Source organism: Haliotis asinina, chromosome 12 (genome assembly GCF_037392515.1).
Source record: "Haliotis asinina isolate JCU_RB_2024 chromosome 12, JCU_Hal_asi_v2, whole genome shotgun sequence".
In the NCBI taxonomy this organism is placed as follows: domain Eukaryota; kingdom Metazoa; phylum Mollusca; class Gastropoda; order Lepetellida; family Haliotidae; genus Haliotis; species Haliotis asinina.
The window spans coordinates 11,211,007-11,355,185 of NC_090291.1; the positions used below are offsets into that span (position 1 = coordinate 11,211,007).

General features: G+C 39.0%; 8 protein-coding genes and 1 pseudogene across 8 annotated transcripts in view; all 9 read right to left on the minus strand.

Annotated features, from left to right (window-relative positions):
* Positions 1-3,892: 3,892 nt before the first annotated feature.
* Positions 3,893-14,765, minus strand: LOC137258742 (acetylcholine receptor subunit alpha-type acr-16-like). The gene is made up of 6 exons (XM_067796432.1): positions 14,681-14,765; positions 12,697-12,839; positions 12,057-12,101; positions 11,152-11,261; positions 4,803-5,341; positions 3,893-4,263 (listed from the first exon to the last, which is right to left on the minus strand). The coding sequence occupies exons 1-6, from the start codon at positions 14,763-14,765 to the stop codon at positions 3,893-3,895; spliced, it is 1,293 nt and encodes a 430-aa protein (XP_067652533.1).
* Positions 14,766-23,122: 8,357 nt separating this feature from the next.
* LOC137258744 (neuronal acetylcholine receptor subunit alpha-10-like) lies at positions 23,123-27,745 on the minus strand (annotated as a pseudogene).
* A 4,846-nt stretch (positions 27,746-32,591) lies between these two features.
* On the minus strand, positions 32,592-43,484 carry LOC137258746 (acetylcholine receptor subunit alpha-type acr-16-like). The gene is made up of 6 exons (XM_067796435.1): positions 43,400-43,484; positions 41,423-41,565; positions 40,754-40,798; positions 39,849-39,958; positions 33,502-34,040; positions 32,592-32,962 (listed from the first exon to the last, which is right to left on the minus strand). Exons 1-6 carry the CDS (start codon positions 43,482-43,484, stop codon positions 32,592-32,594), a joined length of 1,293 nt encoding a protein of 430 aa, XP_067652536.1.
* A 4,384-nt stretch (positions 43,485-47,868) lies between these two features.
* LOC137258747 (neuronal acetylcholine receptor subunit alpha-6-like) lies at positions 47,869-76,178 on the minus strand. Its single transcript, XM_067796436.1, has 6 exons — positions 76,106-76,178; positions 51,544-51,686; positions 50,855-50,899; positions 50,019-50,124; positions 48,975-49,517; positions 47,869-48,266 (listed from the first exon to the last, which is right to left on the minus strand). Exons 1-6 carry the CDS (start codon positions 76,155-76,157, stop codon positions 47,869-47,871), a joined length of 1,287 nt encoding a protein of 428 aa, XP_067652537.1. The 5' UTR covers positions 76,158-76,178.
* Positions 76,179-79,971: 3,793 nt separating this feature from the next.
* Positions 79,972-95,692, minus strand: LOC137258748 (neuronal acetylcholine receptor subunit alpha-10-like). The gene is made up of 6 exons (XM_067796437.1): positions 95,491-95,692; positions 88,222-88,364; positions 87,650-87,694; positions 86,777-86,886; positions 80,836-81,374; positions 79,972-80,339 (listed from the first exon to the last, which is right to left on the minus strand). The coding sequence occupies exons 1-6, from the start codon at positions 95,690-95,692 to the stop codon at positions 79,972-79,974; spliced, it is 1,407 nt and encodes a 468-aa protein (XP_067652538.1).
* Positions 95,693-96,749: 1,057 nt separating this feature from the next.
* LOC137258761 (acetylcholine receptor subunit alpha-like) lies at positions 96,750-108,945 on the minus strand. Its single transcript, XM_067796450.1, has 8 exons — positions 108,854-108,945; positions 106,129-106,327; positions 105,186-105,453; positions 99,565-99,707; positions 99,196-99,240; positions 98,491-98,600; positions 97,585-98,123; positions 96,750-97,144 (listed from the first exon to the last, which is right to left on the minus strand). The coding sequence occupies exons 1-8, from the start codon at positions 108,943-108,945 to the stop codon at positions 96,750-96,752; spliced, it is 1,791 nt and encodes a 596-aa protein (XP_067652551.1).
* Positions 108,946-116,987: 8,042 nt separating this feature from the next.
* On the minus strand, positions 116,988-120,881 carry LOC137258763 (neuronal acetylcholine receptor subunit alpha-10-like). Its single transcript, XM_067796451.1, has 6 exons — positions 120,849-120,881; positions 120,446-120,490; positions 119,879-119,988; positions 118,692-119,230; positions 117,842-118,076; positions 116,988-116,997 (listed from the first exon to the last, which is right to left on the minus strand). Exons 1-6 carry the CDS (start codon positions 120,879-120,881, stop codon positions 116,988-116,990), a joined length of 972 nt encoding a protein of 323 aa, XP_067652552.1.
* Positions 120,882-132,679: 11,798 nt separating this feature from the next.
* Positions 132,680-136,497, minus strand: LOC137258765 (acetylcholine receptor subunit beta-type unc-29-like). The gene is made up of 6 exons (XM_067796453.1): positions 136,446-136,497; positions 135,920-136,062; positions 135,233-135,277; positions 134,848-134,957; positions 133,460-133,998; positions 132,680-133,080 (listed from the first exon to the last, which is right to left on the minus strand). Exons 1-6 carry the CDS (start codon positions 136,495-136,497, stop codon positions 132,680-132,682), a joined length of 1,290 nt encoding a protein of 429 aa, XP_067652554.1.
* Positions 136,498-139,763: 3,266 nt separating this feature from the next.
* LOC137258582 (neuronal acetylcholine receptor subunit alpha-9-II-like) overlaps positions 139,764-144,179 on the minus strand; it is a 5,038-nt gene continuing 622 nt past the window's right edge. The window contains exons 2-6 of the mRNA XM_067796291.1: positions 143,867-144,009; positions 143,177-143,221; positions 142,875-142,984; positions 140,445-140,983; positions 139,764-140,164 (exon numbers count right to left, since the gene is read on the minus strand). Of these exons, the coding sequence (XP_067652392.1) occupies positions 139,764-140,164; positions 140,445-140,983; positions 142,875-142,984; positions 143,177-143,221; positions 143,867-144,009 (1,238 nt within the window). The remainder of the gene's footprint in view (positions 140,165-140,444; positions 140,984-142,874; positions 142,985-143,176; positions 143,222-143,866; positions 144,010-144,179) is intronic.

Genomic DNA, 144,179 nt, shown 5'->3' on the forward strand with positions numbered 1-144,179 from the left:
CGCATATTATCAGAATTCCAAAGAGACTTACCGTTATAAAGGTGCATAAGTAGAATCATACCCGTGAAAGTAGCTGGTGCCACCAGACCTGGAAAATGGTTCTCGAATGCCATTTTGTCGTCAGAGTATCTGAGTGATTTAGCATCTAGTCTAAACTTTATGCATGCAGGTGTGTGCACTAATGAGGGGATATTTTTACCTGATTCAACTGACATTATCGATTCATAGAATAAACGCCATCTAATTAGTATTTGAACATTGCGAATCATCCACGCATCATACACGCATTTGAACACTATTTGTCAACGCCTAGAGACTAGAGACGTAATGATCACCAATGATCTGTATGTCATCACAGTCTCGTGTTGACACAAGGATTGTAATGGGCCGAACAATTCTGACCTTTGATCTGGTGGACAGCTACATTTTGTCGTCTAAACTTTGCTAGGTGTTATACTCGAGAGATGACTTGAGAATTCTCTAATGGAAAGTTGAAGCCATCCCCGTCGTCATACAGTCTCATATGGCGAAATGTTGCAGAATTTTAAAGCACAAGCATTTAGAGTTATGTCCCTGGGTCTCTTTCGCTTTCTCGTGACGTTGACGGCGTAATATGGCACGTAGACGAATCACCCGCCCAAACGGCGAAGAAGTGAGTTCTTACTCGTGATGATGTGGAGTGATTTTTCTCCCTACAACGTATTACGAAAATTACGAACAATCACAGGTTTCATAGTTTGTGATCTTGGCCAAAACAAGTCTAAAATCTAAGTATGAATTTTTCAAATCATATGGCCGGGAGGCATCAGGCTGAAATGTCTGAAAACAAAGACGCTGTCATTTCTGTTCAGTACAGAGCCAGAATATTTTCATTTCAGATTTTAATACCTTTGGTTCACAGAGTATGATGCCATTATATCATTTATAAATTAGTGCTATCGGAAAGGAAAGTTAGGACTTTGTATATCTAGGTCACGGTACCGCTTTACAAACTGGTGTAAGTAGATTTTTGTAATCTTTCGGCATTTTCCAACACTGCACGCTCGAGATCTATTTGTTAGAGGGGCGCCTATTTGTTTGAAATCCTGTTTCGCTGGATTCTACAATACTGTTATTCAGTTATAACCTGTGTCATGAATTTGAATCAAACTATCATTTCGTTTATGACATGACTTCAAATCATTTAACTTCATACAGTTTCAGTGATCTTGCCAGTTTCCAACTCCCGCGTTACTCAAGATCTTCCTCGGAGACCCCTTACTGGGAGGAAGGATTTTGCCTGGTACATGTCACTCCTGTAACCTCCTACTCCTGTAAGGTACACTGTGGCGGGTGGCCGGGGAAGTTTGATGACGTAAAACGATGCAATGAATTGTGTCGTATGTATCCTCTGGAAAGCAGCTTTCTTACAAGCTTGAAACTACAGCTTAGGGAGCACAGAGCCGACAGTGAGAAGTGATTCGAAAATACCAATCAGGCTTCAAACAGATGATGCTGAATTTGAGATGTTCGCTGGCAAACGGCGAAACCCACAAAATAACAGTCAAAAACTGTGAGCACAATCAGGCGTAGATCAGACATTGATCGCATTCTAGGCGTAGGATGGGACTTTCGGATTCTTAACGAAGCCGGTGACAACATTAAGTCGCAAACCGTGCGGTTTTACATTATAACACTAAAACCCATAAAGAATTTCATACTGTTTCCAGATCATGTGGAACCAAATTTCATAACCAAACCACAAGGCGTGGGTGTTTATATTTGTAAATGTTGCCGGGAACAAAAGGATCTTCCTACATTCGTAGTTTTCTTTGTAAAGTACCGGCATCAGAGATACCGGTCTGTTTTAAGCATGCGTTTCATGCTGTGTTCATATTGAGGCTAGAGTCTTGAGATAACATAATGATCTGTCTTGAGGAGGAGATTTTATTCATGGATGACATACCTTGGTAGTTTTTGTTTGTGAAGTATCTGAGATACAGGTCAGTTTTAAGCACGCGTTTCACAAATAGTAGTTTGTTTTCTTTGGACAAAATATTTGTAAGTTGCAATGATAAAAAAACCGAACGGCAGCTATCATCCCCTTCACAAACGAGTTTTATTCACCTGTCGTCCCCACGAAGAAGTTCAATTTTTAATCGGTGATAGCAGAATGGAGATAAACACACGGTATTGGGAAATTCGATAAATAGTAGACCGAATTGATAGTCTCTAAATTTCTTTTGATGCCGAACGCGTAGTGTGAGGTTCGGCTGATTAATCTAGAGACTATCAGTAGGATGTAATATTCATTTAAATTTCAAAGACAGTACCTTTATGTCCAAAATAGCGTCGTATTGTACTTTGTGGGTTACACGAATACGTTTCAGAATGTACATAGAGATTACTAAACGTGTGTCTTTGAGATACCACTTTTTCTTACGAGTTGTTGTTTATTTTCTCATCGTGGTTGCGCAATGATACACAATGCAATATTTGTGAATGAGTGACGTCACATGGCTTCCTAATCACTACTCATCTCCACAAAAATGTTGCTTCCATATCTACGCGTCATCAAGGCGACAATGATAATGTAAACTATAAAAAAATCATACATAAGAAAAAATGCACACCTGGACCCTTGCTAACGTTCCATGCTGTACATTGTTTTTGGTTCTGAGTGTCATAGGGAATTACATTGAAATCACATAGTAGCTCGGAGCTGGAAAGTGGATCTCTGTCGAAAGAATCATCATGCTTATCAGTGAAAAATGTTATCTTCGTCAATTTAGAAGAAGAAACCACGAGGGAAATCCATCTCACAATGGACAGTCACTAGAGAAATCGTATCAGATGCATGACACCTGTGGCATCTCTCCAGTGAATGTACCAATGCTGCACAGTTTGAATATTCGAAGAGAATATCGCCCTTTATCTCTAATAATTATTATTATTGTTCGAGCCATTTGAATTCATGACAAGAGGCAAACGATTCAATAAAACGAATCATAAAAAACTAGATTTGTGTTATATGTATTCTCATGGAGTAGCCAATCACAGGATTAGAAATCGACCTTACACGTAGGTGTGACAACAGTGTTCTCACATGGGTTTCACTTCCCGGGTGTTTAAAAAAATGGCGATAATCAAACTGTATCTGTGGTAATCGCGTTCAATATTAAGTGTTCCATGGATTTCGGAATCATTACGTGGCAGAGTACTGCATTATAAAGCAGTGTTCATTGTTCTTGGTTCGTTATTGAATTAAGGAATACGATAAATAAGGCATTCTCTAGAACTGCATATATTAATCAGGCACAGTCAAATACAACACGTAACAAAATGTACATGGAGATAACTGTACACGCTTTACAATGTAGGCTGATCAGTAGTTAATGATGGGCACATTTAACCCTGTATTCTCAACCTAGTTCTAGCAACATGGTGGCTTGTAAGTAATTCCGCATGTTTTTGCTACTGAAAAAGACCGATCCATGTTGGAAGTAATGCTTTAAAGGGACTTTAGTGTTTGCTTTCAATTTGAAATTACCGTCGTTGGATGAAAAGGTAAACAAGGTCTCTATGCTTTGATTTTCAACGAATTAGAATGCAGCGGGGGTCCCATTTCATAGTAGAATCTTTAGACATTAAACGGTACCATTAAACCAGTAAGAGTGATCGATTTACAAGCAGAAACCCTGTAAGTTTCAAAGCTAGAACAGAAATTAGGTCCATATAATATGTGGATACAATGGTGAACATATTTTGTTTCTGCACTATTCAATGACTCATATTACAAATGTACAAACATTTCACGAAACAGACTAAATACGAATAACACATCATCACACAGAGTTCAATTCACATGTAACTACTGTCACCTCTACTAAGGGTGTAGAAATCACCATTATTTTCAACAGCATGTGAATAGAATGAAGAAAAGTACCGACACTAATATAGCAAGAAACGTAAAGCATACGAAGCAGATCTTGTCAAGTCGACGAGCAAGCAGGATCCATTTATCATTTGTAAGTCCATTGTTTTCGGACTGTTCTTTAATGTTTTTACTTGTTGAAGACAACTCCAGCTTCGAAGAATGATTTCTGCAACTCTCCCCAGTTTGTAGATCGTATGTATCTTCTCGTGATAGGTTAATCGTTCTTGAATCTTTGAACATTGGAACTGTGACTTCAAAGTCTGGGGCTAATTTATGAATGCATATGATAATCCCATTGGCAACCACTATCAGCATACTTACTATTGTCTGTAGGGAGGCATACATCACTGAAACAAAACGCACATGTGTAGATTATATGACAAAACGGAATGAGCACTCAATAAATGAAATTGACACTCGAGATCTGATAAGATCAGTCAATCTCGAAATGAAATTGAATGAAATTTGAATCCTCATGATCACATTATTATGTTTGATTATACCATGCGTGCAAACAGATCACATTTATTTATGTAACCATTAAACCAAACTTAGGAAGCACATGAGATCTGTGACCAAGAAGTAAGTCAGTAATTTTGTAAACGTTTAGCTGAAAACATATGAGACATATAATTTTGCAACCCCAAAATCTTGAATGGTGAACAGAAACAAAAAATGTCTTGGTGACGTAACGTACCTATCACAGAGATGGTAACAAGGTCATCCATGAGGACCAACAGCCTTTCATTTCAATCCAATTCAGTACCCATACAATTACAGGTGATGCATCCCGACAGTTAATAAACAAAATTGTGGTACAATGTATGCATACATACAAGAAATAGTAGTTCAAGAAACTGGAAAACCTCTTATAGACGAACCGTACCTATCAAAGAGACTGTATCTGACAACTTAGGCATCGCATCACTTATGGACCCAATGAAGACCAAGTAGGACAAGACCACGGTGATTGACAGAGTTATCTTCTCCCCACTCTCCACAGGTACAAGGAAGCTAACTGGACCGAGTAATGGAAAACTTGTCACTGGCAACACCATGACCATCCAGTAGAACGCTGGTCGTCTGTTGAGCACAAGACTGTAACTTATTGCCACCAATGCATCTTCAGCAAATTCCACATGGATGTGTTTGCAATGGACCGTGGACTCACCGATGGTGAACTCTCCATGTGGCAGAAAAGTTGTCATGTCGATCCCATTGAGACGACTGGTAGTGTTCAAGAATCTGCTTGTTGTCATCCAGGGAATAAATATAAAGGAACAGGTCTGGGAGTCGAAGGGGTACTTCCTGATGTCAATTTTGCAGCTTGTTTCACTAACAATTCCTGGTTCCCAAGTGACTAAGCCGCTACTTTCTATATGAACGAGAGTATCTTGTGCTCCTGGGCCCATTGTGTGAGAAACGCTATGTCTGAAGGAAAAACGCTAAATATTAGGTCGTACATATGTGAAACTGGGCAACAGAGATACTGAAGGTCTAGATGACACTAAGCTTGGAGACTGAGTCAGTGAGTGAGTTAATATTTAACGTCACATCGGCAATATCTCAGCCATATCGTGAGGAGAACATTTACCACTGAAATGAGATATATGTCTATTATAAAACCTGTCAACGAAAGACAGTAAAACAACTAGAATATCACAGTGTAGAATATAAAACTAGTAACTATACCTAGAACAATCTCTCTATAGAGGACAATACAATCTGAAAATGGGCTATAGATTGCTAACAACTGAAGGAAGATCACCATACTAGGGACCATGGGGACTTATAGTTCCTTTGCTACCTGCATGGACCCTAGCTTGATTTACATCATTCCCTCAGCCGTCAGCAATTCGGGAAATCTAGCCATTCAGTAAAAGGACACTTACTCTACGATTAAAAACAAGGAAAGTTTGAATTTACTTTGAATTTTTGTGGACTTACGTACCCTATCAGGAGTATAATAGTTTTACGGCACTTCAACCCCCTTTGAGGATACAGCCACTAATCAGCACAGTTACGAATTTAATCTTCCAATAATAAAGTATTTATCTATTTATAATTCATTTAGTTGATCTAATGTTTTAAAAATGCAATGACTAAATGAGAACTGATATTAGTAAAAAGGTCCTTCATACTACGTGATTTAAAATAGGTATCCCTTGTGATGGAATATTCAACGCAATCAAGCAAGTCATGCTTGACCGTGATTCTTTCATCACAAGGGATATAAAATAGAGGATCCTCACCTTTGAAAAGGTATTTATGCGTATATCTGGTGTGACCAATACGGCATCGTCTCATAATGACCTCTTGAAATCTGGACTGAAAACCCAAGTACGAATAACCAATATAGGGTTTTATTTCATGTAATTTATTGATGCTTACCTGGGTGTCCCACTTCTTCTGCATCAGATCACGGATATAAGACCTAACGTTAGCTTTATAATCAGTGTATGGAATAAGAATTGGTGTCACGGGTTTCTTGAGTACTGCCTTGGCTGCAAGATCAGCCATTGCGTTACCGGAAATGCCTATATGGCTTGGCAACCGAAGACGATGTCGTATTGGCCAGTAGCAAGGTTATTACACAGTTCAATAATTTATATTAAAAGTGGATGTTTACAAGATATATATTTTTAATAGCCTGAAGGCAAGAAAGAGAGTCGGAATATATTATATACTGTTTATGTTTAGGGTGTCTTTCAATATATTTAAGAGCCGTTAATATGGCGTGTGCTTCAGCTGTGAAAATAGAGCTGTGATCCGGTAATCGGGAAGAGATTGTTTCGGGAAGAGATCCAGCCTTGAATCCATCCGTCCGTGAAAAAGGATTTATATGTATTGTATCTACTTTTTAATTGATTAAATTCTTGTATATATTGTCAACTTGTGGCTTCACCAACTGCCAAGGAGGAGAAGAAAGCAAACGGGAAGGAGCTATATTTTCTAGCTTAATGCCAGCAGCAGAAAGGAAAGGTTTCACTCTTATGCCAAGAGGCGGAGCAAGAGAAGACTTCTTGTGATACAAATCCTCATACAAAGGATTAAAGACACAGTTATATGCAGGGTTTGATTTGTTGGAACACAATTTTGTTACATACTGTAAGGTTAATTTTATACGGCGTTGATTAAGAGATGGTTCATCTGCCTGGACATAGAGGCTGTCGACAGGTGATGTTCGAAAAGATCCAAAGCAAAGACCTTGGTGGTGAACAGAATCTAAAAGTTTTAGGTTGCTTTTGCAGTCTCCACCATATATAATGGAGCCATAATCAAGTTTTGAACGGATCAGTGATCGATACAGGTGTAGGAGGGTTGCTTGATCCTCTCCCGACTTAGCATGTGGAACAACTTTCAACAAGTCAAGTGCCTTCAGGCATTTAGTTTTGAGGGAATTGATATATGGTAAAAACGCTAAATGTGAGTCAAACATTAAACCTAAGAACTTGGCCTCCTTTACAACTTTGATGGAATTTTCATTGAGAAACAGTTCAGGGTCTTTATGCGGTTTATATTTTCTACAAAAAAAGTATACAAATAGTCTTGGTTTTGGAAAATGTAAAGCCGTTTTCAAGACACCATTTATTTATTTTATTTAAACACAACTGCAGTTGTCTTTTATTTATGAGAGCATTCTTAACAAAGGATTCTAATCGTACCAAATGATCAATGGTACTACGATTTTTCCTAAAGCCACATTGAATATCTGTTGTAAGTTTATTGGTTTCAAGATACCAAGTTAATCGATTATTTTTCCATTCGCTCCATAGTTTTACTCACACAACTCGTTAAAGAGATTGGTCTGTAATTAGATGAATCAGTATGATCTCGGCCAGGTTTTGGAATCGGGACGACAATGGCATTACGCAAGGAAGATGGGAAATTCCCTGAAGTCCATATCGAATAAAAAATATTTAAGAGTGTTTCCAAATATGATTCCGGTAAATGTTTCAAGAGTTGATAGTGTATGTTATCGGCTCCTACTGCTGTATCATGAGCTTGCTCATGGGCAGTGTGGAGCTCATGTAATGAGAATAATTCATTGTAGTCCTCACCATTGTCTGAGGTAAAAATATTTTTCTTCTTTTTCTGTTGTTTCTGATATTTTTGGAAGTCCGGGACGTAAATAGACGGGGAAGAATGTTTGGAGAGAGTGTCACCAAGCTTGTTGGCAATGTCCTGTTTATCACTTAAGTAATTGTCACCATCCCGCAGATGATGGACAATAGATTTGGAACCTTTGCCTTCTATTCGTTGAATCATGTTCCACACCTTTGAAATAGGTGTGCATGAATTAATTTTAAAAATATAGTTCCTCCAAGACTGACGCTTATTCTGCTTAAACGTGCGTCGAGCCTTGGCATGTACATTTTTTACTTTATCGAAATTATGAACTGTAGGGTGGCGGCAAAAATACTTTTCTGCTTTCTTCCTACTCTTTCTGGCCTGTTTACAGTCATTAGTAAACCATGGTTTACGAATATGTCGAATTACAGAGGATTTGGGTATCGTTTGGTCAGCAATGGCATTGATTATATCGGAATACAATTGTATAGGATCTTCGCTGATCATCGGAATACAATTGTATAGGATCTTCGCTGTTTACAAATGCGTCATGCTTTAAGTTTTCAATACACATGGCCTCAAATGATGACCAGTCAGCACTGGCAAAATTCCTTCTGGATGAAGGTGGATCATCACGAGGGTTAATTGTTTTAAGAATGGTGGGGAAGTGGTCACTCCCACAAAGGACATCATGAACCATCCATTCAAATTTATTATATACGTTGGGATCAGAGAATGACAGATCCAGGGAAGAATATGCTCCCGTAGCTGGATGTAAATAAGTGGCTGAATCATCGTTAAATATACACCGGTTATTATCTGAAATAAAGTCTTCAAGAATTTTACCTTTGCTATTAGTATGGACACTTCCCCATAGCCGTTAAGATCACCCATGATGAGACATGCCTTCGGAAGCTGATCGTACAGATTTTGAAGATCTAGCAGTTCAATATTGAGGGAGGAATATACAAGCTGCACAGTGTCAGAGCAATGTGCAGTGTCAGACGAATAGCAACAGTTTGAAGATCCGTGTTTAGGGTAACGGGGCTGTGAATGACACTCCGATGCACCAGCTTTAGTGCCTGGAGGAGAGAAGGAATCATAATCGCTAAATCGTCTTGAGGTGAAGGTATCAGTATTTTAAAGATATGTCTCTTGAAGACATAATGCTGACGAATGAGTAGTTGTATTTCGTTGAAGCTATTCTTTAATCCTCTGCAATTCCATTGAATTATATCAGACAACTGAGTAATGGTGGCTCAACTGGAGATCTCGTTCGTGAATGGGAGAAAGAGGACAATGTGACCTCCATGTCGAGCGGTCCAAAGGGGTTCTCTTTTCTCTTTTCTTTTTAATTTTTTTCCTTTCGGTTTTCAGGAATTAACTGAGGCTTGCTGTTTGTTGACAGTTTTAGACAGTGTCTCAGGCTTTCACATTTCAATCTCATCATAGAATTTTCCTTTTGCCACACAGGACAGTATTTTGATGAAGCGCCATGTGGACCATAGCAGCTTGCACATTTCAACACCTTGTCACAATCTCTGTTGTCGTGGCTCACACTGCAACGATGACATATCACAGAACCACGACATGAATTTGATCCATGACCGAACTTCTGGCACTTATAGCACCGGAGTGGACTGGGGACATACACGTCCACTGCGATATTAAAGTATCCTGCTTTAATGGATTGAGGTATGGATGAGCGAGACACTGTCAAGAGATATGTGTTAGTTTTTACGATGATGCCTTCTTTCTTGACGGTGAAACGTTTTACACCTATCACACCCTGATCTGCGAGCTCTGCTGCAATGTCCTCTTCTGAGATGTCCGACAGACAACGCGACCTGTCATGGATGATGCGTCTGTGTGCGGACAAAGTCACCTCAATATTGGCAAATGTTGTGACAGATAACAAATTAATAGATTGCTGTCTCCGAGCACATTCAACCAGAAGTGAACCACTGCGGAGACCGGTGACATTCTTAATTTCACCACACATCCCTGATACGGCCTTAGAAATGGCGAAAGGGTTTAATTTTATCGGGAGAAAGACAACAGCCACAACTGCAAGGAAACAAGGAAACGAGGCCAGGCGTTGGAGTAATAGTTTTTGAAGATTCGTCAACTGTTTCATAACGCCTCTTCTTTTCATTTCTAGATGAACCAGATAGTTGTTGTGACATGGAGAAAGGAGTGTTCAGCACCCGTGCTCCCCACCCACCACGGAGTGTCTACAAGGACGATGTCCATATGCACCGGATCTCCAAGATGCTGACACCAGGGATACACGGGTGTTATACTCCAGAGAATATGACATGAATAGATGTATTTATCTACCAATTTAATGTCAGACTGGTTCGGCCCTAGACAAGAAATCGGAGACATGCATTATTCAGAGGTCAACATCTCCAGATTGGCCCATGAGCCACTGTCTTCTGGCATAGGACTCTAGGCAAATTGATAAATAAATACTCTGTACACTGAAAATCACAACAATACAAAATGTGCAAATTCAAAAACTATGCACAGGGCTTGGCGTGACCAGCCGATTGATAGAACCGGGCCAGTTCTACCACCCGTCTAGGTGAAGTCGGGCCAAAGTGGTGTGTTGAGCAACAGGAACACGGTTCCACCCCCCGTTTCCCTTGCTCCGCCAACACAGGGCCGCAACCCCCGGCAAACGGGTTGGTGGACCAAATATCCCCCCGGGTCCACGACGAGGGTGAACGGCGCTTGACGTTACTCAGCACCCACAACGAGGAGGTGGCCGTCACGGGTGCATTGGAGACTGAACTCCTATCAAAATGTTACATACATGTATGCCCTTTGTCCATTGGTGACAAGTGTTTTGTGTAAACGTACTGCTTCTTGTGGTCTCGATATAGCGGAAGACAGCGTCCTGCTTTAATACTTTCACCCCCTCACTCACCCTACTCAACATCATGTGCAGGTTTGGAAATAAGTATTGACTATAATATGATTTCTGTAAGCCGTGCTAGCATTTTTGTGTTTCCATCCCTGATGGCAGGGCACGTTGGTCATATTATCAGTATCTGGTTCAGACTGTATTATTGCAAATCGACTATAACATTGGAATGTTACCTTTTAAGTGGTCTTCAGTATTAGTGCGACAGGTTCCATGATTGTTGTTTAATACGTACGCATTGTCGACGATGTAGTCGGGCCGCCATATGTTCGTCTGTGGCACTGTGATGAAGTCCAGTCCTCCATACTCACTGGCGTTCCATGATAGGATTCTGTCATACCAACGCTAAAAAAACAAACAAGGTAACAAACAAACAAGGAAAGAAACAAACGAAATAATGTCAAGAATTTATTCAACATATTTACAAAATTTTCAGAAGCTTCAATTAACCAGAAGAGAGCAAATTTTGAGTGTTTCAGTCAGAAACCTATTTGAAAAAACATATGTATGTAAATGAGTACTTTATGATTATATATGAAGTATACGCCACAAACGATTAATTATTAATGTTTAACATGTCTCTGCATGCGATGTGATTTGTAGGTATTTTCATTTCTTATCGGTATGTACTACAACTAATACTCTTTTGAAACCTTTGAATCCATACAAATTTTGTTGCTAAAATATGATCATTTGAAGGCTTTTAAATGCAGTCATCGAGCAATCCACGGCCGTTGAACCCCAACACGAGTATTAATTTGCTTTGTAGCCTGCTTTGGGAGATTCCATCGGTAAATATATATTTTATTACCGTGTTCCAGTATGCCAGATGCGGTCCAGTATTATATATAATGCCATTCCAACCGAGGAACATTGACATGTGGCTTTGATTGGATACATTTCCGCAATCCTGATCTTGAAGTGAACACCCTAGTGCACTGCTTATCCAAGATCCATAATGGCACTGATCCTCATCTGCATGTTTGTTGTATACTGCACTTCAATATGGTGACAGCATATAATGAGTATATTTGGCTTGAACGTACGATGTTCAAGGTGGCAAGTGTAAGAGGAATCAAGTTATTTTTGTAAAACTACTGAAAACAATGTTTATGTTGCAATATAAAACAGTTAACTTACCAAGGACAGCACGCCGTACCATTTCAGTTTTTGAATCTTCAGATCCTACATTTGAAAATTTAGCTAGATATTACACGTACACGCATATGCTCACAGACACACACGTGACAAACGTACACATCTACAGGCATCTATCTATCTATCTATCTATCTATCTAGAGGAACTGAAGTAAGGGATCACATGAAAGCACAAGTTTTCCTTTAAATCTTCCAGATTGAGAGATACAAAACAAGTCTAGAAACCTGAGAATATAAGTAAACGAACACCTGTTCTTTCATGTGATCCCATAGTTTTCCCTCAGTATGCACCCTACCCCCACCCTCGCGCACACACGCACGAACGCACGCACGCACGACTGTCTGAAGATCTTTGGTCCTTTAGTGGCAACTGGAATTTTATATTGACAATCGGACTTTAAAGAATGTGACGATGGCAAGTCAGCTGTCTGATATTATTTATCCATGTTGTGATGAAAGTTGGTAAGACATTCAGCTGTATATATTCTGTATAAAACGAAGATTTTAGAAATTTGTAAGAAATAGTTTTACCAATAGCTTAACTCTTTATTCGTGACGCCAAGATCACACACACACACATTTGCCAGTTTGATGGTTTTCATTCTCAAGTAGCCGTACTTACCAGATATGCGATAGTGATAAGCGCGAACCTCATATCTACCGTTACTGCTTCTGATTGGTTGTGAACAGGGCGAATGTAAACATCGTATCCATTGAAGATTTCTTCCTTCAACTGCTTGACGTCCTCCAGGGTAACGGCTCCGACTGATGCAGAGGTTGAACAAGAGTGTCTATTTATTAGTGTACCGATTCAACAACATGGTATTGTTCTATAAAATGCATTCAGTAACTTATCAAAAACAATTCCCGAAGATGCTTTAGGTTCTGGTAAACGCAGAATGTCAAAATATGAGTCAGATATGATAAATGTATCTTCATGCACAACGTGGACGACACTAACTCTACAGATCGGCGCCAGTGCATGTGAAAGTGTGTGCGTTGTTCTCAAATACGCAGTCGAAGGATGCTCGAGGCATCATCTGAATTTTATGCATTTGTTTCAAATGAGAATTTAAATCGGACATTATTAATGACCAAGAATTGTTACACAAAAAGAAGGCTTGAGGCAATTTACATTTCCAGGAGAACACTTTTTTCGAATTATCTGCCTTGATGAAGTGATGAACAATAAACCTAAAACTATTTCAAGAACCGTCTCAAGACATTCCAACTTAACACACTACATGTCTATGACAAACATAATCTCGGTCAATCGCTCAGTTCAAATGTATCTATTTCTTCGAAATAACCAAAGTAAGTACTAGAAGATGGTCCCGACAACAATGCGCCCATATATCTCGTCTTTGTCGAAACGAGGCTCTAAATAGGATAATGTCCCTGAATTGTTATACTATTAGAACTGTTCCACCTCAGGCAACCCACATTTTTCCATGAGACCACTGGACCAACGTGTCCTCAAAGATAACATTCCTTACTTTACCATAAACGTTATAGACAATGCTTAAACGTGATCACGATACAAGGGTCGGTCAAAAAGTAATCGGCCTAAGTATACTCTCGATGTCCAATGTTTGGAAAGATTCCATGTTAGTTTGAAAGAATCATTAGCAAAGCCATATCCAAAATTCACATGTAGGTAAAGTGGTTAACGAGATATTAGTCACCAGAACACACTGGAGTGATATATTTCTGAAACAGCTGCAGAAAATGAAAAACGATCTATCAGTTAGTATCTCTTGGATAATGGCATAAACTCATATAATATCATATAAAATATGATCATTATAGTATTGGATGAATTCCCGTAATTATCAACAGTTAAATGACACCTCCATTTAAATCTTTCAAAAACAGTGTGTCCAGAAATGTAAGCTGGCCCTCTTTACAACATATAGAGAGCTGACACTTGTGTGAAAATTCAGTATTTAGTTTGAACCCTTGACATTATGTATGAATAAACTATAGCACTTAAAATATGTTATGTCCTAATGATTACGTCATTTGAAAGAGGTGGGGAGGATCTCTAAAACAAACTGTTTCAGTGAACATGAAGTAGGTAGTCTCTTTAACAAGCGAGTGTAGCAGTTGTTTGAACCCTTGACATCATGTATGGATAAATGAACTTCAGATTGCAGCTTCAATTCATGGACATTAATATCTAAGTTTGATTCTAGTGGACTTTTACCTATAGAAAACATATAAAATGTTCCTTGCATATTTTGTTACTTTAGTTTGTGATGCAAGTTTTGCAGAATTTGCATTTTTGGTGGTACCAAGATAAAAAAAGGTAAAAAATTGGTATCGCCATGCTGTAACGTCCAAACAACAATCATAAATCTGGAAAGAAAATGAGTCTGATCTTGCTTTTAGTTGAATCTGTGTGCAGATGTGTAGATGAACTGAACTCAGGTGAGTTGCATATGTACGTTGTAAAAAAGCCCTAATTACAGCACTGTCTTACAAATCTCTCGTTGCAATGAATCATAGACCGTTGTCGCATTTTCCCAACATTTGCATCAATGAAAATAAATCATGATGAGTGTGACCATAGTAAAGCATGTCCGAGTAATTCTACTTAACCAGACCTTCCGTCTCCTGTTGAAATATGTCAAAAGAATACTTGACGCGGAAATCGCGGCCACAGTTCATGTATCGGCGATGTTGTGCCATTTTGTACGAAATATACAAAAACAGGACGAGAATACAACAGTCCAACCAACCGTTGATAACAGCATTTCAAACGGCAACATATATGAAGGTGTGTAGTTCAGATTGTTTAGTTAGTGACAACCGAGAGTTAGTTGCTTTGACTGGCTTTTTAAGCAGTAGTCCAAGAATTTTCCGGCTACATCCCGACATATGGCAGGTACCCAACAACCCGTGACGTCATCCACATTAGCATAAAAAAGGGGAGGTTACTCCTGAAATGAGTCTGGAACACCCATGCGCTTAACATTACACATATGTTGAACCCACATTAAGAGATCCAGCACACCAAAGTTAGTTACAGATGTAAAGTAATTGTTTTTTAAAATATGCCCGAACTTTGTTTCTGTTCCCGTTCGCAACATATATAGCTCAACTACTCATTACTTATACTCATATTAATATCTCACACTCATTCCTGTATCCAATAGATAGAAACACGTTACAAATTTCTAGGAACACACGTCTGAGGTATTTGTAATGCCGGTGTAACGTTACCAGAAACAATGTATTATTGAAATTCAGTTTATGGGAAGATATGAGTGAGTGAGTTAATATTAAAAATCGCAGTATATGTAACAGCAGCACATGTCCCTCATATCATGGCAGAAATGTGCTCTATCTATCGGAATATTAAGTTAATCGCTCGAACATCATTGTATATTAATAATTCTATATGACACATGTACCACCGTATCCTTGTCAATACCTTACTGTGATATCATATATGATCAGAATTCCAAAGAGACTTACCGTTATAAAGGTGCATAAGTAGAATCATACACGTGAGAGTAGTTGGTGCCACTGGACCTGGAAAATGGTTCCCGAATGCCATTTTTTCGTCAAAGTGTCGGAGTGATTCAGTATCTAGTTTAAACTTCACGCGTGCTGGTGTGTGTACTAATTAGGGGATATTTTTACTGGATTCAACTGACATTATCGATTCACAGGATAAACGACATCTAATTAGTATTTGAACATTGCGAGTCATTCACGCATCTTACACGCATTTGAACATTATTTGCCAACGCCTAGAGACTTAAGACGTAATGATCACCAATGATATGTATGTCATCACAGTCTCGTGTTGACACAAGGAGGACAATTCGTAATTTTGTAAGCAATTAGTGTTGAGTCTGTGCAATGAAATGAAATTCTAATATGTATATATATTTTATATGAACGTAGAATATTGACACCAAAGTAGGTCCAGTCGCGTTTTTAAGTGGTGAAGCACATTTCGCTGAAGAAAACATGAGACAAATCAGTAGTAACCATAATGTTTTCACGGATAGGAATTACAGTATAACTGTATAAATATGGTTTCCTGTCTGGAAAAGATTTCGTGACAATAGGTGATGGCAATAACTTAACATACTGCTATGTTAAAAACCCCTTTCATCTTCTCCAAAAGCAGTCTGAACTGTAGGCAATTAACCTTTAACTATATAGTCTGAAAGTAGTACTTTTCCAGGACTATTTCGTTTTTGTTGAAGCAAAATGCTATCAGTAATGACGGCAATAGGAACTAGGAACTGTGCTGTTTAATATCTTGATAAAAAGAGTAGGAGACAATTGAACATAGACAGTCATGAACCATTTACTACAAATGTAGGACCTGACGAAATAGTGACGAACAAAGCTCTTTTACAACCCCTCACTCCCTTTCTATTATGTCTTGATTCATTGATACACAGAAGACGGTGACTCACGGACCAACCTGGTGATGCGCACCTCCGATTACTCTTTGTCCTCAACTGATTGTCATGGGCCGAACAATTCTGACCTTTGATCCGGTGGACACCTACAGTTTTTCGTCTAAGGTGTTATACTCGAGAGATGGCTTGAGAATTCTCTCATGGAAAGTTGAAGTCATCCCCGTCGTTATGCGGTCTCAAATGGCGAAATGTTGCAGAATTTTAAAGTACAAGCATTTAGAGTTATGTCCCTTGGTCTCTTTCGCTTTCTCGTGACGTTGTGGAGTGAGTTTTCTTCCTACAACGTATTACGGAAATTACAAACAATTACAGGTTTCATTGTTTGTCGATCTGGGCCAAAACAAGACTGAAATCTCAGTATGAATTTTTCAAATCATATGGCCGGGAGGCATCAGGCTGAAATGTCTGAAAATAAAGACGCTGTTATTTCTGTTCAGTACGGAGCCAGAATCAGAATATTTTCATTTCAGATTTTAATACCTTTGGTTCACAGAGTATGATGCCACTATATATTTTATAAATTAGTGCTATCGGAAAGGAAAGTTAGGAAGTTTTATATCTAGGTCACGCTACCGCTTTGCAAACTGGTGTAAGTAGACATTTGTAACCTTTCGACTTTTTGCAACACTGTACGCTCTAGATCTACGAACTTCAATTTGTTAGAGGGGCGCCTATTTGGTTGAAATCCTGTTTCGCTGGATTCTACAATACTCTTATTCAGTTATAACCTGTGTCATGAATTTAAATCAAACTATTATTTCGTTTATGACAGGACTTCAAATAATTTAACTTGATACTATTTCGGTGATCTTGCCAGTTTCCAACTCCCACGTTACTCAAGATCTTCCTCGGAGACCCCTTCCTGGGAGGAGTGATTTTACCCGGTACATGTCACTCCTGTAACCTATTACTCCTGTGAGGTACCCTATGCCGGTTGGCGGAGGAAGTTTGATGACGTAAAACGATACAATGAATTGTGTCGTATGTATCCTTTGGAGAGCAGCTTTCTTACAAGCTTGAAACTACAGCTAAAGCAGCACAGTGCCGACAGTGAGAAGTGAGTCGAAAATACCAATACCAAAGAGATGATGCTGAATTCGAGATGTTCGCTGGCAAAAGGCGAAACCCACAAAATAACAGTCAAAAACTGTGAACACAATCAGGCGTAGATCAGACTTTGATCGCATACAAGGCGTAGGATGGGACTATAGGAATCTTAACGAAGCCGGTGACAACATGAAGTCGCAAACCGTGCGTTTTTACAGGAAAACACCAAAACCCATAAAGGATTACATACTGTTTTCAGATCATGTGGAACCAAATTTCATAACCAAACCACAAAGCATGGGTGTTTACATTTGTAAATGTTGCCGGGAACAAAAGCATGGTGATCAAGTACCGGTATCTGAGATACGGATCTGTTTTAAGCATGCGTTTCATGCTGTGTTCATATTGAGGCTAGAGTCTTGAGATAACATAATGATCTGTCTTGAGGAGGAGATTTTATTCATGGATGACATACCTTGGTAGTTTTTGTTTGTGAAGTATCTGAGATACAGGTCAGTTTTAAGCACGCGTTTCACAAATAGTAGTTTGTTTTCTTTAGACAGAATGATTTTGAGGTTGCAGTGATAAAAAGATTACGAACGGCAGCTATCATTCCCTTCACAAACGAGTTCAATTCACCTGACGTCCCCACGAAAAAGTTCAGTTTTAAATCGGTGATAGCAGAATGGAGATAAACATACGGTATTGGGAAATTCGATAAATGGTAGACCGAATTGATAGTCTCTAAATTTCTTTTGATGCCGAACGCGCAGTGTGAGGTTCGGCTGATTGATCTAGAGACTATCAATTGGATCTAATATTCATCTAAATTTCAAAGACAGTACGTTTATGTCCCAAATAGTGTCGTAATTGTACTTTGTGGGTTACACCGATACGTTACAGAATGTATATAGAGATTACTAAACGAGTGTCTGTCAGATACTACTTGTCTTACAACGAGTTGTAGTTAAGGAAAGCGAGTTAAATACTTTTTAAAACAAAGAGTTGTAAAATAAATGGTATCTGACAGACATGAGTACGGTAATCTGTTTCTCACACACGGTAAAATCCCCCCATGTTAAGGTCGAATAGATTTAAGTTTCATATTTTCTCATCGTAGCGGCACAATAATACACAATACAACGTTTGTGAATGAGTGACGTCACATGGCTTCCTAATCACTACTCATCCCCATGGTGAACCTCTCAAAAAAGATTTTTCCATATCTACGGCGTCAACAAGGCGATAGTGATAATGTAAAATATAAAAAATCAAATATAAGACAATAATGCACTCCTGAACCCTTTGATAACGTACATTGTTTTTAGTTCTGAGTGTCATAGGGAAATTTGATAACATTGAAATCACATAATATCTCGGAGCTGGAAAGTGGATCTCTATCGAAAGAATCATCATGCTTATCAGTGAAAAATGTTATCTTCGTCAATTTAGAAGAAGAAACCACGAGGGAAACCCATCTCACAATGGACAGTCACTAAAGAAATCGTATCAGATGCATGACACCTGTGGCATCTCTCTAGTGAAAGTACCAATGCTGCACAGTTTGAATATCCGAAGACAACATCGCGCTTTACCTCTAATTGTTTCAGCCATTTGAATTCATGACTAGAGGCAAAAGATTCAATAAAACGTATTATGAAATAACTAGATTTGTGTTATATGTATTCTTATTGTGTGTTCTTGTATAAAAATCAGTTTATGTTGCAATCAGGAAAATAACAGGTAGGAGTTAAGGTGTTTGGCCCGAGTGACAGGTTTCTGTTCGATTGAAGTAATTTAATGTAACAATGAATTTTAGTAAGGAAAGTAGTCTGTCGTAACCTGACCCAAGGTCATCTCCATGGAGTAGCCAATCACGGTATTAGAAATCGACCTTACACATATGTGTGATAACAGTGTTCTCACATGAATTTCACAACCCCGGGTGTTTAAGGAATTGGGATAATCAAACTGTATCTGTGATAATCGCGTTCAGTATTAAGTGTTCCATGGATTTAGGAATCATTATGTGACAGAGAACTGCATTATAAAGCTGTGTTAATTGTTCTTGGTTCGTTATTGAATTAAGGAATACGATAAGTAAGGCATTCTCTAGAACTGCATATATTAATCAGGCACAGTCAAATACAACACGTAACAAAATGTACATGGAGATAATCGCACACGTTTCGTTTTACAATGTAGGTTGACCAGCAGTTAATGACGGCCACATTTAACCCTGTATTCTCAACCTAGTTCCATCAACATGGTGGTGGCTTGTAAGTAATTCCGCATGTTTTTGCTACTGAAAAAGACCGATCCATGTTGGAAGTAATACTTTACAGGGACTTTAGTGTTTGCTTTCAATTTGAAATTACCGTCGTTGGATGAAAAGGTAAACAAGGTTTCTATGCTTTGATTTTCAACGAATTAGAATGCAGCAGGGGGACCCATTTTATAGTAGAATCTTTAGACATTACACGGTACCATTAAATCTGGAAACTCTCGAAAATGGTTTATTCAGTACTTTGGCCACATGGCCCATTGTACAATTACAAGAAAATATACACAATTTGGTCACGTGCTTGACCTTACATTGAAAACATTTTTCAGATACAGAGCAACGGATGTAATAACTAAAATATTTTCACTATTTAACAAATTATCATACATTGGTTATTGATATTGTGGTGAATTGGCAGAAATTTGTTCTTGAGAGATTCATATTTACTACAAATAAATAATACGTGAAATGCATCTTCCGTACCCAGGCTACAATGAGGACATAGTGCGTCAGTGTGAAGTTTGGCATTTTCTCGTCGTTTCTTGTTAATAGAAACATTGTTCAGATATATTCGAAGTTTACAGTATGCTCGTCTCAACTTTTTATCCAGTGGCAATGTAATATATCTCTCAGGTTGCAGAAGAGACAGTTTCATCTGCTTGTAGTGATCGAGAAAACTTGAGTTGCTGATGGAGTCATGCCAATCTTGTAAATAAATATCAGTTAAACGTTGTTTAAACGTGTATAGAAACGATTTATGGTCCCCGACATCTTGTATCATCCAAACATTTGAGAATCCAGTTACAAACAGCAAATGTCGTACATTTGACACCCAGATAGACTTGCCATTCTCATCCAGCTGTTTTAATATCAGTGAGTGAGTTAAAGTTTAACGTCACATCGGCAATATCTCAGCCATAACGTGACGAGAACATTTAATACTAAAATGAAATATATATAATTATTTTTTATATAAAACCTGTCAACGAGGGACAGTAAAACAACTAGAATATCACAGATGAGAATATAAAACCAGTAACTATACCTAAAACAATTTATCTATAGAGGACAATACAAGATAAAAATGGGCTATAGATTGCTAACAACTGAGTGTAGATCACCATACTAAGGTCCATGGGGACTTACTGTACCTTTGCTACCTGCATGGACCCTAGCTGGATTTACATCATCCCCTCAGCCGTCAGCAATTTGGGAAATCTAGCCATGCAAATAAAAACACACTTATGCTACGATTAAAAACGTGAAAGTTTGAATTTACTTTGAATGTTTGTGGACTTACGTACCCTCTCAGGGGGGACAATAGTTTTACAGTACTTCAACCCTCTTTGAGGATACAGCCACTAACAAGCACAGTTACCAATTTAAACTTCCAATAATAAAATATTTATCTATTTACAATTCAGTCAATAAATCTAATTCTTTTAAAAATACAATGATTAAATGACAGCTTGTGTTATTAAAAAGATCCTTCAAAGTTCGTGAATTAAAATACTGATCCCTTGTGATGGAATACTCAACACAGTTTTTAATATCATATAACAGTTATATGGATATCTTTGTGGTTCTTGTCGCAGAAGTCGAATATTTGATCACTCTTAGTTGACTACAGATATGCATGAGATATCGCCCTGTTTCTCCAAGAATGGCTTTATTAGCTGCAAACTTCCCAACTCCTATAAAATGCTTGAAATGTGCTGCATGTAATTTCTCTATAGAATCCTGGTAAACAGAGCCCCATATCTCCGACGAGTACACCAGTATTGGAGACACTTTAGAGCCAAACAGTTTACATGCAGCTGAGAAAGATAAATCTTTGCACTTATTGAATAACTGATACAGAGGTGTAACAGCCTTTCCCGCTTGTGAGGCCAATGTTTGACATGCTTTTGTCCACTTTAAAACACAGGAGAACACTAACCCGAGATATTTATAGTAAGACACAATCTTAACAGGTTTTCCGCATAATGTCCAGGATTCGCGTCTTGAAAGGATTCCACCATTCCGAAAAACGATATTGTTAGTTTTGTCCATGTTAATTTCCAATCCCCATTTGGCACAATACTCCGTAATACAGTTCAGCTGTCTCTGTAGTCCAACCACGGTATATGAGAATGTAACAATATCGTCGGCAAATAACAGCAACATAATATTGTCTATTGATGCTGAAACAAAAACTCCTTTTCCATTGGACGAATACATGTCACTTACCAGTTCGTTGATAAAAAAATATAAATAGCGAAGGGCTTAGTATACACGCCTGTCTTACTCCAGAGGATGTTTGGAAAAGAGGAGTTTTTTGTCCATCAATCTGAATGCAAGATATAACATGATTGTACATATTCTTGATGATGGTGTACAGTTTCCCATGACAGCCACGTTTCAGCAGCAGATAGAGCAATTTCTGTCTTGGAATGAAGTCAAACGCTTTTATAAAGTCAATAAAAGCGGCGTAAAATCGCCCCTTTGGTCTTGATAGATATTTTGTACACAACGCTTGAAGGACGAAAATATTGTCTATTGTTGAATAATTTTCTCTGAATTCTGCTTGAGCTTCCGATAGCAAATCATTAAGTTCAATCCATGTCCGTAGTCGTTTTTCTAAAATTGTTGTGAACATTTTTCCAGAAACGTTTAAAACCGAAATACCACGATAATTACTGGGGTCTGCCTTGCAGTGGCATTATCAATCCGACTGCCCATGATTCAGGGAAACTACCAGTATCCATTACTTTATTAAATAGTGGTAGGAGAAACGCAGTCAGTAATGCAATATCAGCTTTCAGGAATACCGGAGGAATGCCATCCTCTCCTGGGGCCTTTCCATTTTTTAAATATTTAATAGAGTCCGTGACTTCAGTTTCTGTGATCTCCTCACACAGAAAGTCTGTATGGAAAGGGGTTTCACCACAGGTTTCACAAGTATGATTATCTACAAAATCATGTACAAAATGGTCAAATTCAGTATTGTTATTATTAAGACAGTAAGAGTGACCGATTTACAAGCAGAAACTTTGTAAGTTTCAAAGTTACAACAGAAATAAGGTCAGAATAGGCCAATATAAAATGTGGATACAATGGCGAACATATTTTGTTTGTGCAGTATTCAATGACTCATATTCTATTACAAATGTACAAACATTTCACGAAACAGACTAAATATGAATAATTAACACATCCTCACACAGAGTTTAATTTACACGTAACTACTGTCACCTCTACTAAAGGTGCAGAAATCACCATTATTTTCAACCTCAGCATGTGAATAGAATGCCGAAAAGTACCGACACTGATATAGCAAGAAACGTAAAGCATACGAAGCAGATCTTGTCAAGTCGACGAGCAAGCAGGATCCATTCATCATTTCTAAGTCCATTGTTTTCGGAGTGTTCTTTAATGTTTTCACTTGTTGAAGACAACTCCAGCTTCGAAGAATGATTTCTGCAACTCTCCCCAGTTTGTAGATCGTATGTATCTTCTCGTGATAAATTAATCGTTCTTGAATCTTTGGACATTGGAACTGTGACTTCAAAGTCTGGGGGTAATTCATGAATACATATGATAATTCCATTGACAACCACTATCAGCATACTTATTATTGTCTGTAGGGAGGCATACATCACTGAAACAAAACGCACATGAGTAGATTATATGACAAAATGGAATGAAAACTCAATAAATCAAACTTACACTCGAGATCTGATAAGATCAGTCCATCTCGAAATGAAATTAAATGAAATTTGAATCCTCGTGATCACATTATTATGTTTGATTATACCATGCGTGCAAACAGATCAAATGTATTTATGTAACCATTAAACGAAACTTAAAAAGCACATGAGATCTGTGACCAAGAAGTAAGTCAGTAATTTTGTAAACGTTTAGCTGAAAACATATGAAGCAAAACATTTTCGGCAAAGGGAGCTAATTCTCGATACATAGTACCCTGTATCTTGAGTTAGCTCCTTTGTGGCTTTTGCCTCGAAGTTTCCTTCCAATTTACTTTAGCCCCCTTTACAGGAGACAAACCCCTTATCTTATAAAAAGTGACAAAAATATATTTTATATATTCATATAATTTTGCAACCCCAAAATCTTGAATGGTGAACAGAAACAAAAAAACTCTTGGTGACATAACGTACCTATCACAGAGATGGTAACAAGGTCATCCATGAGGACCAACAGCCTTTCATTTCAATCCAATTTAGCACCCATACAATTACAGGTGATGCATCCCGACATTTAATAAACAAAAATGTTGCCAAATGTATGCACACATACAAGCAATAATATTTCAAGAAACTGAAAAACCTCTTATGGACGAACCGTACCCATCAAGGAGACTGTATCTGACAACTTAGGCATCGCATCACTTATTGACCCAATGAAGACCAGGTAGAACAAGACCACGGTGATTGACAGAGTTATCTTCTCCCCACTCTCCACAGGTACAAGGAAGCTAACTGGACCGAGTAATGGAAAACTTGTCACTGGTAACACCATGACCATCCAGTAGAACGCTGGTCGTCTGTTGAGCACAAGATTGTAAGTTATTGCCACCAATGCATCTTCAATGCATCTTCAAATTCCACATGGGTGTGTTCGCAGTGGACCGAGGACTCACAAATGGTGAACTCTCCATGTGGCACAAAATATGACATGTCGATCCCATTGAGACGACTGGTAGTGTTCAAGAACCTGCTTGTTGTCATCCAGGGAATGAATATAAAGGAACAGGTCTGGGAGTCGAAGGGGTACTTCCTGATGTCAATTTTGCAGCTTGTTTCACTAACAATTCCTGGTTCCCAAGTGACTAACCCGCTACTTTCTATACGAACGAGAGTATCTTGTGCTCCTAAGTTCGTTGTGTGAGAAACACTATGTCTAAAGGAAAAGAAGCTAAATATTAGGATGTACATTTGTGAAATTGGGCAACAGTGCATGATAATGATCCAGATATACTGGAAGTCAAAATGACATTAAGTTTGGAGACTACTCATTTGAGCTCCAATAAAAATATGACGTACATGTATGCCCTTTGTCCATGGGTGACACGTGTTTTGTAAACATACTGCTTCATTTAGTATCGATATAGCTGAAGACAGCGTCCTCACTTTAACATTTTCACCCCCTCACTCACCCTGCTCAACATGATGTCCATGTTTGGGAATAAGTATTGACTATGATATGATATTTTATTAACTGTGCTTGTGTTTTCATAACTGATGGCAGGGCACGTTGGTCATATTATCAATATCTGGTTCAGACTGTATTATGTGTAGGTCGACTATAATATTGGAATGTTGCATTTTAAGTGGACTTCAGTATTAGCTCTTCAGTATTAGTTTGGCATATTCAAAGATTGTTGTTTTATACATACGCATTGTCGATGACGTAGTCGGGCCGCCATATGTTAGTCTGCGGCACAGTGATGAAGTCCAGTCCTCCATACTCACTGGCGTTCCATGATACGATTCTGTCATGCCAACGCTAAAACAAACAAACAAACAAACAAACAAACAAAAATACTTATGGAGAGAATTTATTCAACATATTTACTGAATTTTAAAAAAGCTTCAATTAACCACCAGAGAGCAAATGTTGAGTGTTTCAGTCAGAAACCTATTTATAAAAACATATGTATGTAAATGAGTACTTTATGATGTATGAAGTATATGTCACAAACGAGAGGCGTTAAATATATCTCTGCACGCAATGTAATTTGTAGGTATTTTCATTTCTTATCGGTATATTCTACAACGGATACTCTCTTGAACGAGGACTGTCTGAAACCTTTGAATCCATAAAAATTTTGTTGCTGAACTATGATAATTTGAAGGCTCTTAAATGCAGCCATTGAGCAATCCACGGCCGTTGAACCCCAACACGAGTTTTGGTTTGCTTTGTAGCCTGGTTTGATAGATACCATCTTTAAATATGTATTTTATTACCGTGTTCCAGTATGCCAGTATGATATATAATGCCATTCCAACCGAGGAACATTGACATGTGGCTTTGATTTGATACATTTCACTGTGCACTGCTTATCCAAGATCCATAATGGCAACGACACTCATATGCATGTTTGTACATGAAGTATACAATTGGCACTTCAATGTGGTGGCGAAAGTATACAACGAGTACGATGTTCAAGGTGGCAAATGTAAGAGGAATCAAGTTATTTTTGTAAAAATAAAAAAAAAACACACTGAAAAAAAGGTTTGTGCTGCATTTTAAAACAGTAAACTTACCAAAGTCAGCACGCCGGACCATTTCAGTTTTTGAATCTTCAGATCCTGCATTTGAAAATTTGCTAGATATTACACGTACACACATAGGCTCACAGACACACACGTGACACACCTACACATCTATAAAACTAGAAACCTGGGAATATTAATAAACGAACACTTGAGCTTTCATGTGATCCCTTAGTTTTTCCCTCAGTACGCCCCCACGCAGGCAACCTACCCCCACCCCCCACCCCCACCCCCCACCCCTACGCCTTGAACGGACACACGCACGCACGAAAGGTCGAATGTCTGAAGATCTTTGGTCCTTTAGTGGCAGCTGGATTTTTATATTGACAGTCGGACTATAAAGAACGTAATAATAGCATTTGAACTGTCTGATGTTTTATCCACGTTGTTAAGAAGGTTTGTAAGACATTCAGTTGTATATATTCTGTACAAAAACGAAGATTTTAGAACTTAGAAATAGAAATAGTGTCACCAATAGCTCAACTCTTTATTCATGACGCCAAGCTCACACACACTCACACACGCTCGCGCACGCACGCGCACGCACGCATACACACATTTGCCAGTTTGATAGTTTTCATTCTCAAGTAGCCGTACTTACCAGATATGCAATAGTGTTAAGCGTGAACCTCATATCTACCGTTACTGCTTCTGATTGGTTGTGAACAGGACGTATGTAAACATCGTATCCATTGAAGATTTCTTCCTTCAACTGCTTGACGTCCTCCGGGGCAACGGCTCCGACTGTTAAAGAGGTTGAACAAGAGTGTCTATATATGAGTGTATTGATTCAACAAAATGGTAGTGTTCTATAAAATGAGGTAGTTCATGTATCGACGATGTTATGCCCCTTTGTACGAATTATACAAAGTAAAAAACCAACAAAAAACCAATAAACCCCCCCCCCAAAAAAAAAACCAAAACAAAACAAAAAACAACAACAACAAAAACAACAACAAAAAAAAAAAAAACAAAAAAAAAAACAAGGCCAGAATACAAAAAGTCGTAGTATATGTAAAATCAGGACATGTTCATGATGCCATGGTAGAAAAGTGCTCTATCTAACCGAATATAAGCTCATCGCTCGAACAACATGGCATATTAGCAATTTTATATTATAAACTCTCTCAAAAAAGAAACGCAACCCTCGTGTTTTGACAATTTTATTTCTAAGATTTTGGACAACACAGCTTTTTTATTTGTGAAGACTCAGGTCTGATATTTGGCAAACTGATAACTGATATAATCATGTTTGAAATGTTCAAATCAAATGCCATTTCATAGACCCCAGGGGGTCACCAGGGGGCGTTTTCCTCAGTATCTCGTATGGGCCCCACGAGCTTCAATCACTGCACGGCATCTCCTTGGACAGGAACGAAAAAGTCGGCGGATGTTTTCTTGTGGAATAGCTCTCCACTCCTCCTGCAATGCAACAGAGAGCTGTTGTAGCGTCTGCGGCGCAGGCTGACGTTGACGTACGCGTCGATCGAGGGTGTCCCATAGGTGTTCGATCGGGTTGAGATCGGGAGATTTAGATGGCCATGGCAGGACATTTACGTTAGAATTCTGCAGAAAGTTGCACTGTTGCATGTGCGGTATGAGGCCGGGCGTTGTCATGTTGAAAAATCTGTCTCTGTCGATCAATAACTGGGAGAAGGTGAGGCTGCAACACGTCGTTGATATAGCGCTGGGCTGTCAGGTTGCCTTGAACGATCACTAAGTTCGATTTCTGGTTATAGGAGATGGCTTCCCATACCATTATGCTTCCCTCGCCAAATCTGTCCACTTGTCTTATGCAGACAGGCGCAAAACGTTCTTGACGTCTCCGATACACACGCTGTTTTCCGTCGTGACGTTGCAAAAGGAAACGGGATTCATCAACGCCTCCAGTTTTGTAAGGTCCATATCTCTACGTTTCGGCACTATCTGAGTCGTTGGCGTCGATGAAGGGGGCGCAGTACAGGTCGAAGAACTGGTCTACGAGCACGTAAACCCACTTCCTTCAGACGGTTCCTGACTGTTTGAGCTGACACCCTCCTCAATCCGGGTATCTGTGTGGCTGTCACCGTTGGTAGGGCATGACGATTGCGTAGATGATGGACCCGGATGTACCGATCGTGACGTGCAACAGTGCCAAAACTTTCGCCAGCTTGAAGACGACCAATGGCGATATTTCTGTCAGCATTGCTCAATCGTGGCATTTTTAACGCTGCTTCTAGGCGACAAGTCAATGAATAAGATACGAAATCACACGAGCTTTTATACTCCCTTACATCAACTGCCATTGTCATGTATTGCACGTGCGTTTGTCTTTTTGTGCAAAGTCAGAAATGCCATTCCATGCGTTTTTCCCGAAATAAGCATTAAACTACACTTCTGTGTGAAAATGGGGTTGTTTGTATGATAATCCTCATTAATAATGTGAAGTATTTGAATACATTTCCATAAAAGTTAGTTTGGTAAAATATAACATACATAAAACCTTTTTTGAAAATCTGAATACAGGGGTTGCGTTTCTTTTTTGAGAGAGTTTATATGTACCACCGAATCCGTGTCAATACTTTACTGTGATATCGCATATTATCAGAATTCCAAAGAGACTTACCGTTATAAAGGTGCATAAGTAGAATCATACCCGTGAAAGTAGCTGGTGCCACCAGACCTGGAAAATGGTTCTCGAATGCCATTTTGTCGTCAGAGTATCTGAGTGATTTAGCATCTAGTCTAAACTTCATGCATGCAGGTGTGTGCACTAATGAGGGGATATTTTTACCTGATTCAACTGACATTATCGATTCATAGAATAAACGCCATCTAATTAGTATTTGAACATTGCGAATCATCCACGCATCATACACGCATTTGAACACTATTTGTCAACGCCTAGAGACTAGAGACGTAATGATCACCAATGATCTTATGTCATCACAGTCTCGTGTTGACACAAGGATTGTAATGGGCCGAACAATTCTGACCTTTGATCTGGTGGACAGCTACATTTTGTCGTCTAAACTTTGCTAGGTGTTATACTCGAGAGATGACTTGAGAATTCTCTAATGGAAAGTTGAAACCATCCCCGTCGTCATACAGTCTCATATGGCGAAATGTTGCAGAATTTTAAAGCACAAGCATTTAGAGTTATGTCCATTGGTCTCTTTCGCTTTCTCGTGACGTTGACGGCGTAATATGGCACGTAGACGAATCACCCGCCCAAACGGCGAAGAAGTGAGTTCTTACTCTTGATGATGTGGAGTGATTTTTCTCCCTACAACGTATTACGAAAATTACGAACAATCACAGGTTTCATAGTTTGTGATCTTGGCCAAAACAAGTCTAAAATCTAAGTATGAATTTTTCAAATCATATGGCCGGGAGGCATCAGGCTGAAATGTCTGAAAACAAAGACGCTGTCATTTCTGTTCAGTACAGAGCCAGAATATTTTCATTTCAGATTTTAATACCTTTGGTTCACAGAGTATGATGCCATTATATCATTTATAAATTAGTGCTATCGGAAAGGAAAGTTAGGACTTTGTATATCTAGGTCACGGTACCGCTTTACAAACTGGTGTAAGTAGATTTTTGTAATCTTTCGGCATTTTCCAACACTGCACGCTCGAGATCTATTTGTTAGAGGGGCGCCTATTTGGTTGAAATCCTGTTTCGCTGGATTCTACAATACTGTTATTCAGTTATAACCTGTGTCATGAATTTGAATCAAACTATCATTTCGTTTATGACATGACTTCAAATCATTTAACTTCATACAGTTTCAGTGATCTTGCCAGTTTCCAACTCCCGCGTTACTCAAGATCTTCCTCGGAGACCCCTTACTGGGAGGAAGGATTTTGCCTGGTACATGTCACTCCCGTAACCTCCTACTCCTGTAAGGTACACTGTGGCGGGTGGCCGGGGAAGTTTGATGACGTAAAACGATGGAATGAATTGTGTCGTATGTATCCTCTGGAAAGCAGCTTTCTTACAAGCTTGAAACTACAGCTTAGGGAGCACAGAGCCGACAGTGAGAAGTGATTCGAAAATACCAATTAGGCTTCAAACAGATGATGCTGAATTCGAGATGTTCGCTGGCAAACGGCGAAACCCACAAAATAACAGTCAAAAACTGTGACCTCAATCAGGCGTAGATCTGACATTGATCGCATTCTAGGCGTAGGATGGGACTTTCGGATTCTTAACGAAGCCGGTGACAGCATTAAGTCGCAAACCGTGCGGTTTTACATTATAACACTAAAACCCATAAAGAATTTCATACTGTTTCCAGATCATGTGGAACCAAATTTCATAACCAAACCACAAGGCGTGGGTGTTTATATTTGTAAATGTTGCCGGGAACAAAAGGATCTTCCTACATTCGTAGTTTTCTTTGTAAAGTACCGGCATCAGAGATACCGGTCTGTTTTAAGCATGCGTTTCATGCTGTGTTCATATTGAGGCTAGAGTCTTGAGATAACATAATGGTTCTGTCTTGAGGAGGAGATTTTATTCATGGATGACATACCTTGGTAGTTTTTGTTTGTGAAGTATCTGAGATACAGGTCAGTTTTAAGCACGCGTTTCACAAATAGTAGTTTGTTTTCTTTGGACAAAATATTTGTAAGTTGCAATGATAAAAAAACCGAACGGCAGCTATCATCCCCTTCACAAACGAGTTTTATTCACCTGTCGTCCCCACGAAGAAGTTCAATTTTTAATCGGTGATAGCAGAATGGAGATAAACACACGGTATTGGGAAATTCGATAAATAGTAGACCGAATTGATAGTCTCTAAATTTCTTTTGATGCCGAACGCGTAGTGTGAGGTTCGGCTGATTAATCTAGAGACTATCAGTAGGATGTAATATTCATTTAAATTTCAAAGACAGTACCTTTATGTCCAAAATAGCGTCGTATTGTACTTTGTGGGTTACACGAATACGTTTCAGAATGTACATAGAGATTACTAAACGTGTGTCTTTGAGATACCACTTTTTCTTACGAGTTGTTGTTTATTTTCTCATCGTGGTTGCGCAATGATACACAATGCAATATTTGTGAATGAGTGACGTCACATGGCTTCCTAATCACTACTCATCTCCACAAAAATGTTGCTTCCATATCTACGCGTCATCAAGGCGACAATGATAATGTAAACTATAAAAAAATCATACATAAGAAAAAATGCACACCTGGACCCTTGCTAACGTTCCATGCTGTACATTGTTTTTGGTTCTGAGTGTCATAGGGAATTACATTGAAATCACATAGTAGCTCGGAGCTGGAAAGTGGATCTCTATCGAAAGAATCATCATGCTTATCAGTGAAAAATGTTATCTTCGTCAATTTAGAAGAAGAAACCACGAGGGAAATCCATCTCACAATGGACAGTCACTAGAGAAATCGTATCAGATGCATGACACCTGTGGCATCTCTCCAGTGAATGTACCAATGCTGCACAGTTTGAATATTCGAAGAGAATATCGCCCTTTATCTCTAATAATTATTATTATTGTTCGAGCCATTTGAATTCATGACAAGAGGCAAACGATTCAATAAAACGAATCATAAAAAACTAGATTTGTGTTATATGTATTCTCATGGAGTAGCCAATCACAGGATTAGAAATCGACCTTACACGTATGTGTGACAACAGTGTTCTCACATGGGTTTCACTTCCCGGGTGTTTAAAAAAATGGCGATAATCAAACCTATAATCTGTGGTAATCGCGTTCAATATTAAGTGTTCCATGGATTTCGGAATCATTACGTGGCAGAGTACTGCATTATAAAGCAGTGTTCATTGTTCTTGGTTTGTTATTGAATTAAGGAATACGATAAGTAAGGCATTCTCTAGAACTGCATATATTAATCAGGCACAGTCAAATACAACACGTAACAGGATGTACATGGAGATAATCGTACACGTTTTACAATGTAGGCTGACCAGTAGTTAATGATGGGCACATTTAACCCTGTATTTTGAACCTAGTTCTAGCAACATGGTGGCTTGTAAGTAATTCCGCATGTTTTTGCTACTGAAAAAGACCGATCCATGTTGGAAGTAATGCTTTAAAGGGACTTTAGTGTTTGCTTTCAATTTGAAATTACCGTCGTTGGATGAAAAGGTAAACAAGGTCTCTATGCTTTGATTTTCAACGAATTAGAATGCAGCGGGGGTCCCATTTCATAGTAGAATCTTTAGACATTAAACGGTACCATTAAAACAGTAAGAGTGATCGATTTACAAGCAGAAACCCTGTAAGTTTCAAAGCTAGAACAGAAATTAGGTCCATATAATATGTGGATACAATGGTGAACATATTTTGTTTCTGCACTATTCAATGACTCATATTACAAATGTACAAACATTTCACGAAACAGACTAAATACGAATAACACATCATCACACAGAGTTCAATTCACATGTAACTACTGTCACCTCTACTAAGGGAAATCACCATTATTTTCAACAGCATGTGAATAGAATGAAGAAAAGTACCGACACTAATATAGCAAGAAACGTAAAGCATACGAAGCAGATCTTGTCAAGTCGACGAGCAAGCAGGATCCATTTATCATTTCTAAGTCCATTGTTTTCGGACTGTTCTTTAATGTTTTTACTTGTTGAAGACAACTCCAGCTTCGAAGAATGATTTCTGCAACTCTCCCCAGTTTGTAGATCGTATGTATCTTCTCGTGATAGGTTAATCGTTCTTGAATCTTTGAACATTGGAACTGTGACTTCAAAGTCTGGGGCTAATTTATGAATGCATATGATAATCCCATTGGCAACCACTATCAGCATACTTACTATTGTCTGTAGGGAGGCATACATCACTGAAACAAAACGCACATGTGTAGATTATATGACAAAACGGAATGAGCACTCAATAAATCAAACCTACACTCGAGATCTGATAAGATCAGTCAATCTCGAAATGAAATTGAATGAAATTTGAATCCTCATGATCACATTATTATGTTTGATTATACCATGCGTGCAAACAGATCACATTTATTTATGTAACCATTAAACCAAACTTAGGAAGCACATGAGATCTGTGACCAAGAAGTAAGTCAGTAATTTTGTAAACGTTTAGCTGAAAACATATGAAACATATAATTTTGCAACCCCCAAATCTTGAATGGTGAACAGAAACAAAAAATGTCTTGGTGACGTAACGTACCTATCACAGAGATGGTAACAAGGTCATCCATGAGGACCAACAGCCTTTCATTTCAATCCAATTCAGTACCCATACAATTACAGGTGATGCACTCCGACATTTAATAAACAAAATTGTGGTACAATGTATGCATACATACAAGAAATAGTAGTTCAAGAAACTGGAAAACCTCTTATGGACGAACCGTACCTATCAAAGAGACTGTATCTGACAACTTAGGCATCGCATCACTTATGGACCCAATGAAGACCAAGTAGGACAAGACCACGGTGATTGACAGAGTTATCTTCTCCCCACTCTCCACAGGTACAAGGAAGCTAACTGGACCGAGTAATGGAAAACTTGTCACTGGTAACACCATGACCATCCAGTAGAACGCTGGTCGTCTGTTGAGCACAAGACTGTAACTTATTGCCACCAATGCATCTTCAGCAAATTCCACATGGATGTGTTTGCAATGGACCGTGGACTCACCGATGGTGAACTCTCCATGTGGCAGAAAAGTTGTCATGTCGATCCCATTGAGACGACTGGTAGTGTTCAAGAATCTGCTTGTTGTCATCCAGGGAATAAATATAAACGAACAGGTCTGGGAGTCGAAGGGGTACTTCCTGATGTCAATTTTGCAGCTTGTTTCACTAACAATTCCTGGTTCCCAAGTGACTAAGCCGCTACTTTCTATATGAACGAGAGTATCTTGTGCTCCTGGGCCTATTGTGTGAGAAACGCTATGTCTGAAGGAAAAACGCTAAATATTAGGTCGTACATATGTGAAACTGGGCAACAGAGATACTGAAGGTCTAGATGACACTAAGCTTGGAGACTGAGTCAGTGAGTGAGTTAATATTTAACGTCACATCGGCAATATCTCAGCCATATCGTGAGGAGAACATTTACTACTGAAATGAGATATATGTCTATTATAAAACCTGTCAACGAAGGACAATAAAACAACTAGAATATCACAGAGTAGAATATAAAACTAGTAACTATACCTAAAACAATCTCTCTATAGAGGACAATACAATCTGAAAATGGGCTATAGATTGCTAACAACTGAAGGAAGATCACCATACTAGGGACCATGGGGACTTATAGTTCCTTTGCTACCTGCATGGACCCTAGCTTGATTTACATCATTCCCTCAGCCGTCAGCAATTCGGGAAATCTAGCCATTCAGTAAAAGGACACTTACTCTACGATTAAAAACAAGGAAAGTTTGAATTTACTTTGAATTTTTGTGGACTTACGTACCCTATCAGGAGTATAATAGTTTTACGGCACTTCAACCCCCTTTGAGGATACAGCCACTAATCAGCACAGTTACGAATTTAATCTTCCAATAATAAAGTATTTATCTATTTATAATTCATTTAGTTGATCTAATGTTTTAAAAATGCAATGACTAAATGAGAACTGATATTAGTAAAAAGGTCCTTCATACTACGTGATTTAAAATAGGTATCCCTTGTGATGGAATATTCAACGCAATCAAGCAAGTCATGCTTGACCGTGATTCTTTCATCACAAGGGATATAAAATGGAGGATCCTCACCTTTGAAAAGGTATTTATGCGTATATCTGGTGTGACCAATACGGCATCGTCTCATAATGACCTCTTGAAATCTGGACTGAAAACCCAAGTACGAATAACCAATATAGGGTTTTATTTCATGTAATTTATTGATGCTTACCTGGGTGTCCCACTTCTTCTGCATCAGATCACGGATATAAGACCTAACGTTAGCTTTATAACCAGTGTATGGAATAAGAATTGGTGTCACGGGTTTCTTGAGTACTGCCTTGGCTGCAAGATCAGCCATTGCGTTACCGGAAATGCCTATATGGCTTGGCAACCGAAGACGATGTCGTATTGGCCAGTAGCAAGGTTATTACACAGTTCAATAATTTATATTAAAAGTGGATGTTTACAAGATATATATTTTTAATAGCCTGAAGGCAAGAAAGAGAGTCGGAATATATTATATACTGTTTATGTTTAGGGTGTCTTTCAATATATTTAAGAGCCGTTAATATGGCGTGTGCTTCAGCTGTGAAAATAGAGCTGTGATCCGGTAATCGGGAAGAGATTGTTTCGGGAAGAGATCCAGCCTTGAATCCATCCGTCCGTGAAAAAGGATTTATATGTATTGTATCTACTTTTTAATTGATTAAATTCTTGTATATATTGTCAACTTGTGGCTTCACCAACTGCCAAGGAGGAGAAGAAAGCAAACGGGAAGGAGCTATATTTTCTAGCTTAATGCCAGCAGCAGAAAGGAAAGGTTTCACTCTTATGCCAAGAGGCGGAGCAAGAGAAGACTTCTTGTGATACAAATCCTCATACAAAGGATTAAAGACACAGTTATATGCAGGGTTTGATTTGCTGGAACACAATTTTGTTACATACTGTAAGGTTAATTTTATACGGCGTTGATTAAGAGATGGTTCATCTGCCTGGACATAGAGGCTGTCGACAGGTGATGTTCGAAAAGAGCCAAGGCAAAGTCTTGGTGGTGAACAGAATCTAAAAGTTTTAGGTTGCTTTTGCAGTCTCCACCATATATAATGGAGCCATAATCAAGTTTTGAACGGATCAGTGATCGATACAGGTGTAGGAGGGTTGCTTGATCCCCTCCCGACTTAGCATGTGGAACAACTTTCAACAAGTCAAGTGCCTTCAGGCATTTAGTTTTGAGGGAATTGATATATGGTAAAAACGCTAAATGTGAGTCAAACATTAAACCTAAGAACTTGGCCTCCTTTACAACTTTGATGGAATTTTCATTGAGAAACAGTTCAGGGTCTTTATGCGGTTTATATTTTCTACAAAAAAAGTATACAAATAGTCTTGGTTTTGGAAAATGTAAAGCCGTTTTCAAGACACCATTTATTTATTTATTTAAACACAACTGCAGTTGTCTTTTATTTATGAGAGCATTCTTAACAAAGGATTCTAATCGTACCAAATGATCAATGGTACTACGATTTTTCCTAAAGCCACATTGAATATCTGTTGTAAGTTTATTGGTTTCAAGATACCAAGTTAATCGATTATTTTTCCATTCGCTCCATAGTTTTACTCACACAACTCGTTAAAGAGATTGGTCTGTAATTAGATGAATCAGTATGATCTCGGCCAGGTTTTGGAATCGGGACGACAATGGCATTACGCAAGGAAGATGGGAAATTCCCTGAAGTCCATATCGAATAAAAAATATTTAAGAGTGTTTCCAAATATGATTCCGGTAAATGTTTCAAGAGTTGATAGTGTATGTTATCGGCTCCTACTGCTGTATCATGAGCTTGCTCATGGGCAGTGTGGAGCTCATGTAATGAGAATAATTCATTGTAGTCCTCACCATTGTCTGAGGTAAAAATATTTTTCTTCTTTTTCTGTTGTTTCTGATATTTTTGGAAGTCCGGGACGTAAATAGACGGGGAAGAATGTTTGGAGAGAGTGTCACCAAGCTTGTTGGCAATGTCCTGTTTATCACTTAAGTAATTGTCACCATCCCGCAGATGATGGACAATAGATTTGGAACCTTTGCCTTCTATTCGTTGAATCATGTTCCACACCTTTGAAATAGGTGTGCATGAATTAATTTTAAAAATATAGTTCCTCCAAGACTGACGCTTATTCTGCTTAAACGTGCGTCGAGCCTTGGCATGTACATTTTTTACTTTATCTAAATTATGAACTGTAGGGTGGCGGCAAAAATACTTTTCTGCTTTCTTCCTACTCTTTCTGGCCTGTTTACAGTCATTAGTAAACCATGGTTTACGAATATGTCGAATTACAGAGGATTTGGGTATCGTTTGGTCAGCAATGGCATTGATTATATCGGAATACAATTGTATAGGATCTTCGCTGATCATCGGAATACAATTGTATAGGATCTTCGCTGTTTACAAATGCGTCATGCTTTAAGTTTTCAATACACATGGCCTCAAATGATGACCAGTCAGCACTGGCAAAATTCCTTCTGGATGAAGGTGGATCATCACGAGGGTTAATTGTTTTAAGAATGGTGGGGAAGTGGTCACTCCCACAAAGGACATCATGAACCATCCATTCAAATTTATTATATACGTTGGGATCAGAGAATGACAGATCCAGGGAAGAATATGCTCCCGTAGCTGGATGTAAATAAGTGGCTGAATCATCGTTAAATATACACCGGTTATTATCTGAAATAAAGTCTTCAAGAATTTTACCTTTGCTATTAGTATGGACACTTCCCCATAGCCGTTAAGATCACCCATGATGAGACATGCCTTCGGAAGCTGATCGTACAGATTTTGAAGATCTAGCAGTTCAATATTGAGGGAGGAATATACAAGCTGCACAGTGTCAGAGCAATGTGCAGTGTCAGACGAATAGCAACAGTTTGAAGATCCGTGTTTAGGGTAACGGGGCTGTGAATGACACTCCGATGCACCAGCTTTAGTGCCTGGAGGAGAGAAGGAATCATAATCGCTAAATCGTCTTGAGGTGAAGGTATCAGTATTTTAAAGATATGTCTCTTGAAGACATAATGCTGACGAATGAGTAGTTGTATTTCGTTGAAGCTATTCTTTAATCCTCTGCAATTCCATTGAATTATATCAGACAACTGAGTAATGGTGGCTCAACTGGAGATCTCGTTCGTGAATGGGAGAAAGAGGACAATGTGACCTCCATGTCGAGCGGTCCAAAGGGGTTCTCTTTTCTCTTTTCTTTTTAATTTTTTTCCTTTCGGTTTTCAGGAATTAACTGAGGCTTGCTGTTTGTTGACAGTTTTAGACAGTGTCTCAGGCTTTCACATTTCAATCTCATCATAGAATTTTCCTTTTGCCACACAGAACAGTATTTTGATGAAGCGCCATGTGGACCATAGCAGCTTGCACATTTCAACACCTTGTCACAATCTCTGTTGTCGTGGCTCACACTGCAACGATGACATATCACAGAACCACGACATGAATTTGATCCATGACCGAACTTCTGGCACTTATAGCACCGGAGTGGACTGGGGACATACACGTCCACTGCGATATTAAAGTATCCTGCTTTAATGGATTGAGGTATGGATGAGCGAGAAACTGTCAAGAGATATGTGTTAGTTTTTACGATGATGCCTTCTTTCTTGACGGTGAAACGTTTTACACCTATCACACCCTGATCTGCGAGCTCTGCTGCAATGTCCTCTTCTGAGATGTCCGACAGACAACGCGACCTGTCATGGATGATGCGTCTGTGTGCGGACAAAGTCACCTCAATATTGGCAAATGTTGTGACAGATAACAAATTAATAGATTGCTGTCTCCGAGCACATTCAACCAGAAGTGAACCACTGCGGAGACCGGTGACATTCTTAATTTCACCACACATCCCTGATACGGCCTTAGAAATGGCGAAAGGGTTTAATTTTATCGGGAGAAAGACAACAGCCACAACTGCAAGGAAACAAGGAAACGAGGCCAGGCGTTGGAGTAATAGTTTTTGAAGATTCGTCAACTGTTTCATAACGCCTCTTCTTTTCATTTCTAGATGAACCAGATAGTTGTTGTGACATGGAGAAAGGAGTGTTCAGCACCCGTGCTCCCCACCCACCACGGAGTGTCTACAAGGACGATGTCCATATGCACCGGATCTCCAAGATGCTGACACCAGGGATACACGGGTGTTATACTCCAGAGAATATGACATGAATAGATGTATTTATCTACCAATTTAATGTCAGACTGGTTCGGCCCTAGACAAGAAATCGGAGACATGCATTATTCAGAGGTCAACATCTCCAGATTGGCCCATGAGCCACTGTCTTCTGGCATAGGACTCTAGGCAAATTGATAAATAAATACTCTGTACACTGAAAATCCCAACAATACAAAATGTGCAAATTCAAAAACTATGCACAGGGCTTGGCGTGACCAGCCGATTGATAGAACCGGGCCAGTTCTACCACCCGTCTAGGTGAAGTCGGGCCAAAGTGGTGTGTTGAGCAACAGGAACATGGTTCCACCCCCCGTTTCCCTTGCTCCGCCAACACAGGGCCGCAACCCCCGGCAAACGGGTTGGTGGACCAAATATCCCCCCGGGTCCACGACGAGGGTGAACGGCGCTTGACGTTACTCAGCACCCACAACGAGGAGGTGGCCGTCACGGGTGCATTGGAGACTGAACTCCTATCAAAATGTTACATACATGTATGCCCTTTGTCCATTGGTGACAAGTGTTTTGTGTAAACGTACTGCTTCTTGTGGTCTCGATATAGCGGAAGACAGCGTCCTGCTTTAATACTTTCACCCCCTCACTCACCCTACTCAACATCATGTGCAGGTTTGGAAATAAGTATTGACTATAATATGATTTCTGTAAGCCGTGCTTGCATTTTTGTGTTTCCATCCCTGATGGCAGGGCACGTTGGTCATATTATCAGTATCTGGTTCAGACTGTATTATTGCAAATCGACTATAACATTGGAATGTTACCTTTTAAGTGGTCTTCAGTATTAGTGCGACAGGTTCAATGATTAGTGTTTAATACGTACGCATTGTCGACGATGTAGTCGGGCCGCCATATGTGCGTCTGCGGCACAGTGATGAAGTCCAGTCCTCCATGCTCACTGGCGTTCCATGATAGGATTCTGTCATACCAACGCTAAAAAAACAAACAAGGTAACAAACAAACAAGGAAAGAAACAAACGAAATAATGGAAAGAATTTATTCAACATATTTACAAAATTTTCAGAAGCTTCAATTAACCAGAAGAGAGCAAATTTTGAGTGTTTCAGTCAGAAACCTATTTGAAAAAACATATGTATGTAAATGAGTACTTTATGATTATATATGAAGTATACGCCACAAACGATTAATTATTAATATTTAATATGTCTCTGCATGCGATGTGATTTGTAGGTATTTTCATTTCTTATCGGTATGTACTACAACTAATACTCTTTTGAAACCTTTGAATCCATACAAATTTTGTTGCTAAAATATGATCATTTGAAGGCTTTTAAATGCAGTCATCGAGCAATCCACGGCCGTTGAACCCCAACACTAGTATTAATTTGCTTTGTAGCCTGCTTTGGGAGATTCCATCGGTAAATATATATTTTATTACCGTGTTCCAGTATGCCAGATGCGGTCCAGTATTATATATAATGCCATTCCAACCGAGGATCATTGACATGTGGCTTTGGTTGGATACATTTCCGCAATCCTGATCTTGAAGTGAACACCCTAGTGCACTGCTTATCCAAGATCCATAATGGCACTGATCCTCATCTGCATGTTTGTTGTATACTGCACTTCAATATGGTGACAGCATATAATGAGTATATTTGGCTTGAACGTACGATGTTCAAGGTGGCAAGTGTAAGAGGAATCAAGTTATTCTTGTAAAACTACTGAAAACAATGTTTATGTTGCAAAATAAAACAGTTAACTTACCAAGGACAGCACGCCGTACCATTTCAGTTTTTGAATCTTCAGATCCTACATTTGAAAATTTAGCTAGATATTACACGTACACGCATATGCTCACAGACACACACGTGACAAACGTACACATCTACAGGCATCTATCTATCTATCTATCTATCTATCTATCTATCTATCTATCTATCTAGAGGAACTGAAGTAAGGGATCACATGAAAGCACAAGTTTTCCTTTAAATCTTCCAGATTGAGAGATACAAAACAAGTCTAGAAACCTGAGAATATAAGTAAACGAACACTTGTACTTTCATGTGATCCCATAGCTTTTCCCTCAGTATGCACCCTACCCCCACCCTCGCGCACACACACACGCACGCACGCACGCACGAAAGGACGACTGTCTGAAGATCTTTGGTCCTTTAGTGGCAACTGGAATTTTATATTGACAATCGGACTTTAAAGAATGTGACGATGGCAATTCAGGTGTCTGATATTATTTATCCATGTTGTGATGAAAGTTGGTAAGACATTCAGCTGTATATATTCTGTATAAAACGAAGATTTTAGAAATTTGTAAGAAATAGTTTTACCAATAGCTTAACTCTTTATTCGTGACGCCAAGATCACACACACACACAGTTGCCAGTTTGATGGTTTTCATTCTCAAGTAGCCGTACTTACCAGATATGCGATAGTGATAAGCGCGAACCTCATATCTACCGTTACCGCTTCTGATTGGTTGTGAACAGGGCGAATGTAAACATCGTATCCATTGAAGATTTCTTCCTTCAACTGCTTGACGTCCTCCAGGGTAACGGCTCCGACTGATGCAGAGGTTGAACAAGAGTGTCTATTTATTAGTGTACCGATTCAACAACATGGTATTGTTCTATAAAATGCATTCAGTAACTTATCAAAAACAATTCCCGAAGATGCTTTAGGTTCTGGTAAACGCAGAATGTCAAAATATGAGTCAGATATGATAAAAGTATCTTCATGCACAACGTTATCCTTGGACGACACTAACTCTACAGATCGGCGCCAGTGCATGTGAAAGTGTGTGCGTTGTTCTCAAATACGCAGTCGAAGGATGCTCGAGGCATCATCTGAATTTTATGCATTTGTTTCAAATGAGAATTTAAATCGGACATTATTAATGACCAAGAATTGTTACACAAAAAGAAGGCTTGAGGCAATTTACATTTCCAGGAGAACACTTTTTTCGAATTATCTGCCTTGATGAAGTGATGAACGATAAACCTAAAACTATTTCAAGAACCGTCTCAAGACATTCCAACTTAACACACTACATGTCTATGACAAACATAATCTCGGTCAATCGCTCAGTTCAAATGTATCTATTTCTTCGAAATAACCAAAGTAAGTACTAGAAGATGGTCCCGACAACAATGCGCCCATATATCTCGTCTTTGTCGAAACGAGGCTCTAAACAGGATAATGTCCCTGAATTGTTATGCTATTAGAACTGTTCCACCTCAGGCAACCCACATTTTTCCATGAGACCACTGGACCAACGTGTCCTCAAAGATAACATTCCTTACTTTACCATAAACGTTATAGACAATGCTTAAACGTGATCACGATACAAGGGTCGGTCAAAAAGTAATCGGCCTAAGTATACTCTCGATCTCCAATGTTTCCATGAAAGAGTCCATGTTAGTTTGAAAGAATCATTAGCAAAGCCATATCCAAAATTCACATGTAGGTAAAGTGGTTAACGAGATATTAGTCACCAGAACACACTGGAGTGATATATTTCTGAAACAGCTGCAGAAAATGAAAAACGATCTATCAGTTAGTATCTCTTGGATAATGGCATAAACTCATATAATATCATATAAAATATGATCATTATAGTATTGGATGAATTCCCGTAATTATCAACAGTTAAATGACACCTCCAGTGTGTCCAGAAATGTAAGCTGGCCCTCTTTACAACATATAGAGAGCTGACACTTGTGTGAAAATTCAGTATTTAGTTTGAACCCTTGACATTATGTATGAATAAACTATAGCACTTAAAATAAGTTATGTCCTAATGATTACGTCATTTGAAAGAGGTGGGGAGGATCTCTAAAACAAACTGTTTCAGTGAACATGAAGTAGGTAGTCTCTTTAACAAGCGAGTGTAGCAGTTGTTTGAACCCTTGACATCATGTATGGATAAATGAACTTCAGATTGCAGCTTCAATTCATGGACATTAATATCTAAGTTTGATTCTAGTGGACTTTTACCTATAGAAAACATATAAAATGTCCCTTGCATATTTTGTTACTTTAGTTTGTGATGCAATTTTTGCAGAATTTGCATTTTTTGGTGGTACCAAGATAAAAAAAAAGGTAAAAAATTGGTATCGCCATGCTGTAACGTCCAAACAACAATCATAAATCTGGAAAGAAATGAGTCTGGTCTTGCTTTTAGTTGAATCTGTGTGCAGATGTGTAGATGAACTGAACTCAGGTGAGTTGCATATGTACGTTGTAAAAAAGCCCTAATCACAGCACTGTCTTACAAATCTCTCGTTGCAATGAATCATAGACCGTTGTCGCATTTTCCCAGCATTTGCATCAATGAAAATAAATCATGATGAGAGTGACCATAGTAAAGCATGTCCGAGTAATTCCACTTAACCAGACCTTCCGTCTCCTGTTGAAATATGTCAAAAGAATACTTGACGCGGAAATCGCGGCCACAGTTCATGTATCGGCGATGTTGTGCCATTTTGTACGAAATATACAAAAACAGGACGAGAATACAACAGTCCAACCAACCGTTGATAACAGCATTTCAAACGGCAACATATATGAAGGTGTGTAGTTCAGATTGTTTAGTTAGTGACAACCGAGAGTTAGTTGCTTTGACTGGCTTTTTAAGCAGTAGTCCAAGAATTTTCCGGCTACATCCTGACATATGGCAGGTACCCAACAACCCGTGACGTCATCCACATTAGCATAAAAAAGGGGAGGTTACTCCTGAAATGAGTCTGGAACACCCATGCGCTTAACATTACATATATGTTGAACCCACATTAAGAGATCCAGCACACCAAAGTTAGTTACAGATGTAAAGTAATTGTTTTTTAAAATATGCCCGAACTTTGTTTCTGTTCCCGTTCGCAACGTATATAGCTCAACTACTCATTACTTATACTCATATTAATATCTCACACTCATTCCTGTATCCAATAGATAGAAACACGTTACAAATTTCTAGGAACACACGTCTGAGGTATTTGTAATGCCGGTGTAACGTTACCAGAAACAATGTATTATTGAAATTCAGTTTATGGGAAGATATGAGTGAGTGAGTTAATATTAAAAATCGCAGTATATGTAACAGCAGCACATGTCCCTCATATCATGGCAGAAATGTGCTCTATCTATCGGAATATTAAGTTAATCGCTCGAACATCATTGTATATTAATAATTCTATATGACACATGTACCACCGTATCCTTGTCAATACCTTACTGTGATATCATATATGATCAGAATTCCAAAGAGACTTACCGTTATAAAGGTGCATAAGTAGAATCATACACGTGAGAGTAGTTGGTGCCACTGGACCTGGAAAATGGTTCCCGAATGCCATTCTTTCGTCAAAGTGTCGGAGTGATTCAGTATCTAGTCTAAACTTCACGCGTGCTGGTGTGTGTACTAATTAGGGGATATTTTTACTGGATTCAACTGACATTATCGATTCACAGGATAAAAGACATCTAATTAGTATTTGAACATTGCGAGTCATTCACGCATCTTACACGCATTTGAACATTATTTGCCAACGCCTAGAGACTAAAGACGTAATGATCACCAATGATATGTATGTCATCACAGTCTCGTGTTGACACAAGGAGGACAATTCGTAATTTTGTAAGCAATTAGTGTTGAGTCTGTGCAATGAAATGAAATTCTAGTATGTATATATATTTTATATGAATGTAGAATATAGACACCAAAGTAGGTCCAGTCGCGTTTCTAAGTGGTGAAGCACATTTCGCTGAAGTAAACATGAGACAAATCAGTAATAACCATAATGTTTTCACGGATAGGAATTACAGCATAACGGCATAAAGATGGTTTCCTGTCTGAAAAGGATTTCGTAACAATAGGTGATGGCAATAACTTAACATACTGCTATGTTATAAACCCCTTTCATCTTCTCCAACAGCAGTCTCAACTGTAGGCAATTAACCTTTAACTATATGATCTGAAAGTAGTATTTTTCTAAGAATATTTCGTTTTTGGTGAAGCAAAATGCTATCAGTAATGACGGCAATAGGAACTAGGAACTGTGCTGTTTAATATCTTGATAAAAAGAGTAGGAGACAATTGAACATAGACAGTCATGAACCATTTACTACAAATGTAGGACCTGACGAAATAGTGACGAACAAAGCTCTTTTACAACCCCTCACTCCCTTTCTGTTATGTCTTGATTCATTGATACACAGAAGACGGTGGTTCATGGACCAACGTGGTGATGCGCACCTCCGATTACTCTTTGTCCTCAACTGATTGTCATGGGCCGAACAATTCTGACCTTTGATCTGGTGGACAGCTACATCTTTTCGTTTAAACTTTGCTAGGTGTTATACTCGAGAGATGACTTGAGAATTCTCTAATGGAAAGTTGAAACCATCCCCGTCATCATAAAGTCTCATATGGTGAAAGTTTGCAGAATTTTAAAGCACAAGCATTTAGAGTTATGTCCCTGAGTCTCTTTCGCTTTCTCGTGACGTTGACGGCGTAATATGGCACGTAGACGAATTACCCGCCCAAACGGCGAAGAAGTGAGTTTTTATTCGTGACGATGTGGAGTGAATTTTCTCCCTACAGCGCATTACGGAAATTACAAACAATGACAGGTTTCATAGTTTGTGATCTGGGCCAAAACAAGTCTAAAATCTAAGTATGAATTTTTCAAATCATATGGCCGGGAGGCATCAGGTTGAAATGTCTCAAAACAAAGACGCTGTCATTTCTGTTCAGTACGGAGCCAGAATATTTTCATTTTAGATTTTAATATGGTTCACAGAGTATGATGCCATTATATAATTTATAAATTAGTGCTATCGGAAAGGAAAGTTAGGACTTTGTAAATCTAGGTCACGGTACCGCTTTACAAACTGGTGTAAGTTGACATTTGTAATCTTTCGGCATTTTGCAACACTGCACGCTCTAGATCTACTAACTTCAATTTGTTAGAGGGGCGCCTATTTGATTGAAATCCTGTTTCGCTGGATTCTACAATACTGTTATTCAGTTATAACCTGTGTCATGAATTTAAATCAAACTATCATTTCGTTTATGACAGGACTTCAAATCATTTAACTTGATACAGTTTCAGTGATCTTGCCAGTTTCCAACTCCCGCGTTACTCAAGATCTTCCTCGGAGATCCCTTATGGGAGGAAGGATTTTACCCGGTACATTGGTAGTGTCTAAATTTCTTTTGATGCCGAACGCGTAGTGTGAGGTTCGGCTGATTAATCTAGAGAGTGTCAGTTGGATGTAATATTCATTTAAATTTGAAAGACAGTACGTTTATGTGTGTCTTTGAGATAATACTTGTCTTACGAGTTGTTGTTTATTTTCTCATTGTGGTTGCGCAATAATACACAATGCAAAGTTCGTGAATGAGTGACGTCACATGGCTTCCTAATCACTACTCATCCCCAAAGTGATTCTCCACACAAAAAGTTTCTTCCATATCTACGCGTCACCAAGGCGATAATGATAATGTAAAGTATAAAAAATCATACATAAGAAAAAAGTACACTCCTGACCCTTGCTAACGTTCCAAGCTGTACACTGGTTTTAGTTCTGAGTGTCACAGGGAAATTTGATAACATTGAAGTGACATAATATCCCGGAGCTGGAAAGTGGATCTCTGTCGAAAGAATCATCATGCTTATCAGTGAAAAATGTTATCTTCGTCAATTTAGAAGAAGAAACGAAGAAGGAAATCGACCTCAGAATGGACAGTCACTAAAGAAATCGTATCAGATGCATGACACCTGTGGTATCTCTCTAGTGAAAGTACCAATGCTGCACAGTTTGAATATCCGAAGACAACATCGACCTTTATCTGTAATTGTTCGAGCCATTTGAATTCATGACTAGAGGCAAAAGATTCAATAAAACGGGTTATGAAATAACTAGATTTGTGTTATGTATTCTTATTGTGTGTTATTGTATAAATATCAGTTTATGTTCCAATTAGGCAAAATAACAGGTAAGAGTTAAGGTGTCAAACCCGAGTAAAGGGTTTCTGTTCGATTGAAGTAATTTAATGAAACAATGAATTTTATTAAGGAAAGTAGTCTGTCGTAACCTGACCCTAGGGCATCTCCATGGAGTAGCCAATCACGGGATTAGAAATCGACCTCACACATATGTGTGATAACAGTGTTCTCACACGGGTTTCACATCCCCGGGTGTTTAAGAAAGTGAGATAATCAAACTGTATCTGTGGTAATTGCGTTCAGTATTAAGTGTTCCATGGATTTCGGAATCATTATGTGGCAGAGTACTGCATTATAAAGCTGTGTTAATTGTTTTTGGTTCGTTATTGAATAAAGGAATACGGTCAGTAAGGTAGCCTCTAGAACTGCATATATTAATCTGGCACAGTCAACTACAACACGTTACAGAATGTACATGGAGAATATCGCACACGTTTCGTTTTACAATGTAGGTTGTCCAGCAGTTAATGACGATCACATTTAACTCTGTATTCTCATCCTAGATCCAGCATTAAGAGTGATCAATTTACAAGCAGAAACCTTGTAACCTTGTAACCTTGTAGGATTATATCATATTCACTTGTCGTGATGTTTCAATGTCTCAAGGTTACAAAAGAAATTAGGTCAGAATAGGCTCATATAACATGAGGATGCAATGGCGAACACATTTTGTGTGTGCACTACTGAAATGCACAAAGTACATTTTCAGTGACTCATATTCTATTACAAATGTAACAAAAACATATCACGGAAGAGACTAAATATCAATAATTAACACATTATCACCCAAACAGTTTAAATCACTCGTAACTACTGTCACCTCTACTGGGGTTGCAGAAATCACCATTATTTTCAACCTCAGCATGTGAATAGGATGCCGAAAAGTACCGACACTGATATAGCAAGAAACGTAAAGCATACGAAGCAGATCTTGTCAAGTCGACGAGCAAGCAGGATCCATTTATCATTTCTAAGTCCATTGTTTTCGGAGTGTTCTTTAATGTTTTCACTTGATAACTGTAAAGCCCTTGTCTTGTCAGTAATTGAAGACAACTCCAGCTTCGGAGAATGACTTTTGCAACTCTCCCCAGTTTGTAGATCGTACGTATCTTCTCGTGATAGGTTAATCGGTCTTGAAGCCTTGGACATTGGAACTGTGATTTCAAAGTCTGGGGGTAATTTATGAATGCATATGATAATTCCATTAGCAACCACTATCAGCATACTTATTATTGTCTGTAGGGACGCATACATCACTGAAACAAACGCACATGTGTAGATTATATGACAAAACTGAATGAGCACTTAATAAATCAAACTTACACTCGAGATCAGATAAGATCAGTCCATCTCGAAATATTAAATGAAATTTGAATCCTCATGATCACATTATCATGTTTGATTATACCATGCGTACAGATCAAATTTATTTATGTAACGATAAAACCAAATAAAGCAAATGAGACTTAGAAGTAAGTCAGTAGTTTGCAAAAGTTTAGCTGAAAACATATGAAGCCAAACATTTTCGAGAAAGGGAACTAATTCTCTATAGATAGTACTCTGTTGGTGACTTAGAGTGTATCAAGAGTCACCTCCCTTTGTAGTGTTTAGTTCGAAGTTTGGTTCCAATTCAATTTAGCTCCCTTTTCAGGTGACGTATCCCTTAATCTCAGAAAAACTGACAAAAATATATTTCATACGTATATATAATTTTGCAACCAAAAACTTCTTGCTTGTTCACAGAAACAAAAAATATCTTGGTGACGTAACGTACTTATCAAATAGATGGTACCAAGGTCATTCATGAGGACCAACAGTCTTTCATTTCAAACCCAATTCAGTACCCATACAGTTACAGGCAATACACCCCTACATGGAATAAACAAATAAGTTGCCAAATGTGAGCATACATACAAGACGTAGTAGTTCAAGAAACTGAAAAACCTCTTATAGACGAACCTTACCCATCAAAGAGACTGTATCTGACAACTTTGGCATCGCATCACTTATGGACCCAATGAAGACCAAGTAGGACAACACCACGGTGATTGACAGAGTTATCTTCTCCCCACTCTCCACAGGTACAAGGAAGCTAACTGGACCGAGTAATGGAAAACTTGTCACTGGTAACACCATGACCATCCAGTAGAACGCTGGTCGTCTGTTGAGCACAAGACTGTAACTTATTGCCACCAATGCATCTTCAGCAAATTCAACATTGATGTGTTCGCAGTGGACCGTGGACTCACCGATGGTGAACTCTCCATGTGGCACAAAATATGACATGTCGATCCCATTGAGACGACTGGTACTGTTCAAGAACCTGCTTGTTGTCATCCAGGGAAGAAACATAAAGGAACAGGTCTGGGAGTCGAAGGGGTACTTCCTGGTGTCAATTTTGCAGCTTGTTTCACTAACAATTCCTGGTTCCCAAGTGACTAAGCCGCTGCTTTCTATATGAACGAGTGTATCTTGTGCTCCTAAGTTCGTTGTGTGAGAAACGGTATGTCTAAAGGAAAAGAAGCTAAATATTAGGTCGTACATTTGTGAAATTGGGCAACAGCTCATGATAATGAGCCAGATGTACTGAAAGTCAAAATGACATTTAGCTTGGAGACTACTCATTTGAGCTCCTATCAAAATATGACATACATGTATGTCCTTTGTCCATGGGTGACAAGTGTTTTATAAACGTAGTGCTTCATTTAGTATCGATATAGCTGAAGACAACGTCCTCACTTCAACACTTTCACCCCTCACTCACCCTACTCAACATGATGTCCATGTTTGGGAATAAGTATTGACTATGATATGATATTTTATAAACTGTGCTTGTGTTTTCATCCCTGATGGCAGGGCACGTTGGTCATATTATCAATATCTGTTTCAGACTGTATTAAGTATAGATCGACTATAATATTGGAATGTTGCCTTTTAAGTGGCCTTCAGTATTAGCTCTTCACTATTAGTGTGGCACATTCAATGATTATTGTTTTATACATACGCATTGACGATGACATAGTCGGGCAGCCATATGTTCGTCTGCGGCACAGTGATGAAGTCCAGTCCTCCATACTCACTGGCGTTCCATGATAGGATTCTGTCGTACCAACGCTAAAACAAACAAACAAACCAAAAAACGTATGGAAAGAATTTATTGAACATATTTACTGAATTTTTAAAAAGCCTCAATTCACCACCAGAGAGCAAAGTTTGAGTGATTCATATTTATAAAAACATATGTATGTAAATGAGTACTTTATGATGTATGAAGTATATGTCACAAACGAGAGGCGTTAAATATATCTCTGCATGCAATGTAATTTGTAGGTATTTTCATTTCTTATCGGTATATTCTACAACTGATAGTCTCTTGAACGAGGACAATCTGAAACCTTTGAATCCATAAAAATATTGTTGCTAAACTATGATCATTTGAAGGGTCTTAAATGCACCCATCGAGCGGTCGTTGAACCCCAAGACGAGTTTTGGTTTGCTTTGTAGCCTGCTTTGGAAGATTCCATCTTTAAATATGTATTTTATTACCGTGTTCCAGTATGCCAGTATGATATATAATGCCATTCCAACCGACGAACATTGACATGTGGCTTTGATTGGATACATTTCACTGTGCACTGCTTATCCAAGATCCATAATGGCAACGACACTCATATGCATGTTTGTACATGAAGTATACAATTTGCACTTCAATGTGGTGGCGAAAGTATACAACAAGTACGATGTTCAGGGTGGCAAATGTAACAGGAATCAAGTTATGTTTGTAAACAAAAAACACACACACTGAAAAAAATGTTTGTGCTTTATTTTAAAACAGTAAACTTACCAAGGACAGCATGCCGGACCATTTCAGTTTTTGAATCTTCAGATCCTGCATTTGAACATTTGCTAGATATTACACGTACACACATATGCTCACAGACACACACGTGACACACCTACTCGTCTATCTGTCTATCTATCTATCTATCTATCTATCTATCTATCTATCTATCTATCTATCTATCTAGAGGAACTGAAGTAAGGGATCACGTGAAAGCACATTTTTTCTTTAAATCTTCCTTTTGAGACATACAAAACTAGTGTAGAAACCTGGGAATATAAATAAACGAACACTTGAGCGTTCATGTGATCCCGTAGTTTTTCCCTCAGTACGCCCCCAACGCACGCAACCTACCCCAACCCTCCACCCTCGACGAAAGGTCGAATGTCTGAAGATCTTTGGTCCTTTAGTGGCAGCTGGATTTTTATTATCGGACTTTAAAGAACGCAATAATAGCATTTTAACTGTCTGATATGTTTTGTCCACGTTGTTGAGAAAGTTTGTAAGACGTTCAGTTGTATATATTCTGTACAAAAACGAAGATTTTAGAACTTGTAAGAAATAGTGTCACCAATAGCTTAACTCTTTATTCATGACGCCACACTCACACATACACTCACACACGCTCGCGCACGCACGCATACACACATTTGCCAGATTGATATTTTTCATTCTCAAGTAGTCGTACTTACCAGATATGCGATAGTGTTAAGCGCGAACCTCATATCTACCGTTACTGCTTCTGACTGGTTGTGAACAGGGCGTATGTAAACATCGTATCCATTAAAGATCTCTTCCTTCAACTGCTTGACGTCCTCCGGGGCAACGGCTCCGACTGATGCAGAGGTTGAACAAGAGTGTCTCTATATTAGTGTATTGATTCAACAAAATGGTAGTGTTCTATAAAATGCATTCAGTAACTTATTAAAAAGAATTCCTGAAGATGTTTAATGTCTGACGCAGAATGTCAAAATATGAGCCAGATATGATAAATGTGTCGTCGTGCACTTGGACCACGCTAACTTTACGGAGTGGTGTCAGTTCGTGTGAAAGTGTGTGCGTTTGTTCTAAAAAAAAACCCCAAAAAAAAAACAAAAAAAAAAAAAAACGCAGTCGTAGACATCATCTGAATTGTATGCAATTGTTTCAAACGAGAATTTAAATGGGATATTATCAGTGATCATGAACTGTTACACAAAAAGAACGCTTGAAGCAATTTACATTTCCAGGAGAACATTGTTATCGAATTTTCTGCCTTGATGAAGTGATGAACGATAAACCTAAAACTATTTCGAGGACCGTCTCAAAACATTCCAACTTCAACACATTTCATGTCTATGAAAAACATAATCTTGGTCATTTGCTCAGGTAAAATATATCTACTGTATCTAAACAATCAAATTAAATACTAGAAGATAGTCCTGACAACCAGACGCCCATGTATCTCGTCTTTGTTGAAACGAGGATCTAAAGAGGATAATGTCCCTGAATTGTGATAGTACAATAACCTTCACACTTCAGGCAACCCACATTTCCATGAGAACACTGGACCAACGTGTCCTCAAAGATAATATTCCTTATTTTATCCAAAACATAATAGACAATGCTCAAAGATTTGCATGATACCAATGTTTGGAAAGTTTCCATGTTATTTTGAAAGAATCATTAGCCAAGCCATATCCAAAATTCACATGTAGGTAAAGTGGTTAACGAGATATTAGTCACAAGTACACATTGGAGTCACATATTTCTGAAACAACTGCAAAAAATAAAAATAAACGATCTATCAAATCAACTCATGTAATATCATATAAAATATGATCACTATAGTATTGAATGACTTCCTGCCATAATCAACAGTTATAGGTTTGAATTGATTGATTTACATTAGACGGGGCTGTTTTTAAGGACAACTCCATTTTAATCCTTCAAAAACAGTGTCCAGATATTCAAGCTGGTCATCTTTAAACATATTGAGAGCTGACACTTGTGTGAAAATTCAGTATGTTATTTGAACCCTTGACGTCATATATGAATAAATGAACGCACTTAGAATAGGTTATGTCCTAATGATTACGTCATTTGAAAGGGGGTGGGCAGTGTCTCCGAAAGAAACTCTTTCAGTAAACATGAAGTTAGGAATCTCCTTAACAAGCGATTGTAGTTTCAAATTGCAGCGTCAGTTCATGCACATTAGTATCTAAGTTGGATTCTAGTGGGTTTTACTTAAATAAACATATAAAATGTTTCTTGCATATTCTGTTACCTGAAGTTTGTGATGCAATTATTGCATTGTGCGTTTTGGGTGGTACCATGATAAAAACGGTCAAACAAAAAGGGTACCGTGGGGCTAGAACGTCCAACCAGCAGTTATAGATCTGGAAATGAATGACCCCGGGGTTTTATTTGAATCTGTGTTGCGGATGTGTAGATGAACTGAATTCAGGTGAGCTGCATGTGAATACGTCACACACACACACACACACACACACACACACACACACAAACCAACAAAAACACACAAAAAATCATGACAAATCTTGCGTTGCAACATATCATGGACCGTTGTCGCATTTATCTGGGGTAAAAATACCAAATAATTGTATCAGTCTAATAACCCGTGGTCAGGTTGTCCTGAGTAAAAATGTAAGAGTAAATGTTCTAATGTCGTTCGTGTATCGACGATGATGAGCCTTTTTGTACGAATTATAAAAGCACGGCCAGAACACAACAGTCCAACCAACCGTTGATAATTTGGATACAACTTGGCAGCAGGGACAAAAACAGCATTTCAAACGGCAACATATATGAAGGTGTGTAGTTCAAATGTTGAACCCATATTAAGAGACCTAACACACCAAAGTTACTTAAAGGGGTAAAGTAATTGTTTCTAAATTCTGTTCGAAGTTTGTTTCTGTTCATGTTCATAACATATATAGCTCAACTACTATATATGTGAAAGCCCTCATCAAGAGTGACCGAACTCCAGTGGCATAAAGACTATGCTGGGACACATTAATAAACAGCGTTGTGAGATCTTTAAACTGTATTGAAATATGTTTTGTCAACCCCACTGACAGTCGTGAGCTAATGGCCTTGTAAAACCCCTCACAAAGGAAACACAAAGCACCAAAACTGTGTTTCTTTCTAAGTGACACACAGTATGTTGTCAAAGTTTCCGTTGTTGAATACATTCTATCGTGGGTAAAACCTTGTACCTACCCAGTAGTTAAAGTGTAGCTACCCAGTTTAGCGTGTTTCGTTTTAATATTGTGGGATCCATTTTTAGTAATTCTCATTTACCCGTCCCAGCTTTTTTTCGACCGAGATTTTATGGGTTATTTTCCCATTTGTCGGACGAGGAATAATCAACAACAGGGATAGGTCACTCGCTTGTTTTCTTTACCATATGTACTGATTAACATGCGCCTCGTCATGCTCCAACGCACACAATGACTTGGTTCGTTTCCAGCGCAATTCGGTTGCGTTTTACAGTACTTCAGCGAGTTCAGCCGACTGTATCAGTCGAAATGAATTAATGAATGAATTATAATAGGAATTAAGAGAAAGATGCATATGTGAATGAATGAAAGAAATAGTAAAAGAAAGAAGTACATATGTGAATGAATGAAAGAATAAATGCTACACCGCGGCCATCCCTTCCAAAACATGCTAAAGAATGCAAAACTATCTTTAGATCACATGTGTTAACACATGCTTGTTAGAGTCTCCCTGGTCAGACATAACAATTGTCAGACAGGCTAAAACAGTGAGTGAGTGAGTTAATACTTAACGTCACATTGGCAATATTTCAGCCATATCGTGACGAGAACATTTTGATACTGAAATGAAATATGTATACATTATAAAATCCTGTCGTCAAAGGACAGTAAAACCACTAGAGCATCACATTTACAATTAAAACTAGTGTGGAGAGTTAAAACAATTACCACTATTCGGACAATACAACATAAAATACGGGCTGTAGATCGCCAACAACTGAAGGTAGATCACCATACTAGGGACCATGGGGACTTACAGTACTTCTGCTACCTGCATGGCCCCAGATGGATTTACACCATCCCCTCAGCCGTTGGCGATTATACTGAAAGTTAGCCATTATTAAAAACAACAAATATACTACGATTAAAAGTTTGGTCGTACTAAATTTACATAGAATGTTTTGGACTTACGTACCCTCTCAGGAGGACAATAATTTTACAATACTTCAACCCCCCTCGACGGCACAGCCACTAACAATCTCAATTATTAATCTAGACTACCAATAATAAAATATTTATCTATTTACAATTCTGATAACAAATCTAATTCTTTTAAGAAGGCAATAATTAAATGAGAGCTGGTATGAGTAAAAAAATCAATCATAGTTCGTGAATTAAAATACTGATCCCTTGTGATGGAATACTCTACACAGTCAAGCAGGATATGCTTGACTGTGATTCTTTCATCACAAGGGATGCAGAACGGAGGATCCTCACCTTTCAAAAGGTATTCATGAGTATATCGTGTATGGCCAATACGACATCGCCGCAAAATGACCTCTTCAAATCTGGACTGACAAGCCCAATATATGGTTTAATTCCATGTAATTTATTTACACCCACTTGGGTGTCCCACTTCTTCTGCATCGGATCACGGATATAAGATCTAATGGTAGTTTTGTAATCAGTGTAGGGAATAAGAAGTGGTGTCACAGATTTCTTGAGTGCTGCCTTAGCAGCAAGATCGGCCATTGCGTTACCAGAAATGCCTACGTGACTGGGTAACCAACAAGAGACGATGTCGCATTGGCCAGTAGCAAGATTAATATACAATTCAATAATATCAATTAAAAGTGGATGTTTACAAGGTTTTTAATAGCCTGAAGGCAAGAAAGAGAATCTGAATAAATTATATATTGTTTAGTGTGTCTTTGAATATATTTGAGAGCCGATAATATGGCGTTTGCTTCTGCAGTAAAAATAGAGCTGTTATATGGTAATCTAGAAGATATTGTTCTGGATCCAATGACAGTGGCGCAAGCCACTGCACCACCGTCCTTGGACCCATCTGTAAATAAAGCTTTATAATTGCTATATTTATGTTTTAATTGATTATATTCTTGTTTGTATTGTAATTCATTAGTTTCTGATTTTTTAAATGTGGCTAGTGTTAGGTCGACTTGTGGCCTAACCAACTGACAAGGAGGAGAAGAAAGAAGACGGGAAGGTGCTATATTGTCCAGCTCAATGCCGGCAGCAGAAATAAACGATTTAATTCTGTGGCCTAAAGGCGGAACAAGAGAAGTTTTTCTGTTGTACCGTTCCTCAAAAAGGGGATTAAAGATGCAGTTACAGGCAGGGTTTGACTGATTGGAATGTAGTTTTGTCACGTACTGTAAGGCTAATTTTATACGGCGTTGATCAAGGGATGGCTCATCAGCCTCGACGAAGAGGCTCTCAATGGGTGACGTTCGAAAGGAGCCAAGACAAAGTCTAAGACCTTGATGATGGACTGAATCTAAACGTTTAAGGTTACTTTTGCAGGCTCCACCATATACAATTGAGCTATAGTCAAGTTTAGAGCGGACAAGTGATCTATATAAGTGAAGGAGAGTAGTCTGATCCCCTCCCCACTTTGAATTGGATACAACTTTTAACAAATCGAGCGCCTTGAGGCATTTAGCTTTAAGAGATTTAATATGTGGCAGAAATGTTAAATGGGAATCAAAAATTAAGCCGAAGAACTTGGCCTCCTTGACCACCTTGATGGGAGAGCCATTTAAGGTTAGCTCTGGGTCCTTATGAGGTTTATATTTTCTACAGAAGTGTATACAATTAGTTTTGGATTTAGAAAATTTAAATCCGTTTTCAAGATACCAGTTATTTCTTTTATTTAAACACAACTGTAATTGCCGTTCAATGGTGCGCATATTTTTACCACGACAAGAGATATTAAAATCATCCACGAATAATGATCCATCAATTGAATCATTTAAAACCTTTGATAAACTGTTGATCTTAATACTAAATAATCTGACATACAAAATACTGCCTTGAGGGACACCCTGATCCTGATTGTAATGATCAGACAGGGTAGAACCCACTCGGACTTGAAATTGCCTGTCTTGTAAAAACTGCGATATAAAAAGAGGTAAACGACCTCTCAAACCAAAATCATGTAAATCCTTTAAAATGCCATGCTTCCACGTGGTATCATAAGCTTTCTCGAGATCAAAGAAAATTGATACAGCATGTTGTTTATTTACCATAGCATTTTTCACAAAGGATTCTAAACGTACCAAATGATCAATGGTACTGCGATTTTTCCTGAAACCACATTGAATATTTGTAATAAGGTTGTTGGTTTCAAGATACCATGTTAATCTATTATTTACCATTCGCTCCATGGTTTTACATACACAACTCGTTAAGGAGATTGATCTGTAATTAGATGGATCAGTATGATCTCGACCAGGCTTTGGTATTGGGACTACAATGGCATTACGCCAGGAAGTTGGAAAATTGCCTGTAGTCCAGATATTATCAAATATATTAAGCAGCGTTTCCAAACATGTTTTGGGCAAATGCTTCGGGAGCTGATAATGGATACCATCAGCCCCTGTAGCTGTATCATGAGCCTGTTCAAGGGTGGTATAGAGCTCATGCAGTGAAAATAATTCATTATAATCTTCACCATTGTCCGAGGTAAAATTGATTGTTTTCTTCTCCTGTTGTTTCTGGTGCTTTTGAAATTCAGGGACATAATTGGATGAAGATGAGTGCCTGGCGAGAGTTTCACCAAGCTTATTGGCAATGTCAACCTTATCCGTTAATAAACTATCACCATCCTTTAAATGTTGAACGGTAGATTTGGAACCTTTGCCCTTTATTCTTTGTATCATATTCCACACCTTTGAAATAGGTGTGCGTGAATTGATCTTGGAAACATATTTTCTCCAAGACTGACGTTTATTCTGCTTAAATGTGCGTCGAGTCTTGGCATTTAAAATTTTAACTTTATCTAAATTGTGAACAGTAGGGTGTCGGCGAAAATAGTCTTCTGCTTTCTTCCTACTTTTCCTGGCCTGTTTACATTCGTTATCAAACCATGGCTTACAAATGTGTGGATTTACAGAGGACTTAGGAATAGTATCATCAGCAATTTGTTTCAGTGTCTCCGAAAGTGACTGGATTGCATCATGAGCGTCCATGAAAAATTCTGGTTTTAAGTTTTTAGTACAACTAGTCTGAAATAAAGGCCAATTAGCTTTAGAAAAATTCCATCTTGACGTCGACAGATCATCAGTTGGATTTATAGCAGTGATTACTGTCGGACAATGGTCACTACCACACAGGTCACCGTGGACTGACCATGAAAATTCATTAAGTATGGTTGGATCTTTGATTGACAAATCTAGTACTGAATATGTACCCGTTGCTGGATGTAGATACATGTGTATGTGTTCGAACCGTCGTTAAATATGCACAAGTCATTATTAGAAACAAAATCTTCATGAATTTTACCTTTATTGTTCGTATCGTTGCTTCCCCACAGAGGATTATGACCGTTGAGATCTCCCGTTATAACACAGGGTCCAGGCAATTGGGAATATAAATCCTGAAGTTCTGATAGCTGAAGAGTCGAGGATGGTGGTATGTACAAGGAACAGAGTGTGATCGTGACGTGTAAGGTTAGTTGGACAGCAACAGCCTGAAGTTTAGTTTTAAGAGGAACAGGGCTGTGAATGATACCCTGTCTCACCAAAATCGAAGCACCCCCGGTTGCTTTATCCCCCGGAGGTGAAAAACAGTGATACGAGTTGTACTGACGCATTTCAAACTTATCATCACGTTTAAGAAATGTTTCCTGTAGACTAAATGCTGATGGGTTTAAATCTTGAGCTAATAATTGGACTTCGTGAAAATTATTCCTAAGCCCTCTGCAATTCCACTGTACTACATTTGTAGCGTTACTCATGGCGGTTCTATTGGAGACCTCTCACGTGTACGAGATGAGGGTGTACCGTTATTTCGGTTTTGTGAAGATGGCGTATCATCCATCTCCAAAGGCTCAAACAAATTGTGAACCTCTACAGGAGTATCAGCAGGAGATTTCTTTGATCTAGGATTTAGACGTTTTCTTTGCGATTTTGACATTTCTCCTTTTGACGTTTCAACATCTATAGCTGTTTGAACAACTTCACCTGATACGTGACTAATAGTCTGAGAGGCAGACGCTGTAAAAAAGCCCTGACTGCCAGAAGTACTATTCACATGAACAGGTTTCTCAGAAGCCATCCAGGTCAAATCCGTTTGACACGAAGTAGAGATTGTTTCTGGTCGTCGTGAGACTGCAGCAGAGTATGTCACAGTGGGAGAGGGATTATGTTGATTCTGGCTAAGGACTTTGTTTTTAGCCTCCATGAAGGAAATATTTGTTTCATACTTTAACTTAAGTATCTTAGATTGCATTTGCCATTCAGGACAACATTTAGAAGAGGAAAGATGACTGCTTCCACAATTGGCACATTTAATATCATTGCTGCAGTCAGAGTCCTGATGATGTTCACTACAACGATGACAACGAGGAGTGTTTTGACAGGACTTAGACCCGTGTCCAAACTTCTGACAGGAATAGCAGCGGAGTGGAGTGGGGATATACACCTCCACTCCGATATTGAAATAGCCGGGTTTGATTGACTTTGGCAGAGTGCACGATGAAAAGGTAAACATGTAAGTGTGGCCAGGTACAATGCTACCATCCTGCTTCTTAACAGGAAAGCGTTTGACGGAAGTTACATTCTGATCCTTAAGTTCAGCCACTATTTCATCCTCGGACATGTCCGCCAGACAATGGGCTCTATCCCTAACAATGCCTCTACTTGAATTCAGAGTTCTGTGAGCTGAGACAGCAACATTGACGTTGGCAAATTGATGCTGTTGCAATAAATGTATGGATTGCTGTCGTCGCGCAAACTCAACAAGAAGTGTACCTCCTCTGAGACGTGAAACGTTCTTAACCTCTCCACAAATAGATTGTATTGTCTTTGATACTAGAAATGGATTGATCTTGAGTGGTTCGCCGTTGGTAGATTCAATAACTATGAATTTTGGCCAAGGTTCTTGGTGTGTTGGACCTGAAACATCTTCATTGCAAGAAAGATGATCAGCCTCTAAACGTCTTTTTTGTCGTTTCTCGTGGAACCAGAAAGGGTGGTTGACATGGTGATGATAATAGATTCAGCATCCCCGCTCCCCACCCGCCACCGAATGTCAACGAGGACAGTGTTGTACTGCAGTGGAACTCCAGCCTACAAACACTAAGGATACAGGAGTGGTATACTCCAGTAAATACGACATGAGTAGCTACATTTGTCTACCACTTCAAATGCTAGGCTGGTTTGGCTATTAGCAAGAAATTGGAGACATATAGAACACAGAGGTCGACATCACCAGATTGGCCCATGAGCCACCGCCTTCTGGCATAGGACTCTAGGCAAGTAGATATAGCAAAAAGGTGTTACATACTAGACGCCCAATAAATCAAATGTGCGAAAATACTTTCTATGCACAGGGCATGGCGTGACCAGCCGATTGATAGAATCGGGCCGATTCTACCACCCGTCTAGGTGAAGTAAGGGCCGAAGTGGTGTGTTGAGCAATAGGGGCAAAATGGTTCAGTCTCCTACTGCCCTCAACCACCAGGATCCCGTCCTCCACCGACACGGGACGCAACCCACGGCAAACAGGTTGCCCAATTTAGTCGCCTCTTACGACAAGCAATGGGGTGCTGTAGACACATTCTGTCCCGGGTCCACACGGGAGGTTAAAACAGCAAACTATTTGCCTGACTGCACAGTTGCCTGTTGACGCAGTATATCCACATCACCTAATTTTCCTGCGTAACCTTCGTCTACATCACTATCCTTAATATACTAAGCAGAGAGCACAGAAGGTCGTAAGTCTGTAACCACGTGGCGTCTCACTGGTGCAGGCGAAGTTCCCAAGTAGGGGTGTCCTTCTCTACCTTTTCCATTAACCTTTAAAACATCTAACAAGCTCAACGCATGCAACTTTTAACTAAAATGTGATGTTATACATATCATAAAAGTATTTTTAGGTATTATTCAGTTGATGAATTATCATTTTATGATACATATATGTATGACATGCTGGACAGGTATTGTGTATTTTGTGTTAATTTAACATTACCATTTTCATAATGCATAAAAAAGACACTCATTAATCTATCATTTGGTTTTGTCATTCTTTCGCACCAACGTGGTTGCTAAATCCCCTCTGATCAGAGTATATAGACTCTCCATACCAATTCACCCATTCCTCAGAAATCAACCAGGCATGACATACCCACATCGCCTAATTTTTTTCGAGTAAAAATACATAAAACTGGAGGACACTCTGTTAACTAATGGGAGTGAACCTTGTAGGGAGTACCCTCACTCTCACAAACCCACAGATTGAGGGGAAGCTGTCGTGTTTGTTGGGGATTCTTATGGTTTTGCTAAATAAATCGTACATGAACATGTAAAACATTTTGCTTTGATTGTGTAACTACCCACATTATGATATTGAGACCATTCTGATTTATCCAGTAAAATACGATTGTATAGTTTAGAGTTTGAATTTTGGCATATTTTACCGGTTTTTGCCACTTTTTTTATCTTTTTACCTGGGGCGTGCATATTATGCTGCTTTCAGTGTCTCATTAATTTGCTTAGATTTATTGATTTATTTGTTTTTTTTTGTTTTGTTTTTTACTGCTAGGGGCCCATCGAGTGACTCTGCTTTTATAACTGTAAATTTATTCTGACGCTTGACGAGCGGGACATGAAGAAGAACATATATGGAACTTCTGCATCAATACATATTTAAAACTAAAGGATTTGAAAAATTATGCTAGACCAATATTTTTACACAACTGATGAAATGTAACTGCAAGTTAAAGGTTCATAAGCACGTACAGGGCACATTTATACTACCCCATTTAAGAATGTCCTTTTCTGATTGATGCACGTGAGAATAAATCAGTTTTACCCTGCCTACGTGGGAAAAGCATGCATTAACGGTAGTCAGTGAACAGTCACGCAGTGATTCGAATCGACTATTGTCAGTACCACGTTAATAAAATACATGATTTCAGTTTGTTTTGGTGCTATATTTACATAACGTGAGATTTAAACAGTCGTTGTGGTAAATGCGGTGTCGCATTGTGATGAGGAGTACGCGGGGTTTCTCCCTCCCATTTTATCCACCGATGCGAATGGTGGTATACTCGTTTGGTTCACACCCGGACTGTCGAATTTGTAATGGAATACACAACCGGACTGTCGAAAAGCAGTGGAGTGTGACAGTGCTTAGAGCTGTTCAAATAACACCCGGAGTGTCGGATGCCTTGGAGAACTTGTGCCTGAGAATAGCAGAAGACACGGCTCTTCTCAAATTAACGATGGAGAACACATACACACAGACATCGGTGAAAGAAGGAGCTGTGGAAGCAATTCCTGCATGACAGTCGTCGCACGAACTGTAATCGAGAAAGTTGACATCGTGAATCAAGGGTCTGTGAGCAATGTAAACTGTATATTGTAACACAGTGGCCACAATAAAGAAAAAAAGAAGAACTTGACAGAAGGCTTCAGCGTCTCAAGGACCAGCTTCAGAGACAAGAGATTTCCATAATGAGCTGTGCTGATCTGACTGTCTACCTCGCTCGTAGTGACCACATTAAAGCATGTACTGTTTAACTTAGTTTGTTTTCCTTCATGTCCGGAGCGTCGAGCGCCACAAATAACGCCTGATTACCTCCTTACGTAATACCCGAGTAAGAAGATTAAGAGGCATGGTCGACTAGGTTTCTTGATTTAACTAATCTCACACGGCCTTCACCAACAGAGGGATTTCTGTTCAGTTATGACATTGCTGTTCCCCATATGTCTCCATCTACACATCTCCATGTTGTTGTGTTTTTTGTGCTTCGTAAACACTGTTTGGGACTGGTGAACAAACTTTACAGTTTAAATCAGTACCTCACCCATTCAACATATAATACAAAATATAAATGAAGCATGTGTCGTCATCCATATGAACGTGCACACATATCATTACAAATACAACTATCATATAAGTAAACATAAAAAGAGAGTTACGGTTTGTTGTGTCTGACTAGCTCTTTGTAGAAACGTTGAACAATTGTGAGAAGGTTATTGATACGTTAATTATTTTCCTGTTAAAAAAAGCTTTGTGTTCTGATGATATAATCGTGGGCGGATTCAACTATTTTCTGGTTTTCACAGTGAATAAGCTCTTTGTTTCCGTTCACCAAAGTCATTATTCACCACAGTGAGAAAAGGTCTATCTTCAAGCACTAAGGCAAACCATGATAAAGTATGGAGTACTTGTGTCTTCCTTGGCTTCATCTCCTCCGTTAGCCCCTCCCCCGAATCCACACCCCACCAGTGCGTGTAGGACTGTGGGGCCGTGTCAGCGACAATTTGGCTCAGTTGATAAAAAGGGACTCCTGTAACCCCGTATATCCCTCATCACAATGCCATAATTTGTCGGTGTTGTGTTTCCTATTTTGTGCATTCTGTAATATTGTATAGTACTGGTGAAGCATTAATGAAAGCAATATTTTGCTTGCTACACGAACCAGATTCTTTGAGAGTCAAAATATGTTTTAACCACATTTTCAAAATTGAAATACAACATGCTCACAATATCTAAATTGAAAAGAATATCGTGCCGGAGAAGGTTTTCCAGAGCACATGCACATAAAGGTCATTGTCTTTCACAGACTAATATGTGGAGGTCTTGAAAAAGGACAAAGTCCCCATTCCTGTTCTAGTAAACAGGGTTGTTCAACCACACATGCATGTATGTGTATATATTGATTTCAATATATGTACAGTAAAATGACAATAAATTTAATGCACATAGAAATTTACAAAAGGTCGAAATTCGAGATTATTCACGTGTATATATTTGTATATAAAGTTTGCATGCATCCCCAATATAAACAACAATATATTTAGACTCACATTGCAAAGGAGGTTTATACATAAAACCATAACAAATTGGTCAGCTTGACGCCTTATAAGACAATCAATTCGAGATTAGCTTTGAATGTGAGATATTTGGCTGCGCGTCATGCGGAGTCAGTCTTTTTCAACCATATACACTCGCGAACACCTGTTCATTTCAAACCTGGTGTCACCTAATGACCTAATGTGATCCATGGATGAATTGTGTACGTGACAAGTAAAATACACTTGAAAGCGGTACCTGTTGTACTCCTATACACAAGACCAGCGGATGAAACACAACTTTTTCGGCGCAAATTGTAGTAGGCGATTTGCGGAAATTGCGTAACTGAACGCGGAGAAATAGAAAACGTTACCGTTCTGCTCAGTGGTCTTGTCTTTGCGAGTTATGCTGAAATACTCAACAAACTGAGATACAAGTCAGAATGATGAAAAAGTGGAAATCAGTGTGTGGATTGAAAATCTCTCATGAAGTCGTTGACAAAGTAATATCTGTTCAGGCCATGATAATTTGAAAAACAGAGAAAGTTCTATGGATAAACAACTTCTTATAATGTAAGCAGCATTTCGGCGTAGCTGTTAACTCAATAAGCCCGAGAGCCACTTCACTGCTCAACAATTGGAACCCCGTGCTGATTGCCTGGCTTGCTGTGGCGAGACTAATTAGGAATATTCACGTCTGATATCCCTGGCAGGTTTCGTAGATTATACGAAACTGTCTCGTCATACGAGCAAGTCCTGATTGCTTAAAGAACAACTAAACTCAATTTTTGGTACTCTTTTCAATAGTGCATATGAAAGATTTCTGGTTAGTCATTTGAATTAATTAGATTATGGTTTGTTTTCATCAAGTTAGAAAATCAAAACTACTTTCTACTAGTAGTTAAAGGTCACATGCAACGTAAAACACAAATTTGCCGATTCTGGTACCTTTCGGTATGCAGTTATCGAAACAAATCATAAAAAATACCAATTCAACCTATAAAGTTGAAAAAAAAACGCAATGAAAAAAAGCCCGCGAAATCGGAGTTCAAACGTTTCACTAAATTCCTCCCAGTGCTGGGGGAAAAACTGATTTCAACAGCTGTGCTGCGCTGCATCCATAACGCATGCGCAGTGAATAGGTTCGCGGAGCTTGAAACAGTATGCATGCCCAGCGTCTGAGGTCGTGAGCAGTAGTCTAATCTTGGTTGTGTACACAAACAAGTAAATAATCTACTCGTTACGTAAAAAAAACTTGTTGATTGTGGTAAGAAGTCTCTCTCCACCTATATGTCTGTCTGCTAAAGACAACATGCAATACACAGCTTCAATCACTGACCACGTGCAATTTGAACTTAACGCCTATCAGACTATACGACATAAAGAAAATAAGCTAATTCATGACTCGTGCACCCGAGTCCCGTCTCTGCCACATTATGTAATTAGGCACGTGTGATACACATGACACATTTTTATGTCTATGGGTTGCAAACAAACTACATTCATTTTTTTCGGATGACTGGATCTGACGGAAACTGGTGCAAACTCTTGTCAGTTTCAAGTCCTGCTTTGTACTTGGACGAATGACAGATTCCAGCCACGCAGTAGTTACCATCTCTACTGACATGATTTTTGATTGGATCGAGCGCAAATTCAGAGAACATGTATTTTCAAAACCCAACATCTCTATATACATTCTTCATGGATAACGACTTCTTTTAGTGTATATGATTTTGTTTGACAACAATATATAAATCCATACTGAAACGACGCATCAAGTACACAAAAAGAAGTTGTTATCCATAAAGAATCTTACTTTCTTGTGACTGGCTATACTTCTAAAATGCCCATCAAACAGATCATCTTTCTGTACACATAATGAACCCTCAGCATATCAGCAAATAAACCAACCAATCGGAAGCCGTCGTTACACTTGAGTGCACATCCACCCGCTATGACTGGGTTCGGTCTCTCGAGGGCTTCGTTTCGGGGGAAGTAAGCTCAAGTACAAAATATTGCACTTGTGAATCGCGAATGTACGCTTATAATTTTGTTTATTTGTCTTTCTAATGTATAAGATATGTCATGAATAAGTGATAAATGTGTTTTAATTATGTTTGATTTTTTGGTTGCATGTGACCTTTAAATATTTATTTGAATCATGACCAAAAGCAGTTTGCATGACACAACTTAACGTAACATAAGCGAGGTCGGGGTCGAATTGAAAATACTGAGCGATAAATTTCTACACTTGCTGAATTTACTTGGTTTGTAACGTTCACTCACCAGTATGTAGACACTTGTCAATATACGTCTTTATATTTGGTCTCATGATCCTAATTACTTTACAATCATACTTGTATGCATTTTGAAACTTAATAAAAAAAAAGCGATCTGCGAATGTATAACGGGAATGTAATTTCTAGACATTTTATAGTTTGCCTATAGGAATCATAATTCGCACGCACGCCCTAGTGCCGTCTGTATCATTAAAACGTCACGACGAAAACAATATGATTCTGTTGAAAGCTACGACATCTCAATAAGAACAAAATGCAAATATTAAAATGAAAACAAATTAAAGTTACAGGAGCAATGTCAGGCTATTACCTTCTTCGAGGACTGTATCCATCAGTATCCACAAAAACGAGTGATACATAATTCATCTGCAGATTTCCCATGTTATGTGCCTTTGGACGATCTAATATACGAAATGTATCGTTTCAGGTTTTTCACATTGCTGTATAGTCTCATTGATCACCCAGATAGCACACCTGGCAACTAATTGCATAATGTGCGTCATTCTTTTAAAAAAGTAATTGAGTTAGCCAATAATGAGCAATCAATCAATGTGTTGGCGGGTAATCCTTTGAAAGAAGGGTGTTGTTTTTACATAGACACATGCACGACAAAGTGTATTCAGTAAAGATCAGGAAATGTTCATGCATAAACACTACCTTTTGACAAATCCCCATTGAAATGCGCAGAAAAGTAATTAATCAATCAGCGTGTTATCGGTTAATCCTTTGATCGATCCAGACACAAGAAATGCCAAATGGGCACCTTGGTCGGGTAATCTAAGTGGCGTTACCACTAATTATTCCTGTTATAAATTCATTAACTGAGCATCAAGTGAATGATGACAAATAACGTGTAGGTTTATACCGCCTAGCATGGATCACAAGCTAGTGACACCAAATGATTTTGACAGAATCATCTATGAAAACAAGGGTTGTAACTCGAAAACTAGGCAAAGCAGGAGACAAAACTAAATGATAGTAGAACATAGAGCTTTCAGATTTCACAACAGCTGTCGCTATTTCAGGTTTGCACAAACCTGTAAACGAAATAGTTTACCCCCTGAAATGTAGATGAATTAGACCCTCATATCTATACCTACTATTACGTCACGGAGACGTGCCGCTTTGATTGGTTGAAATTTCATTTGCGGCTGATAATTGTGCACTGTTGTCAAAAAGGTAAATATAAGGTAATTAAAGATCGAATTGAGCAGTTTCAATGACGGGGTTTCATTTATAACGATGTCAATTAGTGATTTATACATTTGTAACCCCTGGAGTATATGTGATCTTTAATTGTTTAAATGTGTTGTAAAGATATATGTTGAAAGAAAGCAGGTGTGAATAACGTTTCACGTACTTTTATTGCACTTTCTCTTGTAGATCTTTGGTGGTGTGTACATATGTATTTTCTTGTCATATGTATGTATTCTTTGTATGTAAGACATGAGACATACTTAAACAAACTGTCCCTCTAAATTGTGTGAGGGTAAATTGTACAAAGCATTTATGTCAATGGCAGTAAAGAGTTTACTTACATGTTTTTTAAAGAAAGAAGCAATTTCGCTGATACATTGCTAGTGTATACTGAATATTTTAAGGAAAGTACTAACACACTAATCTGTGACTGTGACAAACGGTCATGGGATGGGACGCCATCAAAGTTCCCGAATAGAACGTTTTCTTTATCTCTCCTGTACAATATAGTGGCTGATCTGTTATCTGTGACCAATCGTATCATCAGATACCTGTCACAGGGGAAATGTCAGGTGATGGGTCGGGGGCTAAATTTCTGAAGCAGAAGGAGACAGCTTGGATACGGATTGATTATTCGCCAGATTGTTGACCAACTGGTAGGCTGGATTTCGGCTTTATCAACTCTACCTGTCATGAGAAGGTTTGTGTATCGTGACCATCCATAATCGTGAGGATGCACGAAATGTACACACAGACCAACAAACACTTCGGCGAGTTTATTTCTTCTGAAAGGGCTCAAAGCGCTACAGTACGATTATCATTACCCCGGATAACCCAATCCAACCATTTAGCGCACACTAGAAGTACATCAAACATAATGACTTGCTGAACATTTAAATATAATCTGCACATTGTTACAAATGAATATCCTCATTGAAATACATGTATTATAGAATTCAAAAAGTCACACGATACCGATTTATTATAATGTATACACTTGCAGTTGAATCCCCCCAAATATTTATGAAGATGGGCATGTCTATATTTATTTTGAATGCAAACGAGGTTCGGAAGATTGATAATGGTCGTGATTCCATAAAACAGGTTGTCCAATGATATAACAGCGCATTAGTTTGTTTTACACTTGTCACGGGACAAAACATTCAAGGGCGTAACTGGACATGCATTCGGCCAGAGGCTGTTCAAATATCTCATTACTGTTGTCTGATTGAATGATTATACACATGAGTATCACTTCCGTTACTGATGTATTATCCTGCTTTTATTGACGATGAATCAATTAAGACTTCATACACGTGGTAATTACACTGGGTCAGATAATTACAGAATCACAAACAAACATAATGCTTATGTAAATTGCATTGAAAGATCACATTTCAAATCAACATTCAACAACACAAACGTTCAACAGCTTGAACAAAATTTGTATGGTTTATGTGTAATTCATACATTATGAGTTATCACTTCATATTCAGTTATGTAACATTATCAACTTTAGAATTATGAAAAATCAATAGTGAATGCTTTGTATGCCGTTGTCATTTCGCATCTTGTTTTATTTTTATTAGGTAGTAATTCCATTTAGATGCAGGTTTGCTAACCTTGTCACCCTTAATTCAAACAGTGTGCAAAAACGGTATTTTAGTATTCACTTCCAATGGCGAGTAACAAACACTTACCTCCTGCAACAACATGTCATACTCCCCTTTCTCGCAGACATGTGTTCATGTACCTCTATAAGCCTATCACATTGCTAACACTTTAATACTTCTTCTGATTAACGCAAACGGTAACCTCTCTCGTAAGAAAACCTAATCTTTGATCAGTACTACTAAATTGATTGAAATAATTGGTACAGTACGAATTTAAAACGTAAAAAGAACACGTGAGTCTCTCGCTGAATGAGAGATACTTTCTGCTGACGAACATTTGCGACTCTCGCTGAATAAGAGATGCTTTTTATTACCGCCCATACGCGGCTCTCGCTGTGAGAAGTTAATCTATTTGCCGCACATACGCGTTTCTCGGTCTTAATGAGTTAAACTCGTTTTCAAGCAAGTGATGTGTACGGGGTAGTCATGTAGTTAAACCTTTGCTTGTGGTCAAGGTCAAAATCGTTTGGTGTAGTAACAACGGTGTTGTTTTAAGGGATTAGACACTGGTTTTCTACAAAAAGGAAAAACGAAATGAGACACGTGTACCAGAATGTAAGTGAATCGATGTTAGCGACTTCACTCAGTGACTTTGGTTCATAAAATGAGCTTTCAGTTCACTCCTTCCATTAGTTATGAGCTTTTCAGTTTCTTAATAAAATTGCTTGCAATGAGAATGTTGGAAATGACAGTTTAACAACTTCATTTATGGCAAATGCGCTTCTATACTTCACGTCTCCTCCTACTTATTTTACGGGAAGACACCGTTTTGTAACAGGTATATGTTCATTGTAAGAAATGGTGAAAAGGGAGAATGCTTCTCGTGAAAATGAATTTTGAAAGACTGCAGATCAACAGTTCCAACTGTCTCAGCAACATAATTTCTAAAATACTTAGAGATCACAACTATATCTTTTAGACTGTATCAAAAACACCAATCTTGAATATATTACGCATTCCTGACAGCTTAATATAAAGATTACAGATTAATAGTATGGATACTCTAATCTCTTCAAGTAATCGTGATTGGATTGGCAAGCATAAACATGTATACCAATGTCGCTCCATACCAATAATATAATTACAAAACATACATGATAACAACACTTCACGTCCCGCTCGTCAAACGTCAGAATAAATTTAGTTACCAAAGCAGACTCACTCGATGGGTCTCTAGCAGTAAAAAGCAACAACAATAACAAAAATAAAAAACAAACACCTCCCCCACCCAACCAAAACAAAAAACCCTAAAAAAAACAACCAAACAAACCCAAAACAAATAAATCAATAAATATAAACAAATAGATCAAATACTAATAAACACCAAAAACCGGTAAAATATGCCAGGATTAAAACTCTAAACTATACAATCGTATTTTACTGGATAAATCAGAATGGTCTCAATATCATAATGTGGGTAGTTACACAATCAAAGCAAAATGTTTTACATGTTTATGTACGATTCATTTAGCAAAGCCAGAAGAATCCCCTACAAACACGACAGCTCCTCTTCAGTCTGTGGGTTTGTGAGAGTGAGGGTACTCCCTACAGGGCTCACTCCCATAAATTAACAGGGTGTCCTCCCATTTTATGTATTTTTTACTCGAAAGAAATTAGGCGATGTGGGTATGTCATGCCTGGTTGATTTCTGAGGAATAGGTGAATTTGGCATGGGAGAGTCTATATACTCTGATCAGAGGGGATTTAGCAACCACGTTGGTGCGAAAGAATGACAAAACCAAATGATAGATTAATGAGTGTCTTTTTTATGCATTATGAAAATGGTAATGTTAAATTAACACAAAAATACCCAATACCTGTCCAGCATGTCATACAGATATGTATCATAAAATGATAATTTATCAACTGAATAATACCTAAAAATACTTTTATGATATGTATAACATCACATGTTAGTTAAAAGTTGCATGCGTTGAGCTTGTTAGATGTTTTAAAGATTAATGGAAAAGGTAGAGAAGGACACCCCTACTTGGGAACTTCGCCTGCACCAGTGAGACGCCACGTGGTTACAGACATACGACCTTCTGTGCTCTCTGCTTAGTATATTAAGGATAGTGATGTAGACGAAGGTTACGCAGGAAAATTAGGTGATGTGGATATACTGCGTCAACAGGCAACTGTGCAGTCAAGCAAATAGTTTGCTGTTTTAACCTGTCTGACAATTGTTATGTCTGATCAGGGAGACTCTAACAAGCATATGTTATCACATGTGATCTATATAGCTAACGATAGTTTTGCATTCTTTAGCATGTTTTGGAAGGGATGGCCGTGATGTATCTTTTATTCCTCTTTCATTCATTCACATATACATCTTGCTCTTAATTCCTATTATACTTCATTCATTTATAGTAAGATTTCGACTGATACAGTAAACTGGCTGAAACGAAACAAGTCACTGTGTGCGTTGGAACATGACGAGACGCATGTTAATCAGTACATATGGTAAAGAAAACAAGCGAGTGACCTATCCCTGTTGTAGATTATTCCTCGTCTGACAAATGGGAAAATAACCCATAAAACCTCGGTCGAAGAAAAGCTGGGACGGGTAAACGAGAATTACTAAAATGGATCCCACAATATTAAAACGAAACACGCTAAACTGGGTAGCTACACTTTAACTACTGGGTAGGTACACTTTCCAAGCGTAAGGTTTTACCCACGATAGAATATATTCAACAACGGAAACTTTGACAAGATACCGTGTGCCACTTAGAAAGAAACACAGTTTTGGTGCTTTGCGTTTCCTTTGTGAGGGGTTTTACAAGGCCATTAGCTCACGACTGTTGACGCATGGTTATTTGTTCTGAAGGAGAACAGACTGTGTATTCTATATTTAAGTGGTTATTGGCGAATGTCAGTGGGATTGACAAGACATATTTCAACACAGTTTATGTCATTGGATCCAGAACGATATCTCCTAGATTACCAAATAACAGTTCCATTTTCACAGCAGAAGCACATGCCATATTAACAGCCCTAAACTATATTAAAAAACACCCTAAGTATAAACAATATATCATTTATTCAGACTCTCTTTCATGCCTCCAGGCTATTAAGAATGTATCTTCTCAACATCCACTTTTGGCTGACATCGTTGAATTGTATAATGATCTTGCTACTGGCCAGTGCGACATCGTCTTCTGTTGGTTACCCAGCCATGTTGGAATCTCTGGTAATACAATGGCTGATCTTGCTGCCGAGGCCGCTCTCAGCAAATCTGTGACACCGCTTCTGCTCCCTTATTCTGATTCTAAACCCGTTGTAAGATCATATATCCGAGATCTAATGCAAAAGAAGTGGGACACCCAAGTAGGTATCAATAAATTACATGGTATAAAGCCCTATATCGGTTATACCTACATGGGTTGTCAGTCCAGATTTGAAGGGGTTATTATGCGACGATGTCGCATTGGCCATACGCGATATACTCACGAATACTTGTTAAAAGGTGAGGATCCTCCGTTTTGTATCCCTTGTGATGAAAGAATCACGGTCAAGCATGTCCTGCTTGACTGTGTTGATTTTGCCATCACAAGGGATAAATATTTCAATGTGAAAACTATAAAGGATCTTTTTTATAATGTTAATCATCATTTAGTAATTGGATTTTTAAAGGAAATAGAATTGCTACATAAATTCTGAATATGTATTGTACATAGATAATATATATTTTAATCATGGTATTGTAAAATAGCATCTGCGATCGTTAGTGGCTGTACCCTCAAAGGGGGTTGAAGTAGCGTAAAATTATTGTCCTCCCGAGATGACTTTTTAGTCGTAGTATTTTTGTTCTTTTAAATTCTGGCTAAATCTTCATATCATCGCCAGTGGCTGAAGGGATGGTGTAAATCCAACCAGGGTCCATGCAGGTAGCAAAGGTACTGTAAGTCCCCATGGACCCTCGCATGATGATCTGCCTTCCGCTGCTGGTGTCTTGTCCAAATAGTTACATCAGTTTTACCGTTCCACACCAGTTTTACCCGCAACTGTGATATTCTAGTCGTTTTACTGTCCTTTGATGGCAGGTTTTATCATATAGCCATATCCCATTTCAATTTCAAATCTGTTCTCGTCACGATATGGCTGAAATATTGCCGATGTGACGTTAAATATTAACTCACTCACTCACTCAACACAGTTTAAAGATCTCACAACACCGTTTATTAATGTGTCCCAGCCTAGTCTTTATGCCACTGGAGTTCGGTCGCTCTTGATGAGGACTTTCACAAATAACCTTGACAACATACCGTGTGTCACTTAGAAAGAAACACAGTTTTGGAGCTTTGTGTTTCCTTTGTGAGGGGTTTTACAAGGCCATTAGCTCACGACTGTCAGTGGGGTTGACAAGACATATTTCAATACAGTTTAAAGATCTCACAACGCTGTTTATTAATGTGTCCCAGCATAGTCTTTATGGCACTGGAGTTCGGTCACTCTTGATGGGGGCTTTCACAAATAACTTCAACTTCACAGATATAGCATGAAGTTTGTTATATTTATAGAATACCTAAATTCAAAAGAACCTCAAGGCATAGTATTCTAAGTGTACATGTTGCTGGAAGTAAAGCTCTGCGTTCTTGAGAAGAACAGGGCTTCAGCAACTCATGCTTGCCATAAAAGGCGACTATGCTTGCCGTAAGAGGCGACTAACGGGATCGGGTGGTTAGATCGCTGACTTGGTTGACACATGTCATTGGATCCCAATTGTGCAGATCGATGCTCATGCTGTTGATCACTTGATTCTCTGGTCCAAACTCGATTATCTACAAACCGCGTCCACATTGCTGGAATATTGCTGAGTGCGACATAAAACTAAACACACTAAATTAAACTGAAATTATTTGTCATTATACTTTCATCTATTTTGAACCACATGTTTGCAAAATAAAGAAAACAGGCAAATGAAAATATTTTTGTCCAGGAGCGAGATTAGTCGAATTAAGACTGGAATGATTTCATTTTTTTGTCATGATACTTATAAACACACTTTCATTCATTTACAACCTCCAAAACAATAGAAAAAACTATGTACTTTGAGTGGAAGAGTGGAAGATTTTTGTAATTTGCGGAATTAAATGAGTAGAATTTTGTGTCATGATACTTATAAGTATATTCTCATTCATTTTTAATCCCCCAAACACAAGAAAAGATGTATTTTGAGTAAACGTTATTATTCTCGCATATTTTTTTAACCCCCCCTGAATCTTGCTTGACTGTGTTGAATTCTCCATCACAAGGGGTAAATACTTCAATGTCAAAACCGTTAAGGATCTTTTTACCACTGTTAGTGTCCATTTAATTATTGGCTTTTTAAAAGAAATTGATTTCATGACTGAATTTTGATTACTGTGTTGTACATAGATGTATTTTAATTATCGGTAGTATAAATTAGCAACTGGTATTGTTAGTGGCTGTATCCTCAAAGGGGGTTAAAGTATCGTAAAATTATTGTCCTCCTGAGAGGGTACGTAAGTCCCAAAACTTTTCTCAGTTTAATTTTTGCTTACCCGATTTTAAACGTAGTATATTTGTTCTTTTAAATATTTGGCTAAACTTTCGCACAATCGCCAACGGCTGAAAGGATGGTGTAAATCCAGCTAGGGTCCATGCAGGTAGCAAAGGTGCTGTAAGTCCCCATGGACCCTGGTATGGTGATCTTCCTTTAGTTGTTGGCAGTCTATAGCCTGTTTTTATATTGTGTCGTCCTCTAGAGTTAATTTTTTAGATTAATTACTAGTTTTACATGTCTGTCTGTGTATATTATTATTGGTTCTCGTCACGATATTGCTGCAATATTGCCGATGTGACGTTAAACATTAACTCACTCACTCACTAAATCCCCCTGAATTCGCAAAATTAAGCCCAAATCAGTTGAATTTTGTGTCATGATACTCATAAAGGCACTTTCATTCATTTACATCCTCCAAAACATTGGAAAAGATGTATTTGGAGTAAAAGGAAATATTCTTGCCCATAGGCCAAATGTTTTTCGTCCATGGGCGGTATTGTTTTTAAATCGCTCTAAATTAGCAGAATTAAGTCAATATGAGTTGGATTTCGTGTCATGGCACTCATAAATATACTTGCATTCATTTACAAACTGCAAAACACGTGAAAAGATGTAATTTGAGTAAAAGTAAACATTCTCACCCATGGGTGAGATTTTAAAAAACATCACTCCATATTAGCAGAAATTAAGTCAAAACAAGCTGAATTACGTGTCACGACACTAATAAATACACTTTCACTTATTTATATACTGCAACATGGGGAAAAACATGTATTTTCAATGAAAGTAAATATTCTGGTCCATGGGCCAATATGTTTTTCACCCATGGGCGAGATTTCTTAAAATAGCTGTCAATTAGCGGAGACAAGTCACAACGAACTGAAATTGGTGTCATGGTACTCATTAACATTTTTTCATTCACTTACAACCTCCAAAACATTTATTCTGGGCGAAATTAAACACTCTCGCCCAATTTTGAGTTTTCGAAAAAGATGTTTTTCATTTTTCCATCCTTAGCACATATTCACAACAGCTGCATGTATATTTTTGTCAAATCCCTTGTGGTGGAGTGGCCACACTGCGTAGAGTTTCTGGACTTTTGTGAGTCCAGAATTAAATTGTGACGTGTTTTATACTCATATTAATATCTCACACTCATTCCTGTATCCAATGGATAGAAACACGTTACAAATTTCTAGGAACACACGTCTGAGGTATTTTTGACGCACGGTAAATGTAATGCCGCCAGTCGGGGTACGGTTGCCAGAAACAATGCATTATTGAAATACGGTTTATGGGAAGATATGAGTGAGTGAGTCACTGTATGTGTAAAACCAGGAGGTGTAACATAATGTCCGTCATGCCATGGCAGGAAAAGTGCTCTATCTATCGGAATATAAGTCAATCACTGGAACATCATTGTATATTAACAATTCTATATTACATATGTACCACCGCATCCTTATCAGTACCTTACTGTGATGTGATTAGAATTCCAAAGAGACTTACCGTTATAAAGTTGCATAAGTAGAATCATACACGTGAGAGTAGCTGGTGCCATTGGACCTGGAAAATGGTTCCCGAATGCCATTTTGTCGTCAAAGTATCTGAGTGATTCAAAATCTAGTCTAAACTTCATGCATTCAGGTGTGTGCACTAATCAGGGGATATTTTTACCTGATTCAACTGACATTATCGATTCATAGGATAAACGACATCTAATTAGTATTTGAACATTGCGAATCATCACTACACACATTGGAACAGTATTTGTCAACACCTAGAGACTAGAGACGTAATGATCACACATGATATGTATGCCATCACAGTCTCGTGTTGACACAAGGAGGACATTTTGTAATTTTGTAAGCAATTAGTGTTGAGTCTGTGCAATGAAATGAAATTTTAATATGTATATATATTTCATATGAATGTAGAATATAGACACCAAAGTAGGTCCAGTCGCGTTTCTAAGTGGTGAAGCACATTTCGCTGAAGAAAACATGAGACAAATCAGTAATAACCATAATGTTTTCACGGATAGGAATCACAGCATAACGGCATAAATATGGCTTCCATCTGAAAAGGATTTCGTGACAATAGGTGATGGCAATAACTTAACATACTGCTATGTTATAAACCCCTTTCATCTTCTCCAAAAGCAGAGTCTCAACTGTAGGCAATTAACCTTTAACTATATGATCTGAAAGTAGTATTTTTCTAAGAATATTTCGTTTTTGTTGAAGCAAAATGCTATCAGTAATGACGGCAATAGGAACTCTGTGCTGTTTAAGATCTTGATAAAAAGAGTAGGAGACAATTGAACATAGACAGTCATGAAACATTTACTACAAATGTAGGACCTGACGGAATACTGACGAACAAAGCTCTTTTACAACCCCTCACTCCCTATTATGTCTTGATTCATTGATACACAGAAGACGGTGGTTCATGGACCAACGTGGTGATGCGCACCTCCGATTACTCTTTGTCCTCAACTGATTGTCATGGGCCGAACAATTCTGACCTTTGGTCTGGTGGACAACTACAGTTTTTCGTCTAAGGTGTTATACTCGAGAGATGGCTTGAGAATTCCCTAATGGAAAGTTGAAGCTATCCCCGTCGTCATACAGTCTCATATGGCGAAATGTTGCAGAATTTTAAAGTACAAGCATTTAGAGTTATGTCCCTTGGTCTCTTTCGCTTTCTCGTGACGTTGACGGCGTAATATGGCACGTAGACGAATCACCCGCCCAAACGGCGAAGAAGTGAGTTTTTACTCGCGATGTTGTGGAGTGAGTTTTCTTCCTACAACGTATTACGGAAATTACAAACTATCACAGGTTTCATTGTTTGTCGATCTGGGCCAAAACAAGACTGAAATCTCAGTATGAATTTTTCAAATCATATGGCCGGGAGGCATCAGGCTGAAATGTCTGAAAACAAAGACGCTGTTATTTCTGTTCAATACGGAGCCAGAATCAGAATATTTTCATTTCTTATTTTAATACCTTTGGTTCACAGAGTATGATACCACTATATATTTTATAAATTAGTGCTATCGGAAAGGAAAGTTAGGACGTTTTATATCTAGGTCACGGTACCGCTTTGCAAACTGGTGTAAGTTGACATTTGTAACCTTTCAACTTTTTGCAACACTGTACGCTCTAGATCTACGAACTTCAATTTGTTAGAGGGGCGCCTATTTGGTTGAAATCCTGTTTCGCTGGATTCTACAATACTGTTATTCAGTTATAACCTGTGTCATGAATTTAAATCAAACCATTATTTCGTTTATGACAGGACTTCAAATCATTTAACTTGATACTATTTCGGTGATCTTGCCAGTTTCCAACTCCCACGTTACTCAAGATCTTCCTCGGAGACCCCTTACTGGGAGGAGGGATTTTACCCGGTACATGTCACTCCTGTAACCTCATACTCCTGTAAGGTACACTGTGGCGGGTGGCCGAGGAAGTTTGATGAAGTTAAACGATACAATGAATTGTGTCGTATGTATTCTTTGGAGAGCAACTTTCTTACAAGCTTGAAACTACAGCTAAAGCAGCACAGTGCCGACAGTGAAAAGTGAGTCGAAAATACCAATCAGACTTCAAATAGATGATGCTGAATTCGAGATGTTCTCTGGCAAACGGCGAAACACACAAAATAACAGTCAAAAACTGTGAACACAATCAGGCGTAGGTCAGACTTTGATCGCATACAAGGCGTAGGATGGGACTATAGGAATCTTAACGATACCGATGACAACATGAAGTCGCAAACCGTGCGGTTTTACAAGAAAACACCAAAACCCATAAAGGATTACATACTGTTTCCAGATCATGTGGAATCAAATTTCATAACCAAACCACAAAGTAAAGGTGTTTACATTTGTAAATGTTGCCGGGAACAAAAGCATCTTCCGGTAGAAGAAAACACCAAAACCCATAAAGGATTACATACTGTTTCCAGATCATGTGGAATCAAATTTCATAACCAAACCACAAAGCAAGGGTGTTTACATTTGTAAATGTTGCCGGAAACAAAAGCATGTTCATCAAGAATGCCTTATATATCGTATTCCTTAATTCAATAACGAACCAAGAACAATTTACACTCCTTTATAATGCAGTACTCTGCAACGTAAAATGACTCCTAAATCCATGGAACACTTAATACTGAACGCGATTGCCACAGATACAGTTTGATTAACGCCATTTTCTAAACACCTGGTGCGTGAAACCCATGTGAGAACACTGTTATCACACATGACAGATATATCACACCTGTGGCATCTCTCCAGTGAATGTACCTATGGTGCACAGTCTGAATATTCGAAGAGAATATCGCCCTTTATCTCTAATTGTTCGAGCCATTTGAATAATTAAAGATAATCGTACACTCCTCGTTTTACAATGTAGGTTGACCAGCAGTTAATGACGGCCACATTTTACCCTGTATTCTCAACCTAGTTCTAGCAACATGGAGGTGGCTTGTAAGTAATTCCGCATGTTTTTGCTACTGAAAAAGACCGATCCATGTTGGAAGTAATACTTTACAGGGACTTCAGTGTTTGCTTTCAATTTGAAATTACCATCGTTGGATGAAAAGGTAAACAAGGTTTCTATGCTTTGATTTTCAACGAATTAGAATGCAGCAGGGGGCTCCATTTCATAGTAGAATCTTTAGACATTAAACGATACCATATATCATATTTGGGATTTCACTTTCTTAGTAAAGTACAAATTCTAGTACTTTTTTCGGTTGAGTCCCATCCGGGATTCGAACCCGTACCCTCAGAGTCAGGCACCTAATCGCCAGCACACAAAGTCAGCCGCCTAGCCCGCTCAGCCACCGCGACTTCCACAAAATGAAAGTCGGACAACTGGTAGTCTAGACTGCGTACTTTGTGCACCCCTCTGATGAGTGTAAATTGGCACGGCTCCCACGGCCGAAAGCTATGATTACACGATGTACTTTACTGAGAAAGTGAAATCCCAAATATGACATATGTTGCATTTGACCACTTTCTAAATGGCATCGTGTAATCATTAAACGATACCATTAAGACAGAAGGGTGATCGATTTACAAGCAGCAACATTGTAACCTTGTTGTATTATAATATATTCACGTGTGATGTTTCAAAGTTACAACAGAAATTAGGTCAGAATAGGTCCAAATAATATGTGGATACAAGGGCGAACATATTTTGTTTCTGCACTATTCAAGGACTCATATTCTATTACAAATGTACAAACTTTTCACAAAACAGACTAAATGTGAATAATTAACACATCATCACACACAGTTTGATTCACATGTAACTACTGTCACCTCTACTAAGGTGCAGAAATCACCATTATTTTCAACCTCAGCATGTGAATAGGATGCCGAAAAGTACCGACAAAAATATAGCAAGAAACGTAAAGCATACGAAGCAGATCTTGTCAAGTCGACGAGCAAGCAGGATCCATTTATCATTTCTAAGTCCATTGTTTTCGGACTGTTCTTTAATGTTTTCTCTTGTTGAAGACAACTCAAGCTTCAAAGAATGACTTCTGCAGCTCTCCCCAGTTTGTAGATCGTATGTATCTTCTCGTGATAAATTAATCGTTCTTGAAGCTTTGGACATTGGAAGTGTGACTTCAAAGTCTGGGTCTAATTTATGAATACATATGATAATTCCATTGGCAACCACTATCAGCATACTGATTGTTGTCTGTAGGGACGCATACATCACTGAAACAAAACGCACATGTGTAGATTATATGACAAAATGGAATGAACACTCAATAAATCAAACTTACACTCGAGATCTGAGAAGATAAGTCCATCTCGAAATAAAATTAAATGAAATTTGAATCCTCATGATCACATTATTATGTTTGATTATACCATGCGTGCAAACAGATCAAATCTATTTATGTAACCATTAAACCAAACTTAGGAAGCACATGAGATCTGTGACCAAGAAGTAAGTCAGTAATGTTGTAAACATTTAGCTGAAAACATATGAAACAAAACATGTCTTGGTGACGGAACGTACCTATCACAGAGATGGTAACAAGGTCATCCATGAGGACCAACAGCCTTTCATTTCAATCCAATTCAGCACCCATACAATTACAGGTGATGCACCCCGACATTTAATAAACAAAATTGTGGGACAATGTATGGATACATACAAGCAATAGTACTTCAAGAAACTGAAAAACCTTTTATGGACGAACCGTACCTATCAAAGAGACTGTATCTGACAACTTAGGCATCGCATCACTTATGGACCCAATGAAGACCAGGTAGGATAAGACCACGGTGATTGACAGAGTTATCTTCTCCCCACTCTCAACAGGTACAAGGAAGCTAACTGGACCGAGTAATGGAAAACTTGTCACTGGCAACACCATGACCATCCAGTAGAACGCTGATCGTCTGTTGAGCACAAGACTGTAACTTATTGCCACCAATGCGTCTTCAGCAAATTCAACATGGATGTGTTTGGAATGGACCGAGGACTCACCGGTGGTGAACTCTCCATGTGGCAGAAAAGTTGTCATGTCGATCCTATTGAGACGACTGGTAGTGTTCAAGAACCTGCTTGTTGTCATCCAGGGAATAAATATAAAGGAACAGATCTGGGAGTCGAAGGGGTACTTCCTGATGTCAATTTTGCAGCTTGTTTCACTAACAATTCCTGGTTCCCAAGTGACTAACCCACTACTTTCTATATGAACGAGAGTATCTTGTGCTCCTGGGCTCATCGTGTGAGAAACGCTATGTCTAAAGGAAAAAAGCTAAATATTAGGATGTACATTTGTGAAATTGGGCAACAGAGATACTGAAAGTCTAGATGACACTAAGCTTGGAGACTGAGTGAGTGAGTGAGTTAATATTTAACGTCACATCGGCAATATCTCAGCCATATCGTGACGAGAACATTTACTACTGAAATGAGATATATGTCTATTATAAAACCTGTCAACGAAGGACAATAAAACAACTAGAATATCACAGAGTAGAATATAAAACTAGTAACTATACCTAAAACAATTTCTCTATAGAGGACAATACAATATAAAAATGGGCTATAGATTGCTAACAACTGAAGGAAGATAACCATACTAGGGACCATGGGGACTTATAGTACCTTTGCTACCTGCATGGACCCTAGCTGGATTTACATCATCCCCCCAGCCGTCAGCAATTCGGGAGATCTAGCCATTCAGTAAAAGGACATTTATTCTACGATTAAAAACAGGGAAAGTTTGAATTTACTTTGAATGTTTGTGGACTTACGTACCCTCTCAGGAGGACAATAGTTTTACGGTACATCAACCCCCTTTGAGGATACAGTCACTAACCAGCACAGTTACGAATTTAAACTTCCAATAATATAATATTTATCTATTCACAATTGATTTAATTAATCTAATCCTTTTAAAAATGCAATGATTAAATGAGAACTGATATTAGTAAAAAGGTCCTTTATACTACGTGATTTAAAATAGGTATCCATTGTGATGGAATATTCAACGCAATCAAACAAGTCATGCTTGACCGTGATTCTTTCATCACAAGGGATATAAAATGGTGGATCCTCACCTTTCAAAAGGTATTTATGCGTATATCTGGTGTGACCAATACGGCATCGTCTCATAATGACCTCTTGAAATCTGGACTGACAACCCAAGTACGAATAATCAATATAGGATTTTATTTCATGTAATTTATTGATGCCTACCTGGGTGTCCCACTTCTTCTGCATCAGATCAAGGATATAAGATCTAATGTTAGCTTTGTAATCAGTGTATGGAATAAGAATTGGTGTCATAGATTTCTTGAGTGCTGCCTTGGCTGCAAGAGCGGCCATTGCGTTACCGGAAATGCCTACATGGCTTGGTAACCAACAGAAGACGATGTCGTATTGGCCAGTAGCAAGATTATTACACAGTTCAATAACTTCTATTAAAAGTGGCTGTTTACAAGATCTATTTTAATAGCCTGAAGGCAAGAAAGAGAGTCTGAATAGATTACATACTGTCTATGTTTAGGGTGTCTTTGAATATATTTAAGAGCCGTTAATATGGCGTGTGCTTCAGCTGTGAAAATAGAGCTGTGATCCGGTAATCGGGAAGAGATTGTTTTGGACCCAATGACTGTGGCACAAGCCACTGCACCATCAGAATTGGATCCATCCGTGAATAAGGATTTATATGTGTTGTATCTACTTTTTAATTGATTAAATTCTTGTTTATATTCTAATTCATTAGTGTCTGATTTCTTAAATGTTGTCAGTGAAATCAACTTGTGGCCTCACCAATTGCCAAGGAGGAGAAGAAAGTAAACGGGAGGGAGCTATATTTTCTAGCTTAATGCCAGCAACAGAAAGGAAACTAAGGTTTCACTCTTATGCCAAGAGGCGGAACAAGAGAAGACTTCTTGTAATACAAATCCTCATACAAAGGATTAAAGACACAATTAAATGCATGGTTTGATTTGCTGGAACACAATTTTGTTACATACTGTAAGGTTAACTTTATACGGCGTTGATTAAGAGATGGTTCATCTGCCTGGACATAGAGGCTGTCGACAGGTAATGTTCGAAAAGATCCAAAGCAAAGACCTTGGTGGTGAACAGAATCTAAAAGTTTTAGGTTGCTTTTGCAGGCTCCACCATATATAATAGAGCCATAATCTTGTTTTGAACGGATCAATGATCGATAAAGGTGTAGGAGGGTAGCTTGATCCCCTCCCGACTTAGAATGTGAAAGAACTTTCAACAAGTCACGTGCCTTCAGGCATTTAGTTTTGAGGGATTTGATATGTGGTAAAAACGTTAAATGTGAGTCAAACCCAAGAACTTGGCCTCCTTTACAACTTTGATGGGATTTTCATTGAGAGACAGTGCAGGGTCTTTATGCGGTTTATATTTTCTACGAAAAAGTATACAAATAGTCTTGGTTTTGGAAAATTTAAAGCCGTTTTCAAGGCACCATTTATTTATTTTATTTAAACACAACTGCAGTTGTCTTTTATTTATGAGAGCATTCTTAACAAAAGGATTCTAGTCGTGCCAAATGATCAATGGTACTATGATTTTTTCTAAAACCACATTGAATATCTGTTATAAGTTTATTAGTTTCAAGATACCAAGTTAATCGATTATTTTCCATTCGCTCCATGGTTTTACACACACAACTCGTTAAAGAGATTGGTCTGTAATTAGATGGATCAGTGTGATCTCGGCCGGGTTTTGGAATCGGGACGACAATGGCATTACGCAAGGAAGATGGGAAATTCCCTGAAGTCCATATCGAATAAAAAATATTTAAGAGTGTTTCCAAATATGATTCCGGTAAATGTTTCAAGAGTTGATAGTGTATGTTATCGGCTCCTGCTGCTGTATCATGAGCTTGCTCATGGGCAGTGTGGAGCTCATGTAATGAGAATAATTCATTATAGTCCTTACCATTGTCTGAGGTAAAAATATTTTTCTTCTTTTCCTGTTGTTTCTTATATTTTTGGAATTCCGGGACGTAAATAGACGGGGAAGAATGTTTGGAGAGAGTTTCACCAAGCTTGTTGGCAATGTCCTGTTTATCACTTAAGTAATTGTCACCATCCCGCAGATGATGGACAGTAGATTTGGAACCTTTGCCTTTTATTCGTTGAATCATGTTCCACACCATTGAAATAGGTGTGCGTGAATTAATTTTATAAATATAGTTCCTCCAAGACTGACGCTTATTCTGTTTAAACGTGCATCGAGCCTTGGCATGTACAATTTTTAATTATGAACTGTAGGATGGCGGCGAAAATACTTTTCTGCTTTCTTCCAACTCTTTCTGGCCTGTTTACAGTCATTAGTAAACCATGCTTTACGAATATGTCTAATTACAGAGGATTTGGGTATCGTTTGGTCAGCAATGGCATTGATTATATCGGAAAACAATTGCATAAGATCTTCGCTGTTCACTAATGCGTCATGTTTTAAATTTTCAATACACATGGCCTCAAATGATGACCAGTCAACCCTGGCAAAGTTCCTTCTGGACGAAGGTGGATCATCTCGAGGGTTAATTGTTTTAGGAATGGTGGGGAAGTGGTCACTCCCACAGAGGACATCATGAACCATCCATTCAAATTCATTATATATGTTGGAATCAGAGAATGACAGATCCAGGGAAGAATATGCTCCCGTAGCTGGATGTAAATAAGTGACTGAATCATCGTTAAATATACACAGGTTATTATCTGAAATAAAATCTTCAAGAATTTTACCTTTGCTATTAATATGGACACTTCCCCATAGCGTTTAGATCACCCATGATGAGACATGCCTTCGGAAGCTGATCGTACAGATTTTGAAGATCTAGTAGTTGAATATTGGAAGAGGGAGGAATATACAAGCTGCACAGTGTCAGAGCAATGTGCAGTGTCAGACGAATAGCAACAGCTTGAAGATCCGTATTTAGGGTAACGGGGCTGTGAATGACACTCTGATGCACCAAAATAGAAGCACCTCCAGTAGCTTTAGTGCCTGGAGGAGAGAAGGAATGATAATAGCTAAATCGTCTTCAGGGGAAGGTATCAGTATTTTAAAGATATGTCTCTTGAAGACGTAATGCTGACAGTTTAAGATCTTGAATGAGTAGTTGTATTTCGTTGAAGTTATTCTTTAATCCTCTGCAATTCCATTGAATTATATCAGACAACCGAGTCATGGTGGCTCAATTGGAGATCTCGCTCGTGAAAGGGAGGAAGAGGTATTCCTCCGCTTGTCCTCTGTTTGTGAGGACAATGTGACCTCCATGTCGAGAGATCCAAAAGGGTTCACCAGAGGAAGCTCTGAAGGTAAAGGGATGGAAGGTGTTTCTTTTCTGTTTAATTTTTTTCCTTTCGTTTTTGATGAATTAACTGAGGCTTGCTGTTTGTTGATAGTTTTAGACTGTGTCTCAGGTTGTTTCTCAGTCTGACAATCAGACGTAGTCTGAACGACTGGGCTAGAAGGTTTCACTGCTGAGGCTGAAACATGAGGTTGCCCAGACATGACCCACGTCAAATCTGTCTGACAGGCAACAGAGGACGTTGACACAGAGCGAGTGACAGCTGCAGAATAAGAAACATTTAACGTACTTGAGATATGAGTTTGGAGTTTCTTTGTTTCCAGGTAAGAAACGTTTTTTTTCACTTTTCAATCTCATTATAAAATTTTCCTTTTGCCACACAGGACAGGATTTTGATGAAGCGCCATGTGGACCATGGCAGTTCGCACATTTCAACTCCTTGTCACAATCTCTGTTGTCATGGCTCTCACTACAATGACATATCACAGAACCACGACAAGAGTTTGATCCATGACCGAACTTCTGGCACTTATAGCACCGGAGTGGACTGGGGACATACACGTCCACTGCGATATTAAAGTATATTGCTTTAATGGATTGAAGTATGGATGAGCGAGAAAATGTGAAGAGATATGTGTTAGTTTTTACGATGATGACTTCTTTCTTGACGGTGAAACGTTTTACACCTGTCACACCCTGATCTACGAGCTCTGCTGCAATGTCCTTTTCTGACATGTCCGACAGACAACACGACCTGTCACGGTTGATGCCTCGACAAGAATTCAATGTTCTGTGTGCGAACACAGTCACGTCACTGTTGACAAATGTTTTGACAGATAACAAATTAACAGATTGCTGTCTCCGAGCATATTCAACCAGAAGTGAACCACTGCGGAGACGGGTGACATTCTTAACTTCACCACAGATCCCGGATGCGGCCTTAGAAATGGCGAAAGGGTTTAATTTTATCGGGAGAAAGTCAACAGCCTCAACTACAAGGAAACGAGACCAGGCGTCATCATTTGGAGTAACAGTTTTTGAAGATTCCTCAACTGTTTCATAACGCCTCTTCTTTTCATTTCTAGATGAACCAGATAGTTGTTGTGACATGGTGAAAGGGAAAGTATTCAGCACCCGTATAATATGATTTCTGTAAACCGTGCTTGCATTTTTGTGTTTTCATCTCTGATGGCAGGACACGTTGATCATATTATCAGTATCTGGTTCAGACTGTATTATCTACAGATCGACGATAATATTGGAATATTACCTTTTAAGTGGTCTTCAGCATTAGTGCGACAGGTTCAATGATTAGTGTTTAATACGTACGCATTCTCGACGATGTAGTCGGGCCGCCATATGTTCGTCTGTGGCACTGTGATGAAGTCCAGTCCTCCATACTCACTTGTGTTCCATGATAGGATTCTGTCATACCAACGCTGAAACAAACAAACAAACAAACAAAAATACTGATGGAAAGAATTTATTCAACATATTTACTGAATTTTAAAAAGGCTTGAATTCACCACCACAGAGCAAATTTTGAGTGTTTCAGTCAGAAACCTATTTATAAAAACATGTATGTAAATGAGTACTTTATGATGTATGAAGTATATGTCACAAACGAGAGGCGGTTAATATATCTCTGCATGCAATGTAATTTGTAGGTATTTTCATTTCTTATCGGTATATTCTACAACTGATACTCTTTTGAAACCTTTGAATCCATACAAATTTTGTTGCTAAAATATGATCATTTGAAGGCTCTTAAATGCAGTCATCGAGCAATCCACGGCCGTTGAACCCCAATACGAGTTTTGGTTTGCTTTGTAGCCTGCTTTGGGAGATTCCATCGGTAAATATAAATTTTATTACCGTGCCAGTATGCCAGATGCGGTCCAGTATTATATATTATGCCATTCCGACCGAGGAACATTGACATGTGGCTTTGATTCGATACATTTCCGCAATACTGATCTTGAAGTGAACACCCTAGTACACTGCTTATCCAAGATCCATAATGGCACCGATCCTCATCTGCATGTTTGTTGTATACTGCACTTCAATATGGTGACTGCATATAATGAGTATATTTGGCTTGAACGTACGATGTTCAATGTGGCAAGTGTAAGAAGAATCAAGTTATTTTTGTAAAACGATTGAAAACAATGTTTATGTTGCAATATAAAACAGTTAACTTACCAAGGACAGCACGCCGTACCATTTCAGTTTTTGAATCTTCAGATCCTACATTTGAAAATTTAGCTAGATATTACACGTACACACAGACACACACGTGACACACCTACACATCTATCTATATATCTAGAGGAATTGAAGTAAGGGATCACATGAAAGCACAAGTTTTCCTTTAAATCTTCCAGATTGAGAGATACAAAACAAGTCTAGAAACCTGAGAATATTAGTAAACGAACACCTGTTCTTTCATGTGATCCCATAGTTTTTCCCTCAGTATGCACCCTACCCCCACCCTCGCGCACGCACGCACGAAAGGACGACTGTCTGAAGATCTTTGGTCCTTTAGTGGCAGCTGAAATTTTATATTGACAATCGGACTTTAAAGAATGTAACGATGGCAATTCAGCTGTCTGATATTATTTATCCCTGTTGTGGTGAATATTCTGTATAAAACGAAGATTTTAGAAATTTGTAAGAAATAGTTTTACCAATAGCTTAACTCTTTATTCGTGACGCCAAGATCACACACACATTTGCCAGTTTGATAGTTTTCATTCTCAAGTAGCCGCACTTACCAGATATGCGATAGTGATAAGAGCGAACCTCATATCTACCATTACTGCTTCTGACTGGTTGTGAACAGGGCGAATATAAACATCGTATCCATTGAAGATTTCTTCCTTCAACTGCTTGACGTCCTCCGGGGTAACGGCTCCGACTGATGCAGAGGTTGAACAAGAGTGTCTATATATTAGTGTACTGATTCAACAAAATGGTATTGTTCTATAAAATGCATTCAGTAACTTATCAAAAACAGTTCCCGAAGATGCTTTAGGTTCTGGTAAACGCAGAAAGTCAAAATATGAGTCAGATATGATAAATGTATCTTCGTGCACAACCTTGGAAGACACTAACTCTACAGATCGGCGCCAGTGCATGTGAAAGTGTGTGCGTTTGTTCTCAAATATGCAGTCGAAGGATGCTCGAGGCATCATCTGAATTTTATGCATTTGTTTCAAACGAGAATTTAAATCGGACATTATTAATGACCAAGAATTGTTACACAAAAAGAGCGCTTAAGGCAATTTACATTTCCAGGAGAACGCTTTTTTCGAATTATCTGCCTTGATGAACTGATGAACGATAAACCTAAAACTATTTCAAGGTCCGTCTCAAGACATTCCAACTTAACACACTACATGTCTATGACAAACATAATCTTTGTCAATTGCACAGATCAACTGTATCTATTTCTTCTAAATAACCAAATTACGTACTAGAAGATGGTCTGACAACAATGCGCCCATATATCTCGTCTTTGTCGAAACGAGGATCTAAACAACATAATGTCCCTGAATTGTTGTACTAAAAGAACTGTTCCACTTCAGGCAACCCACATTTTCCCATGAGACCACTGGACCAACGTGTCCTCAAAGATAACATTCCTTACTTTACCATAAACATTACAGACAATGCTTAAACGTGATCACGATACAAGGGTTGGTCAAAAAGTAATCGGCCTAAGTATACTCTCGATCTCCAAAGTTTCCATGAACCCTTAGTGTGAGCCCTTGACATCATGTGTGAATAAACTATAGCACTTAGAATAAGTTATGTCCTAATGATTACGTCATCTTTCAGTGAACATGAAGTGGGGAGTCTCTTTAACAAGCGAGTGTAGCTGTTGTTTGAACCCTTGACATCATGTATGGATAAATGAACTTCAGATTGCAGCTTCAGTTCATGCACATTAATATCTAAGTTTCATTCTAGTGGACTTTTACCTATAAAAACATATAAAATTTTCCTTGCATATTTTGTTACTTTAGTTTGTGATGCAATTTTTGCAGAATTTGCATTTTTGGTGGTACCAAGATAAAAAAAGGTAAAAAAATGGGGTATCCCCAGGCTGGAACGTCCAAACAACAGTCATAAATCTGGAAAGAAATGAGTCTGACCTTGCTTTTAGTTGAATCTCTGTGCAGATGTGTAGATGAACTGAATTCAGGTGAGTTGCATATGTACGTTGTAAAAAAACCCTAATCACAGCACTGTCTGACAAATCTCTCGTTGCAATGAATCATAGACCGTTGTCGCATTTTCCCAGCATCAATGAAAATAAATCATGATGAGAGTGACCATAGTAAAGAATATCCGAGTAATTCTACTTAACTAGACCTTCCGTCTCCTGTTGAAATATGTCAAAAAGAATGCTTGACGCGGAAATCGCAGCCACAGTTCATGTATCGGCGATGTTGTGCCATTTTGTACGAAATATACAAAAACAGGACGAGAATACAACAGTCCAACCAACCGTTGGTAACAGCATTTCAAACAGCAACATATATGAAAGTGTGTAGTTCAGATTGTTTTGTTAGTGACAACCGAGAGTTAGTTGCTTTGACCAGCTTTTTAATCAGTAGTCCAAGAATTTTCAGGCTACATCCTGATATATGGCAGGTACCCAACAACCGTGACGTCATCCACATTAGCATACAAAATGGGAGGTTACTCCTGAAATGAGTCGTCTGGAACACCCATGCGCTTAACATTACACATATGTTGGACCCACATTAAGAGATCTAACACACCAAAGTTAGTTACAGATGTAAAGTAGTTGTTTTTTTAAACCCTGCCCGAACTTTGTTTCTGTTCCCTTTCGCAACATATATAGTTCAACTACTCATTACTTATATTCATATTAATATCTCACACTCATTCCTGTATCCAATAAATAAAAACACGGTACAAATTTCTAGGAACACACGTCTGAGGTATTTTTGATAAATGTAATGCCGCCAGTCGGTGTAACGTTACCAGAAACAATGCATTATTGAAATACGGTTTATGGGAAGATATGAGTGAGTGAGTCACTGTATGTGTAAAACCAGGAGGTGTAACATAATGTCCGTCATGCCATGGCAGGAAAAGTGCTATTATTGAAATTCAGTTTATGGGAAGATATGAGTGAGTGAGTGAGTTGATATTAAAAGTCGTGGTATATGTAACCCCAGGACATGTCCCTCATATTATGGCAGAAAGGTGCCCTATCTACTGGAATATAAGTTAATCGCTCGAACATCGTTGTATAATAATAATGCTATATGACACATGTACCACCGTATCCTTGTCAATACCTTACTGTGATATCATAAATGATCAGAATTCCAAAGAGACTTACCGTTATAAAGGTGCATAAGTAGAATCATACACGTGAGAGTAGTTGGTGCCATTGGACCTGGAAAATGGTTCCCGAATGCCATTTTTTCGTCAAAGTGTCTGAGTGATTCAGCATCTAGTCTAAACTTCATGCGTGCTGGTGTGTGCACTAATTAGGGGATATTTTTACTGGATTCAACTGACATTATCGATTCACAGGATAAAAGACATCTAATTAGTATTTGAACATTGCGAATCATTCACGCATCATACACGCATTTGAACATTATTTGCCAACGCCTAGAGACGTAATGATCACCAGTGATCTGTATGTCATTACAGTCTCGTGTTAACACAGGGAAGACATTTCGTAGTTTTGTGAGCAATTAGTGTTGAGCTTGTGCATTAAAATGAAATTTCAATATATATATGAACGTAGAATATTGACACCAAAGAAGGTCCAGTCGCTTTTAAGTGGTGGAGCTGATTTTACTGACGAAAACATGAGAATAATCAGTAATAACCATAGGTTTTCACGAATAGGAATTACGGTAAAACGGCATAAATATAGTTTCCCGTCTGAAAAGGATTTCGTGACAACAGGTGATGGCAATTACTTTACATACCGCTATGTTCTAAAACCCTTTCACATCTACATGGCGTCTTCTTCTTCAAATGTAGGCAATTAATGTTTACCTGTTTGGTTTGAAAAGATGAATATTTTGTTTTCGTTCAAGCAAAAGGCTGTCACTAACGACGGCAAGAGGAACTCTGTGCTGGATGGAAAGAGTAGGAAACAATTGAACATATTATATATATACATATATATAAACACACACACACAGATATATATATATATATATCCCGTTTCACGTTACGTAAATTTACTCACATGCGTAATTTTACACATACGCAAATATGTTTAGGTGTGCAAAAGTATAATTGCTATGCGTTCACAAGATTTACGCTTCGTATACGTATACAAGATTTTCGCTTCGAAAACCGGCTTCCATTTGCAAGTTTGTCTCCAAAGATATACAGTGGTGGAGGAATGTCGTTTTACGATCATTTGATGACGATCAGTGGCTTGAAAATTTTAGAATGACCAGAGAAACATTCGACTTCATGTGTAATTTGTTAGAAAACATATTAAAATCTCTTGCCAATCCAGTGAGAATGCCAGTGTCTCCACAAAAGGAAGTTGCCAGTGTTATATATTGGCTCGCCTGTATCTCGGAGTACCGTACCAATGTTAAATTGTTTGGTGTCGGTATATCAACACTATGTAACTGTGTCCACAACGTCTGTTCAGCTCTGGTTGAAAATCACATGGACGAAGATTACTTGAATCGCAAGGGCTTTTATTCCATTTTTCTGTAAGGTGTCTGTGACTACAGATATATTCTTCGAGATGTCAACATTGGATGGCCAGGAAGGGTACATGACGGCCGGGTTCTCGCCAATTCTGAGATTTTCCACAAAGGGGAACAGAAGAGTCTTTTCCCAAATATCCAGAAGAAAATACAGCTTCCCGACCGACAGACGTTCATCCTAGTTGTTCTTCTGGGAGATTCAGCGTACCCCCTCAAACCCTGGCTGTTGAAACCCTACGCACACAGGGATCAACTGATCGTTACTCAAACCTTATTAACCTCAGACTGAGCAGGGCCAGAATGACCATTGAACATACTCTTGGCTGACTAAAGGGGCGGTGGAAAGGCATACACATCATGTCATGATGTTGATGTTGAGTGTGCATGCGCCGTTGTTGCAGCTTGTGTTATTCTTCATAACATCTGTGAACTACGGAATGAAGTGTATGACGATCAATGGACAGGAGAGGAAGACGAGCAGGAAGACACTGGAGAACAGAGAGACACTGACACACGAGATATCATGTTTGCCCGCAGAATCCAAGATGACGTTGCTTCAGAATCTGCTTTCGTTTACAATGTTGTGTAACTGTCCTGAGATCTGTTACTATATGAAAGATATTGACAAGCCAAGAGCTTTTATGTTTGCATTCACCTTTCTTTCGAAAGAAACGTTTGTTTCACTTCTCAAGATTAAGACCTGTTCAATTGTTTTGCTTTGATGTTCTTATTGCTTTGCATAATTGTGTTATCCAAGTTTTACAGTTATAATTACCTGCGGGTACCTTGCTTTCATCTGTTCAGTCAGCAGTATGTTGACTTAAAGTATGTTGGTAGGTTTGAAACTGACTGGAAGGATGGGTAGGTCTGTCATACCAAACACATATGTTAAGGCTAAGTGCAATGGCACTTGCCAAAACCAGTGATATAACCTTTTCTTGCAACTGTTTGTCTGTATTTACCACATAATCGCACAGATCATGCCATATTTCCCCCGCCATCTAACTCCCAGTCGAATTGTGTGTGCAGTCATTATATAAGTAGCTGGACTTAATCCCTTGTACAAACATGTTAATAATTTCTCTTTGCCAAGACACTGATGAAAAAAAGAACATTATTCCGTTTTTATTAAACTGTTCAGTTTCAAAAGGCTTTATTCACTTTGTTGGAACACCAACATTTGAAATTCATTACTTTTAGTATCAAACTTGCACAAAAGTTCTACATCAGTAATCTTATGTCAACATCAACTTAAATATACAGAAAGTTGTCAAACTTTGTCTATAACTGTCCTTTTGTAGAATAGCATGAAACTCAAATATGCAACCTGACTTCCCATTCAAATAAAAATACGTTGTCAGTTCAGACATAATGTAACATAACAATAAGAGAAAATTAAACTACAGAATCTACAAACACCAAATAAGATTGTGAGTAGAGAGAAACATAATATATATTTCTGTACAGGTTGAAGTTGTTTGGTTCATAAGAACCGTCATCGTCTTCATTTGAACAGTGTCCTTGTGTTCTTGGAACTAAGGGACGGGCTGGTGCCTGGTGACGTGCGTCTGCAGTAGGGATGTTTTGGCGTCTAACCACGCCCAGTATGATTTGCATCATATCATACTGATGCTCCCTTTCCTCTCACCTCTGTCTCTCTTCCATGTCAAGTTTCGCTTTCTCTAAATCCAGTCTCTTCCTTTCATCCTCTAATTTCTGTTTTTTCAAGCTCATTGAACTTTTCATCTGACCCATCATTTACATTGTTGAAACCCTCCATGACACTTCCTAGGGCGATCTCAAGACGTGTTTTTCTTGGTTTCTTTGTTTTCTGTACTTGCTTTTCTTTCTCACTTTTGTTATCCTTTTGAACCATCTTGCTATTATTTTCGTTTAATGTAGACTGATGTTCTGCTATGTCATCTGTTTTGTCTTCATGTTTATCGCCCTTCTGTTCAATCAAATCCTCCAGGTTATCTTCAGTCCTGCCACTTTCACCCTTGTTCTGTTTCAATATCTGGTGGGTCTGCTACTGATTCGCTCAGCTCACTGTCAGAGTCATCATGCTTTCGTCTGTTACTGAGTGGCTCTATAGGCTTCACTGGGGACGTAGCGGGCCTTGTTCCCAATACTTCATCAAGTTTATTGAAAAAAACTTTCAAAGTTTTCTTCCTTTACCACTTTTATTTTGGTTTGCTTTACACAATCTATATGACCGCTTCAGAGTATGCATCTTGATTTTTTCACTGCTCCGATGTCTTTTCAAATCCGAGTTTGGCCATTTCCAAAGTAGGCTTCGAATAAATCCCAGAATTATTAATTTTAGGATCTTCAAGTTGCTTCTCTATATACTGCTGTTTCCAAACATTTAACAAATATGAAGTCTCCTCATCAGTCCACCTTAACCCTCTCTTTCTTCCTCTGCCCGATTTACCTGACATCCTGCTCTGTGAAATATCCAAATGGGAATGATCACACTGTCACCAAAAAGGCAAGATTGCATCATGACGATTTTGGTCACATCCGTGCCATAAATAGCGATGATGAAACCAATGAACAGAAAAAAACAACAACTGAAAATACTCACGTGAGTAAATTTGCTATGCATTCACATGAAATACTTTTGCACCTGCTCGGACTAGGTGCAAATTTGCTTCACATGCTATTTTGCTCACGGAAGTATTTGCATTCACATGCCAAAATTTGAACACTTTAGTATATTTGCATACATGTAGAAACTTTCCATATAAGTAAATGTGTGCATGTCAAAGGGGCTTATAGACAGTCATGATACATTTACTGCAAATGCAGGACCTGCCGGAATACTGGCGGACAAAGGTCTGTTACACCCCTCACTCCCTTCCTGTTATGCCTTGCTCCATTAATACACAGAAGACGGTGGCTCATGGACCAACCTGGTGATGCTCACCTCCGATTATATTGCTAGTGGATGACAAAACAGAAAATGTAAAGGTTTCGACAGAAACGAACATCCTCTGAATATGCACAATGTAAGGTAAATCTGTTCATTTTATGACCAGTTAACATGCATTAATTCCACATGTTCGCGAATTTTTGTGAAGATAGTGAAAATGTTTATTTGGTGGATCCGGTTAAAAGAAAGCATAACGGTGCGTTTTCCTTTTGCTATGTTTGGAAATGTTTGTGTCACCTGCTTGTACAGGTGTCTTAGAGATTATTCTCATGTTTCCTTTCACAGATCTGTTACACCCATTCACTCCCTTCCTGTTATGCTTTGATCCATTGATACACAGAAGACTGTGGCTCATGGACCAGCCTGGTAATGCTGACCTCCGATTCCTCTTTGTCCCCAGTTGATCGTCATGGCCGAACCATCCTCACCTTTGAACTGGTAGACAGCTACATCTTTCGTGTCACCTTCGCTAGGTGTAAACTCTGTCGTTGCTGCCAGAAGATCCGCTGCAGTAGAAAATCGCCCCTGCTGACACAGAGGTCGGGAAAGAGGGGTGCTGAACCATATTCCTAAGGACATGACTCCCTAATACCCTGTTTCAAAACAAACACACATGGACTCAGACAATGTTTCGTCTGACGAGAGTACGCCCTAACTAATGGCCACATTGAAGCTTGTGACATGCAACCTATGCAAATGAATGCATTCACAATCTTCAGATGCGAATAAATCATGATGTCACCAAGGTCCGATCTGGTTTACTCTTTATAGAATGTGCTCAGAGACAGCTGCTCGGAATTTGCTCAAAATACAAGAAGTTGTCAATATCAAGGTCGCTGCGTCGGGGCACAAAACACGTGCATAAGTTTTCTGACAGAGCTCCGTGGATGGCTGACATTACTAAAGAATAGATCTTTCCCAGCAACCTGTCTCAGCTGTGAATTGATTCACATGTGGGCTTTTCAACAGTGAAGGACTGATGATATGAAGCAAGGAATATTGAAGATCTATTTTCCCACGACAGAGGGCATCTTACTTTTAACTACTTAAAAGAAACTGATCTGTATCATAAAGTGCAACTATGTAATGTAAATGACGGATTGCGTGATTCTTAATTTGGTGGTAATAAATAATGTAATAAATATATTTGTTTGAAAAAGTCATGTGGACATTGTACTTAAATGTGTATGAATTCAGACTTGGAATTCATAGCTGGAATAATGCCGACACTGAATGAAACAGCTATGAGGCATTCTGACTTCATGTTTGGAATCCCCGGGTGTCAGCTCACAATGAAATATTGAAATAGTGGAGAGCTACCATGTACAGGTAAGATTGCGGCAGTGCAAGTAGGATTATTATGGTTTTATTTGTCTCACACGTCACCTGTTGTAATATCATAATGCAATGATTTCCATACTGTTTACGTATTATTGAAATGCATCACTTAAGTTTTCAATGGAATAGACTCTACAACTAAAATCAAAACATTTCACGCAATTAAAAATAAGAACATTCAGCAGATATCTAGTCACGCTGTTTAATTTCGACACAGAAAACATTCAATGTAACTACCAAAGTGAAATGAAGGTTTCAAACAAACCCGTCCTAATCGTCTCCATTATCCGTTATCGCATCACATGAAAAGGAAGCCGAATATGGCGGACACGAATATGGCAAGAAACGCAAAGAAGATGAAACAGATCTTGTCAAATCGACGAGCAAGCAGGATATATTTGTCATGATGGGGCCCGTTGTTTTCGGACTTTTGTTTCATGCGCTCTTCTTCTAATTGTAAAGCTCTTGTCTTGCTAGTAAATGAACACAACTCCAACTTCGGAGAATTACTTTTGCAACTGTCCTCATATTGAAGATCGGATTTTGTGTTTCTTGATGCATTAGGTCTTCTTAAGGTCTTGAACATTGGGACTGTGATTTGAAAGTCTGGAGGCAACTTATGTACGCATATGATAATCCCATTGGCAACGACTGCCAGCATGCTTATCAATGTCTGTATGGAGGCATAGATCACTGAAATAGACGCAAAATAATATGTAGATGATGTAGATTATATATTGGACAGAAGGACTCGCCCAAACTACCCCCGTTTTTTGTGTAGTGTCACATTTTGGATACACTATTGTAGTATTGTGTTTGGACACTAGTATTGTTGTGTCGTGATTGGACACACCCTGATAGTGTCTTACAATACAATACAATTTGGCATGTATTTTATGCTCGCATAACGGCTTGTAGAAACGCTTTTCAAAACATTTTCACTCCCATTTACTTCAAGGTCATCCAAGGGGACCAGCAGCCTTTCATTTCAATCAAATGTAGTGTCCATAGTTTACAATTACAGGCAATATACCTCTACATTTCTTAAACCAGAATAGTGGCAAAACTGTGTTTAGACATGCAAGCAATGGTTGTTCAAGAAACTAAACAAATGTAAAATGGACGAACCGTACCTATCAAGGAGACTGTATCTGACAACTTTGGCATCGCATCATTTATTGACCCAATGAAGACCAAGTAGGACAAGACCACGGTGATTGACAGAGTTATCTTCTCCCCACTCTCCACAGGTACAAGAAAACTGACTGGACTAAGCAGAGGAAAGCTTGCCATTGGAAACACCATGACCATCCAGTAGAATGATGGACGTCTGTGGAGCACAAGGTTGTACCTTATTGTCACCGAAGCATCTTCAGCAAATACTTCATCTATTTGGATGAAATGAAGTGAAGACTCTCCAGTAGCGAACTCTCCATGTGACAGAAAACGTGACATGTCGATCCCGTTAAAACGACTGGTAGTGTTCAAGAACCTACTTGTTGTCATCCAAGGGGAAAACACAAACGAGCAGGTCTGGGTGTCGAAGGGGTACTTCCTGATGTCAATTTTGCAGCTTGTTTCACCAACCATTCCTGGTTCCCAGGTGACTAATCCACTGCTCTCTATATGAACGAGAGTGTCCGGTGTTCCCAACCTCGTCTTTTGAGAAACGCTATGACAAAACAAGAAGAAGAAATTGAGCATGTAGTTTTGTGACATTAAACAATATATTCGAATATGGTAGGAAAGGCACTGTAAGCCTTCGGTTGGTTGCTGCTGATGGGTGATGCTTGTGGTGGTCTCCTGTCCATGTTCAATAGGTAATTCGTTTATGCATATGTGTACTGTTTCTAGTGTCATTGAGAGCAGCTTCGGCGCTAAAATGGTTTACCATACCTTACTCAACGTCCTGACTATGTTTGGGAATAATTGTTGATCCGTATATGACTATTTCTGACTGTCTTTGCAGTACTGAACTGTTTTCGCTCACTTCAAACAATTACGTTGAAGATACAATAACTTTTATTGTTTGTACGTACGCATTGTTGACAACGTAGTCAGGAAGCCATATTTTCGTCTGTGGCACAGTGATGAAGTCCAGGCCACCATAGTCACTGGCATTCCATAATAGGAGTCTGTCGTACCAGCGCTACATATAAAAAGACACACAAGCATCCAAACAAATGATACATTAAACATATTTATTCAAAAAGATTGTAAACTGCATAGATGTGAAGGGGTACACGAGAGATTACGGCCATACGGTCAAGTTGACGTGACCAAATAAAGGCGTTCATTCCACTTTTGTCTGCAATGTCAGTTGTAAACATTATTTTGATAGTCTTTAGAACCAGGACATTTTCAATTTTTGAAACATAACAGTGTACTTGTCAAGTTTGATGGGTGGAAATCCACAAGCTAACAAGCCGCTGTTCATTTGCAATTTGTGACGTCCTTTGAGTGCTTCGTGAGATTCTCTCCTCTAAAATGTTTCTATTACACTTGGGTCGTATGCACAAAGCCGGAAGTAGGCTTTGACTTAGTACATATGTTCACCACTGTTGTTGAGCTGAACATGTTTGTACATATTTATGCATGAAGTATACAAAGTGTATTTTACAAAGGCGAACGTATACAGTGTTTAATTCAGTTTTTGGGCATTTAAATGTTAATATAAACGTGAAGCATGAATTCGCATTTAGTGATTACTTACAAAAGACTTGAAAAGTGTTGTTGAAACTTACCAAGCTAAGAAAGCCATTCCATTTTAGCTCCTGAATCTTTAGATCCTAAATGTGAAAGTACAATAAAACGTTTCAAAAAGTGGCTCAGGGTTTACAACAAAGCGGCATTCTAAAGTATGTGTCACATTACCTACGTTCAGAACGCACACATGTACAAATATAGATAGATGTGCACGGTCTAAATTTCGTGATTGTGCTCAATGAACGTTACTGAACAGTATGTACTTTAGTAACATTAAACACTGATAAAAAAACTCACAGCTAAAGGTTTACAACAAAGGGGTTGTCGTGTATGCCTGTTGGTGTGCTCAATGGCCAATATAAATACATTATGATCAACCAGTTTCTTTCCCAAGTTGAAGTACGTACCATGTAGGCGATGTTGTAAAGGACAAAACTCATATCCACGTTTACTGGCTCGGTTTGGTTGTGAACAGGACGAATGTAAACATCGTATCCATTGAAGATTTTTTCCTTCAACTGCTTGACGTCCTGAGGGGTAACGGCTCCGACTGTTACAGAGGTTGAACAATGTTAAGATTGATGCCAATATATAGTCGAGATACAGCAGAGGAGAGCAGAGCAGAGACTTTATTAAGATTTGAAACAGCCGGTTCCTCGTCTTGAAATGAAAAAACAACAACAAAGTACATGAGTATGTTATTATTATTGCACGCATGTAATTGTACTCGTTCATAAACACTAGGAATTTGTCAGTAATATTGATTAGTGTAATGTTTACGTTCTTTAATATATCAGGGACTAATTACAGTGAAATGGTATTTGTCTTCTATTCAATTACGATTTAAAGATAAGCAATGGACACGTATTTTTTCTTTCCACGATACATTATGGTAATTTAGGTGACGATGTTCTAAACTTGAAAACAGTTTTTTTCAAATGGGATTATTTTTAATATTTAAATACGTTTCATAGAATGCTTGTTGCTTAGTCTGTTTGAATATGAAAAGGTTTGTATTATTACATATATCTTCATTCCATACCTGAGGGAAACTCTCAATCCCCTTTGCTTAAAGGTCATAAGACATTCATCATGATTGCCACACTAGAAGTCTTCACACACATAACCAAATAAACGTCGTTTGCCCAGAAAAGGAAGCATTAAAGATCTATCATACATCATACTCAATACAAAATTAGTTGTTGTTAAAAGTTTAAACCAGTATGATTGGATGATGCGAACACATTGTTTATGGTGAGGGGATATCTCCCAAATCTCCATATACAGAGCATGCCTTCTAGTTTTCTTGCAGTATCCGTTGGCAATTTATCAGATGAATCCCTCTATCGAACGTTTATGACTCATGGAGGTGTACCATGAATGGATCAGATATTTCACAGTGGGTTTTCGGAGTGAAATAAAACTTCTTAATATGTATCAACAGCACTTGAATGGAAATGTTCTGGATCACTTCGACAAAACTGTCCATAAAGATCTGTGTTATTCTTCGATTACACAGATCATATGAATCTAATACTTGAAGACCACACTAAACAAGAGGACGGCATCCATAAACTAACGGTAGAATCAGTCGTTATAAATTTGAAAACAAATGAAATGATAGAGTTGAGTTAGGAATGACGACACTGCATCCACGTAAATGAAGTGGTAGAAGTGAGCTGCAAGCGTTAACGCCCCCGTTCTAATTAACAGGGTCATGAACCACAAAGCTGAGCGCTCTTTGCAATGATGTCATTTTCATTAATTAAGCACCCGTAAATACTTGTGTAATGTAAAAGGGACCCAGCTCAGGTAGCTGCACGAGATGAAAAGAGAGAATTATACAGGCCTTGTCTTGACAACATCTCCAAATGTGTAATATGAATACACTAAACTAAATATAAACTAATGAAATAAACTAAATGAAATAAGTGATAGGATGAGTAATCAATGTCTGGTGCTGCTCTAGCCCTGTCGTGTGACACACTGGCATGACAGTCCCAGGGTGGGGGTGGACCAGAGTGTTAAATTTGATAATTTTGAATTACGACCGCAAATATGCAAAGGGGAGAAGGCCTAGGGGAGGTTTAATTATCAGGATATTTCAGGATATCACTAGTAAGTAAATATCCCCTGCTGCATGTTTAACACGAAGCCAGAGATATAGACTTAGGCTTCTTCCGTCCGTCCGTCCGCCTGTACGTACGAACTGGAATATGTTAAGAACCATTGACTAGATTCTTTTAATACTTGATACTTAGGGAATGAAGTATGGAAAAGGTCCAAGTCAGGTTTGGTGACCTTTCAAAGTCATCAGTGGACCTTTACCCTCGTCGGTGAGATATCTCAAGAACCGCTACAAGGATTTTGTTCATATGTAACACCATGCGTTAGGGCCCAGTTTGGTGACCTTCGTGGAAACGTCAAGGTCACGTCGATACTTTGAAGGCTTCAGCATGTGAAGATTGTCAGCAAGATAGCTCAAGAACGGTTCATTGGATTCTCTTCATAGACTTTCAAGACTTCTCTTGAATGTTTTTTGACAAGCACTATCCACATTACTATTTTTCATATTTCCTTTACCATTACATTCATGTTAAGGTCAAGGTGTGTTTGAACAGCAACTGAGCAACATTTCAAGTGCGGTTGACTTGTTATGTTTTTGTTCACATTAAACTTGATCTTAAACAACGACCTTCACTTTCATTATTTTTTTAATTTGACTTGATAATTTCATGTCCTGTACCGACTAATAGTATCTTGATTTAGCCAATGAAATCAGTAAAAGGTACTGAACAACCGGGCAACAGAAAGCTATCACTTTCCCAAAACTTCGAAACAAACATGTCATTTAAAATAAAATATATAATGGAAAAATAGAGAGAGAGCCAACAAAAAAATCCCAAATCCAAAATAAATCCAAAACACATTGCGAACGTGCCCAGTGCGGGCAGTTTCACAACGTCATCTGGCAAGGGCCTTCAACTCAAGTCAGGACTTCAACAGCAACCTAATAAACTGCTTCCACGCCAGACTCAAAACTGCAGATGATCAGAAAGACGGAGCGTCACGACACGACGGCACATCCAGCTCCGGTGAAAGTTAGTTAGGTCTGTTCAAAAACAATGGCAGAATTCGAGTTTGTTGAGGTAGGGTAGACCGACTTGGAAACTGTTTTCAAGAGGTTCATCAAGAGGCGTCATGTTATGGAACAGCATTTGTGGCCACAGAACAACTATCTGGTTATCATCCGAGGAAATCTGAATGCCCAGCGATATACAGGGATGGCGGGTTGAGACCACTGTGATGCCCATTATTCGAGAACACCCAGGAGAAGCATTTTGCAGCAGGACAACGCGAGGTCTCACACACCCAGAATTACTCGAACATACCACGACGTATTGTTTTGGCCAGCGCATTATCCAAACATGAGTATCTCTGGGATCATCTTGATCATCAGTGAACCGACAGGAACTAGAACAGCCTCTCATGGACTTATCGAATAGGATGCCTGTTGACGAGACTATTTAGCATAGATGAGGAGATATGCGTTCGTGTGTATGGATGCCCAGCTGCAGGGTGGTCACACTTTCTATTGATGACAAGGTTCCTGTCTCTTTATGTGACTCTTTATGCACTTTCTGGTCAGCTTTTGAAAGTTTGTGTTCATTTGGATGTAAGGTTCCATCCAAGGACTTTGATTGAACTCGAGCGTCCTAAATGTTTCATTCCCAGTGATAAATACAGCTGCAGGTTGCGATAACGAACAATGTATTTCTTCTTATCCATCAGGTTCAGCACAGGTTTTTTAAGTTGGTCATCGGCTTATTGTTTCGCCAGCAAGTTTCGTTAATAGTCGGACATCCAGTTCGGGTTCAACGTCAATTGTTTGGGAGCCAAAAATAGTTGTTGTGCCATTTATATAGTTCAGCTGGATATTCAACGTTCACTTTGAGCACGTAGCCTTTGTTCGAATCCAGCGCGATGCTCATGATGCACGTTGATCATTTCGGGTGAGGAGGCTCATTCAAATCTCAAGGTGGGAAGACACTCACTCACTCACTCACTCACTCAATCACCCATCTGTACAGGTTGCTGGCATTGAGATAGAGGTTCGTTGGTTGCCTTGGTCGTGGCCTTGAATACATTTCTGGTTGTGGCTGTGGCTTACCCTTGGAGGCCATAGAAATCCCACATCTCAAACCTCTGTCTATGAACAGGTGCATAATCCGTAAGCAGTTTCAGCTTCACAACGGTCTTTTTCAACAAGGCGATCCAAAACAGACTGGGGAAGAGATATACCACACAGGGTCCAGGCCATACTGTTTCGAGCACGTTTTTTTCTGAATATGGCCAACAGAATCACGTCCGTTTTCAAGTACATATCGTGGTAAGCGTCAAGAGTCTTACATCCCACTTTGCCCTGTATATGAGTAATCGTCTGAGCTGATGGTTCAGTTGAGCAAGTTGCCGTAAAACCAGTCCATGGGAGGAAATCACGTCTCGTTGAACCTGGACCAGCCGTCCATGTATTTGTAGGGGTAGAAGCCTTTCTCCACCAGCAGAGGTCTAGTGTCTGGTATATCGTTTGGTGACGAGGAAGTCGTTGTGGCCGTTGGCATTTACTAGACTGTCTAGAGACCACAGGAGGAGCTGAACGGCTGTCGATGAATTGTCCCAACTACCGTCTAGGACATGTATCTGTCCATGTTGTTGGGACTGTTTGTTTGATTACCGTAGATATTTGCGTGGTCAAGTGAGAATCGTACCCACAAAGATTTGATGGTTTGGGGATTAATTCTGAGCTTCAGGTTGCACGCATTGTGACCGATGCCTCTGTACTAACCAGTGACGTCACAACGATCCCTCATGGAATATCCGCACAAGGGTTTGTGGCACACGTGGCAGTTATTGTTCACTAGTCGCCTTGGGTCATGCACGTCGGAACGATGGTGTACAACGTTGCAAGCACGTGAGACATTTTTCGAATTCGAGTACACCTCGAACAACCACAAACCCGAACCCGCAGGCGTTGTGCTCCTGCGTTTTGTGTGTGAAACTATTGTCATATTTTTTCCGCTGTGTCAGGACCTCGGTACACCTCGAACGACCACAAACCCGAAGTCGCCGGCTTTGTCAGGGTACTGAGTGATGGTATCAACGTTTGATGAGGGCTTCGAAGTCGGTGTAGATGACGTAGGGCATGGCCATTTGATTGGTGTGGTTGACGAATATCAAGACGTCGTTTTTGTCTGGCGTGTCGATTCAGACGGCCATCTGTCCCACGCTGCAGCGAGTATGTCTTTAATGGCCGTTGCTATCCCTAAATTCATGATGAGTATGCCCATTACCTGCACGTTGAAATCGAGTTTGATCACCAGCTGTTTGAGAAACTTGTTCGTAAAACGAGCGTAACCTACGGCCAGACCGGTGATGAAAGTTTTTCCATCAGTTGTTGACATCGTTTTATGACATGTGAGGGTTTTTTCTAATTTTTTTTCAGGTGGTGGTGGTGCTGTTACTGTCATTGGTTTGGATTTGTACAGCAATGCAGTGATGGTGATGATGCAGATGATGCATCGCTTTACTGTCAAGGGAACAGGTGCCTTGATATATAATCTTTTATTCCTCCATGGTGAAGAGTACAGAAAGAAAACAGTATTTATGTACTTATGTACTTACGTACTTATGTTAGAAATTTCATACACATTTGAGCTAATCTCGCGTTTGAATTTTAATCAGTCAAAGACACGAGTGACATAGAGTCACTGGAACACAGCTTTGTACATCATGCTGATGTATTTTACACACAGAGTTGTAAACTCAGTCAGGCCCTCTTTGATTATGGGAAAGTCGGTTGTACATCACAGCAAGCACTCACTCAGTTCCGTTGGGTTCATGCTGTGAAGTTTTACGCTGAACTCGATTGGTCCGACATTGATTAGGCTTAACCACAGTTCGTCCCGAGTTGCCTCTGTGTATCCACATACAACTACGGCGTGAGTGAGAGGGTCATCATGCATCAAACCACACCGATGACACAGCCTTGTTTCACACAAGTCTATCACTGTCTCGCAAGCTTTGATAACAAAGTTAGCTTGCTGTCTGAGTGATGCGTCAAGCAATGACACTGTCCATGCAGGATGGACTTCAAGCCGGCGATGTATCCGGTGGAACTTGTGAAGGCCACTGTCATCTGCCAGCCGACGGTTCCACTGTGCCACATGATACTCTCTGACTGACGTCTTCACTGTTCTCCTCCATTCCTCCACAACGCCCCAAGAAGCATCCTGATTCTAGGAATTTTTCCAAGTGACAATAGAGTAGGTATTTCTTGAGCACCCTGACTACATCATGCACATATCCGACGGATGACGATGAGACGTTGTGTAAGTAGCACATCAACCGGGATACGAACAGTTTGTGAGGGAGATATTTGTGGTTCATGTTCAAGAGACCACCCAGGAAACACAACTTCCGCTGATCTATAACTGCCTCTAGGGGCAACACTCCAAGGCGTCCAAGACAACTATCAGTTCGAGTGGTACGAGGTAGGTCTTGGATTGACTTAATGACGTGTCTGTAAGATCTTTCCAGCATTAAGATCTCAACTTTAGAAAGGTTAGTCCACAACCCCGACCCGTACAGAGCTTTGGGAAGAAACACACGGCTTACAACTGTCAGACTGATGATTGGGTTTGTAAATCGTTGTTGAAACCCACAAGCTGTCAGTGATCTCACGCCGGACCGCAAGGAAATGGCATCACATGCTCTATGCTTGACATGCTACTTGACAAGACTATTCCAACATGACGGATTGTATCCTTCCATGGGAGAGGTTGGTCATACAACTTAACTTCAACCTGCTTTAGTTGCTGAGATCTCGGTCGGTATGGAAAAGTCACTGTTTCACTCTTGGCGGTTGACAGTACATATCTCCAGTCGTTGCTGTATTCCTCCGAAATCCTCACCATCTCTCTAAGGGCAGAAACCCTTGATGAAATGAATGCCACGTCATCTGCCTGAGTGGGAGAGCACACACTTAAGTCCATCACAGCAGCACCAAGGTTCGACTGAGAGAGTTTCTGGAGCAGGGAGTTTATGTACAGCAGATACAACTTCCCTGACAGCACGCCTCCTTGCCTGATGCCCTGCATCATGGGGATGGGCCTAGAATACAATGAGTCAAGGACCACTTGACACCTCATTCCAGTGTACATGTCGTCAAGAACAGTCCACAAGGAACCTTTGATTCCACTCTCGAATAACTTATATTTCAAACCATTGTGCCATACTGTGTCAAAGGCCTTTGATGTATCCAGGAACACAACGTGGATATCCTCCTTTCGCGATGGTAATGGTGTGTCGTCTCTTGCAGGTTGAAGGGAACAGGTGCCTTGATAAGCGTTGTCATTGCATTCTTTCTCCGTTTTCCAGAGATCCACGTAACAGTAAAACACGTCGCTGTCCCCGATGCTCAGCACCACGCTGATTTGATGGTGACATCAAGGAAGCATCGGACGGACTTATCATCATTGTCCACAATGAATGAAACCCCTTACAGCCTTTGCCAATTGCAAGGGTTGGACAAACCCATGCAAACCATGTACGGAACACTGGTCAATAACATTTCCAAACTGAATGCGCTCCACGCAATGGCATACTCGACGTTTGCCATGAATGTTTCTGAGTGTTGTGAGCCATCCAGAACGCGTTTGCGCTTGTGCTCCCGGCAGCACCATATGTACGTTCAAACTGAATCGTGCGAGTAGTGTCGAAGTGTCCAACATCCATTTTTTTCCAATCGTCTGTGGGTCCCTGCCGAAACCTCCAAACACAGTAATCTTTGTTGCTGTCATCACTGTGTGATCCTCAACACACCGTCGAGGAATAAAACATTTTACGTGCACTCTAGCAAACCCGGGACACAAAACGTAGGTTTGCAGATAGTTTTGGAATGCGATGATTTCGTGAACATCCTGGAAAATGTGAATTCCAAACTGGTCATCCAAGATTACCTCTGCGAACCACGATCGGCATCGCGTGAAGTCGAAATCGTGCAAGGTATCAAACTTTGCTGGTCCAAGCAACAGAAACACCACTTTGCTCCGTTTACATGCGGGTGTACGTGAACACCTACACTAACTTGCTGGGAGTCACTGTCGCCATGGAAGACTCGATATTGCTTGCTACAATTTTCTTACCCGACAACATACATTTTATGGGTTTGAATTGCACATCCGAGAAATTATTTCCAAATATACAGATAACCATGAGTACCATTGCCAATGTGAGTCCGGAAGCCACCAACACTTTCTCCGATTTCGGGGACATGCGAGGATTCGGCCAACCCGGACCTGTGAACGCCTAGTATGTATTGCACTTACAAAACATGAGCAAACGACTAGAAATAATCATAGAATATCAGTTGAACTGGATTTTTAATCTGGTCCTGACCCATCCCTTTACCACCATGGATGAAGGATCGTAATTCTGCATGGTTTAAAAATACGCTGGCACGATCCCCATCGAAGTCAACGTTGCCGTATTTACATACAGCAGAGAACCCTTGGGGATCGTGGCTTTACCACTTACGTATCTTGACTTTTAAGGTGACTGAGATTAGTTCAAAACCCAGGTAACTTATCACATAGATAAGTCAGATATATATAGAGTACTTGGTCCACCAACCCGTTTGCCGTGGGTTGCGGCCCTGTGTCGGTGGAGGAGGGGATCCTGGTGGTTGAGGGCAATAGGGGCCTGCAATCGTGCTCCTGTTGCTCAATACACCACTTTGGCCCTGACTTCGCCTAGACGGGTGGTCGAATGGGCCCGGTTCGACCAATCGGCTGGTCATGCCAAGCCCTGTGCATATGATTTTGTATTTGCACAAATTCTATTTCTGAATTACTTGTCAACTTTAGGTCTTGGTCCGATTTGTTAATCACAGAGATCTTGTTTTGAAATTATTGTTATTATACATTTGCCTAGAGTCTTTATTTGCCCAGAAGGCGATGGCTCATGGGCCAATCTGGTAGTACATTTTCTTCAAAGTTACTGCTGGAGTATACTCTCTTGGTATCCCTGGTGCCGCCTGTTTGAGGCCCACACGCATATGGCATTGTCCTTGTTGACACTCCATGGTGGGTGGGGAGCCAGGAGAGTGAACCATAAACTATATAATCATGGCTTCACAAAACCCAAAAAAGCAAAAACGTTATCATGCTGATGATACTGACGATGAGGAAGATGCAATTACCAGACTATGTTATTCAGAACGTGAAACCTGGCCTCGATTCATTGTTGCCGAGTCGAGTGAGAAAAAGTTAACCTCATGTTCTCCTTTTCTGTTAGAAAAAGCAATTCAAGGCATTGCTGGCACTGTTAAGAATGTAACCAAAATTAGATCTGGATCACTTTTGATAGAATGTGTCAAGAGAGAACAGGCAGCAAATCTCATGGAAACAAAATCATTTGCAAACATTCCTGTGAAATGTTATCCACACAAGTCTCTCAACTTCAGCAAAGGTATTATCCGAGACAGAGATAGAAGTCTAGCTGATCTCTCCACGGATGACATTGTAAGTCAATTAAGAATGCAAGGTGTAGTTGAGGCAAAGCGTTTCACATTCAAGAAAGACGGAGTCTATTCGCCTTCAAACACTTATCTGCTTACTTTTGATGTTCCAAAGTTACCCCAAACTCTCAAAGTCGGATGCTTCTCCATGAAAATTGACCTCTATATTCCTAATCCTCTCAGATGTTTTAACAGCCAGAAATTCGGCCATGGTCAAAACTTGTGTAAAAATCATGCTGCCTGTTTTCGCTGTGATGACAAAGATCATGATAGTGGTACTTGTGCGTCAGAACCCAAATGTGTGAATTGTTCGGGTCCACACATATCTTCCTCTAAGGAGTGCATGGTTTGGAAATTTGAATTGGCCACCCAACGCATCAAAACAGAAAAGAATGTCAGTTTTTCAGAAGCAAGGAAGTTAGCTGCTTCAGTTACACCATCTAGCAACACTCCACTACAGGGTAAATCAAAATATGCTGAAGCGCTGAAACCCTCTACTCGTTCCGTTGATTGTCAAACTGACTTAACCTGGATGACTACACAGACACCTATGTGCGTTAATGATCTCACTTCTGGTGCAATTGCTCAATCATCATCACAAAAAGTATCAATATCATCTGAAACTCAGACATCTGCACCACTTGTTAAAAAGAAAAATGCTAACGTTGATTATTCAAAAAAGCCAAACAGAAATGAACGTGTTGCAAAAGGACAAAGAGACCCTGTGCCAATTTTAAACAGGTTCGATTTTTTTGATGACATGGAAGTGTCACCCCAGCTGAGCACCCGCTCCAAGAGCCACTCTCCAAAGAAGAAAGGCCGGGAGCTTTCTCCAATATCACACCCTCAATGAATACTCAAAATATAATCCAGTGGAACTGTAGAGGAATGAGGAATAATTTGAGTGATTTACAACTTTTAGTTCAAGATTTGAAACCGTCAGCTCTATGCTTGCAGGAGACGTATCTCAAGTCAACTGATACATTTGACCTACGATGGTATACATCATACCATTGTTTCTCCCCTTCAGGTCGTAAGGCTACTGGAGGATCTTCAATTATTGTACGGCAGGGTTTAATCCATAGCCCTGTCCCACTTAATACCCCTCTTCAAGTCGTTGCTGTTAGGTTGACTTTGCATGTTGTCTTCACTTTATGTTCTCTTTACATTCCACCATCATCCTGTATTCAGCAATCAGATCTGCAAGAGTTATATGATCAACTACCTAAACCTTGTGTTATCACCGGAGACCTGAACGGCCACAATCCACTTTGGGGTGGTACAGTTACTGACACGAAGGGAAAAGTCCTTGAGGATTTCATCTCGAATAATGATTTATGTATATTCAATGATAATTCTCCTACTTACCTCCATCCTGGAACTCGAAGTTATTCTTCAATAGATCTTTCGCTTACAGACTCAAGCTTATAAAATGAATTTGAATGGTCGGTTCATGATGACCTTTGTGGAAGCGATCATTTTCCCACTGTTCTATCAACTGTACATCCAAGTGATGCTCCACCTCCCTCAAGATGGAACTTTACAAAAGCCGACTGGTCTTTATTTCATGCATTATGCGCTCAAAGATTGCAACCATATTCTTTCTTAGTGTTACCGATCCAATTCAAACATTTTCTGATGAACTTAATACTATTGCTGACGAATGTATTCCCAAATCCTCTACAACCCCACATATTCGTAAACCGTGGTTTAACAGTGACTGCAAACAAGCTAGAAAGGCGAGAAAGAAGGCAGAAAAGTTTTTTCCGTCGACACCCAACTGTCCATAATTTGAACCAGTTTAAAATTTTAAATGCCAAGGCTCGTCGCACTTTTAAGCAACATAAACGACAGTCATGGCAAAATTATGTTTCTAAAATCAACTCACGAACACCAATTTCTAAGGTTTGGAATATGGTGAAGAAAATTAAAGGTAAAGGGTCCAAATGTAGTGTCCACCATCTGAAGGAGGGTAATACTCTTCTAACTGAAACTTCTGTTATTGCCAATAAAATTGGTGAAACGTTTGCTAAACATTCCTCCTCATCTAACTATTTTCCGGCATTTAAGAAATTTAAAGACCAAGAAGAAAAAAAGAAAATTAATTTTAATTCAGACAATGGGGAGGATTATAATGAAATCTTTTCCATTCATGAGCTCCATACTGCCCTTGGGCAAGCTCATGACACCGCTTCAGGGCCCGATAATATACATTATCAGCTGCTTAAACATTTACCTGAATCATCTTTAGAAACATTATTGACTATCTTTGATAATATATGGACTTCTGGCCATTTCCCATCATCATGGAGAAATGCTATTGTCATTCCTATCCCTAAACCTGGCCGGGATCATACTGATCCCTCTAACTACCGACCAATATCACTTACTAGCTGTGTTTGCAAGACTCTTGAACGCATGATTAATAACCGTTTAGTTTGGCACCTGGAAACCAACAACCTCATCACTAACATCAGTGTGGTTTTAGCAAAAACCGAAGTACCATCGATCATTTGGTACGGTTGGAATCTTTTATTAAAAATTCCATTTTGAATAAACAACATGCTGTATCAATCTTTTTCGACCTTGAAAAGGCATATGATACGACATGGAAGTATGGCATTCTAAAAGATCTCCATGACTTCGGTTTGAGGGGCCGTTTACCCCAATTTATATCTCATTTTTTAGAAGACAGACAATTTCAAGTAAGAGTAGGCTCTACCCTGTCTGACCATTACAATCAGGATCAGGGTGTCCCACAAGGAAGTATTTTGTCTGTTACCTTGTTTAGCATTAAAATCAATAGTTTATCAAAAGTCTTAAATGATTCAATCGATGGATCACTCTTTGTGGATGATTTTAACATTTCTTGTCGCGGTAAAAACATGCATACTATTGAAACGCAGTTGCAGTTATGTTTGAATAAGATTCATAAATGGTGTCTTGAAAATGGTTTCAAATTCTCAAAAGCCATTACCAACTGCATTCATTTTTGCAGGAAATATAAACCACATAAGGATCCAGATCTATTATTGGATGGATCTCCTATCAAAGTTGTGAAAGAGGCCAAATTTCTTGGCGTTGTCTCTGATCAACACCTGACCTTCCTTCCGCACATAAAACAGTTAAAGACTAAATGCATGAAGGCAATGGATTTATTAAAAGTAGTCTCAAATAGCAACTGGGGAGGGGATCAGAAGACCCTTCTCCAACTGTACAGATCCCTCATCCGATCAAAACTTGATTACGGCTCCATTGTATATGGTGGAGCATGCAAAAGCAACCTCAAACTATTAGATTCGGTACACCATCAAGGTCTAAGACTTTGTCTTGGATCATTTAGAACTTCTCCTGTTGACAGTCTTTGTGTCGAGGCAGATGAACCATCTCTTACACAACGCCGTATTAAATTATCTTTACAATACATTACAAAATTACACTCTAACAAATCTAATCCTGCATATAGCTGTGTTTTCAATCCTCTATATGAGGATTTATACAATAAGAAATCTTCTCTTGTTCCGCCTCTTGGTATAAGAATTAAACCTTTTTATCTGCTACCGGCATTGAGCTGGGAAGTATAGCTCCTTCCCGTCTTCTTTCTTCTCATCCTTGGCAGTTGGTTAGGCCACAAGTTGACCTAACATTAACTATGCTTGAAAAATCAGAAACTAATGATTTACAATATAAGCAGGAATATAATCAATTAAATAGTAAATATAGCAGTTACAAGTCCTTATTTACAGATGGATCCAAGGACGGTGGCGCAGTTGCTTGTGCCACTGTCATTGGATCCAGAACAATATCTTCTCCATTACTTGATAACAGCTCCATTTTCACTGCAGAAGCAAACGCAATATTAACGGCTCTTCAATATATTCAAAGACATCCTAATCATGTACAGTATATAATTTTTTCTAACTCTCTTATTGCCTTCAGGCTATTAAAAATTTGTCTTGTAAACATCCACTTTTAATTCACATAATTGAATTGTATAATGATCTTGCAACTGGCCAGTGCGACATCGTCTTTTGTTGGTTACCCAGCCATGTAGGTATTTCTGGGAATGCAATGGCCGATCTTGCTGCTAAGGCTGCACTCAACAAATCTGTGACACCACTTCTTATTCCATACCGTGACTATAAAGCTAGCATTAGAACTTACATTCGTGATCTGATGCAAAAGAAGTGGGACACCCGAGTGGGAATAAATAAATTACATGCCATAAAACCTTATATTGGTTACACTCACTTGGGCTGTCAGTCCAGATTTGAAGAGGTCATTATGCGACGTTGTCGCATTGGCCATACGCGTTACACCCACAGTTATTTACTAAAAGGCGATGATCCTCCGTTTTGTATCCTTTGTGATGAGAGAACCACGGTCAAGCATATCCTGCTTGACTGTGTTGAATTCTCTATCATAAGGGATAACTATTTCAATGTAAAAACAATGAGGGATCTTTTTAGCACAGTTAGTACTCATTTAATTCTTGGATTTTTAAAAGAAATTGATTTTCTTATTGAATTGTAATTGATATGTTCTGTAGATAGTTGTATTTTAATGATTGGTAGTTTAAATTAGTAACTTAGATTGCTAGTGGCTGTACCCTCAAAGGGGGTTGAAGTATTGTAAAATTATTGTCCTCCTGAGAGGGTACGTAAGTCCAATACTCTCATAGTCAATTTAAATCTACTACTAGTTTTTAATCATAGAATATTTGTTGTTTTAAGTAATTGCTAAATTTCAGGATAATCGCCAATAGCTGAGGGGATGGTGTAAATCCAGCTAGGGTTCATGCAGGTAGCAGAAGTAATGTAAGTCCCCATGGACCTTAGTATGGTGATCTACCTTCAGTTGTTGGCGATCTATAGCCCCGGTTTTATGTTGTATTGGCTTCTTTAATTCCAATGTTTTAACTTTCAATGCTAGTTTTATGTTCTGTGATACTCTAGTGTTTTTACTGTCCTTCGCTGACAGGTTTTACTTTTTCTCTTTTCTCATCTTAACATTACTATAACTTATATTGTTCTCGACACGATATGGCTGCAATATTGCCGATGTGACGTTAAATGTTAACTCACTCACTCACTCACTACAATGTGTGAAGCCCATCTTCTGGTGTCCCCCGCCATGATATCCCTGGAATATTGCTAAAACGGCGTCAAACCAAACTCACTCACTCACTCACTCACTGAAGTCACACTTCAAAAAGGAAATATACATCAGGGAGTAATAGCTCCCCATCAGATGTTGAGCCGCATTTTAAAAGGCTTCCAAAGGAGCCACAGTTGAAAAGGAACTTCCAAGAAACGATGCCAAAGTCCCGAAACTTAAAATTTAAACTCACCAGGATTTTAAGCTTAGAATTATTGTTGATTAAATCGACCTTGGGTCCATGCAGGAAGCAAATCCCTTGTTAGTTCCAATGGCCTCTGGTATGGTCACCTACCTTCAGTTGCTGGCAATATATAGCCTGTTTTTACCTTGTGTTGTCATCTATAGTTAAACTGTTTTAGATCTGATTACTAGTTTTAAATTCGAATCTGTGATAATTTAGTTATTTTACTGTCCTTCGTTGACAGGTGTTTACAATTTACCATTAAATATTATGTTCTCATCACGATATAGCTGAAATACTGCGGATAAATTTTAAGTCACTCACTCACTCCATAATATACAGTTTAAATGTTGACAGTAATATGTTACTGATCAGAATTCAAGAAACCTACCATCACAAAGGTGCAAGAAGATAATGATCCAGGTCACGGTGCTTTGTGCCATTTCTCCTGGAACCCCCTTTCCCCTGGAACCCATTTTCCGTGTGAAACCAGCAGAGTGAACTACACGCTCACGAATCAATAATCAATAGATGCATTTTACAGAGTCCACCTGCATTAGGATAAAGATAAAACACTGTGTTCTGTTGTGCCAATCATTTTGACACGTGTATTTTGACGATTGTTTGTCGAGGGCTAGACTCTAATGCACTGGATGCAGATATCAGTTTCGCCTTTCCACTTAAAAGGCATGGGAGACAAGATCAGTATGCCTCTTGTAGACACAAGGAGAATATTGTGTTGGCAGAATGGACCGTTATGTCAATAATTATATAAACATGTGAAAGTAGAATGTCAGCACCATGTTTTGATTGATGGAAACCAGTGATTACTGCAGGTTATACAAATGGGAATGATGCGATGCTTAAGATAAACTGGTACGCGTCTGAAAATGATGCGGAGACGCCGGAATAGCCTAGTGATTCAAGCGTTTTCTCGTCATGCCTAAGACCAAGGTTTGATTCCACACATGGGTATTTCTGGTGCCCCACGTCGTGATATTGCTGGAACATTGCTAAATGCGGCGTAAACATAAACTCACTCACCCTGAACGTGATGACAGTTATTTAGTGTGTTTAATGAAATCTACGAAACCATTTTCACATCGCCAAGAAGACTGTTCCAAAGACAGACACAATGGTACAAACCCGTGACTACATGTTTTGAAAGAATTTCCCCTGTTGTTGTTTTATAGTCGGGAAGGAGCTGCTGGAAATCAATAAACACTTATTGAAGGTTTATTGTTTGACAGTTGAAGTCAACCCTGTCTCCATAAGTCTTGTGCAATTGTGTGTCTTGTACATCTTAATACATATGAGATAAATGTGAGATAGATGATGTCTCATTGCTAAATATTATTCCAATTTAGGTGGGAAATCAGTGGAAGAGAATTTGATATCTAATCGTTGTTGAACGCATTCAGATCACTATTAGAAGCTAAGGATGAAAGCCTTGCCTCAAAACCTTGTAAGTTTTTGCCAACCCGAGCATGTATTCGTACTCATTACAGAACAGAGGACAGCACAAATGGATGCCAAGGGCATGTCTTCTTCTAGCGAATAATTTGATATGGTGTTGTTCAATGTGGAAGTTCAACATTTTACATATTGTAAACTTCAAAAGACAGTTACTTTCATTTTTTCACCATTTGTCCAGAACCTCTGAAGGTAGAAAATGATCTCTATGGCAACCCCGTTCAATATCATATGCTCAAATGTGGCAGGAATCATGTACATCATTGAAAAAGTAGTGTTGTAATGTTACCAGGGGCTTCTGTTGAGATTCGATAGTGGTCTAGGGTAGGGCCGTGGCTATATATAGACCGGAAGTAAGTAAGCTTCCAGAATTGAATTTATCAATCCAGCATTGACTATTCCACAGAATGTTCTATGAGATCTGTATACCCCACACAAGGGTATCTCAGAGTTTAAACAACAGTTTATGACGCAGTTTTTTTTATTACATTACATTACATAGATGTGGTTTCAATTTACACGTAAGAGAATTATTAGGCTATGAAAACAAACGTGGAGGTCTGTGTGTTAAAGGGGTATTTCCTCATGTCAAGTTTGCAGCTTTATTCGCTAATTATTCCTGGTTCCAAAGTGATTAATCCAATGTTTTCTATGAAGAATAGAGTGTCTGGTGTTCTAAGGGTCGTTTTTGGAGAAACACTGCTATAAAAAATAACATTATGTTTTTCATGTACTTGTGAAAATAAACAACATATTCGGAAGAAAGGTAGTTTAGACCCTGAGTTTCAAAGCTGCCATGCATGGAGACGTCACTTTGGATGCGTTTTAGACTTATCTTTGGATGCTTTTAAAATGTATTTTGGGGGTCTCCTGTCCATCATCATCATATTTTGTTTGTGTACACATTCGGTTTCTAATGTAAATATGGCTGAATACAGATTTTGCGCTTAAATATGTTACTTTACCTTATTCAAGATCAAATCCATGCTCGAGAATAATATGATCAAGAAGGGGGTGGCCGATAGACTTGTGTCTTCATTCTTGATGCGAAAAATGTGAATATGTTATTGTTATTGGCACCATCATCAGTTATGTCAGCAATTCTTACATGATCACCATGCCCAGCTAATATGTATCAGGATACGAAAAATCAAAGACGCATATTAGCATGTGGGTGTTTTGTGAACGTTTGTCCACTTTGCTAGCATCGCCTTTATTAAAATCTCTTATTAATGACAAGTCTTTATTTTATGGATAATCAGCTTGCATAACAACGGTGTTTCAGCATGCTTAAAATCGGTATAAGTGTCGCTATTATACAATGAAAAGTTGATCAATTATAAAAACTCGTTATTCCTATACTTGCAACGTGCCTCTCAAGCTGTTCGGACTATTTTCACGATTCCTTCCAAAGTGGTGTTAAACCCAAATATTTCTGTTCATGTGTCACTGAAACAGTCATGAGTTCTTTTTTGGCTACACTTGTCAGCTCAATAAATGACACGGTTTCTACAATTATAGTTCTGTGGTAGATTCCAATATTGTACCTTGAAACATTGACACTGTGTTGTGATTATGGCAACTCTCTTAAGATTCCGTTCATCACAGAACGGTAAGTGGTTTCAGACCTCAACAAGATTTCAGCTACATGGCGGTGGCCGGTAAATAACCCTAGTCCAGATGAAATAATCCAGTCTTTAATGTGACATCCAAAGACCAATCCATATTAGTCTTACTATTTGATACAAATGATTAAGCATGTTGGTTCTGAATCATGTTACTAAGATCAGATTAGAATAGATACCCTGTCGATAATAGTATGTTTGTGTATTACTGAAATGCCTCAATTGAATTTTCAGCGGAATATAATCTATTGCAAATGCGAAGATTTCATGAAAATAAGATAAGAACAATCAATATACAATTAATAGAACTGTTTTAATTTAAGAAAAGAACATGAACACATTTACTTAGTATGTACCGTTAGCTTCAATTTTCCAATCAAGATTGCAAACAAAGTATTTATCGGCATCGTTATCCTCCATCTCAGCATATGAAAAGGAGGCCGAAAACGACAGACACTAATATAGTAAGAAACAAAAAGCATACGAAGCAGACCTTGTCAATTTGACGAGCAAGCAGGACACTTTTGTCAATTGTAGGCCCATTGTTTTCAGATTCTTCTTTCATGCGCTCATCTGCTAATTGTAAAACTCTTGAGTTAACAGAGATTGAAGACGGCTCCAACTTCGGAGGATTGCTTTTGAAACTCTCCCCATTTTGTAGATCGTACTTCTCTTTTCTTGATGAGTTAAGTATTTTTGTTGCTTTAAGCAAGGCGGTAATCGAAAACAGCTCAAACTTGTGTAGATCGTGTTCCCTTTTTCTTTGTAAATGATGTCCTCTTGACGTCTTGAAGAATGGAACTGTGACGTGAAAGTCCGGGGGCAGCTTATGTATGCATATCACAATTCCATTGGCAACGACTGTCACCATGCCTATCATTGTCTGTACGGAGGCATAGATCACTGAAGGAAACACACATATGAAGATTATATATTGAAACACAATTAACTCGGGATTTGAAAAGACATTCCAGTGATCAAGAACATGAACATCCGCCTTAGCCAATAGGGATTGACCACGTGTCAATCATGTCAGCCAGCCTGACCACCCGATCCCGTTAGTCGCCTTTTATGACAAGCATGGGTTACTGAAGACGTGTTCTAACCGTGATGTTATGTTCCTGAAACTATTTGATGAAATGCGCAATGTAACACATTCGTCAGTGGCATTGGCATTGAGAACTTGGAGCAATGTGAACTTAAGGTGCTTGCCATAAGCTGAAACAGTTTCAGTTTCAATGTTTTGTACCGGTTTATGTTGTTAAACAACCACACGCACACCAGTTGGCAGCCTGTGGATGACAACCAAACAAAGTGTAAACAATTGGTAATTTGACAACTTTTTCACTGCTGTTTACTTCAAGTTCAGCCATGCGCACCACCAGTGTTTCGTATCAAATTAATATTTATAGATAAATATACGAATAAAATCAAACAGTGATAGGAATAGTGATTTGTACACGTGTAACCAAACAATGTAGAAATAAATAAATAAAATGTCTTATAGTTGTACTGTACCTATCAAGGAGACTGTATCTGACAACCTTGGCATCGCATCATTTATTGACCCAATGAAGACCAAGTAGGATAACACCACGGTGATTGACAGAGTTATTTTCTCCCCACTCTCTACAGGTACAAGGAAACTGATAGGGCTGAGCAATGGAAAACTTGCCATTGGAAACACCATGACCATCCAGTAGAATGATGGGCGTCTGTGGAGCACAAGGGTGTACGTTATTGTCACCAATGTATCTTCTGTAAAAGCTACATTGTCGTGGTTCAAATGAACCGATGACTCTCCAGTCGTGAACTCTCCATGTGGCACAAAAGTTGTCATGTCGATCCCATTTAGAAGATTGGTAGTGTTCATGAACCTGCTTGTTGTCATCCAGGGAATAAACTTAAAGGAACAGGTCTGGGTATCGAATGGGTACTTCCTGATGTCAATTTTGCAGCTTGTTTCACTAACCATTCCTGGTTCCCAAGTGACCAATCCACTGCTTTCTATGAAGACTAGAGTGTCCGGTGTTCCCAGGTTCGTTTTCTCAGAAACACTTATTACAAAGAAGAAGATGGATTTAGCATGGTCATAAACAACAGATCCGAATAAGGTAGAGTGCGTGAGTGAGTGAGTTTAGTTTTACGCCACACTCAGCAATATTCCAGCCATGTGGCGACGGTCTGTGAATAATCGAGTCTGGAACAGACAATCCAGTGACCAACAACATGAACATCGATCTGTGCAATTGGGAACCGATGACATGTGTCAACCAAGTCAGCGAGCCTGAAAACCTGATCCCGTTAGTCGTCTCTTACGACAAGCATAGTCGCCTTTTATGGTCAGCTTGGGTTGCTGAAGGCCTATTCTACCCCCGGGACCTTCACGGGTCCGAATAAGGTAGAAGAGACACTTAACCCCTTAGCATGGAGACCTTACTTTGGATGCTTTTATTATATGATATTTTTGTTGGTCTTGCTATCCATTATTAATTTGTATTTTGTTGGTATACCTACCTTCCTTATCCATACTTTGGTGTAATTAAGAATGGCCATTTTATGATTTTATCATGAGGTAGTAGTGACCTTTATCCCTGATGCTAAAATATTGGAATACTGTGGATTAACTTTCCAGTGCAATGCAGTATTCGTTCCTTCCAGACAATAATGATGAAAGCTGAATGAGCATTAGTTGTTGTACGTACTCATTGTTGATGACGTAGTCGGGCCGCCATATTTTTGTCTGCGGCACGGTGATGAAGTTCACACCTCCATACTCACTGGCGTTCCAGGACAGGAATATATCGTGCCATCGCTTAAACAAACAAAAACAGGTTCCACCGAGACTTATTTGCAATGTGCAGTGCACTCTGAGAGTTTTCTCACTCAAGATCTTTTTTATTACATCGTATGCACGAGGCCCAGTGTGATATATACTGGAAACAGTTTTGTTTTGAAATTATGAATAACGATGTATTTACCTACTGACAAACTGATAAAAGATCAGTCATGAAAATACCAATATCCCGAACATATTTTGTCTAGTATACTTTCGTCCCGACCATAGTGTATGACTGGATGGCTTTGATTTGATAATCTCCACCTTGATGCTTTTGACCTGAGCAGTACCGGTCCATGTTTTATCATTAATTCATCATGACAAAGACAATCACATGCATGCTTATGACTGAAGTATACAATTTGTATCCTTTGCCTTGAACTGATTATATTGAAAGTATGAGTGTAACAGGAATTATACATCATTTGCTTACCAAGCTTAGAAAGCCGTTCCACTTTAGTTTCTGAATCTTCAGATCCTGAATAGAACAGGATCAATAGTAAATAAATATTTAGAAGCTTACAAAACATGCTATTCTAAATTGTAAACCAAAAGTCACCGTGTTCTGTAATCTGATTGGTCGAAAAACATGATCAAATGGTATTAGATTCCCGGAAACTGCAAGACTATTCACTGCGTATTGACACGTAAACAATTGGCCAACACATGATGTTTATCTCCTAAGTATGTCACATTACCTGTGTTTAACTTACACTTATATCTACAGATGCACAAGCACACACATTCATGGATAGCTTGCTTGTTTGTGTGTTTAAGGGACGCTATGAGGACAAAAGCTACGACAGGAATATGAAATCTATTTCACAAGTACGTACCAGGTAGGCGATGTTGTAAAGGACAAACTTCATATCTACGCTTACTGGATCTGTTTGATTGTGAACAGGACGTATGTAAACATCGTATCCATTGAAGATTTCCTTCTTCAGTTTCCGGACGTCCTCCGGTGTATAGGCTCCAACTGATACATATACGTGCAGTGATTGAATTAAGTGTTACATTGCACTAAGTAACTGTCCCGCAATATGGCGACAAAATGTAAATAATAAAGTCGGGACCAGACAATCCAGTGATCAACATGTACAGCAAACTGTGACAACCAAGTCGCGATACCTGCACGGATAATCATTATTTCTACATAATTTATATATCATGAACGTAACAAGAGCTGATGAAGTTAACTGAAAGAAGCGCACTGAAAATAAACCGAATTCCCATTCCATCGGCTTTCAAACTGCCAAAGAGCAATGAACTTTCACCGTAGTGGTATCTTTAATTTAGAAATCAAATATTGTCGTTAAATATTTTTACTTAATGTATTTCAACTTATTATGCAGACTCACAACCCCGACTAATGTATTTACAGATTTATGATTTCTAGCACTTTGATTAGATATAAGTAACGGGACGGCCATTGATTCACTAATATAGGAAGGGTGTGCTGAAAGCCTGTGGTGCCTCTGTCCTTACCAATACCTAATGTGTCAGGAGATAGATTGTCTGGAGATTACTGTTTGATAAGTTTGAATTACGACTGCTCTGTGAAATTGGAGAGATACTGTTTCCTTTGAGGAAAGGACTCTGTGTTCAGGTCAGCATTAACCAACATCTAATGTCAGAATATCACAAAGTATTGTACCTAAAGCAGGAACCGCGTCAGTTCCGATAAATACACCCTTTACCTTGGCTTGGTCAGAGCAGTGGAAGTAGTTCCAACTTCAGGGACAGCCCATCATTTTGCCAAGTCGTAAAGAGCGCTTTTGGATTTTGTTCTATCGGTTATAGCCGCCAAATGGCTGGAGTATTGCTGAGTTCGGCATAAAAGTCAACTAGCGCTATCAGTTATACTGACCTTACAGCAGGCAAATATTTAACACGACTGATAGAGTCGATTTCATAATCTCTGTCAGTTCAAACGGGAATATATATATGGACTTGCGTTGCACGGATACCAAATGTGGCACATTCTATGTTGCATGTGTCAGATTGAACAGGCATTCTGACAACCGACAGACGTAAATTTAGATAGTGCGAGTACAGCTGAGATGGCTGATGTTCTAATTTCCATTAGCAAAAGCAGCAGTTTAAATAGGAATAGACGCGGGCGTATAGAGCGCGATAATCAGATGTTAAACCGGGTTTCCAGGGAGTGTCAACACACCACAGTTGATAACCCATGAAGATCTGAGTGAAGAATGGACATTTTCAGGAAAACCACGATTGTTGTATGAGGCAAAGAACGGGGTCGAGTGATCAGGCTCGCTAACTTTGTAGCCTCGATGCTCATGCGGTTGATCATTGAATTGTCTGGTCCAAACTCAAATATTTACAGACCACCCTGATACATCATATTTCAGTGTCAATTCTCTTGTTGAACATTGTTTGTCACAATTAAATCACAATTAAACCAAAGAAGGGCACGAGAAGAGAACATGCAAGATCGGCATGTATCGAAAGAAAATATATCAATTGTGATTACATATCGGACAATAAGAATTGCTGAAAATAAGATAGTATATGGATGCAGCATAGCTAAAGGTTATGATCTAATTTCATGGGTTTGAAAGGACATAATATGCATCTGGATTGAAATCTGTTTTATACTCTTAGTGATGTATTATGTGTATTCTATACCATTCCAGTCTACGCTAGATTAAGTAACAGAAGAGACTTACCATAATAAAAGTGCATGAGTAGAAGCACACCGGTAAGGGTGGTTGGTACCATTTGTCCAGGAATCTGGTTCCTGTGTGCCATACCTTCCTCAAACTATCCGAGTGGAGCGGCAGCGAGTCTGAACTTCATGCATGCGACATGTGCAATAGTTAATCAATGCACATATTTACACGTGTCAACTGACAATATCGATTCATACGATGAAAGGTATCTAAATTATGTTTGCACATGCCAATCATTACTCCAGGAATTTGATCATTGTTTGTCAACGCTAAGACATTAATACGCTGGGTGCAGAAAACAGTTCTAGACTTTCTGTTCAAACGAACTGGAGATCAACAATGATCAACAATGATCAACAATGATCAGGATTCCACTTCAATTGGTGACGTAGAGTAATCCTGTAAGCCATAAGCGTTAATCCAAACCTTTGTCTTCAGAACAAAGTAGTGTGTAAATATTTATATAAATATATTGTGAACGTGAAAAATGAACACTAAACGAAACCCAATCTCTTTTATTTGATGAAGATGTTTTTGATTGATGAAAATCAGTGATGCCAGCGAGTTTTTACTAATGGAAAGTACGGACATGTGGAAAGCATGTCGTAACAATAGTGATGGCGGTACTCCAATAATAATATGTACAATGCTACAAAACCCTTTCACGCCAAGAAGAAATTTCTTCCAATAATCGACTGTCCGAATCCATTAACTATATGGTTTGAAATTATTAATCTTCCCTGAGTTTTTTATGGGTTTTCATTTTTCACGATTTATCCTCACCCTCAGAAGATAGATGTTGAATTCTCTATGACAGTAGCATTAAATGACTTAGGGATTTAGCTAATGTTATGTGTCAGTGTGCGTCATATAAACTCAGCTAACTTGTGAATGTGCTAAAGTCTTTTGTATAAGACTCAGTGGAAGTAAATTCTCTGCCCTATGCGCTATTTACACATGACTTTTGTATTTTTGAAATTGTATTTTTAATCCATTAAGGTCAAATCAAGCATGACGTAGAATGTGTAAAGAACGATTATAATAATGGTGAACCCTCATGCACTTGTGACGTCATAAGACCGGCAGTATATGGCGATCCAATTTCTTCCTAGACTCCTAGACAAATTCCATGTATATCAGGAAGTGGAAATTAGTAGACTAAGATCAAAGGGAGCATGGACCGTATCATAAGTTTTTGAAGTATTGCCATCCGTGAAGATCTAGGTTAGACTTGGACTTCAGCCACCCATGCGTGTTGGAAGAGGCGACTAACGGGATCGGGTGGAGAGCCTCATTGGATCCCAGTGCATAGATCGATGCTTTATGATGTTGATCACTTGATTGTCCAGTCTCGCTTATTTACACATCACCACCATATAGCCGGAATATTGCGGAGTGAAGCATAAAACTAAACTCACTCACTTGTATTGCCATATGGTCTGTGATTCTCATGTTTCTTATCAAAGCAGAGTTCTCCATGTCTTGACTTTATGAGGCATGTTCGTTTCATCACTGCAGCCCGGGGGTGTCGGCACAATCACCACTCCCGCAGTTGATTCAAATATTGGAACTTATGTAGAACGTCGATGTGCTGGCCTGATTATGCAATTCCATTAGGATTGCCGCTGACTGTTCATATTCAGTAAGGACTGTGGTGGTCAGATTAGAGACTTCCTCCCCGATGATATGGGCGTTGCTCAAATTAATTATTTTGTGTATTGCAGAAGTCTTACCTACAGGTTTTAGAGAGTGACTTTAGTTTTACGCCGCATCATCATTATTCCAGCTATATGACGGTACTTACAGGTAGTCGAAGATACCAAGGTATAGGTCATTAGTATTGATGACTGAAATCGCAGTGCCATATAATCGCTCACTTCATACAGTGACACACAATGTTTAATGAGCATTTATGGTTGAAAGTACTCGTTGTTGTTCCGTCTCTTTCATACTGATGAAGTTCTCCATACTCACTGGCTTCCCATGAAAGTGTCCTATCGTATCAACGCTATATATGATTAAATAAATGTAAATAATTTACATTGCTGCGTTGAGTGACTGTACCTCTAAGAATGCAGTGACACCACCCTGGAAGAGTCCGTATCATCACGCAAATTTTCGAAACACTACAAATGTTTTGGATTGAGTCCCATAGTTTCCGCTGTTAGTCGACAACGTTTGCCCCACATATCAGTACATTTCAGTGCGGAATAAGCCATAAGAGTTTCCAATAGTTAACTACTGAAAGAGTTGACGTCACCCCAGCCTTTGGTAACGACACACACACAAGTTTGGTCACTCTGAATCTTTATGCATAGATCTAAATTTGATATTGTTGAGGCGGTTTCACGTGTCTCGTCAGTTTCACGTTCAGGAAGGTAAATTACCGGAAGGGAACTGGCAATTTGATGGTCACTGGACGATACTAGATCATCGCTATATCTGAAGTTAAAGTTAAACTTATTGGGGCACTCGTGAACGGCCGCCTCCTCGTGGTGGGTGCTGGGTAACGCTGAGAGCCGTTCACCCCCATTGTGGACCCGGGGGATATTTGGTCCACCAACCCGTTAGCTTTGGGTTGCGGCCCTGTGTCGGTGGAAGAGGGGATCCTGGTGGTTGAGGGCATGGGAGCAGGACCATTGTTCCTGCTGCTCAACACACCACCTTAGCCCTGACTTCACCTAGACGGGTGGTTGAATGGGCCCGGTTCAACCAATCGGCTGGTCATGCCAAGCCCTGTGCATTGACTGCGTATGTGTCATGGCACAAATTGTATTTGGAATTGTTTGAATTTCGGTCTTGGCACTACTATTGATCTCTATCTTTTTAGATTGTGAAATATGATAGTATGAACTTTGTCTAGAGTCTTATGCCAGAAGGCGTGGCTCATGGGCCAATCTGGTGGATCAATTATTTATAATTCTTCTGCTGGAGTATATCATCTGAGTATCCTTGGTGCTGCAAGTCGGAGGCCCACTTGTCCTTGTGATACTCCGTTGGGTGGGGAGCTCAGATGATGAACCATAATAAAGTAACTATGGCTTACACAACCCCCATTAAAAGAAACAACCGTCAACTTGACAATAATGATGATGAACTACGACCGTCTAATCCGACCGTTGAATACTGGCCACGATTTCTAGTGATCGAGACTCTTGACAAATCACCTATCAAATAAAACCCATTTGTGGTATCAAAAGGTATACATGGCATCGCAGGGTGAGGTACGCAATATCAGACGACTGCGTTCAGGTTCCCTACTTGTAGAATGTAGGAGGAAACAGCAATCAACCAACCTGTTGTCAACTGAGCTGTGTGTTGGAGTCCAGGTTTCAGTTACTCCACACAGGACTCTGAACATGAGCAAAGGGGTTGTTAGAGACCGAGATCAATTGTTCGCAGATGTGACTGAGCTTGACATCGTATCAGAAATGAAAGATCAAGGGGTGACTTTCATTAAAAGATTTACAACTCGGATAAACTCAGAAACAAAACCTACTAACACATATCTCTTCCACTTCTCTTCTCCAAGTATTCTAAAATCAATAAGAGCAGGAAATTGTAATATCAGTGTTGATACCTACATCCCCAACCCGCCCAGGTGTTTTAAATGTCAGAAATGTGGACACGGTGTAAATACTTCCACATTGTGGTGAGAAAACACACACAACAGAAGATTGTGACAGTGATTTTAAAAATGCACCAACTGCTCTGGCGATCATTCGTCATTTTCTAAAGAGTGTCATATTTAGAAAGAGCAAATGGAGATAAACGGAATAAAGTTTACTCAAAATATCTCCGTTTCTGATGCAAAAAAATGGTAAAGAGATCTGACCTTCCAGAAAGTTAAGCTACAGTAGGAAAAACATCATCGGAGTCTACCTCTAAAAGAAATAAAATCAAACTTGACTTGGGTAAATTGCGATTCTCAACAGCTTTTGTACCCTTCTATATCATCTCAGACTGAGGAATCACTTCCTAGTACATCAAAGTCTTCTTCTGATCATAAATCATCAGTCACACTCAAAGTCTCAATCGACAGTTGATAGTCAACAAACTAAGTTGTTTCAAGTCTAAGCCTGATGCTACAAAGCAACATAGTGGCAGAGCTCCTGAAAGGTCACAAAATATAATTCAGTTGTTCAACATATATGGGTCTCTTGAAGACATGGACGTTTCTGAAAACGTCCATTCTAGGACACATAGCTTGTCGCCCTCCAAAAGAGTGCGGGGTAGATCTCCAATAAATCCCCCCAAAAGATATTTTATTCCAACAATATTATACAGTGGAACTGCAGAGGACTGAGGACTAACTTACATGAATTACAGCTATTAGTCCAAGATTTTACACCTTCAGCGATCTGTCTGCAGAAGACATAATTAATACAGACATATACTTTGGATCTTTGTCATTACAAAGCATATAATTCCTTTTCACCTCCAGGTGATAAGGCCACTGGAGGATCTTCCATTCTAGTCAAAGAAAACATTATCCATAGCTCCGTTTCACTTAATACTAATCTTCAGGCCGTTGCAGTTCGACTATATTTCCACGTTGCGTTTAATTTATGCTCTCTCTACATCTCTCCGTCTTTGACGTTTGAACCGATCTTCAAACTCTCTATGACCAACTCCCGATCCCTGCGTTATAATGGGAGATCTGAATGGGCACAACCCTCTGGGGAAGTGTAACTACAAACACTAAAAGTAAATTGTTGGAGGACCTTTGTTCTGACAATGATTTGTGTATTTATAATGATGGTTCCAGCACATATTTACACCCTGGTACAGGGACTTAATCTGCTCTCGACTTCTCACTCACAAATTCAGAAATACTAAATGAATTGGAATGGTCAGTCCACGATGACCTCTGTGGAAATGACCATTTTCCTACGATACTAAAATCTGTAACTCCATCTGATGTTCCTCCATCATCAAGGCGGAATTTTAAAAAGGCTAACTGGACTTTATATGGAACACTGTGTGTTGCAAAACTTAAACCTGAACGTTTTATTGACGTTCCTGATGCTATTAAATGCTTTTCTGATGAATTGACTTTCGTAGCTGATGAGTGTATAATAAATTCATCTGCAGTTCCAGATATTCGAAAACCATGGTTCAACGATGACTGCAAACAAGCTAGGAAGGCAAGGAAAAAAGCAGAACATTATTTCCGCCGCCATCCTATGGTGTATAATTTAAATAAGTTTAAAATTTTAAATGCTAAACTGGGTGAAATCCTCGCTAAACCCTGTTCCTCTTCTAATTATGTACCTAAATTCCAGCAATACCAAAAACAACAAGAAAAGAAAACAATTAACTTCAGTTCTGATAAGACTATAATGAACTATTTTTTATTCATGAGCTCTATACCGCTCTTGATCAAGCTCACGATACTGCTACAGGAGCTGATAACATACATTATCAACTCCTGAAGCACTTATCAGAATCCTGTCTTCAAACTCTGTTGGCTATTTTTGATGATATTTGGACATCGGGTAACTTTCCTCCCTCATGGCATGACGCCATAGTAGTACCAATACCTAAACCTGGACGTGACCATACCGATCCGTCCAATTATTGACCTATTTCACAAACTAGCTGTGTTTGCAAGACCATCGAACGCATGAAAAAATAATCGACTTGTTTGGTACTTGGAAACTAGTAACCTCATAACAGATACTAGTATACAGTGTGTTTTCCGTAAAAATAGAAGTACTGTCGATCACCTAGTGCGAATAGAATCATTTGTTAAAAACGCACTAATTAATAAACAACACGCTGTGTCTATCTTTTTTTAACCTCGAAAAAGCATATGACACAGCGGGGAAATATGGCATTTTAAGAGATTTACATGACTTTGGCTTGCGAGGTCGTTTGCCTCAATTTATAGAAAGCATAGGTTGCTGAAAGGCCTATTCTAACCCTGGACCTTCACGGGTCACTCTAATGATGAAGTCACGATTAAATTAGTGGTCAGTGTATTGCATAAATGTTTCACAAATTAGGAAGAACAATGTTGTCGTATATGCACAAAACCAAGATCAACAAAAATACAGGCGATTTGAAGAACGCCATATGGCTGGAATATTGCTGAGTGCGGCGTGAAACTAAACTCACTCATGTCATAATATTCGGAAGCTAATAACCATGCAATGTAATGTATCGGGACATACAGGTTTGTCGGTTTATGAGGAAAAAGGTACACAAAATGAATGCCAGCAACCATTCAGAGTTCCTAGGGGCTTGTAACGCTAAAAACTGACCGAGTATTAGTACTATACAAAAGGAGGTTCTTTTACATAGTACTAATACTACGTCAGTGACAGTACATACCTTGATGACAGCATTTAGCGTGACAAACCCCTGTGGATGGCGCCCATGACCTTCACTGAAATGTTAGACGAAAGAAACTTGCTGCATTTAATACATTTAGCGTGGAAAGACGGCCCCATTGTGAAACGACGATGCAAAGTAGTAAATTAAACATTTTTAAAATTTGACTCTGTACTCTCTCAGAGGGAAAGAACAATCGAGCTGATCAACGAATACCTATGGACGACACAGGCTGTTTAGATCATATGATGACGTCAAGAATAGCATTTACTGTATCCTGCAGGTTCCTCGTACCTCAATGGCATAATTTCTATTGTATCTGATGTATTTGTAATTCATTCCACAGACAACATCTTGTGGTTCAAACCCCTGCATGCCACTCGGAAATTTTATGGCCGCTATATTCGCGTCTAACGAGGGGCTGAGCACGTTCATAGTAAATATGAGCAAAATATATCTCATTAATTATCTGTTTAATTTCAATTGAGTTTTCAGTTCTTCAGGAAATGTACACAATTCCATTTCATACAAAGTCGGAAGTACCGTTGAATGACACAGAAGGACACGTGGCATCGTAGTCTGACCTTTGACACAAATAAACTATGCGTTTTCTTACGCAAATGCCATCAAATGTGGAATCATTAGTGAGTGAGATCATTATCTCCAAAACATGTCAACGCATTGACGACGTAAGACTACGAATTTTGGTGCGATCGGTTGCAATTCCTACAGGAGACATTGTTCCAGTAGTTGAGCGGTGACAGGTAGCGTCGATCGAGACAGTCCCAGAAGTGCTCTGGCGGATTCATGCAGAGGGAACATGCTGGTCACGCCAAAACAACGATAGTAGCGTTGTGAAGAAAGTCGTTTGTCAGTCTCTCTGTATGAGGACTTCGTGTTGGAAGACAATGCCACGTGGTTGTTACTGGATAACTTGCAACACAAGTGGTCGCATAGCTTCTTTCCTGTATCTTCCAGCATTCAGCCATGAATAATCAGAAGTCTCGTTCTGAGATCGCAGTAGATCTCACCCCATATAATCATGCTGACGGTTCCAAACGATCTGAACGTATTTCGGGGCTGAACGTCCTCCTACTCGTCTGTAAACACAGAACTCCCACTCTCGTCGGTGAACGTCACACGTCACCAATCACGCATCTGCCAACGTCGAACTCGCCATGCCCATGTCAACTGACGTCGTCGACTGTCAAGAGTCGATGGAAGGGCGGTGGGTTCGACGTGCTTGAATACCATGTTATTTTAGTCACTGGTTCACTGTATGTTGTATAAGGTGTCCTGGTGCCTTTGCTTCCGTTCAGGTTCCCACGACCAAACGATTTCTCAGATGAATTGTGCCGATCAACACTTCAGGCTCTAGGATGCTGTTGAAAGTGCCCATTAACACACAAAAAGTTGCATTTACCTTGGTGTATAAATGACCTCACCTAGGGTAAGTTTATATATGACCATCAATTTATAGAGTGTTCCTATACTTTTCATTTGTAGTATATGACATGAGTATCATTATAGGTTTATATAATATAAGAACATCATTAGTATTCATCAGGTTGTCTTTAAGTGGAAAGTATAATGCTTTTAATTGATTGTTGTCAAAGAAGTACAGTTTATACTAATCGAGACCTTTGGTATGTGTTCTTGAGAGAATGGTGGTCGATGAAACCAGGATATCAGTCAAAAGCTTTCAATGCGTATTTGTTTTGACTCAATATAGTTCTTTTCATATTTGCCAATGACCTTGTTAAGCGTTACCCAATGTCGTTGGTAAGTATTGACGATCAGCAAACAGTACCATACTAATCCGTTATCGGCCATCCAATCAATTTCAGCCAGGCATCAAAGTGTATAGAACAGATACATAACAGCTTCATTCTTTGAACTCGTTTTATTCCAAAGATCGACGATTACAGTTTTCCAGGGAAACTAGTATTTGCCCTTGCACGGGTGCCTGTCTGCATTGATGTCTATTAATACGCTGATACGAGAAAATTACTAAAAAGACACGTTACAAACGTCCTATGACAACATGCAACATCTCTATCAAATGGCCGAATTATTACGTTCATAAATAGGGTATTACACGGGAAATAGATTAGTATTTTATCTATTACTAACCCAACATTAGAAATTTAATAATTACTTCTTCCCTAAAACTCAACGAGTGTGATGACTCGCAGCTTTCCACGAGTCAAGCAATATCTAGTAGTACTGTGATAGAGGTATTACCATTGTGACGTCATACCTGTAAACCACTTTGACGTCATACGCGATGTTATTACACATTGTAAACCAAAAGGCACTGTGTTCTGTAATCTGATTGGTTGAAAAACATGATCAAATGGTATTAGATTCCCGGAAACTGCAAGACTATTCACTGCGTATTTACACGTAAACAATTGTTTTGTTGTGTCATCAACAGTGGTGACGTCATTCAAATCATATTGTGACGTAAAGTTAGAATGACGTCACAAATGAGCAACTCCAGATGCTACCATGGGAACCAGCTGAAACGGCCTGCTGATGACACTTTACTGCTGTACTCATACTCGATGTAAACGAGTGCAGACAGTAAAACCCCTTTGGTTTACTTTTTTGTTTACAATGTCGATAAACATCATGTGTTGGCCAATTTCCGGGTGTTATTGAGTATTTGAAGCACGGGAATATTTCATTTGAAACCTCCGGCTGACGCCGTCGGTTCCAAATGCATTCCCGTGCTTCAAATACTCAATAACACCCGGAAATTGGCCAACACATGATGTTTATCTCCTAAATGTGTAAGAACATTGTAAAATTAGAATCTGGTATAATGAACAGGAACGCTTTTGAATGGAAATTTCAATGCAATAGAGAGGTTGTCTATCCGTAAACAATCGTTCCTGTTCAGACAACTGCAATAAAGAAGTTGTATGTCCATAAAAAATCGTTCCTCTTCAACAAAATTGTTTTCATGATTATGTTTAAAAGACACGACACCATCAAAGATGGTAAGGGTATACGTCTAGGCAGTTAATGTTGAGCAATATTCTGCATATACTGTAGAAATGGGATAATATGCATGCACGCTTTGACGACATGAAATATACTGAAGTCAGAAATTACCATGAGCAAATGGTTTAAGAAAGATCTGGCCAATTCATTCTTTCAGTAATAGTTAATCATAATTTATATTGTTTGTCGCTGTTGTTAATATCATCACATTGGGGGATCACAAGAAATTACCTTCACATACTGGTAGCATGTGGGGAATCGAATCCGTGAAGATCGAACGTTTATGTATGTGCTTTTGTAGAAGTCTCATCAGTATTAAAAAATCATCCTGTCTGGCATCACGATCCAGCACTATTGGCCGTTGCTCAGTCCGGAACCATATTTTCCAATTTCCGACTGCTCCTTGTCTCATCTGTTTAGGAATATTTTGGTCCCCGGCACTGCTTTAATATTGTCAAAGTTTTAAGTGATCGATCATGTTGTCCCAATATGTTCATCAAATTATTGCAGTCATGGGCATGAGCTACATTAATCATTTCATTGCAAGGCCCAGTCTCTGTCTTTGTCTCACCCACATCATAAACGATTTTTTCAGAGAACAGAGAAAACCAGCCTTTCCCCACTCACTAGGACATGAGAAACCCGAATATTGTTGACACCACTATACTAAGACACATAAAGAGTGAAAAGCAAATCCGATCAAGTCGACGTGCATATAGGATCCATTTGTCACTTCTGGGCTCAACTATTTTCGATGACGCATTCTCTTTGTCTTCAAACACTGGCTTTCCATCCGTTTTTAGGTCATCATGGCACAACCCCACGGAACTACCAGAGACACTTTGAAGAGACTCTCCTTTGGCCAAGTACTTATTCCGTTCCCCTATGGTCCCAAGCGTCTGTGATACCTGGGGAAATTTGGGAAAGGTGACTTGAAAGTCCGAGGGAAGTTTGTGGACACATATGATGATTCCATTAGCGACGACTGCGAGGATGCTAATAGTTGTTTGCAAGGAGGCGTATATCACTGGAATAAAATGTATTATTTTTTAGATTGTGTCGTGCCATCATTGTTAGCGTTACATGGCTCTATCATGTACTTCCACAGTGATAATATGCAGTCGATGCAGACTTTGTTATACAATTCTTTGCTGTCAAAGTTTCAGTTCATAAGAAGACATGATGTAGTAAATGCATATTTTTACGTTACAATTTTTTTCTCAAGTGAAAGAATTTCCCCAAAGTCAAGGGAAACCCTTAATGTTAATAGTTGCAGTAAATGAAGCTAATTTTTTTGGGATATGTAAAAAAACAACAATTAATCTTGAATAATAAATCATGGCTTGAAAAATACATTACATATAAAAAAAAACCCAACTCAGTTTACTTATAGATGACAGACCTACCCATCAAAGAGACGGTATCCGACAGCTTTGGCATGGCTTCGTTCATTGATCCAATGAAGACCAGGTAGGACAAGACCACTGTGATTGACAGAGTTATCTTCTCCCCACTCTCTACGGGTACAAGGAAGCTGACTGGACTGAGCAGAGGAAAGGTTGCCATTGGAAATATCATGATCATCCAGTAGAACGATGTACGTCTGTTGAGGACAACGGAGAAACTTATCCCCACCAGATCATCGTCTACAAATGTCGCCGGAACGCGGGTATAGTCCACTGATGACCCGGCTATTGTGAACTCTCCATGTGGCACAAAATCTGACATTTCAATCCTGCCGGAAGAAACTGTTGTATTCAGGAACCTGCCTGTGGTCATCCAGGGAAGAAAGTTAAACGTACACGTCTGAGTGTCGAAGGGGTACTTCCTGATGTCAATTTTGCAGCTTGTTTCACTAACCATTCCTGGTTCCCAGGTGACTTTGCCACTGCTCCTAATGAAAACCAGAGTGTCCGCGTTTCCCAAGACTGTTTTAGCAGAAACACTAGTAAAAAAATAATATTTTATGCAAACAGGTCTGACAAAGAAACATTTCATTGTGACTTTTACCTGTTTTATTTTATTTATTATTTTTTTTGCTTTTCGACGCAGCGGTGGAAAGTTATAGCTATATGGTAGGAGTCTGTAAAGATTCAAGTCGGGTCCAGACAATCCAGACAATCCAGAAACAAATATAAGAGACGCCAGATTGTAATGCGATGATTTGGATCTACTACATCACACCACCTGGCTGTTACCTGAGATGGCGAGCTCCTTCCATATGTATTCGAATATATGGATAACTTAGCATGCGAAAACGTGAACTAATTATTAGCAACTTTCTTAGTTTCATTTGTTTGATTATTGTACACCAAGTACAGTAAGTTAAATTAACATTCAATAATTTGTAAACATTTTAGTAACATTAATATGTACAAGTACGAGAGTTTAAATCGGAAAAGCTGTTCAACGTTCTGGGTTAATAAAGAATCCAAATAAATGTTAAAGTCAATCCCAAGTTTTCATTCACCGAAATTCATCCCTGTGACCATATAAAATAACTATCATGTTTGATACATTAACAATATTTAAAAATAATTCTCTTGATGGATATATTAAAATACTGTGTTATTTCTGTATTCAGTTTAGGTGATTTCTAAGGTGTACAGAACGTTTTACGCATTAAATATTATCATTAAGCATTTGGGCCCATACATTTTCATCAGTGAAACGATAAAGCAAGTCCAATATAGCAAGTATTATTTTGGTAAAGAAGTAGCTATTGTGCCCGAATCACATCGAAATTGATAAGACCCCTTGAAACATTTTAAGAACATAACCCGGTTGTACGTACTCATTGTCAATGACGACGTCGGGAAGCCAAATCTTCGTCTGTGGAACGGTGATGAAGTTAAGATCTCCATACTGGCTGGCATTCCACGACAGCAGCTTATCATGCCATGTCTGTTTTAAGAACATGTACCGTGTTTGTATCAAACATTAAAATAGTTTGCAACAGTGCATATTTGCATTTTTAGAAGGTTTTTCATATATTAAGCGACGTCAGAACGTGACAACGCATGACCTGTTCAACGGCCTTGATTTTCTCTAAACGCCGCTGTATGTTAAGGGAGTTGCATTAGTGTGGTCAAAAGGATCACGTTGTTTTATATTAATTTTTAAGCAACAGTAAAAAGAAACAAAATGAGACCTTGCCTATGAAAAAGATGCATACTCACAAAGCTAAGCCACCCATTCCATTTCAGTTTTTGACTTTTCAGATCCTGGAATTGAAAATCAAAGCATTCATTTCACTTATTCTTGCATGCTGCGTCAAGGATGGAACTTATGCCAGCTGACCTAAGTACCATGCGGTTCGTGTGTTATTTGATTGTGCAGAGGTCTGAAACAAGTTAAGTTTCCTTCAAGCGACAGGATACGCTCGTAGGCATTGTTTTAGCGTTATAAGTAAACACGTATGGAAATCGTACAATAGACTAAGATGGTATTGGAAAAAGCTTTGTGTCTTCCGTTTAAAGCATATACATGTTCTCTCAAACTCCCGAGGTGGAACTGGTTTGGTGAATTAAAAAACAATCACAATGTTTGGGATACGATGTTCCTTATTTTAAACGCAGGACCCATTCTTACGTATATGTCAAACGTAAAATAAATAAACAGGTAAAATGTTGATGTCCAGAATATTAAACACCACCTTCTTGTCGAATACGTCCAATTATATAATTGTGCAAATGGTGAACATGTATCCAGGAAGGAGAGGCAGAAATAGAGTACAGTTGGTAGTAATGTTCATTTAAGGGTTTCGATATATTGTTCACATATGTTGGTTGAAGGAAAGTAAGTGAACCCAGTGAATGAAAAACTTGAAAATACTGCTCGATAAGGATTCCATGTAAAATATTTACCAGGGAATCAATGCTGACAAGAGTAAACATCATGTCCATTTGTATTGCTTCTTCGTGGTTCTGAACAGGACGTATGTATCTGTCATATCCATCAAAAATCTTCTTCTTCACCAGCATGATGTCCTCAGGACTAGCACCTCCAACTGTTAAAAAAAAACCCACAAAAAATTGTCTACTTTGACTGATCGACCTACCTGAAAAAACGTTACGATTCATAATGAAACTCCATAAGAGACACGTATAAGAGGCTCGTTGTGCACGTGCTTCCAATGTATTGTGTTTGCTTGTGGTGATAACGTGAAATGATGCTGCATACACAAGACGAATGCCAATATAACGTTCCACATGGGTGTTCTTCTACATTTTTTATGAGTATATATTGTATTTAATATCACGATGTAGAAACATTATGAGTACGACATGCATGCACACACCCACCCACCCACACATATAACACACACGCACACACGCACACACGCACACACACACGCACACACACACACACACACATATATATCATACAGACCAAGAAGGATGACTGCCAAGAAGACGACAGAGACGCAGGATCCCTGGTACATTCTGGATTTGGTATTGCCTCCCTCCAAAATGCTTCTACATCCTGCTTTCTACATTTGAACAAAGGTCCCTCATCACGCGTGTGTATAGCATACAAAGTCAAGAGGGATGAAAGGGTTTCAAGGATAGAGGATATATTTCAATGGTCATCATGGCTGTAATTGGTCAAATCGAGACACTGCGATGTGAGGGATACCATTAACACCTAGCTTATATTGCCTACGGACACACTCTCGCTACAATATTGTAATATTGCAATATTGCAATATTCCAGCTTCCCGGCATCACAATCCAGGGCCCCGTTTCACAAACCTCTCGTAAGCTTAAGGTCCCTTAACTTTTCTCGCACCTCATGTGTTACAGTAGTCCAGGTAACGAGAAAAGTTACGAGACCTTAGGCTTTGTGAAACCTGTCCCAGAAACTGAATTAAAAACGTGTCCTGATAATTTTCATGAAATGGGCCAGTGTGACCACCCGATCTGTTGAGTCACCTCTTCTGGCAAGCATTAGTTTAGTGTCCCTACACCGCTGAAACTACGAAACATTTAAATACTCAAAGCAAAAGGCAATCGAATTTGTGTTACAGTCTGTAAATAGATCGTGGTTCATTATGGCACACCTCAGTTTAAAAAGCTCACAAGATCATCAGTTGGCAACCATTCATGTACTGACACAGTGACTGCTATTATTAATGACAGCGTGTTGTATATAACGAAATATGTATATCTAGACACATATCCCTGTAAACATGACCGGCTAATACGTATGTATTTTCTAGAAATCAATGAATTCGTCAGATTATGATACATGCTTACCGAAAACATTATGAAAGCCAAAGAATAAACAAACTAGAAGCTGGAGCCACATTCCCAAGATGTCCACCGAACCTTTGTAGCATCCGCCACCCAGTGACTCTACTCGAACTTATTATGTTTAAGGACGAGCCTGTATGATCAATGCATCAGGTACATTAGTTTGTACGAGTCAATATTTGCCGTTAGTTTGTTCTTACAATAGGCAATTGATTTTTCGATTTTGTCTGACCCTTGTCACTTGTGACAGTATTCAATGCACCTTGTCCTCCTCATATTGATCATGCGTCGGGAGTTTCTTGCAGGATACAATATCGCATATACATTCAGTATTGTTGTTTGAAGAGAGTACAAAATCCAATTACAGGATGATTGATCACATAGAGGCCTGTTATCAACGACATTAGTCCATACAGACATGCTATCAATGTCATTAGTCATGGCTGAAATACGTTTCCGTGACACCATAATAAGTAGTGGCTTGTTTTCAACGTCATTAGCAGCATCATTTTTATGATACGTTTCCCTAACACCTTATCATGTAGTGATCTAATTATTTAACACTGTTTGCTATTCACGAATAATCTGGATGCCGCCTACAAATGACATCCCTAAACCCACCACGTGTTAATTAACTGATCGTTTCCCAACTTTTCCATCGTTATGTTGCGGAATTGTATTGATCATTACACGAATTAATCTTCTTTTAAGAGAAACTGGCCAACAATTGATTAAACTCTACACCAAGATGAAAAAGAATGAGTATAGTGTATGTTTATATTATGCAAAGCCAAGATGGATGAAAAAGTTTCTGCCAAGACTGCCAAGAAGACGACACAGGACCTGGCGCAGGATCCCTGGTACACTGGTACATTCTGATCCTGGATTTGGTGTTCCGATCCACCATCCTGCTTCTACATCTTGCTTCTACATTTGAACAAACTTTCGCTCTCTCTCTCTCTCTCTCTCTCTCTCTCTCTCTCTCTCTCTCTCTCACACACACACACACACACACACACAAACTCGAGTGTGTGTTACATTGAACAATGATTCCACAACTAACTTGTATAATCAACTGTATAATTTGCTGAAACGTATGTTCAGACATCTTGCATGTGAACACTTGCGGTTGGCGTAAGTATTGTACGGATTTGTATAACTGAACTCATTACAATAATCTTTTCAACTTTAAGAATTCCTTTTACAATACACTGGTTCATGTGTAAACAGTACCTATAAACAGTATGCAAAATATTTTGCAAAATTTAGTTTAAAACGGGTGACTGTAGTAAGTGGTAATGTTTACATTAGTGAGACTAAACTATTGACAGACAGTATATGTATCACAGCTAGTGATATTGAAGTATACACATTAGGTAGCTGGACAACTGCTGATGTGATATACCCGTACAGGTTATGACGACGATGAAAAGTGAGAGTGTAGCGATCATAAGTAAAAGACCCAGCTCAGTTTAACTGCTCAAAAGTGCTTTCGGAGAATGCATGTCACAGGGTGCAGGGGATATACGCGTATGTTTTGGTAAACTAGTGTGTATGTTTTGATAAACTAGTGTGTATGTTTTGGTAAACTGGAGTGTTCTGATTAAATCAGATTTTACTGATTTTGAATCCTCCATTGATAACAAGGAAGTCTGTTCCACAGTGCCGAAACAGCGATCCCACGAACTTTTTTCCTGTCCATAAAAACAGCTGATGTTGCTGGTAAATTGATTAAACTCCCAATATCTTCCTGATGCATCAAACATACAACTGTATGTTAAAGCATACATTTATTGGTCAATAATTACTTCAGTTTGTATTCACGTACATTACATATTAACTGTAAATTGGGCCATAAGGTCATATATTATCAGATACAGTGTCCGTCTGTCTGACTTTTCATGCAGATAAAGACAGCAGCTTTTAATATCGTGGTCACCGCCTTTGTCGAGGGCTGGTACTCTAGGCTGGTTGACTCTAATGCTTGTTTGGCTTTGACCATTATTCTTGTCTTTTCACAGGCAAATTTAAGATTCCATCTAACTTGCGATTTGACACGTACTTCCATTTTCGTTTGGTGACAAGACGGGTATGATAACCGTTTCGTATTGATATCCATTAAAATCTCAGCAGGACCATGATGCGATTTCCGACGGCTGTGAAGGAATAATCAATGATTTGTTTGCTTGGTTTCACGACAAGCTATATCGACCATGTCGGTTAGGCTGATCAACTGACCACGTTAACCGCCTAAATATTTTATTTGTTTATGTTGTCACCCAGCACCGTGCTTTGCGTTTGTTGGCAACTTCAATTAATCGCTTCCAGACAAGACATTCCAATAATTGATGTCTCGATCTGTTTAGTCGATTCTTCAAAACGCATAGATTGGTGAGCACATATGTCCATCCCCTGAAAGGGGAAGCTCGTTTCATATCCTATAATTATTTACTCACTAGGACATGAGAAACCCGAAAATAGCTGACACAATGATAGTAAGACACAAGAAGCATAAAAAACAAATCCGATCAAGTCGACGTGCATATAGGATCCATTTGTCACTTTCAGTCTGATCTGGTTTCGATGACGCACTCTTTCCGTCTTCAAATGCTGGCATTCCATTTGTTGTTAGGTCATCTTGATATAACCCCAAGGAACTACCAGTAACACTTTGACGCGACACTCCTTTGGCCAAGTACTTATTCCGTTCCCCTATGGTCCCAAGCCTCTGTGATACCGTGGGAAATTTGGGAAAGGTGACTTGAAAGTCCGAGGGAAGTTTGTGGACACATATGATGATTCCATTAGCGACGACTGCGAGGATGCTGATAGTTGTTTGCAAGGAGGCGTATATCACTGAAAAAAAGGAGTATTTTAATGTTACAAAAATCAGAGTCAATTTAATGCGTGATCTGGGGAATGTGAGGATAGCCAATACTGCAAATACAGAACCCTGATCGTCTAACATGTTTTGTTAAAACAGATTTTGAGGGTATGAATTACTGAATATAAGCTTCCAGCAGCATACTAACGTTTGTGAGTTCCAGAGTACTTTTTCCGATTGCCATAGGTAACCTACAAACTGCGAAAGCAACAGTGAACCAAATATGAACTGTAGATTGTAGTTTATACGTACCCATCAAAGAGACAGTATCAGACAGCTTTGGCATGGCGTCGTTCATTGACCCAATGAAGACCAGGTAGGACAAGACCACAGTGATTGACAGAGTTATCTTCTCCCCACTCTCTACAGGTACAAGGAAGCTGACTGGACTGAGCAGAGGAAAAGTCATCATTGGAAATATCATGATCATCCAGTAGAACGATGTACGTCTGTTGAGGACAACAGAGAACTTTATCCCCACCAGATCATCATCCGTAAAACCTGCATGGACTCGAGTATAGGCCGCTGATGACCCGGCTATTGTGAACTCTCCATGTGGCACAAAAGCTGACATTTGGATCTTGTTTGAGGGCACAGTCGTGTTCATGAACTTGCTTGTAGTCATCCAGGGAAGAAAGTCAATGGAACAGGTCTGGGTATCGAAGGGGTACTTCCTGATGTCAATTTTGCAGCTTGTTTCACTAACCATTCCCGGTTCCCAGGTGATTTTGCCACTATTTCTAATGAAAACCAGAGTGTCCGCGTTTCCCAAGACTGTTTTAGCAGAAACACTGGAGAAGAAAGAAAGTAAGAGTGTTTTCATTAGGAAAATCATTCTTTCATGCTTTTACCCTAGTAATACTTTTGTTTGTTTGCTCAGTACTTTTCCAGTTGTGCTACATAGTATATACGTATTCGGGCAAAGACCCAGGTAATCTAGTAATTGACATCATGAACACTGACCTACGATGCGAGTCATCAACCAAGTCAGCAAACTTGACCACCCAATTCTATTATTCACATCTTACTACGACCAGATTGATGACTACCATCGGTTAGCCCTAGACAAAGTCTAACTCTGTTCACAGGTCAGATATCATCAAAGAACAATCTGCTTGGTCTTTTTGTCAGAGGCCATATGGATATAGCACAATAATCAGAAGGAGATAATCTGGCCAAGATGTTTCAGCTATATCGATGGCCTAATATCGTGCAAATATATGTCCAGTTGTCTTCCACTGGTTTAAAATTGCCTTTGAGCTTGTAAACTCCTGGTGGACCTTATTAATACAAACCTATGCTATTTCTGCCCATGAAACATCCACCCTACTGACAGTAATAACATTTAGCCAATCTTGAGGATGTCGAAGTCTACATCGTTTATGTAATAACCCAACAAATTATGCAGGCACAGTCTTGAAGAGAATGCATGAAATTCTTTCTGAGAGACTCACTGAAGCCAGGTTGGCTACACTTAGTGAAATATGTAACTGCATGGTACAAGTGTTTGGTGCCTACACATAGTGAAATATGTAACTGCATGGCACATGTGTTTGGTGCCTACACTTAGTGAAATATGTAACTGCATGGTACAAGTGTTTGGTGCCTACACATAGTGAAATATGTAACTGCATGGTACAATTGTTTGGTGCCTACACTTAGTGAAATATGTGACTGCATGGCACAAGTGTTTGGTGATATTCAGACTGCTGAAGCAACGTTTGAAGCTGTTTTGATTTCTGTGTTCCCAAAATTGTAACCTGCTGTGGGTTTTGCTGGTCATTACAATCAGTTCTGTATTCTAAGTGAAACGAAACATGTGTTGCGTGTAGAGTGTTTTATGGACGTGTAAGGGATTCCTAAACTGTGTTGTTATTGTTTCTGTGAAGAGTCTGTAGAAGTAGAAAGTATTGGTATTAACAATGATGAGTGGTCAGGAATGAACTGCTAAACTATCTCATGTAAACGGTATCGTGGAAGTTACCACAAGCGTGTTGAGAGACATACAGAATCTGACCCAAAGGTCTACTGATGTCAAACATATCAAGACAAGTTGATAAAATAACAGATATTCGAGGCTTGCCGAGGATCTTTTTACCTTTATCAACAAGTGTTGACATAACTGATATCAGTAGACACGAGGCTTAGATTCGATTTTTCATCCAATATCATTCTTCATTTGTTTTCAATGAAAAATGTACATCTCTGAACACAGCACTGGTATTAGATTTGCAGGGAAACGATGTCATAGCATTGTGACGTCATCAAGTTCATGATGTCATAGCATTGTCAGGGCATTGTGCAAAATCTACTGCCATAGCGATATCTCTTAGAGATATCGTCTGATCTCACACAAGCAATATCTCCTGTGGAACACAGTTTTTGATGATAAAAGTATTTTCCAATTATCGACAATTTGTACTGATCCATTATGGTATGGGACATATTGGAAGGATCAGATCATGCCACTTTGGGGATACACACTTTAGTATCTTTCAGACAATTGTGCTTAGATTTATGATATATATAATGTTCAGTCCACGTTACCACTTTCCGGCGATATGAAGAAATCCTTATAGTACCTGAGCTGTTTTCCTTCAAACATATTCCACACATATTATGTAACCAAATGCTATCCCCATCAGTTCAGAACCTCAGATAGCAGTCTCTAGTTGCACGTACTCGTTATCAATGACGTAGTCGGGGAGCCAGATCTTCGTCTGTGGCACCATGATGAAGTCAATATCTCCATACTGGCTGGCGTTCCAGGACAGCAGGTTATCATGCCATGTCTGTGTTAATAGATACATGCTGTGCATCAGAAGACCTTATTGTAGGTGACAAAAATAACCATTTCTAGTCTAGGTTTTGATTTTTGAGACAGTGTCAAGCGATTTCGTGATCGATTTTGGTAATAGGATCATCCTTCTGTATGTCATTTGTTAAACGGGTAAGAGGTTGTTATAATTTCTTTTCATACTTACAAGGGTAAGCCATCCACTCCATTTAAGTTTTTGACTCTTCAAATCCTGAAATTGAAAATCAAAACATTTATTTCTCTTTTGTTACGGGAGGTGAGGCATGCGAATTAATGTAGTTGCCATATGATATGTCTGTTATCTGACTGTGCAGATATTAGTTTGTTTTTTTCATAAATGAGACAGGGTATATAGGGACTAATACGTACATGCTTGCGATAAAGTCCGAACTGCACAAGAGATTGCTTTACACTCCATTGTGTTAGTGGCGTCTAACAGCATCTACGTGTTCTCTGACCGGAGGCATGTTTCATAGAAAGAAATACGATACACTGCTTAAGACACCGTTATCTGTACTATAAGGGTTCCCACAAACGCGAAATAAGGTTATTATGGTAGTGTCCAAAGGTCTGAATATAACCATCTTTTTGAATACCTCCGAGACTGAATGAATACATCACACATACCCCATGTGCTATGTCGCATATCGGAAAAAATGAACAACTGGTAAATAGTTGAATGATTATGCATACTTTCGGGCTATACCGTGCAACTATAACGTCTGAAATGCCTAATACGATGCGCTGTATTCACAACGAACACAACGTTGTTATACGTTAATAGTAAGAAATCTCGGATCTGTAACACAATCTATTAAAATAGTACGGGAGAGAAATACCATGTAAAACTATTTACCAGGGAATCAATGCTGCCAAGGGAAAACACCATCTCCATTTGTATTGCTTCTTCGTGGCTGTGAACGGGACGGACATATCTGTCATATCCGTCAAAGATCCTCCTCTTCAACTGTATGATGTCTTCAGGACTATCAGCTCGAGCTGAAAAAAAAATACAAAGCAAAAAAGAAAACGAAAAAAAAAACTACAAGAAAATATTCCAACCATCTCTGTCTGTAAGTATTTGAATCCTGGCATACCATCCTTAGATTGAAATCATTATTATAATAAACGTAATTGTGAATCAATGACATGAAGTCAACCAGGTTACC

Bases quoted from the DNA above. Each gene is read 5' to 3' on its own strand.
- LOC137258748 (XM_067796437.1), bottom strand. From the start codon at position 95,692: ATGTCCTTAGGAATATGGTTCAGCACCCCTCTTTCCCGACCTCTGTGT. The intron at 87,695-88,221 runs GTAAGTGCGGCT...TTTCAAATGTAG, and splicing joins TTATCACTATCGCATATCTG to GATCTGAAGATTCAAAAACT. The intron at 80,340-80,835 runs GTACGGTTCGTC...GTTTTGTTTCAG, and splicing joins AGATACAGTCTCTTTGATAG to TGATGTATGCGTCCCTACAG.
- LOC137258747 (XM_067796436.1), bottom strand. From the start codon at position 76,157: ATGGCACCAGCTACTCTCACGTGTATGATTCTACTTATGCAACTTTAT. The intron at 50,125-50,854 runs GTAAGTTTACTG...TGTTTGTTTTAG, and splicing joins GGTCCGGCATGCTGTCCTTG to CGTTGGTACGACAGAATCCT. The intron at 48,267-48,974 runs GTAAGGTTCGTC...CGTTTGTTTCAG, and splicing joins AGATACAGTCTCTTTGATGG to TGATGTATGCGTCCCTACAG.
- LOC137258763 (XM_067796451.1), bottom strand. From the start codon at position 120,881: ATGAAGTTTGTCCTTTACAACATCGCCTACCTG. The intron at 119,231-119,878 runs GTACGTACAACA...CTTTGTAATAAG, and splicing joins GACTACGTCATCAACAATGA to TGTTTCTGAGAAAACGAACC. The intron at 118,077-118,691 runs GTACAGTACAAC...TGTTTCCTTCAG, and splicing joins AGATACAGTCTCCTTGATAG to TGATCTATGCCTCCGTACAG.
- LOC137258761 (XM_067796450.1), bottom strand. From the start codon at position 108,945: ATGGCCGAATTTCTGGCTGTTAAAACATCTGAGAGGATTAGGAATATA. The intron at 105,454-106,128 runs GTGAGGATTTCG...AAAAATTCCTAG, and splicing joins TTTCTGCCCTTAGAGAGATG to AATCAGGATGCTTCTTGGGG. The intron at 99,241-99,564 runs GTACGTACTTCA...TTTCACATTTAG, and splicing joins TTTACAACATCGCCTACATG to GATCTAAAGATTCAGGAGCT.
- LOC137258765 (XM_067796453.1), bottom strand. From the start codon at position 136,497: ATGTACCAGGGATCCTGCGTCTCTGTCGTCTTCTTGGCAGTCATCCTT. The intron at 133,999-134,847 runs GTACGTACAACC...TTTTTTTACTAG, and splicing joins GACGTCGTCATTGACAATGA to TGTTTCTGCTAAAACAGTCT. The intron at 133,081-133,459 runs GTAGGTCTGTCA...ATTTTATTCCAG, and splicing joins GGATACCGTCTCTTTGATGG to TGATATACGCCTCCTTGCAA.
- LOC137258746 (XM_067796435.1), bottom strand. From the start codon at position 43,484: ATGGCACAACATCGCCGATACATGAACTGTGGCCGCGATTTCCGCGTC. The intron at 39,959-40,753 runs GTAAGTTAACTG...TTGTTTTTTTAG, and splicing joins GGTACGGCGTGCTGTCCTTG to CGTTGGTATGACAGAATCCT. The intron at 32,963-33,501 runs GTACGGTTCGTC...GTTTTGTTTCAG, and splicing joins AGATACAGTCTCTTTGATAG to TGATGTATGCCTCCCTACAG.
- LOC137258742 (XM_067796432.1), bottom strand. From the start codon at position 14,765: ATGGCACAACATCGCCGATACATGAACTGTGGCCGCGATTTCCGCGTC. The intron at 5,342-11,151 runs GTACGTATTAAA...CTTCAGACATAG, and splicing joins GACTACATCGTCGACAATGC to CGTTTCTCACACAATGGGCC. The intron at 4,264-4,802 runs GTACGGTTCGTC...GTTTTGTTTCAG, and splicing joins AGATACAGTCTCTTTGATAG to TGATGTATGCCTCCCTACAG.